The following is a 114,337-nucleotide window of genomic DNA, read 5'->3' on the forward strand; positions in this document are numbered from 1 at the left end:
GCACCGTCCTCGCCGTCGCCCTTGGAGCTAGGGTTTTCTTTTTTTGGTCATTTATTTTGGTTATTTATAACTTTTCCCCTTTTGTTTTTAATTTTTGAGCAGCATCTTGCCGCTCCGGGGAGGACTGAGATACACCCGGCCCCGGCACGCAGGCGGCGGCTGCTTTGCAGAAGAGCAAAAATGGGAATTGCAGGTCCCGGGGGACCCACCGGGGTGCACAGCACCCACCAGCACCCAGGTGCCAAGAGAAAAGGGACTCGGAAAGATGCATTTGAGATGGAGCTGGGCTCGCCGGAGGGGTTAAAGCTCTGCTCCAGGGAAGAACCGGCTCATTTCCAGCCTGAGTAAGCCCAATAATCCTGCCAAAACCCGGCGCCGAAGGCCGTTGCGGGGTTTTTTCGGCTGTAAACAGCGTTGCTCGACGGTGCGCAACGACCCACGGGGCCGGCACCGCTCAAACCAGAAGGCGTTTTGATAACGTTCGTTAATTAAGAGCTGGCAAGAGGTGCTAACCAGATGCCGGCACGGGAACCAGCATTTGGCTGGGGGGGGGGGGGGGGGGGCGGAATCAGCAGCCGCCCCATCCCCGCCGCTGTTTTGGGGTCATATTTGGCAAAACCCCTCGGAGGGATTTGCGGCTGCGGCGAGGACGAGAAGCACCGCGGCAGCGCTGGGCAGCGTGTCTGGCCAAACCACCCCGGCTATTTTCAAATGCCCGCGTGGACCACCCGCCCGGCCCCACATTTTGGGGGGAAGGAGCCGCTTGCATTGCACCAGAGCAAGGGGGGGGGGATACTGGTGTCACCTCCAGTCCCCAGCCAGCGCCACGGGGTGGGCATGGAGAGGCAAGACGGAGGTGGCCGGAGGGGTTAAATCTCCCCCCCTCCCTGCTCCCTGGAAGGGCCGGCTCCTTCCCAGCCTGAGTAACCCCATCACCCTGCCAAAATCCTGCTCGGCGCTGAAGGCCAACGCGGGGTTTTTTTCCGCCCGAAGAGCGATGCTCGATGCCCGACGCACCGGCTGCAGGGGCACGGAGCAGCACGGAGTGGGGAACACACCCCAGCATAACCTGGTCTTGAACCGGTGATACCAGCACCCCAAAATCCCACAGGATCCGGTCCCGGAGCCCCAGCCAGCACTCGGGGTGCCTGCGCTGGCTCCAGCCTCCCCGGCTCCGTCCAGCAGCTCCGGCACAAGCTGCACTGTTATTATTTACAAGAGGGGTGGGAGTTTTGCCTTTGCTTCCCTTTCTTTTTCAATTTCTTTTTCTTTATTTCGGTTTTCTGACTCATCTCGGCTCGTTGCCGGGAGGAAACGGGAATAAAAAGTGTCCCAAATATCATTTCTATCAACTAAATAAAATCCTCCCCCAAATACGCAGGGAGGAAAATAAAGCGGCGGCTCCCCGGGGCCGACCCAGAGCCGACTTCTCCTTCCCCCGGTCTCATTCCTACGGAGGAGGAAAACTCAAATTTTCCTTTTTTTTTCCAAACCACGGCTGGTTTCCGGCTCTACAAGCACAAAACCAGGCCCGGAGCTGCTCACGCGCTGGGGGGGGGGGGCAGAGAGGCGATGGGTGCCCCCCAGCCCCTGCATGTTCCGGCTGCCTTCGGGGTACCCGCGGGGGTACCCAGCCCCGATGCCCGTGGGATGCTCCATGGGGATGCAGCACCCATGGGGCTGCTGAAACAGGGTGTGGGGGGGAGGGGAGGGGATGCTCTGGAAGGGGTGGGTGCCCTAGAAGGGGTGGGTGCCCTGGAGGGGGTGGGTGCCCTGGAGGGGAAGGTGTCACATAATGAGAGTGCCCAGTTAATACTGGTGCCCGAGAGGTGAGGTTGCCCTATTAATGTGGGTGCCCAGCTAATAAGGGTGCCCCGGAGATGGGGGTGCCCTCGAGGTGAAGGTGTCCCGGAGATGATGGTGCCCTATTAATGTGGGTGCCCCATTAATAAGGGTGCCCCGGAGATGAGGGTGCCCTCGAGATGAGGGTGTCCCGGAGATGACGGTGGCCCATTAATGTGGGTGCCCCATTAATAAGGGTGCCGCGGAGATGGGGGTGCCCAAGAGGTCAGGGTGCCCTAGAGGCAAGGGTGCCCCGTTAATAAGGGTGTCTTGGAGATGAGGGTACCCCATTAATAAGGGTGCCCAGAGATGGCGGGTGCCCCATTAATGAGGGTGTCCCAGATATGCTGGTGCCCTATTAATGTGGGTGCCCCATTACTAAGGATGCCATGGAGGTGAGGGTGCCCCAGAGACAAGGGTGCCCCATTAACGAGGGTGCCCTGGAGACGAGGACACCCCAGAGGTGAGCGTCCCCCATTAATGTGGCTGCCCCATAAAGAAGGGTGCCCCAGAGATGCGGGTGCCCCATTAACGAGGGTGCCCCGGAGACGAGGGTGCCTGGTGCTTTTCCTCCCCGGAGAGGTTCTGCCGCCTCTCTCCTCGCGAGGGGGGGGGCAGGCGGTGGGAAGGTCCCTCGTCCCCTGGCAGGTCCCTTGTCCCCTGGCAGGTCCCTTGTCCCCCTGCCAGCCAAGCCTGACTCAGCAGCTGGAATGTGTGAAAATCGGGGGGAAACCAGCCCAAAAGCAGCATCCTGGGGATGTGGGGGCGGGGGGGGGGGGGGATGAGTTGTGACTCCGGCACGCGAAGCATCCACCCGGACACCCCCAAACCCAGCCCCTCCCCCCTCCCCCGCCTTAGCCCCTCCAGGGGACGTATCCTGCCCCGTGCAGCCCTGCTGCTTGCACAGCCCCCGGCACCCAGCCCACGGGAAGGTGGTGGAAGATGCGGTGCCACGGGGGAGGCTGAGTTCATCCTCTGCTTCGCCCCAGGAAATCCCCCCCTCCTCAGCCCTGCAGCAAACCCCGGCTCCGCTTTTCCCTTTCCAAGGGGAAAAAAAAAAACCCAGCTTGGCTGACGCTGGGCCAAATCCTGCCCGGCCGCCCTGGGCCAGGTGAACCCCGGGAGCTGAGCAAAACCAGCTGCCGATGTCGGTCCTGCTCTCAAGGAGGATAAATTTGCCTCCCTGGCTCATTAAAAGGGTTTTGGAGGGATGGAGGGAGGCCGTTGGGCTCTCATCCTAATCCCAATCCCAATCCTAATCCTAATCCCAATCCCAATCCCAATCTTAATCCCAATCCCAATCCCAATCCCAATCCCAATCCATCTTCTCTTTATTGCAACAGCGGCTCAGGTCCCGCTCGCTCCCAGTGCCGGGCGCTGTACGAAGAGGAGGCGGCAGCTTGTTTGCACCCTCGTAGGTTGGGATTAAGTTTTATTTCTTCTTAAATCCGCAGCCTGGAGGGGATCCTGCTGCCGACACCCCCTGCCCTGAAATGGGGGGGCGGGGGGGGGATCCTCTGGCTTTTGGGGGGGGGGGCAGAGGCGCTCGGGGCCGTGGTTGTCCTCACAGCGCCCGGGCTGGGGTCTGGAGGTGGGTTTGGGGACAGGGCTGAGGGCAGCGTGGTGGCACTGGGGGGGGATCCATCCCAAAAAAAAAAGGGATTTCAGCCCATGAGCGGCTCCGGTTTCGTTTTTCCATGCTGGGAGCAGCCGTGATCCAGCCACTTTCCTGGGATTTGGCTCTTTCCCACCCCCTCCCGAAGCCAAGGTGCTGCTTTTGGGGTCAGGTACCGCGCGGTGGCACCGAGCCTCGTCTGCGGGGGGAAGGACGGAAGCGAAGCCAAACCCCCCCGGCACCTCCCAGCCAAGAGACCTGGCGGAATCAGCAGCTCCGAGCGGTTTGGGCTTTTCCCAGGGAGCCGATCCCAGCCTGTGTCCTGCTTTTCCGCAGCGTTTCCAACAGCTCGGTGTAACCGAGCTCCGAATCCTGCCCAGGTCCCTGCTGTGACCAGGTGTAATTTTGGAGCTGGGCTCCATCCCAGGAGGAATTAATAATTTCTTTCTTTTTAATTGGCATTTCCCTTCCTGCACCCATCAACCACGCGGCTCCAGCATCGGCCCTGGGGTGGGATGGGGATTCGGCTCTGCCCTCCATGAGCCGAACCCTTGGGGACATCGCCGCGGGGGGGGTGGGAGAGGGAGGATGCGACCCATGCGGAAACCACGAACGGTTTCGATGCGTTTATTAACCCGGGCACAACTTCCCCCGGCCTCGTTTCCCAACGCCGGCTGCTGCATTGTGAAGCCGCTCAACCTGCACCGAGGATGTGCAATGGGTGGGGGGGAGGGATGCAGCACCCATAGGTGCACGGTGAAAACCCCGGCCAGTGCCTAGGGTGGCCCTGAGGGGTGGTTGTGCCGCTGGGACAAGGCAGAGGTGGGGTTGGGGAGGTGGATCGCAGGCTCCAGTATGGTCGGGAGCGATGTCCCCGTGTCCGTCCCCGTAGCCTGGGGATGCGGGAGCGGAGCAGCGTGTGGGGTGGGAGGCTTTGCCGTCACCCTGGGGTGATGCTCGCTGTCATGGAAAGGGTGAGTGGTGCTGGCCGTGGGTCACACTCTCTCTCCCCCAGGAAAAGTTCGGGCAAAGGTTATTCTTTAAAAAAAAAAAAAAAAAAAGCTAAGTTTCCTCTTTTCCTTCCTCGTCGGAGGCACGTGGTGGTGAGGTCATGGAGCGCCGGGGCTCGCGGCAGGACGTGCTTCCAGCTCGGCGTAATCGCATCCCCAGGGCCACGGCGAGACCGTTCTTGGCGGGGTCTGGGCGAGCGGGGAGGTTTCTCCTGCCCCTGCCCCCACCCAGCAGCGCTCCCCCCCTACCCCTGCCCCCACCCAGCAGCACTCCCCCCCCTACCCCTGCCCCCACCCAGCAGCGCTCCCCCCCTGCCCCTCCAGCTCCACTTTCCCCCCGGGTCGAGCGACCACATCCTGAGCCAGCCCTCGGGCTCTTTCCTTCGCTCCCAAACTGGGTTTCCCGGAGCGGCTTCTGCATCCCAGAGGCGAATGTGGCTTTACACGGAAAATCGGCCCCAGATGTGGCTGAGCCACTGTCGCTGCAGCACCACGAGCTGGGACGGGGCTCGGGGAGGGTTTGGGGACCTGGGGACAGCAGGAGGGACCTGCTGGGTGGCCGGGACCTGGGAACCAGGAGCTCCTGGAGGGGTTTATCCCACCCGTCAACGAGCATGGATGGGGGGGACTGTATCCTCTCTGCAGCTGGGTGCTCACCCAGGGAGGGGTGATGGGAGCACCCAAGGGGCTCCCCCACCCTTGGGGACAGTCACTGGGCTGTGGACTGGTGCCACCAGCATCGGGCTGAGCAAAGCCCTGGTATTTTAACTGGGCGGCACAGCCTCCAGCTTGGCCCTGCAGCCTTTGGCTTGGGAGGACGTGGGGCAGATCCCCTTTGATCAGCTGCCGATTCCCATCCCGGGGTTGTTTTCTGGGAAGCGGGATGGCTTGTTGGCAGGAGGCAGGTCCCCATCGCCGTGCCACCACCCTCCCCGGCAGAGCCGCCGAGAGCCGGGCTCTGTCCCCAGCCGATGGCACAGCCATACTGGGAGGTGTGGGGGGGTCATCATGAATTTTAACAGATCAGGGATGCTTGGGGACCCTTGGGGACATCATAACCAAGGTCCCTGGTTGAGCCTGGGGCTGTTGGCCCCGCTCGGGGCAAACTGGCGGAGGGTTCTGGGGCGGGAACCGCACGCTAATCAAAAGAGGATGGAAAACTCTTGCGGTGGCTTGGAAATGAAGCACGGCTACGAGCAGCCCACACCAGCCTCCAGATGCGACAGCAGCGGCCGCGGGATGAAATTCCGCTGGATTATACTTAATTAGGAGCACTGAGGGAGGGGGGTGGCAGCAGCAGACTGGCCCCGTGGCATCGCCGGGCAGGGGGAGCGGAGTGGAGCCCCTTCCCCACGGCTGGGAGCGGGTTTGGGGATGGATTGGCCCCGGCTCACGGCCAGGTCTCCTCGTTGAGCTGGGACTTGCCTGGTTCATCTCAGCCCCTAAATTTAAGCTTTTCCAAGATCTTTCGGGATCCTTGGTCCATCCCATTGCTTGGGGTGGGAGGAATCACGCCGGGGGCTGCCAACTCTCTCCATGACTTGGAGGCACTCAGCATCCTGGTCCCTATCCTGCATCCTCCCCATGCAAGGACATGGAAGATGACCCAAACCCAGGGTCCAGGCGAGGGGCCCCCTGAGCATCACCCGCTCTCCGAGGCCACAAGCACCCTTGCAGGTTCCCTATCGCGGTTTCGTGTTCTTCAGCCTCGCCGGGTACCGTTTCCGCCCACCCCGTTGCGACAGCGTGTTCCTCCACGGGGTTTCCAAAGGGCCGTGGGGCTGTTTTTGCCGACGGTCCAAGGGGCCGGAGGGCTGCCGGGCGGGAGGATGGGCGGAGGCGCAGCATCGCATGCCAAAATGCATCAGCCTGTGTTTTTCTGGTGGCGGCTGAAGGTTGTTTGTGCTGTCCCGGGGATGATACAATGCTCTTGGCGTAGGTGCGTGACCCGGCGGCAGGGCACGCACGGTGCTGTCGGCCGGGAGGAGGGCGATCCAGGCCACCCCGCAGCATCTCATCCTCGAAGCATGAGCCGTAGCCCCCCCCAAAACTGCTGTGGGACCCTATTTTTGACCAGCTTTACTGCATGCCTGCATGAACACCCCTATTTTCCAGCTCTGCTCAAACCCCTCCTTGCTTCCGTGGCATGGCCGGATGCTTCCCGCAGTGGGATGGGGTGTTTGCTCCCTGGCTGAGCAGGGAAACTGTTCACCTGCTGAAAGGACCATTACTTTTCTTGGGAAAAAAACCAGCAAATGCATCAAAATTGGAGTCTCCAACCACGTGCAAACAGCTGGAACCAGTTCGCCCCATCGCTGGGGGCTGCTCGGCTCCGCTCTCGGATGGGGATGGAGGTTGCCATGGGTGGGAGGAAGAGGATGGGGAAAAGGGTGAAGGTGTCAGGATGGGAAATGTCCCCTGGGAGGGAAGCCGAGGCCGCCGGGATGGAGGCAGGGGCACCTCGGCCAGCTGCGAGGGAGGTGGGAAAGGCCGGATTTAGCATCGGCGTTGGTCGGGGAGCGTGGGAGCGGCGGAGCGGGCTGCGCTCGCCGGCCGGTGGCTTTTCACCGAGAGATGCCGACACGATGCCGGTTACGCTCGGTCCTGCCACGTCCCCTCTTGTGATGCCGGACCCGGGCTGCCTGGAGGCGGGGGGGTTGGGGTCGGTGTTTGTAACGTATTTATTTGGTTTCCCAGAGCCTGAAAGATGCTTTTAATAAACCCGAGTGGATTCCAGACCCTTCCCAAGCAGAGCTTGGCTTGGAGAAGTGAGAGGCTGGAGAGCTTTTTGCAACACCCCAAAACTCCCTTTCACCCCCTTATCGCCGCCTTCACCCCCACCCGCCATCGCAGAGGGTCCAAATCTCCTGGTTTCAGCCCAAAATGAACCCTCCCCCCCCCCCGGCCAGGGGCACCAGCGCAGCTGGGTTCGCAAGCACGTGTGCGCCGCGGCATCGGCACACGCGGCACCGGCAGCTCCCCCAGCGCCGCCATCCCTCCGAACAGCCGCCTGAAACGCAACCCTTGCGATGGAAAAGAGCCGGATCCAGGCGTGGAGCCACGGGGAAATCTCACGGCCAAGACTCATTAGGACTAAACCGCCGCCGGCTTCCCCTTGACCTGCCGTCGGCATCCCGTGTCCCCCCCCCCCCCACCACCACCCCAGGTAGGGCTCGGGCTCTCGGGGGCCATCCCGGAGCCGCGGGCAGGAGGGAGGAGGCAGCTTTACGATGGTAAAACCTCCGCTGCTAATGAAAAACAGGCTCCGCGCGGCCAAAACAGCTGATCCGCGGCCGCCGGGCTGACTAATGCCTCGAATTCCTGGCAGGAGCTGCTTCCTTTTGGGAGGCGAGGGTTCTTTCCCCGGCGAACGGGGCCCTTCGTGTCCCCACCCCGGGCGAGGGGCTCTCCCGGGGGGCTGAGCATCGCTCGGGGACCCGTCAACCCTCCAGTCACCCCAATAAAACGATGGGGTTTTGCACGCTGCAGGGGGTCTGGCAGGCGATGGGTGGTCTGGCTGTCCAGCCCCCTGCCCAGCCATCCAGGCGGTCCCATAGGTGCTTGTCTCAGTCTTCCTCCACCCACAGCGAGGAAGATGATGGGGGTTGAGCCCTGCTGCACCCTGCAGCACCCGGGGATGGGTCCTTGTCCCAGTTTGGCTGGCAAGGATGTCCCTTGGGATTGGGGGGGGGTCCCCCTTGATTTGAAGGATGCAAGCAGGGGAAGGGGCTCTGCGGCTCCCGGGGACGGATCCTGCGCGGTGCAGAGCTGCTGCCGGCGGCGGGGCAGGATGGCCGCTGGGTGTGGAGCAGGATGAGGCCATGATTCAGCCTTCGCCAGGGCTCTCGCACACCCTGATCCATCCCTTCTCCCCCTCCTTCCCCGACAAAAGCCCCGGCGGCACCTGGGGGACTTGGGGGCGCAGCCGGGGACGGGGCCCCGCGCGTCTGTGTCCGTGGCGGAGATCGGGGCCAGTCGCTGATGTAAACAGGCTCCGGCTGCAGATAAACAACCAGCCCCGGCGGGGAGGACAAACAGCTCCTCTGTTTGCGGCCGGGGCAGCTCCGGACCCTCCTCACGATGCCCCAGCAGCATCTCCATCGCTCGGGGGGCAGCGGTTTGAAACACCCCCTCCAACCCCCCATTTGTGCCAGCCTGGGGCCGGACCGACGTGGGGTGTGGATGCCCAATTTTGGGGGGTAAAAGAGGGATTTAGCCACCCAGATACGCGGCGAGCTCAGGGATGATGCTGTCTCCATCCATCACGGCAGCTCGAGGGCCGTGGCATGGGGCGAGGGTCTGGCAGGAGCTCGTGCCTGGCCCCGACGGCAGCCAGGGACCCCCCCAGCCCTCCCAGGGTGGGTGCTGCTGGCCCCCCCCGCACCCCGCCGCGGCGCCAAGCCCGGCCTTCCCTCGAGCGCTCCCAAGCCCTTTGCCCATCCTGCCCCCGGTCCTGGCGCAGAGCCGCGCTCCCCCCGCCGCCGCTCGGCCGCCTGCTCCCACCCGTGCCCAGCTGCTCCCACCGCAGCCCCCGGACCCCCCCCGTGGGTCGGCACCCGCTTGGCTCCAGTCGGGCTGAGCCGGAGGGTGCTGGGGCTGCACCCACGCGGTGCTGTGCCGTGAGCACCGGGTGATGCCAAGCCGGTGGGTGCTCCCTGTGTGGGGATGGGGCACACTGGGGGCTGTGACTCCCCGCCCCCCAGCACCCTGTTTCAGGATATACTGGGGGTGCTGGGGAGCCCTGGGCACCCATGGGTGCAGCGTCCTGGAGCATGTGTGCATGGAGTTGCTGCGGGGTGGGCAGCCTCCTGCCGCCACCCCGAAACCGCTGCAGCCGGGGGGCTGCCGGTGGCACCTCCTGGCCCCCCTTGTCCCCCCCAGCCTCGGTGGGTGCCAGCGGGCAGCCACCCGGGAAGACTTTTGGCTCCGGCTCCGGCCACATTCCTCGGTGGAGGGAGGAGCGGAGCCGGAGCCTGGCGTGACTCAGTCCTGGCCGCGAGGGCTGGGGACGCGCCGGTGACCCATGTGGGGCCATAACCCATCCTCTGTCCCCCCTCGCCGCCTGGCACGCACCCCTGGCATGGGTGACCCCTCCCCGAGCCAAGGGGCTGAGCTTTATCCCTGCCCAGGGACCCCCCAGCGCGCGCCAGGGGGGTGGCAGGTCCCCCGGGAGCCTCCGCGGTCGAGGACGGCCGGACCCCGGGTTATGATAACTCTAAAAAGGGACTTTCTCGGCGGGCGCCGGACGCAGCCTGACCCTGCGGTTCCCTCGTTCCCAGCCTGGCCGGCCGACAGCCACCGATTCCCCTGCGCCCGAATCCGGCCAGCGCTCCCCTCCCATGGGTGCCCACCCCATGGGGAGGGGGCTGCTGGTGGGAGACCCCGAGCATGGGGGTGATCGGGGCTGGATGGGGGGGTCCGGAGCAGGACAGAGGGTCCCAGTTTGGAGCAGGTGGTATGGGAGGGATGGAGGGGAGGAAGCGGGGAGCTGGCTGTGGGATGAAGGCTCCAGCCTCATCGTGACATCCCGAGTCCCCACCGCTGGCAACGAGCTGGGGGGAGCGTCCGCCACCTGCATTCCTCTGCTCCTCAAGGAACCGGCTCGGGACATTCCCACGGGGATTTCCAGTCTGGGCACACATCGCTCCAGTCCGGATCATCCTGGCTCCGCTGCAGTGCCCGGGGAGACTCAGCCACCGGCTGCGGGGAGAGCGTCCCGGCCCCGCGGTGAATCACCGGGGAAGGAACTGATTAAGAGCTCGCAGCACTTTCTTGCTGGAAATAACTTTCTCTGCAGAGGCCGTTTGCAGCCCAAGGCTGGTCCCCCGACGCTTGGGGGGGGCTTCGGATGTGCTGCAGGTTTTACCCCTCCTTGGGTGCTCGCTGGCCTGAAAAAGCTTCCCAAAATGAGGCATTGGGCTGGGATGTGCTCCTGCTCCCATCGGGAAGAAGGGGAATCGCTGAAGGTGCCCGACCAACGTCCCTCCAGCTCCCGGAGGTCCAGGGATGCTCTAACCGCAGCCACGGAGGAGATGTGGTTGCCAAGTGGGATGGAGCCGGTGTCTGGTCCAGGCCTTTCGGAGCCGGGAGCATCCTGCATCCCCTCTGCCTGCATCCCCTCTGCCTGCATCCCTGCACCCCCTGCGCTGGGGGCCAGCAGACCCAGGGAGCCCCCCCGGGATGCCCACGAGTCCCCACGGCCTCATCCTGCCTTTGCCCCTGGGTGACAGCCTCAGAGGTGGCTGCAGGGGAGATGGGGACAGCAGCCCCCGGGCAGTACCGGGGAGGTGACAGTGCCACTGGTCCCAGTTTGCAACTGGGAGAGGGACAGCCAGGTTCCCCCCCATCCTAATTTTTTGCCTCCCCAAATTTTCCCTCCCCAAATTTTGCCGCCTGCGGTGCGGGCATGGGAGGGGGGGGGTGCTGCCACCGCTGTCACCCGCCACCGCTCTTGATGTCGCCTCTATTTCTGCCCCGTGACTCAGGGATTTCGGCAGGTTTGGGAGGGGAGGAGCGGCAAAAGCCACTTCCCTGCCAACAACAACAACAAAAAAAAAAGAGGCGGCTGCTGCTCTCGCCCTCTGTATCGCAGGGGGTGGATTATTAACCCGAGCGCGACGCCGTCCCGCCGTCCCTCTGTCCCTCTGTCCCTCTGTCCCTCTGTCCCCCTGCCCGCGCTGGCTTGTCCCATGACTCGGGGATGTGACACTTTTCCGGTCACTTCAAAGGAGGAGGGGGTGGATGAGTGTGCGGGAGATAAGAAGGAGCGTGGTCCTCAGCCGGTGTAAAAGGGCCTCACGCGCTGGCACGGGGTCCCCGTGAGTCACCCCTCGGGGCTGGCGTCACCCAGCTGTGTCCCTTGGGTGCCCACCCCGGCGTCCTCCCGCTGCCGGGTGCTGCTGAGGCTCCCAGGACAGCTCATCGTGGAAAATGAAGATAATCTCTCGGCATTTTGGGGGGAGAAAGGGGGTTATTTTGTGAGTACGGCTCGTTTTTAACCCCAGCGTCCTTCCTCCCCCCGTCCTCATCATCCTCAGCATCAACGTTTATCCGCGTGCATTGCTAAGGGCCACCCGCGGGTGATAAGGACACACGTGGCACCCATAAACCGGTGCAGATTTGATGCCGTTGCGGGGCTGTCACTGCTGTCCCCATCTCCGCGTGACTCCCAGCTTTTCCCCAACCCCAAATCCCCGTCGTCCCTCCGCCGGGTCCCCGATCCCGACCCTTGGGGTTCGTTTGGGGTTCTCTCAGCTCCAAGAAAAACCCCTCAGCAGCTTCGGAAACCCCGTCGGCATTTCCTGCCCCGGGGAGCCGACACCGCTGGCTTCCTCGAAACTCGGATGTGGTGGCTGTCACCAACACGCGGCCCCGTTGTCACTGTACCCTTGTCACAGCCGCAGCCCCGGGGCCGCCGCTTGCATCCAGTGGCGTTTGCGGAGGATTTTGCTTTCTGCTTCTGTTGGGGTGACGAACGCTTTGCGAGGCAACGCTTCGCCTCGTGGCAACTAATTGTTTCCAGTTGCCTGCAAACAAACAGGCAGCAAACAGGAAAATCCCCAAAGCGGAGAACGGGGCTTTCTGCGCACCCGGCGCCGGTGGGTTTTGGATCCCCGGATCCGTCCCCCATGTCTTGCACATGGATCCATTCGTGCACTCATGGATCCCTTCGTGCACACGCGTGCAAATGGATCTGCTTGTGCACGCGTGGATCCATCCATGCACGTGTGTGCACACAGATCTGTCCGTGCACACTCATGCAAACGGATCTGGTTGTGCACATGTGGAGCTGTCCGTGCACACGTGGATCTGTCCATGCGCATGTGGATCCATCCATGCACACGGATCTGTCCATGCATGTGTGGATCTACCCATGCACATGTGTGCACGCAGATTTGTCCGTGCACACCCATGCAAATGGATCTGCTTGTGCACGTGAACCCATCCACGCACATGTGGATCCATCCATGCACGTGTGTGCACACAGATCTGTTCATGCATGCCCATGCAAATGGATCTATCCATGCACACGTGAATCCATCCATGCACGTGTGCGCACACAGATCTGTCCATGCCCAACCATGCGAATGGATCTGGCTGCGCACATGGATCTGTCCATGCACATGTGGATCCACATGCGCATGGATCTGTCCACGCACACCCATGCAAATGGATCTGCTTGTGCACGTGAACCCATCCACGCACATGTGGATCCATCCATGCACGTGTGTGCACACAGATCTGTTCATGCATGCCCATGCAAATGGATCTGGCTGCGCACCTGGATCTCTCCATGCACATGTGGATCCGCATGCGCATGGATCTGTCCACGCACACCCATGCAAATGGATCCGTCCCTGCACGCCCACGCACAGGGATCTGTTCACACACCGCTGTGCCTGCCGCCTGCCCGGCATCAGCAGCAGGAAAAGCAGGCGTGGGAGCCTGGATCAGCCTCTGCAGGAGCACCCTGCGGCCTCTCACCCTCCTCTTGTCCCCGACGCCTCGACTCCTGCCCTGCTCACGACACCCCAAATTCCCCCCCGCCGCTGCTCCCAGCACCCAGTGCACCCACGAGCCCGGCACCCTGCACCCCGGCACGGCGAGGGCACCCCGGTCCCGAATCGCCTGCAACCCTCTGCATGGCAGAAAGGTCTCGAGGGCTGCGGTGGGCTGCAGACGGCGGGGTTTGGGGGAGGAAGGTTGTCAAACCCACTCAGGATTTTCTGCAGGAAAACTTCTGGCGTGGACCAGGAGCAAGGCACAAAGTTGCAGCGGGGCTGCGCGTCGGCATCGCCGATGCACTGGGGTGTGTGTCGGCATGTGCGAACGTGTCTGTGCGTGCTGCGTGTGGGATCGTGGGTGTACACCTGCGCGTGGAAGGGGTCTGCCTGTATTTGTGGTGTGTGCGCAAATCTAAACCTGTAACCCTGCGTGTGTGGGACGTACGTGTGTGGGTGTGCATGCACAGCTGCATGGTTGCACAAGTGTGCATGCAAGTGTGAGTGCGTGTGGGGGTTTATGCACGTGCGCACATTGGGTGTGTGTTTGTGTGCACACACGCAGCGTGTACGCGGGTGGTGTGTGTGCGCGCATGTGCATGGGTGCGCCTGCATGGGTGTGCCTGCATGGGTGCGCCTGCATGGGTGTGCCTGCACGTCTGTGCATGCAGGTGGGGGGGCTGTGCATGCATGGTGGCACATGTGTGTGTGCATGTGTGCATGTGCCCAGGGGTAAGTATGCACAATTGCATGTGTGCAAGCCCCAGGACGTGTGTGTGTGTGTGTGCATGCGTGTGCGCGGGGTGTGCGCGTGGGTACAAGTGCCCAGGGGTGACCATGCACATACATGTGTGCACGCCCCAGTGCTGCGCATGCACGTGTGCGTGCCTATGTACGTGTTCCAAGGGGTGTGCATGCACATATGGGGGAGGGTGTCCGTCCCTGGCATGTGCACATATGTGCATATATGTGTGTGTGCGTGTGCGCGTGCCCAGGGGTGTGCACGGACATGCAAGTGTGTGTGCCCAGCGGTGTGCATGCACGTGTGTGTGCAAGTGATGGTGCAGGGGGTCGCGCACACAGTGCTCAGCTTTGCCGGCCTCCCGAGCCGAACGAGCCGAGCCGAGCCGATCGTATCCGAGCAGGGCCGATCCGACCCAATCCGACTGAGGGGGCCGATCCGATCCCATCTGATCCGATCCGAGGGGCCCGAGCCGAGCCAAGCCGAGCCGAACCGAGGGGGCCGAGCCGAGCCGACCCGAGCCGAGCGTGGCCGATCCGACCCGATCCTAGGGGCCCGAGCCGAGCCGACCCGAGCCGAGCGTGGCCGATCCGACCCGATCCTAGGGGCCCGAGCCGAGCCGAGCCGAGCCGAGGGGGCGAGCCGAGCCGAGCCGAGCGTGGCCGATCCGACCCGATCCGATCCGAGGGGGCCGAGCCGAGCCTATCCGAGCCGAGGGGGCCGAGCTGACCCGATCCGATCCGAGGGAGTCGAGCCGAGCCGAGCGGGGCCGAGCCGACCCGATCCGATCCGAAGGGGCCGAGCCGACCCGATCCGATCCGAGGGGGCCGAGCCGAGCCGATCCGATCCGAGGGGGCCGAGCCGAGTCGAGCCGAGCCGAGGGGGCCGAGCCGAGCCGAGCCGAGCGGGGCCGAGCCGACCCGATCCGATCCGAGGGGGCCGAGCCGAGCCGAGCCGAGCCGATCCTATCCGATCCGAGGGGGCCGAGCCGAGCCGAGCCGAGCGGGGCCGATCCGCTCCGAGCGGGGCCGATCGGAGCCGCGGGCGCTGGCCGGCCGCCAGCCCTTTCTCATAAACCACATGCTGCCGCGCCGCTATAAAGGGGAGCGCGGCGGCGGCGGAGGCTCAGCCCGGCCCCGCTCGGCCCCGCCGCCGCCTCGCCCGCACTGCCCGGCCCCGCCGCAGCCCCGGCCCCACGGCAGCCCCCATGCCCCGCCTCGGAGCCAAGGTACGGCGGCCCCTCCCGCTACCCCCACCCGCGGGGACCCCCACGGCTCGGCGCCCGCTGCCACCTGCGCGGGGTCTCCGGGGGGAGCAGCCCCCGCCCCTCCGTCAGCCCCGGTTCTCCCCGCCTCGGTCACGCAGGGGGACGTGGCAAATCCCCTCTTTGGGGGTCCCGGCGGGGTGATGCTCCAGCCCCGGCTCGGTTCCCGGACCCGCGGGCTGAGGCTCCAGTCCCCTCCCGGTTCTCGGTTCCATCCCCGTCCCGGCTCCCGGACCCGCGGGGTGAAACCCCGTCCCGGGTCCCGGCTCCAGCCCCGTCCTGGTTCCCGGACCCGGCAGCGGGAGAGGCTCCCGGCTCCAGCCCGCTCCCGGCTCCCGGCTCCAGCCCGGTCCCGGCTCCAGCCCGCTCCCGGGTCCCGGCTCCAGCCCGGCCCCGGCGGGGTGAGGCTCCGGCCAGCCGTGGCCGTGTCTCGGCGGTGGCCCGGGCGGCATCTCGCAGTTTCACAAGAGGGGAGGATTTCTGGACAACCTCCAAGGGAAATTCCCCCCACCCAGCACCCAGACACCCTCTCGGTGCCGGTGCACCGTGGGGAGGGAGGGGGTGGGCACACGCACCCACCCCAGGGGTCTGCTCCATCCCCACCTCGGAGGTCTTGGCCTTGGGACAAGCCCCGTTGCCCACCGGGGTCCCGCCGCGGTTCGGGGTTCCCCCCCCCCCGCTTCTTTGCAGGGGGATTGGGAGGGGAATTTGGGGCGATGCCAGAGCCGCTGCATGGAAAGAGCCCGGCGGGTGCAGGCACTGGAGGTTGGGGGGGTCCGGAGGGTGGGAAGAGGATTTTTGGGGATGGGTGGGTCAGTGCGTCAGACGGTTCCCTGGAGCTGGGGCGGAGGAGATGATTTGCAGGAGAGACGGAGAAATGGTGCGGGAGAGGGGATAAGGGCTGGATGGGGAATGTGGAGGTGGCCGAGAGCCATATCCAGGCTTGTGCCAGCCGGGCCCTGGCCACGCAGCTCTCACGCCGGGCACTGGGAAATTCCCCTCTGATCTGGCGTTCCTAAAAATAGCAGAATGGGGATGGGCGTGGGGTTGGAGGAGCGTGGTGGGGTTATCCCGCTGGACCGTGGTCAAGCCCTGGTCGCTGCAAAGGTGGCCCCTCGGGGGGGATGGTGGGGAAGGGCAGGGGGCTTGGGGGGGGGGGGTTTGCCCTGCTCCAAGCCTTTGCTCTGCCATGCTCAGGTGTGCCTGCTCCGCTGCACCCTGCTGTCGTCCCTCCTCCTCCTCCTGGTCTGCAGCATCCATGAGACGGAGCAGAACAGCTACTGCCAGCAGATCATCACGGAGAAGCACCTGGCCGAACTGGAGGAGCTGGTGAGTGCCCTCCCCGGGCTGTGCCGCGGGACGGGGGCTCGTTGGGGGCCGGACAGGCACAAATCATCTCTTATTTAGGGCTGAAAATCAGCAAATCGGCTTATTTTCAGCTCCACCAGCAAAGTGGTGGTACCCAGGAGCTGAGCATCCATGGGCATGAGGGATAAGCGGGCACCGCGGGGGTGAGGCACCGTGGTGCCTTTAGCAAGGGTGGCCATGGAAAAGTGCCGGTGGGAGAAATGGAAGAAGAGGGGAAGCGGGAGCTGGCAGGAGCGTGGTGGGGAAGGGGGCACGAGTGGGGCTGGATGGGTGCAGGGGTGATGAGGAAGCGGCGGAGGGGACCGGTGCTGTCGGGCCGTGGAGTTTTCCGGGCGGCTGCGCAGGGGTTAAGCCGAGGAATCCGGCTGCATTCCTGAGTCCAGCTGCTTGCCTGGAAGCTGGGCTGGCAATGGGGCTGTGGGTGGGTGGCAGGCAGCGAGGGGGGCCGCCGGCCAGGCTAGCTGGGCGATGGAGCCAGCCAGGCTGGAGCGATGGGTGCCTTCATCCCGTGGGCAGCTCTGGGTGCTCGCACCCACCCCACAGGGAGGCAACTCCTGGCCTCATCCCGGCTGCTGGGGCTGTATCCCGCCCTGGCCCTTGGCTCACCTCCGAGCGGGGAATCACGCGGATGCTCGGGAGAGAAACGGGAATTGGGGGCACGCAGGGATTTGCACGGTTGTCACAGATTAAATTCCGCCGTTGCAGCGAGCGGGGTGCGCGGGCGAGATAGCGGCGCCTCCGAATCCTCACCGCCCGTTTGCTTTGCACCGAGCTCTCCGATTCGCAGCGCGTAACCGCTGTGTCCGGGCTCGCTTTACCTCTTCCTCTTTAAGCACCGAGCTGCGGTGCCAGGCGCTGGCAGATATCGCCTGTGCAAGCTCGGCTTCCTCTGCCCGAGCTGTCCCTGCAGCCCCAGCACCCCACATCCCTGGGGAACCTTTGCTTTGCAACCCCCAGGGATTAAAAATGGGTGCGTGGTTGGGGGCGGGGAGAAAGGGGCTGGAGCGGGTTTGAATGGAAGTTGTGGTTTCCCTGCTGGGGGATTGCAGCCCTCTCCTCTTCCCGCTGGCGGAGGAGCCGGCCCTCGCTCCAGCCCCTCTGGGATAATGGAGCAATTGTTTCCGGGCCGGCATCCCAGGCTGGGAGGGCGAGGGCTGCCAGAATTGCCGGCCGGGCCGGCAATTCTGGCAGCCCTCGCCCTCCCAGCCTGGGATGCCGGCCCGGAGGCAGGAGGTTTGTTTGGGGTGAATTTTTCACCCCCATCCAAAAGGATCGTGGTATGGAGGGGCCGGCAGCGCTGTGTGCGGGACCCTGGCGTCGTGTGACGCCGGGGGATACGTGACCTCGGTGTCACGGCCACCTCCTGCACCGCAGGATGCTCTTTTGCAGCCCGGCTTTAGCGGGGGAGATCCTGGGAGAATCAAGAAGGGCTGGGAGGAAGAGGAGGAGGAAGAGAAGCGGGGTGGGAGCAGGCAAGGCATCTCTGGTACAGGGAACGCGCCGTCCTGGTGGGAACGGGGATCCCGGGCTCACCCCTGCCAGAGGTTCGACCTTAGGGAAGCGTCTGTGCGAGGAGGAGGATGGTGTGGGATGAAGCAGGGGTGGAAGCAGAACCCCTGTGGATTCGGGGGGGGGGGCTCAGGCACCCCTTCAGGCCCTCGGGGTGCCCGTGTCGGCTCCGCTGCCCCTTCCCGCTGTGTTATCCCCCCCTCCCCGGGGCCGCGGGGTGACATCCTGCTCTCTCCTTCCAGGCTGACACCCAGATGCAGCACCCGGGCAGGGTCTCCTTCAAGTTCATCAATAAGATGCAGTTGGTGAGTGGCTCCTCGCTGGGCACCGGGGGACAGAAGGGGACAGGGACCAGGGCTGGCCGGTGCACAGGGGGGTCCCCTGGGTCCCCAATCTCCCCTCTGCTGTCCCCCTTTGTGGGAGGCAGCCCAGGAGGGACCCATCCTGCCTGGCCAGGCGGCTGTCGAGTCCCAGCTTGGGCAGCCTGCGGGACCGTAGAAAGGCATTTTGTGGCTCCGTGCCTCAGTTTCCCCCAGGCAGAGTGGGACGGGTGGTGCTGTCTCTACCCATCCAGTGACCAGTCTTGCTTTTTTGGGGGGCTCGCAGGATGACTCTGTCTGCTACGTGAAAGCTGCTTTTCCTCTGCTGGGCAAGATCCTGGAGCGAACGGAGTTCAAGGAGAACTCGTCCAACGCCAAGAAGATGCAGATGGTGCGCAGGATGTACAGCCACATCGACGAGAACGTCGACCCCTGCATCAGGGAGGAAGATGATGAGGAGAGAAAGGTACGGCGTCCCCTGCCTCGCGGGGTGCCAGATCTGCAGGGCTGAGTCCTCATCCTTGGGTGAAATGGGGTGTCCAGAGCATCCTGGGGTGGGTGCGTGGGCAGGACCTTGAAGTGGAGCAGAGATGGGGTGTGCATGGACATAAGGAGCCATGGGGGGGGGTCAAACCCTGCCCTGGGTGCAGCGTGGTACCCCATGGCGGTGACATCGGGTGCCCGGCACGGTCGTGGAGCCGATGCTGAGCCCGACTTTTCCTCCAGCTCTCGCAAATGTGTTTTGAGGAGTTCACCACCTCCCCCTACGAGATGCTGGTGCTGGTGAAACAATTCTTCCAGGACATCAACCAGCTGCTGCAGAACCAGGAGACCTTCGAGAAGGATTGCAGCCAGGTCTACCGCAGGACCTGCCTGGGACCCAGGAAGGCTGGATCCTCCCCAGGTGAGACGCCGAGGCTTTGGCTCTGCCCGGCAAACCTGTGCCGGGCTGGGGGAGAGGGGGGGAGGCTTGGGCTCACCTGCATGGAGCAGCTTGACAGCCGCGTGTCCCCGTCCGTGGGCACACGCAGGCGCCATGGGCACGGCACGTGTCTGCGTTGGTCTCCGTCTCTGTCGCTCGGCTGGTGGCCGTCCCCGTGGGGTGGCCTTGGCGATGTGTCGGCGAGCTCTGCGTCTGTGTCCGGGGAGAGCTGGGGTTGGGAGAAGGGGCTGGCCACCCTTCGGAGGTGGGATTTGGGTCGAATCCTGCTGGAAACAAGGCTGGAGAGCGATGCTGAGGGGCAATAAGGAGGCATCTCCATCGGGCCGGCTGGAGACATTGGGCTCGGCTCCATCTCAAAGCCCCAGCACCCGGCTTGGGCGTAACATGGAGAAATCGAGGCGCCGGGACCCCTCTGCCACCGACGTGCTGCATGACCTCAGCCGTGTCACTTCAACTGCCCCGTGCCTCAGTTTCCCCAGGGAGAGCATTGCCCGCTGGGGTGGAAGAACCCGTGTTGCCGTCCGTGCTTTTCGCGAGCGCCCGTGTTGCGTGTTTGCATGCCCGCGGAGGAGACGCCTCGCTGCCGTCTGTCTGTTGGAGCCGTGCTGTGTCCCTGGGCCGTGGGGGACGTTAAACGTCGTGGATAACCCGCTGCCATCGGCTCAGGGCACCCGGTGATTCGGGTTTTGCTTCATCCCGCCCGCTGCTTGTCATCTTCGTGCTGCCACGTCTGTCCCTGCCTGCTCCCTGCCTCACCTTCGCTCTCCCCTTTTTTTTTTTTTGGGGGGGGGCGGGGAGTGGAGCTGCTTGACCCTCTTGCCCGGGGCTGCGGGGAGGGACGGGGACGCTGCCCCCCCCCTCGGATCTGCTGGCTGTGCCCCTCTCGGAGGCTGGTGACCCCACGGCCGTCTCTTCTCTCTGCTTCTTTCAGGTGTGGGGACAGATCCTGACTGCAATTGCCTGTCCCCTGCCCTCCCTTCTGCCACCCAGCCCTCCCTCTCCGCTGCCACCCATGCCGGCAGGGAGGTGGCACCCGCTAGCACCCGGGTCCCTTACAGCCTCCTCCATGCCACCCTCGCTGACTTAGACGCCCCGTCTCAGCCCCCCAGTAGCACGGACGGCGGCTCGGGGACCGAGGAGGTCCTGGGTGCCGGGGTAGGTGACACGGCGTCGGTGCCGTCCCCCGCGATGCAGCAGACGGCTCCGACCGACAGCGCCGAAGCCCTCCTGGATCCGGCCGGGACCCTTAGCCTGGCAGCGATGGACGTCCCCATCCTACGTGGGGACGGGGAACTGGTGGAGGGGGGCACCGAAGCGGTGGCCGGCCACGCGCCGCAGGATCTAGCCCAGCAGCAGGGAGCCTCCATCCTCCTGGACCATCCCGGCGGGCTCAGGACCACCACGCCGGCAGCATCCCCCAGCGCTGGGATCCAGCCCACCGAGGCATCCGAGCCCGTCACGCAGCTCCGTTTCTCCAGGATGGCCCCGGAGCTGCGGGGCCGAGCGTCGGGTGGCCCCGGGGACGGGGCGAGGGGACGAGGCTGGGGGCTGAGCCGGCTGCGGGAGCCCCAGGACGGCGGGGCCGGCCCCAGCTTTGACTCTGGCTTTGTTCTGAGCGCAGAGCAGCGCAGGAAGGAGCCGGCCGTCGGGGAGGGCCGCCGGGAGCCCCTGATATACATCGCAGTGGCTAGCGTGGTGGCCGTCTTACTGGCCATGGGAGGGCTGCTCTTCTACAAGTATAAATCCAGGGTAAGCCCCCCCCCCCTCCCTCCCCGGGCACAAGCATCCTCTCCTGCCTCAGTTTCCCCACTTGCTTCTTGGTCCGTGTGGGTTGAGCCCCACTTTCCCCATCATTTCGAGATGGGGGGGGTAAGTGGTGGTGCTGAGCGGGGTGGGGGGATGGTATTTGGGAGATCCCCCCCCCCCCCCAGGTGAGACCCCCCCTGCCGCAGCCCCCTCCCCTTCCCCAGGGCTCATCTCCCCCTTCCCCCTCCCTCCGTGCAGGTGCTGGAGCGGCCGCTGGAAGAGGGAGGCTGCGACCCCGAGGAGCCGGAGAGGAGGTGGGTGCGATCCCATCCTGCTTGGGGGGGGGGGAGGCTTTGGGGACCCCCACCTGGGACCACCCTGCCCTAACCCTCCCCCCGACTTTCCCTCGCAGGGCGCTGCAGGGAGCGAGGGGATGTCCAGAGCTGGAGACTCAGGACCTCTAAGGTGAGCAGGGGCTGGATGGGACCTCGCGGGGCTCCGCTCCAAGCCCCCGCAGAGCGGGGACAACGACGAGTCCCCCGAGCGTCCCCACCGGCACCGACCTCAGCCACGGGCAGGGAAATTCGGCTGCTGGCAGGGGCTGGATGGGGTGGGAAGACACGGAGAGGAGCAGGTCTGCGCTCCAGCGCTGCCAGCATGCGGTTTTGCAGCCCATTAATCCATTACCAAACACTTTCTTAATATATATAGTATTTTTTCCTGTGGTTTTGATGTGTTTCTCCCTCCTCCCCCCAAATCCCTGGCAGAGCTTCGGCTCCTACTCATCTTCTTCCTCCTTTCCCCAGGGCCCGAGGCGGGATGTGAAGCTTGCTCGGGGGATGGATTCGGATGCTCCTCGCCGTGCGAAGGAGGGTTGGGGGGTGCCGGCCCCTCCGCGGTCCCGCCATGATGCTGCCGCTCCTTCTTCCCTCGCCCCGCGCCGGCGGCCAGAGACTGCAAAAAAAAAAAAAAAAACCACAAAACAAAAACAAAAAAACAAACCAAACCTCCCAGGAAGGAATGAAAGGATGGGGGGATGCGCCCCGAGTGGGACCCCCGGGAAGCGAGGGGCTGGATGGCGTCGGACCGTCACCGAGGGGCTTTGCCGGGACGGCGGCTGATGTGCCAGCGTGGTGCTGAGCAGGACGACGGAGAGGTTGGCGCTGGATGGGGGATGATGGATCCCAGCGGGACATGGCCAGCGCTGGCTGAAGATGGAGGGGACCAGCTCCCCGAATCCCCTGGCTCTTCTCCCACCCCAGCACAGCGGGGTTTGGAGCAGCACCCATCGCCCCCCACCTTCACCCTGCCATTCCCCAGGCGTCAGCCGGAGCATCCCGAGGCGTCAGCCGGAGCATCCCAGATGCCGCAGTGGGTGCGGAATCCGTCGCCGGGACTCCCACCACCCCCCCCACCCCGGGCTCCACGACCCCGACTTACAACTTCAACCCTCACACTGTGAATATTTAAAGCCCGTCGGTGCCCGCCTCCCCCCGCGGGGCCAGGTTTTGGGGGGGGTTGGGGGGTGACGCTTGGCACCCTCCCGGTCCCCATCCTCCTGCCGTCAGAGATCTGGCTCCGGTCCTGCGTGCCCGAGCTGGCCTCGGCTCGCCGTCGTGCCATTAGGGTTTTATTTTAATAGAGCGGATGAAAGTCTTTATCCCACCGAAGGATTTTTCGGGGGCGGGGGGGGGCCCCCCGTCCTGCCCCCTCGCAGGGTTATCGCTGCGAGCTGGCCTCGCCTGGATATTTGATTTTTTTTTTTTTTTTTTTTTTGTGACTGCGCTTTAGAGAAGGGAAACGGGGCCGGGGAAGGACCCGGATCGACGTGGGTGGAAGAGATGGAGATGCCCCGGCCGGGTACCCGGGGGCTTTTTGGTTCAGCCCCCTCCCCGGCTTTGGGAAGAGCCGGCTTTGGGCTGCACCACCCCTGCAGCCAGCCCAAACCCCGGGCTCGGGTCGCATCCTGCCCCACCGCAGCATCCCTCCGGCCCCGAATGTGAAGCGTGGCCCGCGCTGCTCTTGGGTTTTGAAGTATTATTTTTATACGACGGAAAAAAACGCGGACGGACGAAACTGTTTTTAAAGAAAGCATTACTATTAATTTTTTTTTTTTTTTTTTTTTTAAGATGCGTATTTATGACTGCCAAAAGGAGGGGGTTGCAGGGCAAGGGACTGGTGTAAATCAGGAGGAAAGCCCTGACTGCAGCAGGGAGACTGGGGCCAAACGCGCTGCTGGTGTAAGCACCAATTTGCACCGTGGAGGAGATGCCGACACCGCGCCGGCCCCGCTCCTGGGGGAGAAAACTTGCCTTTAAACTGTGTCGGATTTATTCTGCCTCTGTTTTTTTTTGGTTTTTTGGGTTTTTTTGATACAATGAAATGTTGAAATATTTTATACAAAGTCATTTAAAGAAGTCTATTTAAAGAAAATAATGGAAAACAGCTTGTATATTTAATATTATTAATAAACAGAGACGTGTAGCACTGTGTAAGCGTGGCGGGGGGGCACCCTCTGACCACCCTGTCCCAGCCCTGGGGTCCCTGGTGGGAGGGTGACAGAGGGGGGATGAGGGGATCCCTATACTGGGGGTGGGGGGGGTGGGCACCCTCTGACCACCCTGTCCCAGCCCTGGGGTCCCTGGTGGGAGGGTGACAGAGGGGGGATGAGGGGATCCGTATACTGGGGGTGGGCACCCTCTGACCACCCTGTCCCAGCCCTGGGGTCCCTGGTGGGAGGGTGGCAGAGGGGGGATGAGGGGATCCATATACTGGGGGTGGGGGGGTGGGCACTCTGTCCCAGCCCTGGGGTCCCTGGTGGAGGGGTGGCAGAAGGGGGACGAGGGGATCCGTATACTGGGGGGAGACACGGGGGTCCTGCCGGAGCGCCCTGGGACATGCGGGAAGGGGGTGGGGATGGGGTCCCCCCCCCCGCCATCCTGGCTCCAGGATGCTCCCGGGCTGGATCCAGGACCCGGGGCTGCTTTGGGGTCCTGGAATGAGGGGGGGGGGGAGGTCCCCGGGAGCTGCTGGGGGCAGAGGAAAGCTGCCGGAGCCCCTGCTGAGGGCCGCGGGGCGGGGGTCTGGATGCGGCCGGGGGGTCGGGGTCGGGGTCCCGGCCGGCCGTGCCACCCTGACCCCCTTTCCTGTTGATGGAGGCGGGAGTTCATGGTCACCGGCACAAGGGCAACGGGATGGATCCGGCCTTCCTGCCCCCCCAGCCCACCCGCATCCCTCCGGCATCCCCGGGGTGAGGGGCTCCGGGCGTGGGGTCCCCTTCCCGGTGGTGGGGCCCCCCCCGAAATCCCTGCGGAGGGTCGGGAAGCAGCTGTTTAACACAAACAGACTTGAGGTTGCTCTCGGAAAGCTTCCTGCGAGCACTTCACTGGGAGAGGCAGCGCTCGAAGAGGCATTTCCTTCCCCCCCCCCCCCCCGCTACCCCCCCCCGGGCTCCCCTCGCCTTCCAGGAACCCCGCATCCCGCTCCCCTTGCGTGGATCCAGCATCTCCGGGGGGGATACGAGGGGGCTTCGACACCATCCTGAGCCTCTACCACCGTGCTCATGGCGGGTTTGGTGTTGGGGGGTGCAGGGTTAAGCCCCCCGCCCCCCATTGCTCGTCCAAGGAGGACAGGAAGGGCAGGATGAGGCCCGGGAGCCTTTTGCGGGTGTCGGTGCTGAGCCCACCGCCGCGTTTGCTGACAAACAGGATTCCTCGAGGGGAGCTGACTCAGCCCAGCCCTTCCTCTCCCCAGCAGCAGCCGGGGGTTTCCCAGGTCCACATCCCCTTCCCGGGGAAGTGGGACCTATATATATCCCGCCGGATTCAGGCCACAATCATTATGGTTGGATTTGGAGGGGGGTATTTAAGGTCAGAGGCTGCTCTTATGGGTGGGCAGGGTGCCTGGGCTTGGGGGTGCTGGGGGCAGCGAGCCCCTGCTCTGCAGGCAGCTCCGGGTGGAAGCTGGCTGTACAGGAGAGGGCGTTAACTCTGGAGCTGAATGATGGCAGGGCTAGGATGGCAGCTTAATGCTTCGGTAGAGCTCGGAGGAGCAGAGGTGGGAGCATCCCTGGCTGCTGGGGAGGGTCTGAGGAGCACCAATACCTGTCCCTTCCAAATTTACACCCCACAAACTCTCCTCCCTGACCCCCCCTGGTTGCTTCAAGCAGCCCAAACCTGGAAGGCACATGGAAAATGTAGGAAAAAAGCAAAACCCCATCTCCCCGCCCCGGGGTTTGGGCCAGGAGGGTCCCTCTGCTTCTCCCGTCCCGTGGCCTCTTCCCCACCCAATTACCGATCCTCGGGGAGCAGAGAGGTGATTCCCTGCCCTGAGCAGCCCCCCCTCAGCCCCCCCCAATTTGTGGGGGGGAAAAACCTGTTCCCAGCCCCCCACGTCAGGCATCCCACACCGGGGGGGGACGCGGAGCCGTATCCCCGTCCCTCCGCGCTTGTAGGGGAGGGTGGAAAAAAAATCCACCCCAGGGTTGAGTGGGGCACGGAGGGTGGTGGCACCCCCGGGGTCCCTCCTGGGGTGCAAAATGGGTGGTTGTGCCTTAAAAAGCTTAAAAAGGGGTGAAAAAAAGGTAATTTGGAGGGGGGGGGAAGATGGCTGGCAGAGGGGAAGGCACCATTAAGTGGCCCCTGGGACCTGCTGGGGAGTGGCACTGTGCGGGCACGAGCTGGCACAGGGTGGCACAGAGCACGGGCACCCTGCCCCAGCACTCTCCCCGGGCACCCCAGCATGGAACCGGGGGGGGCCCTGCATCCCTGGTGCTTGCGGCATTGGGTGGGGGGGGCAGCTGGGACCTCCCAGGCTCGTCCTGCTGCCCCGAGCCCCCCCCCAAAGCATCCCAAGAACCCCCCCAAGCACCCCGAGACCCCCCCAAGCACCCCAAGACCCCACCAAGCACCCCAAGAACCCCAAGACCCCCCTCCCAAGCACCCCGAGCCCCCCCATAAGCACCCCGAGACCCCCCTAAGCACCCCAAGAAGGCTCTGCCCACCCTGGGAAAGCTCCCCCAGCGCCGCCGCGGGCACCGCAGAGCTGCTGACGGGGCAGAGGCGCCCGGAAAGGGCCCCGGGGCCGCGGTTCCCGGGGCACAACGGGTCCGGGACAGGGTTTTGGCCAAGAAGCTGCTGGAGGATTTTGGTGGCCAGAAGCCATTTTGTGGCCAGACGCAACGATTTTGGTTAAAAAATGTTATCTGCACCCCCGCCCCCCCGGGGTTTTAACCCAAATGCTGATGTTTTCCCAGCTTTTTAAGGGAATGCCCCTGGGAAAGCAAAGTCTGAGTGGGGCTCGGACCCCGCCGCCCCCACTCGTCCCGGTTGCCCGTGGGGGGGTTTGGGGATGGGGAGAGGGTCAGGGTGCCCCGCGGGCAGGGCTGCTGCCTGCTGCCTTCCTGCCTGTCCTGGGGCAGAGGCACAAACCCGTCCCCAGACCCTGTTTCGGGACCCTACAGATGTGGGGGTGATGCTGGGGCAGGGTGGATGAGCACCCATCGGTGGGGCCGGGAGTGGGGTGATGCCTGGCGGGACAGATGGACACCCATCGGCAGGGGCAGGACCCATGCCTGCACCCCCCACCCCCGGCCTTGCATGCTGCCAGAGGGGTGCGGGTGCTCTCGAGGGTCCTGGCGTGGGTGCCCAAGTGGGTGCTCAGCCCTCAGCCCCACCACGGTGCAGGATGCGGCCCCTCGGTATCCCTGGCCCCGAGGGGAGGGTGTGGGTGTCCCTGCCTGAAATGAAGGGGCCAGTGTGGACCCCACAGCGGGGGACCCCTGTGCCTGGGGGGAGGGTGAGGAGGAGGAGGAGGCAGGGGAGGAAGGCAGCCCTGCCCAGACTCAGCACCCCCAAACAGGCCTGAGCACCCTCTTGCCCGGGTGATTCCCGGGGACCTCGGGGCACCGCTCAGCTCGTTAATGGGTAACGAGGGCCTGGGAGGTCTCGGACCTGACCCTGCGCTGGTGCTGAGCTGGGGCCTGGCACCCACTCGGGGCGGTGCACCCACTGGGGGCCATGCACCCACATGGGACCATGCACCCACCCAGGGGCCTGTGCACCCACCCGGGGCTGAGCACCCACCCAGGGCTGGACACCCACCTGGGACCACGCACCCACCTGGGGCTGGGCACCCACTCGGGGCGGTGCACCCACTGGGGGCCGAGCACCCACATGGGACCATGCACCCACCCAGGGGGCTGTGCACCCACCCGGGGCTGAGCACCCACCCAGGGCTGGACACCCACCTGGGACCACGCACCCACCTGGGGCTGGGCACCCACTCGGGGCGGTGCACCCACTGGGGGGCCGTGCACCCACATGGGACCATGCACCCACCCAGGGGCCTGTGCACCCATCCGGGGCTGAGCACCCACCCAGGGCTGGACACCCACCCGGGCCCACGCACCCACCTGGGGCTGGGCACCCACTCGGGGCGGTGCACCCACTGGGGGGCCGTGCACCCACATGGGACCATGCACCCACCCAGGGGGCTGTGCACCCACCCGGGGCTGAGCACCCACCCAGGGCTGGACACCCACGCGGGACTACACACCCACCTGGGGCTGGGCACCCACTCGGGGCTGGACACCCACCCGGGCCCACGCACCCACCTGGGCCCACGCACCCACACCCCGATGTCCCTGGGAGCCCCTCTCCCTCTGCTGTCCCGGGCAGGGTCAGGCCCGGCACGGCCCCTCCGCGGCCGCTCCCCCCGTGCCCCCGCTCCCCCCGTGCCCCCGCCCGCCTCCAGCTCCCGCCGCCACGCCGCGTCGTTTGGCTTTTCCCCGTGATTTCTCCATTTTCTTCAGTTTTTAATTTTTTTTCCCTGATTTTTTTTTTTTTTTCCCTCGGGATTTATTTTAATTTTTTTCCCCTGATTTATTTTTAATTTTTTTCCCCAGATTTAATTTTTTCCCCTGAATAAACATAAATATTTTTTCCTGAAAAAAACCCTCGTTCTTTTGTTTTATCTTTTGCGATTTGATTTGGATTTCTTCCGTGATTAGTTTCCCCTGCCCCGCCCCCCGCCTCCAGACTCCGCCCCCCGCCTCCAGACTCCACCCCCCCCGCCCCCAGACCCCTACTCCCAGACTCCGCCCCCGCCCCAGACCCCGCCCCCTCGACTCCGCCCCCGCCCCGGCTCTGCTACCGCCCCAGGCTCCGCCCCCCACACCGACTCCGCCCTCCACGCCGTTCCCCGCCCGCCGCCGCCAGGGGGCGCCGCAGCGCCGCGCCCGTTCCTCCCGGCGCCGCCGTTGCGGCCTCACTTGCCCGGCGGGTGCGCGCTGACGTCAGTACGCGCTGACGTCACGGCAGGACCGCCCCTGGCGCCGAGCGCGGCGGCCGCAGTCCCCGCCGCAGCGCGCTGCGAGCCGGCGGCACCGGAGCCTCCGCCGCGGGACCGGCCGGGCCCCCCCCTCCCTGTACCGGGCTAAGCCGAGCCGAACCGGAGCGCTCCCGCCGTGCCCCGCCCTGCCCGGTACCGCGGGCGGCCGCGGCCCGCTCCTCAGGATGTCGGTGCCGGAGCCCGCCGGCGGCGAGGAGGTGAAGCAGGCCAAGGAGGTGGAGGACGCCGAGAAGTACTCCTTCATGGCTACCGTCACCAAGGCCCCCAAGAAGGTACCGGCACCGGCGGGGGCCGGCCCGGTTCGGGGGGAGCTGCCCCCGGTTCGGGGAGGGGGGGCTGGCCCGGCTCTGGGAAGCGGGTGGGGGATGCGGGGAAAGCGGGAACTGGTCCGGTGCGGGGCGTGACTGGGAAGGGGGGGGCTGTCCCCGTTCAGTGGAGGAGAGGGAAATCGGTACCGGGCTCGGAGGGGACTGGTACCGGCGAGAGGGAGCTGGCGCGGTCTGGGGGCGGCTGGTACCAAGCGTCGGGGGCGGAGGTGCCCGATGGGGGATGCTGGCCCAGTTTGGGGTGAAATGGGGAGGGACTGGGTACTGGGGAGAGAGGGGTCTGTACTGGGGTACAGCCCTGGCCCGGCTGGGGCGGAGGGGGGGCTGGTACCAGCAGGGCACAGACGTGGCCCGGTTCACGGGGGCTGGGGCCAGGCCTGGGCCAGCTCTGGGGGGGAGGAAGCTGGGGAGCAGAGTTGGGGGGCTTGGCTGTGGTATGGGGGTGCCCGGGGGACAGGGTGACCCCGGGCGAGGGGACAGGCAGGTAAGGTTGGGGGAGCGGGTCTGGGGACCCTGGGTGTTGGGACCGCGGGGGTGACGACGCTCTGCGGTGGGGACAGAGGAGGGGCACCCGTTAAATAGGACGAGCTGGCAGCAGTGACCTGGAGATCCTGCCGTAGGGCACTCTGAAGGGCGGCAGGAGGAAATTCGGAGCGTTGAACTCTTTTTGGGGCAGGGGGTCTGTTGGTGGGAGCACGTTTGGGCTTGGGGAAGAGGCTGCCAGAGCAGCCCCCGGCGCTGCGCTCTCCCGAGTCACCTCTTTACCCTTCCATCCTTGAAGGCCTTCTCGCAGGAGCTCCTGAGATCTCCCGGTGCCGCTCCCCACTGCCCGCGGTGCGGGCCCTGCTTGCGTAACCCCATAAGGGGTGTACGGGTGGCACCGCAGGTGGGCGAGTGCCGCCATAGCAGGGTGCAGGACCTCCACTAACTCTGGTAACCGGCTTTTAGATGAGCGAGCGTGCGGAGACCTGTGCTCCTGGCTCGGTGCGGACCTGCTGGGCTCGGTAACGTGCCGCTGAAGTCCTGGTCCCGCCAGCGAGGCGGATTTGTGCTCCGAGCACTGCATGGATCCACGCAGCTGCGGCCGGAGGTCCCCGCTGTGGTGAACGTTGTGTTCCCCCCGGGGCTGCAGCCGCCTGCCTCCACGCTGGAAGCAAAGGCAAAGCAGTCGCAGTGAATGCAAACGTCTTCCTTCTCTGGGGGAACGTCTCTCTTGCCCGCTCCGGCCAGCGGTGGGATTAGGGGAGCGTCCGACCCTCGTGGAGGGGCTGCTGTCAGGCGGTTGTGTTTGAGGCATCTTTCCTCGTCCAGGCTTACGGCTGCTGCTGGGGACCAGGGGTCTGGAGGCTCTCCCTGCGCCCTGGCCCTGTTTGTCCGGGCTGTGGACATAGCCTGGAGGAAGGAGCAGAGGAATGCGGAGCTGGGATCTGCCTCTTCCAGTGGTGGCTCAGCACAGCTCAAACTCAGGGATTGTTTTTACCTTTTCATTACCGTCGTCTTTCTCAAAGCTGGGGAGCTAACAGTGCGAGGCCGCAGCCGCCTGATCTCAGGGGGGAGAGCAAACTACTAACCCTGAAGTATCCTATGGGGCCAAAATAAGCATCGTAAAAAAAGAAATGGGGTGTATGCGTAGGGGGGAATTGATCCAGCATCCTCAGAGGCAAAGTTTGCTTGTGTCTCGGGGGGTATGGGATGTTGTATCACCTTGAATTTGCTGCTGTACGCACAGGTTTGTTGCACAGCACGAGGAGCCACAGTCAGACTCGGCGGCTGCTGCAGCCTTTCCTGGCTGGGCGATGATATTAAAGGCGCCCAGAGCGACACACGACATTTGAGGCTGATAACATCAGCAGCCAGCGAGATCTTGGGGAGCACGCGATTGCAGCTGAGGTCAAGGAACAAAATGCTTTGGGGCCACTGTTTTCCTTGCCTGGCTAGTTACTGCGAATAGCGCTCGGTAATAGCGGAGGCGTTGGCAGAAGGATAAAAGGACGAGGAAGGGAGAATTGCCCTCCTGAGATAAGATGTTGAGTGCCCCCAGCTCAGACGCCTCTGAAGCAGGATTGCAATTAAACCATTAAAACGCCTTTCTGTTTCAATGCAAGTTGAAGTGACTCTTGTGCCCCCGGAGCTCTCAGCGTGGCCAGAGGCCAGCAAAGAAGATGCTTGAGAGAGATGATTTACCAGCACTGAGGTAGGGAGAAATCGTGGTGTGCAGCTCCCTCCCTGGGTTTTTAGGCTCCTTGAACTTTACCGATACAGTTTGCATAAAGCGTTTGGAGACGGGGAGGGTGGGAATGTGGCCAAGCTTAGTGCAGGCTCGGTCTCCTCCGTGTGACCTGCCGCTGAATAGCTTTTCAGAGAGGAGCCTTAACTTGTGCTGGTGCTCGGGGGAAAAGCACCAGTGTGCAGCGGAAGAGGCGGCGTGAGCCCGCCGGCGTCCCGTGCCCAGCTCGGACCTGGGGGAGCATCTCGGACGTAGCTGGAGGCACGTCGGCCCCGTGGGCGCTGTGAAGAAGTCGGCGTCCTCCTTGGCGTTGGCAGGCCGTGTGGGGGGGCACCCGGAGCAAGCCCGAGCTGCGCAGCCAGCCTGGGGGATCGCTGACGTCTTTGTTTCCTCTCTTGTCAGTGGTTTGTTTAAGGTGAAAAAGTGAAACAGCAGGAGGTAAGAGATTAAGAGATTAAATACAATCAACTCTGGATTTAAGTAGGAGCCGATGCAGTCGAGGTGAACGGAGCTGTAGCCGTTCTGCAGAAATGGGGCGGTTTTCCCCCAAGAGCTGGCGTTGCCTGGCTCTGCCGAAGCTCCTTTTTCGCTGCAGTTTATGGGAAATTGGGCTGTCAGCAAAATAACACCAGCTTTGGTCAGAGTGAGGCGGTTCTTTGGCGTGGAGAGGTTTAAAGGCAGAGGTGAGCGATGCTGAGCTTTCTACTTTCTCCAGCGTGTGCCTTGATGTTGCTGGGGGCGGTTTGGAAACACTGAGGCTTGCGTCTTGCCCAGGTTAAGTGAAGACGAGTGCGGGGATGAAGGGAGAGCTCAAGGGCGCAGGTTGTGCTCTTCCAGATCCCTCTGTGCCATCACCACTGCGTCTGGGCATCTGCTCTTCTGCCTCCCTGGGGACCGTAGGTGCCCTTCACAGCAGTTGCTTTCTGAATCCACGTCAGCCGGTCGGCAGAGCCTTAAACTCCCGGCCGAGCCGAGCTGTGGGTGCCCTTGAGCCGGGCAGGACACATCGCCGTGCTTAGAGATGGGTGGCAATGCAGGGGGGCTTGGCAAGTGCTGTCACTTCACCCGATCCGCGTTGCATCCTTGTCGTGTGGCGATCGCCGTCCGGTGGGCTCCTTCCCGCCTGGGTGCCGGCAGACAGACAGACGGACGCTCTGCAGACAGATCTGCTTACTCATGCGGCACGCCTGGAGCGTGAAATGGGCTAAAGCTTCGAATTTGCTTTTGGGGAGGTGGGCTACGCAGCACCCCCGTGCCCCAAGAAGGCGGCGAGCCCGCGGCCGGTGTGTTTGGGTTGGTGCTGTGCCCCTGCGGATGCCGGCGCCGGAGGGATCCCGCTGAGGCTGTGCGGCGGGGAATGCTAATGCACAGCGCTGCAGCTTTGCAGTGGTAGCGAGTCGGAGCCGCGCGCGGGCTGGCACGGGGGTGGCCGGAGATGGGAGCAGGGGAAGGCTGGGGAGAGGGGGACGGAGCCCGTGGGGAGCTGCTGTCTCCTGGGGAGGACTGGACGCCTTCTCTGGAGCATCGTTTCTGCTGCTGCTTTTTGCTGTTGCCTGCAGAGCCGCTCTCCTGCTGCCTGAGCAGTGTCTGACCTTGCTGCAGTCTGCTGCTTCCCTGCCCCGCACACAGCCCCTTCCCAGAGCCGGGTTTTCTGCCCCATTTTTCTCAGTCCCGAGTCATCTCGGGTCCCTGCAGCTCTGCCAGGCCGGATGCTAATAAACCACCTTCCCCTTCAGTCTGTCAGGGGGATGAGACTGTCCTTGCTTGTACTGACAGAGCTCCAGGAGTCGCTCGTTTTTCCTCTTTCTTTAATTTCATCCCTTAGACTGGCTGCTCATAAATCCTCCTCCGCCTTTGTGTGCTTGTCCAGGGCAGTGGCCACCACCTCCTCTCCTGGTTGTTTAGCCAGGTGCCGTACGCTCGACTGTCTTTGCTTCCTTGCTCAAATCCTCTGTTCTTTTGCTTTCTCGTTCTCCTCTCCCTGCAATTTTTCCTTCTCATAACGAGGTGCCTGGGCTGGGATGAGTTGAAAGGCTCATCCTACTCTGTATGGACCGCCTGGGATGGGTCTGGCCTTCCTTGGGGTGCGGGGAAAACCCTAATAAGTGAACTCGTTGCTGTGGTTAGATGGTCACAGGCTGAGCTGGTCATACCCTGACCCATGGTGAGAGCAAACCACGAGGGTATTTTGAGCGGAGATGATTTACTGGGGGCTGGGAGCAGATAGAATCGTAATTATTTCTGTTATAAGTCGCTCTTGGGTCTTTCTCATCACTTTGGCTTTTTGGAGGGTCTCATTGCTGTCCAGAGGGGAGGCTCGTCCTTGTGACCCAGCGCTACTGCAAGGCCAGAAGATGCTTAATTAAGTTATTGAACTGGAGAGCAGGAAGAAGGGAGATTTTCGGGGTCTGACGGACGCAAGCCATCTTCAAAACGATGTGCTAGGGCGAGTGGCTTTTCCTTCTCCGTTCTCCTCCTCCTGCAATCCTGTGAGGTAGGCTGGGTTTCCACTCTGATGTCTGGCCTTTGGAGATGGGAGAAGAGTTGGATATTCATTCTCCCCAGTCTTCAGAAGCACCTCTTGTCATCTTTTACTGGTGTGGGCGTCGGGGGCCACCCATCCGAGCAGCGCTGGTTCTCCCGCGAGCCCCGCTGTGCTTGGTGGGAGCCTCCTTCCCACGTGAGCAGCCAGGTCTGGAGTACGGGAAGTCTGCTGGCGGCAGAAGCGCCGTGTTTTCTTTAGGCCTTTCCCAAAATGTGAGATTATCTTCTGCGAGGGACCAGCCTACCACAATACTTTCTTTGGGACCTGAACAGTTTTCACCCTGCTTTCCAGCCCATGCAAATGTTGGAGCCTGTTCCTGTGCTCCCTGCTAGAGGTTGAGGCTGGGATTTTTTTGCTCTGGAAACCAGCTCTTCAAGGCCAGGTTGGAGCTGATCCTTTCGGATAACCAACTGGTTTGATGCGGGGCTTTGCAGGTGAGGATCCTGTCCGTGTTGTTCCTCCGAGGAGCTGGCGAGTGCCTCGTCCCAGGGGTTTGAGCAGGGGAAGGTGTGGGACTCGCCTGCTCACAGCAGCACTCAGCTGAAGAGATTTGCTCGTGCCTGGCCGTGTCTTTTATCATCAGGAGTTTCCTGCGGGCGACGTTCGCGTTTGCAGAGGGCTTGTTGCGTTTCCTGCTGAGTCCTTTGATCAGGGCTGCTTATCTGGGGACGCTGACTCACCTTCACTCAGCAGATGGTGGTGACGTTTGAGGTGACTGTCCCAGGGCCCGCCGCTGGCCCCGTGGAGCCGCGGGTGCAAAGAACCTTGTGCTAACACTTCTGCAGAGCCTGACCCCGCTCTTTCTCAATGGGGCCGTGGGTTGGATCAACGGGGGCTGCTGTAGGAGGGTCAGGGAGTCCCACCAAGGAGGAACATCTTGTTGCCATCTCAGCAGGGTACGTTGGAACCCCTTATCAAAGCCCTGGGGATTTGGCCATCAGCAATGCCTGAACCTGGTCTGCACCATACCTCTCTAACCTCGGACTAAGCATCGTCTTGGCACGCTTCCCCGGTGTGGTTAACCCTCGGCAGGGCACGGCACGGGGAACCGGTGCTCTGGGGCATCTTGGTTGATGGTCCAAAGGGAAAGCTGCCACTTGGGGTGTTTTTTTGAGCAGCCGATCGTGGCCCGCGGGCTCCTTGCCTCCGAGAAAGCGGGATGCGGAAACTGGGGCTATTCATGCCTTTAGGAGGCTGCCCCGGTTGCCCTGTCGCATTGGGCTGCTTGAACTGTGAATTTTAATTACACTTTGGGATCAATACGGTGGCCTTGGTAACGAGCTTATTGCTGCTGCAGAATCTGTTTACTTCAGATTGGTGACAGCCAAAGAACTTAGGTGGCCGAGGACATGATGTTCCAGCTTGTCAAACAGGCTGCATTGTAATTCGGGTGAGTCTCCCGCGGTCCTCGGAGGTGGGTACAGCTTCCCCTTGGCTGCCTCCTGCGGACCTGGAGTTCGCTGGCAGGACCCGTTCGTGCCTGGCAGAGGAGCCGCCTTAATTCAGGAGCCGTGATTTGGGTGGGGGTTGTCTACAAGGTTTATCTACAAGGTGTGGGCGTAGGGAATAGCTCCTTCCAGCCTCTTGCGGGGAGAGAGAAGGCAGGCAGCCTGGAAAGGAGGTTCCTCGGGGCTTTGCCTTGCCGAAATTCATGTTTTGGTTTCCTCCTTCTAGATGGCCTGGGGTGAGGTTCAACCTGTGTCTGCTGTTTTCTGTCTCTCCTCCTTTTGCCTCCCCGCAGGGAGCCCTGAATATCGCACATTCTTGCACCGTGGGGAGAGGCTTGCATCCAACCTGGCCATGTTTTGGAGCGAGAACATCTGGCCGATCCCTGTTGACCTTGGAGCTGTCAGCCTCTTGCAGCCTGTGTCTCCCTACGTTAACCAACCCCTTCTCCAAATATTCTCCGAGCTCGCCATCCCCACAAGGACGTCACTTCTTATCCCTCCTGCCCCCTTTAAAAGAAAGGGGCTTAACTGAATCAACCCTGTCTGCAGGAAGGGGTCAGCTTTGCTCCGACACGAGCAGGAGGATGACGTTTGTCCATCCCGGTAATGATTCCTCTGAGACCTGAGCAGCAAAGACCCTAAGCTGAAGCTGGGGGTTTCTTTCCTTCCTTGCCTCTAAGCAGATGCATCAAAAGCAAAGTCTTTTCCAGGGCTGAAGATAGAGTATGCTGGTGGATGAGAAATGGGCAGCTCTGGGTGATGCACTTGTGAGGGGCCTGGGGGGGATCAGCCAGGGCTGGAAACGCGGGGAGGGTCTCTCTCCAATTTTCCGATTGCACAGCTGTATTCGCTGACTCTCTGGGATGTGTAGTAAACTGGCTGCTCCTGTTTTGATGCTGATCCTGCCGGGCATTTTCCCTCAGAGCCGTGGCATAGGGATGGAGGGTCTTTTAAGGGTAGCTGAGAGTCGCTGGAGCCTCGCCTGGGTGGTGTTTGGTCTCTTGAAAGACCAAAAGAGGTCTGAAGTGCTGTGATTCTGCAAGTGGGTTCTGGGGGGGAAAAGGAGGCAGGTGGGGCATGCACTGTGATGGGGGTGCTGGACTGATTCCTCCCCTAAACACAGGGGCTGCTTTAGTATTATTTGGGGTTTTCAATTTGGTTTTTTTTGTGGCTAACCCTCTCTTCAGGCCCATGCGGTGGAACTGAACGAGCCCTCTGACGGCACTTCGGAGTGTTCCCTTGGTCTTGTACAGCTGTGGTTGTAGAGGAGTTTTCAAATTAATTTAAAAATTGATGCTAATTAAAGATGATTCCCTATCAGCTGTGACACACAAACACATTTCCATGGGCTTCCAGCTCTGAAGCATTCAGCCGGCCCGTTGGAGGCCGTTAGTCCTCGGTTTGCCCCACAAGCTGCTGCAAATGATTTAACCCACAGTCCCGTCCGTGCAATGCTCCCAGCAAGGTAACTCCAATTAATACCAATTATCCTATTGCCCAAACACTTGGTGTGCCCAAACACGGGCGCGCGGCTGGGTGGGCACCGCAGATGAATCCATAGGTCTGAAATGTCTTTAAACCGATTGCTTTTTGTGCTGCGGGAAGCGACGTTTGCCTGTCCGCGTAGCTGTGCTGGGTTCGTAGGGTTAACCTGTGAAACGCGATGGGAGTTCACTGCCCTTAGGGATCCCGGGTGTTGGACTTTTGCTGTTCCTGCTGTGAAGGAGATCTCCCTCTGCCTTAAAGCTGGGAGCAAGCCTTTGCCTCAATTCCTGGAGTCCAAGGACTCCAGCCTTAGTCCAAGACAGCCTTATCTGCTGGTGGGGAGCCTTCCCTCCGCTCTTGCTGGAGGCAGTGCACCTTTGACCTCAAGGTGTTTGTAAGGCAGTAGTTATTCCCAGTTACTATTTAACAGCTGGGCACTCAAAATCACATTTATTTTATTTAATCTGTTTATTTTTCCTTTAACTAGCATTTACAGTGATTCCCATGATGACTGAAATCTTGGGGTGGTTTCCAGCCTGTTCACCTTTGGAATGGGCTCATTTCTTTCCTGGTATTTCTTCTTCTCTGCCGAGCTTTGGGATTTCTGTGGAAGTCCTTAATTCTCCTCTTGTACTCACGGAAGCTCATTGGTGTTTTGTTTTGTGTTTGGTTTTTTTTTTTTTTCCCCCTAGTGCTTTACCCAACCAGCCCTTCTCTGCCAGCAAAGGATGGAGGCTGGTATCAGGGCTTGGCCGGTTTACTTTGCCAGGACCTCAGTGCTCTTTATTTCCTTGTTGGGAACAGGGTAAAGGTTTCCAGGTAGAGATCTGGCTGCGGTTCCTGCTCGGGGAGTTGGTGGGGAGAGTATCAGGCAGGTCTCTGCCTCTCCGGGGAGAAAAACCTGCCCTGTGAACCCTCTGGGAGCTAGAGGTACAGATCCAAGCGACACTGAATTCAACACTGATCGTGCTTTGGTCCACAAAGCAGAGCAATGCCCTCGGGCAGCTCTTCCCAGCTGTGTTGTCCGAACGAAGCACTCTGAGGTTTCTTCTAAAGGTTTGGGTAGGGGGAACCATCAGGAGAAAGTCCTCCTGTTGCAAAGGCCACACCTGGAGCAGAAGCAGGTCCCGTTCCTCCATATAACTTCTCTAGCTGGGGCTGCGCCACTTCTAGCTCTCCCCAAGGCCCTTGGTGCTCTGCAGTGGGTGGGGAGGATCAGAAGATGCCTGCTGAGCCCCGCTGCCGACCCGCTCCTCCAGCATTCCCGCGGTACGGTGGGGCTGAAGCCGTGGGCATTGCTAATGCAACCCCCCCCCTGCCCACACCCGGCCTCGTGCTCTGGCTGGGGTATCTTTTGCTGCTGAGCTGGTTTGAGTTGGAAATGTGGTTGTCCCGTGAGCTTGGCCGCAGCCTCGTGTGAATTCCTGCGGCCGCTTGTCATCTTGGTGGGCGCTGGCTCGCTTGGCCAGAGCTTGGAGGTGGTAAAATGGGGTGGTTTATGAATCACGTAGCCAAATCCACCTCAAAAACCTCTCCTGGCCAGTGGTTTGGGGGTGAGGACGGTGAGTGGTCAGGGTGGGAGCCTTACTGATCCCAATGCCCCCCTCCCTCTGCTCCGAGCACCTGATTTTTCCTTTCCTTCAATCCTTATGGAATGCTGTGGTCCAGAAATACCCCTCCAGGGCTGGGTAACCTCACAGGAGAGGAACCTTCAAAACACCCATGTCTGCCTTGCTGATTTCCACCCCAAAAATTCACGTGTCCTGTTGGGTTGTGGAGCAGGAACTGTGTCCCCCGCCGCGTGCCGGAGGGCTGGGGGCTGCGGCGGGTTCCCTGTCCCTCGTCTAGACGCTGTCCTGCGGAAGGCTGTGGGAACAGGGGCTTGGCTGTCCCGGCCTGGAAGCAGGGCAGAGGGGATCTGAGGACAGCGGCAGCCAAATCCTCTAAACAAACCAAACGCCCTGGCATGGCCACGCTTGCCGGTTCCCCTGGTCACGGCGGGACTGTCGCCAGCCCCGGGGGCCAGCACGGGGACACTGGGAACCTGCGGCGAGCGGGCTTGGGGTGGCTTCAGCCCCTCATCCCGAGGCGGGGGGCAAATGTGGCAGGAGGCTGTGGGTGCCGTCTAGGAGCTCTCTTCTCCTGGTCAGGAAGCGTGGGGTCCCCTCTGGAACCCGAGTGGCTGCAGGAGCAGAGCCTGGAAGAATGCTGTCCCCTCTCTGGGGAGGTGGCACAAGCAAACCTGCTGCTCGGCTCTTCTTTTTGACCTAGAATAGAAGAAAAGCCTCACGCTGGTTATTTTATTTTACTTTTTTCTTCCGCTGATGCGTGGCTGAAGAGACCTCAGCCCCTGGGGTGCCTCTTCCCTCCCTCACTGCTGCGTTGACTGAACATGACGACTCACTTCTGCAAATAAGTGGATTAAAACAACTTGTGCTTTAGAAATGCCTGAACTCATCAGTGCGGCAGGACCCGGCTCCTGAGAAACCGGTCGTGGCTTCCCGGGAGGGAAGAGTGCTGGGGAAAGGGTCTTTCTTCAGCGTTTGAAGGTGCCCATCTTCAGGTCTGCAAAACTCAACCCTGGTACAAGCTGCTGATCACATCTCACGTGCAAGGGGGGCTGGTGTAGAGGGTGAATACTGATTTGAGCTGTAAAGCATTTCTAGTCTGACTGAATTTCCAGGAATGACAAAGAAATGATGAACTTATAAGACGGGTCACGTCAGGGCTGCCTTAGCGTGGGCAACCAGTGCCCTCCCAGCCTCTGCCGGCGAGTTTTTGTGGGGGAGAGGAGGTTAAATAAGGGGAATTGGTTGCCCTGAGTAGTCCTGATCTCTGCTGCTGGCTTTCTGCAGTCAAAGGAGAGGTCCCAGGACCCTGGATCCTTTCAGGCTTTCTCCTGGGAGGGCAGAAGTGGGTTACAGAGACTTTCTTGCTTTCCAGGCGGTTGCGTTGCTGCGAGAACGTGCTCTGCTCCGATTTCGCTGTTTCTCCCTGGGCGACTGCGCTGTGTCATCGCGTCCGCGGATGTGGTGGAGGAAACTTCGGAGGCTGGGGGGTTTTAGGGGGCTGACTGCTTCCTTCTCGTCTTGGGTGATGTGCAGAGCCTGCTCTTGTACCCCCCCGGTTACTCCAGGACAGAAGTGCCTGTAAGGGGACTTTTTTTACACCACTTTCACATCACTCACGTTGTCCCTAATGAAAAATAATAATAATAAAAAAAAAAAAAAGGTTGCTAAGGCAAACCTGGTGATGGTAAGATGGGAGCCTAGAGTTGCTCCCTGGCACGTGTCCTTTTCTCCGTGGAGCCTGCGCCTCGGTGAACGGGGTCAGCGTGCGGCCCCGGGGATGGCTGTGAGTTGGTGGATGCTTTCCAAATCCTCCTCCTCCCGCAACCTGCTCCGCCGCTGTCCCCCGAGGCTGCGCGGGATGCAATCGGAGGTGCGTAGCACAGCAAAGGAGCTCGAGCGTCCTCTCTGGAGCCGTTCTGGGGATGGAAAGAATTTTAAAATTAAAAGCGGGATCATCTTGTGTGAGAGGGACGTGTCCGAGGTGAATCCGGATGGATTTACAAAGTCCTCTGCAGCTCAGAGGCCGTGGGGGGGAAACTTCTTTTACTCAGTAAGCTCAAAAAGCCGCTCTCTAGCCTGACTGCTGGGGAAAAACGCAGAATAAACCATCGAGGATGGCACACCCAGCAGTCACGAGCTGCCGGTTCCTTTAGACGGTAGCAGATCTGGAATCTGCCCTTCCTATGTTGTAATAATTAAACAAACGAGGCTGTATGTGCTGGGGGCACGTGTGCTGCTGGGTTTGGGACTGCCCGGCCAATGTGCCCACACGTGGGCAGGTACCTTATAACGTAGGGAGAGGCTCGTTGAAGCTGATTTTTTAGCTTCACAGTGGTTTTGGGATGCAGCGGGCAATGCAGCCAAACAAGGTGGCCGGTGTTTGCCTTGGGAGGGCCCGGGGGTCCCTGGCACCTCTTTTGACCCTTTTTGGGATGCGGTGCTGTATCAGCAAGGACGATGCTCCCTCACCTCCTGCCTGGCCAGACCCAGCGCCTGGAGGGGTGGTTTGAGCCGAAGGCGAGTGGCCGTTGTTGGGAAGGGTCGGATCTGTGTGGGAATGGGCACGGTCGTGCCAGGTTTCGCAAGGGGAGAAAATGTACTTCTGGTTTGGCCGGTGTGACTGGGAGCAGGCAGCGCTCGGCGTCGCTTTGCGAAAACTTGGCAGGAAATGTCGGATCCTGGTGTTTTCCTACAGGGCATCACCCAAAAAACCCCTGCTGTACCAAGCAAGGAGCTGCTCATTTGGCACAGGGCTCCAGCAGGACCCCAGCCCTACCTCCCCCTGTAAGGGGGTAGCGATGCTAGAAAACACCCGGGCTCGGTTTCTGTGAAGAGAAATCGGTGCTGTGTTGTTTTGCCTCCTTGGTCATGAATTGCTGGGATGAAAAAATATTTTTCCTTGCTCTTAAACCCTTGTGCTCCACCCGATTGGAAAAGCAGGATGAAGTTTGGGATGTGATTCGCGATCGTGCTCCTCCGCAGCCGGACAATCCCGATCCCGGTCCCCCTGTCTCTGCAGCCAGCCCGGCTTCAGTCAGACCCAGCCGACTCATCCGCAGCCCCCGGCCGGGGATGCCGTTCATTCAAATTCCCATGACAAGCTGAGGGATTATGAGATTTTCTCCGTCGCCTTAATGCAGCTAGAGAGCCCGGCACGTAGAAGGTAATGCGGCCGATGCTCGTGCCCGTTGCCAGTCGGTTCGGTCGCTTTGCCTGACCGTGGCACCCGCCGTCCTCCCTCATCTTCCTCTCAGCTGGTTGCCGGACGCTGCGTTAATTTGCTGGGCGGGGGGGTTTGATGTGCGAACGATTCATTCGATTTGGAAGCTGCTTGCAATGTTGGATGATAATTTTAGACAGGGCAGATTTTGCTAAGCTGCGGAGTTCAGATGAGCTCTGGTAAAGCCATGGTGGGGATTACTGTGGTTAATTCAGCACTTGGTTTCTTTAGCGGTGATTTTTTTTTTTTTCCCCTCCCTTGAATTCAAACCCCCCATTTCTAGAACTGCTGTTTCTCCTAAAAAGTGGGACCGTGCCTTGGAGCTGGCTCAACACCCACGGCCGGTCCCCCCAAGGGGACGATGGTGTCTGGTAGATCTTGGTTGTCTTGGTGGTGTGGGGATGGCATGGAGCTGGGGAGCGCAGCAGCCCCCCATCCCCACCCTCTCCTTCCCATCGCATCCCAAAGGAGCTTTGCTCCACGAGACCATCCAGGCAGCACAGTTTCACTGCAGGGAAGTGCCCTGGCCCAGGGTTCCCATGTCCTGGGTGCTGGAAGCAAGGACAGACACCCACCTGCGCCCTGGGCAGCAGCAAAGCCTGGGTTATCTGTTTTTTTCCCCTCCTGGATTCACCTCTTCCCTGGAAACCTTTTCCTGAGATGGAGAAAATTCCTCCGCTAACACTTTAAGCTGTTTTAATGCCAGCAGCTGTTTTATGGGGCATGTTTACACCCTCTGGTTTGATGAGCCGCCAGAGGAAGAGGTGGGTGCGAAGGGGTGGAAATCTCGCTGTTCTAAAATCGCTGATCTTTCCTCCCCTCCACCACCCTGGAAATGCCCATGAGCAATAAGCCAGCATGGAGGTGGCACAAACCTTTCTCAGGCTGTCCGGGGAAGATTGATCCAAGCAAAAGACCTTGAACAAATTCCAGCAATATCATTCCTTGGTTGGGAAACAACTGTGCCTGCCAGCTCCGGCCCCGTGCCCCGAGGACACTGCTGTTACCTGCCTGGTGTTGCTCACTAGAAGTGCTTCTGCACCTCTTATCTCTTGGTACCAGCTCTCCCAGCAGCGCTGTAGGTTATGATGCCCTCCAGTTCCTCCCTCTGCACCAAATGACCTAAAACAGTTGCAAAACCGAACCTGAAAAATCCATTTAGCATTCCCCGTTCCTTCCACTAATGCAAATTCACGCAATTTGCATCAGAATTGCATGGCGTCTGCTGGGAAGTCTGGTCTGGGAAGCAGACACCAGGCTGTAATGTATCCAGTATGGAGGAGTTGGCTAAAAACCTTTTAGCAGCAGCAGCACCCACAAAAATGCCTGGGATGCTTGCCTGGGTGTGATCTTGGACTTGATCTGGTGCTAATCTGTTCCTGGAGGGGATGCTGGAGTCACCTCCATCACCCCGTATCACCCCACATGTCCTCCCTTGGACTGAGCAGTGGGTTTCATGTCCCTGTTTCCCCTCCTGAGATGCTTTTGGCTCGTGAGCTGGGTTTCTCCAGGAACCGTGGCTCCATTTTACAGCCCAAATAGCCGTGCTAGTGCTGCTGCCACCCCAGACCCAGACTATGCAGATTCCTCCTTTCTGGGATGGATCGTCTCAATTAAATAGTTTCATTCTTCTCCCCTTGAAGGCTGTTTCCCGCATCAAAGCTTTCGGGGAGCTTTTGGGATCGTTGTGGCATGGAAAACCCCTCCTTGAGGCCACTGTGGCCTGTCCCTTTCCATCGACTTGATTTCTTCAGGACTCTTCTCGAGGTCTCCTGGGTCTGTGGGGATGCTTTGTTAATCCCACTCCCTGCGATGACATCTCATCCCTCTTAAGTGGCAAAATTAAATCCTGCAGCGTCGTGATCAGAGGGAAGAGGCCGCGCTGGGGCTCTTTGTCAGGGTCTCCTGCGTGGCAGCGTGCCGGGGAGGGGGACATTAGGCTGGATTTGCTGGCGCTTTTCCTAATTCCCTTTCATCTCCGTTGTCTTTCTCTCGCGGAGAAGCAGCAATAAGGCTTTTTGCTGACTGGTCACAGGGGATGAGTGCAGCAGCTGAGCAGTTTGGGGCTATTTTTCCCCTCCTTTTGGCCCAACACACTTGAATTTGATGAGCCGGTGGTAGGTGCCGGAGCCTTGAGTTGCCTCTGGCCAAGAGAGGAAGGAGGGGTGGCTGCTTTCAGCTTTTCTTACAATGGAAATATCTGTAATGCAGAGGAGACTGAAAGGCAATGCAATGTCAACTACTTTTTGTTGAAATGTTCTCTCTTGCTGAGTTTTTTTTTCCCCCTGCTTTTAGTGTTGATTTTGGAAGGATGCGCCATATTTTTAACCTGCGGGATGCTCCGCTCCTGGGGAAGAGCCTGGAAGCACCAGGAATCTGAGTTTCTGCTGGGACCACCTCAGCTTTCCTGCTGCTGCACTTTTGGGCAGACATCAGTCGGGACCGGTTGGGGTTGGAGCAGGGGCTCTGCCTGGACAGGGCTTGTCTGGAGAGCTGCACGAGATTTGTGTTGTACAAGCAGTCCGACTTTCTTGGAGGAGCCTCAGGGAGCCAGGGATGGGCTAAAGGGGATGTTTCAAGCCTCGCTGGGTGCTGCTTTTTTTTTTTTTTTATCTTCAGGTGCTAGGCATAAAATCTGCTTTAGCCTTCTGGTGACAGAGATGATCAGGCAGAAGAGGGGGATTCGATTTTTGGCATCTGTAGCCACAGATCTGTTCCTTGATGCATCTGGCGATGCTCATTTCTGCGATTACAGCAGTCAAGGTGGACTGAAGGGAGCCACGGGGCCGTATAGCCTGGAAAGATGATGTGCCGTGAGGAGCACCTGCTGATTTAGCGCTTCTCTTCCTTTGCACTTCTCAGCAAATCCAGTTTGCAGATGACATGCAGGAGTTCACCAAGTTCCCAACCAAGACGGGCCGTCGGTCCTTGTCCCGCTCCATCTCGCAGTCTTCCACCGACAGCTACAGCTCCGGTAGGTGCTGGGCTCTTTGTCCATGCCTGGTCCTCTCCCAAATCCGGCGTTGGTGCCGCTGTGAACGCGCTGCTCACGCCGCATGTTAGGATGCTCCGTGCTGCTGTGTTGTACTCGGACGTGGAGGGGATAATTCTGGGAGTTCCTGAAGCTCAGGCATTGATTACCAGTTGATAACCCAGTTAGTTCTGGGTTGTTTTAGGGAGCAAGAGTGCAAAATTCTTTCTGGACGTTGGCTTTCCTTAGGAGATTTGTAGTTTGAACCATGAGTGCTTGTGTGAAAGCTGGGAAGCAAAACAGAGCAGAAACCTGAAGAGTAGGAGGTCCCCGGACTCCTTAGACCTGGGGTAACATGCATTCCTCTCCTGGCTTTAGCTGCCTCCTACACGGACAGCTCTGATGACGAGGTGTCCCCCCGAGAGAAACAACAAACCAACTCCAAAGGCAGCAGCAATTTCTGCGTGAAGAACATCAAGCAGGCAGAGTTTGGGCGCCGGGAGATTGAGATCGCTGAACAAGGTAAAAGTGGAGCGTGGAGTTCGTGGGGCTTGTGGCCGGGTGCCGTGCTCCCTGGAGACCAGGAGCTGAGCCATGGCAATTCTCACAACTCATGCTACAGCCTCGGATACCCTGTCTTTCTCCCTCCCCCCGAATAAACAGATTATGTAGGGAAGAGCTAGACGTGACGGCAAACGTTAACGAGGTGTGGCATCCATTTCTAATGACAGCAGGGTTTAATGTTCTGGTGGCTTTGGATGAGAAACCTCAATGGGCAAGGATCTTGCAACGCCTTCGGAGACATGAAAACTGACAGTCCCAACCCCTTCCCCTGGGGCTTGGGGGAAGCTGAGTTACCGTTTCCAGTGGGGTGATTGGGTAACTTTGCTTTCGGGCTCCTGTTACACACACGCTGCCAAAGCCTTAGAAGGGGAAGATAATCCAGGGATATTTAGAGCAGCTCTTCTGAGATGTGGCAGCACTGTTTTCATCTTCTTTAGGTGCTTCTCCTCGATGCTGTTCTGCTGCAGGGCTGGTGACTGTCCTTAGCAGGGGCACATCAGGTGCCTTCCTTGGGTAGTGCCTGCCCCAGACCTTTCTTGTTACGTGGTCAGGTGACAAATGACATTGGTGTTTTGGTCTCATTTTGGATGGACCTGCCTGGCCAGGGATGAGGAGTTTTCTCCCCGGCTGTGTAACGACTACGTGAGGCTGGATGTAGCCTGGGAGACCCCAGAAAGGAGAGCAGGTCTGGCAGAGGGGGGCCTCTCTGGACTAAGCCGTCACTAAAACCCCCCTGTTCCTTTTGCAGACATGTCTGCTCTGATTTCACTCAGGAAACGAGCTCAAGGGGAGAAGCCTTTGGCTGGAGCTAAAATTGTGGGCTGTACCCACATTACAGCCCAGACTGCGGTGAGTGGCTGCTTATTTGGGGCATCTGGGGTAAGAGAGACCATTTTTTTTTCCCTGGGGAAGAAAGCCTCTTAAGTTTCCCAGCCTTGGGCAATTGGAGGAGGCACCTTCACTTTTCTAGAAACACCTTGGAGGCGTTCTGCCGCCCGCATTTCCCCAGGGCAATCTTTGCCGGAGTCGATCTCTGATCGGTTCCTTGCTGCTCGTTGCACAAGGCTGTGCTTGGGGCTCTGTGCCGTGCTGGCCTCCTTGTGCCCATCACCGCTTCCCCGGGCCTGCCGCTCACCCCGCTGTCTTGCAGGTGCTGATCGAGACGCTGTGCGCGTTGGGAGCGCAGTGCCGCTGGTCTGCCTGTAACATCTATTCCACCCAGAACGAAGTGGCGGCTGCCTTGGCAGAAGCTGGTGAGTACAGCTGAGCCTAGGGACGCAGAGCCCTTCCAGCCCCTCCTGGCTCTGTAGTCTTGTCCCAGCCAGCCGGTTTAAGGAATGGTTTGGACCAGATATCTGTTAGGGAGGGATAAACAGGTCTCATCCTCTTGTGGGCTGCGGTTTGATCTCTGCCTGGCCCCTTGGCCCTCCTCTCTGTGGCTTTCCTGAGTTGGCCAAGCAGGAGAGAGCTCTGCCAAACTCAGCAGATGCCAAGGGTGCTCCTCTTCTTCTAGGTGTTGCCGTGTTTGCCTGGAAGGGGGAGTCGGAGGATGACTTCTGGTGGTGCATTGACCGCTGTGTTAACATAGATGGCTGGCAGGCCAACATGGTAATGAGCCTTCTTCCAGCCCTTCCTCTTCCTCCGTGGAGTGGTCACTGGGTGCTCCTCACCCTTCCCTCCCTGGGGCTGTTCCTGGGAGCCTGCTGGGGCTGCCTGGGCATCTGCTGGCGTTGCAAAGGCCTCTGAACCCCCGTTAAGGTGGGGGTCCTGGAGAACGGCAGCTGGCGCTGGGTTGGAGGCCACCGTGGGCGTTGTGGGAGCTGCAGAGAGAGACAGCGTCCTGAGCTGGTACAGCCCAACGGCACGGGAGCATCTCCTGCCGGAGCTGCCAGTGAGTCGAGAAGTCACGGGGCGTCTTTCCCCCCAGGGTCAGCTCTACGGGAGCTGTGCCAACCGCTCCTCTCTCGACACAGATCCCATCCACTCTCCCAAAGAGAAAGCGGTCTCTGCAAGGGATCTTTCCCTTGCTGAAAGCAGATGATGCCTCTCACTGCCATGGTGCATGGTCCGTGATCACTAATGATGCGATAGCATCAGTGGGCTGTGACAACTCCCTCAGCCTTTCCTCTCGACCGTTTGCTTTCAGAGCGTGAATGTTGTGGCATCCTTCTGATCTCAGCCTGTTTAGTTAGTGCTGCCTGTGGTCACATTTCCAGGCTGCAGAGCAAGAGCGGGGGCAGAAAACCCTGTTAGGATCCATCAGCTCCACACAAGGGGTAAGAAATCCTCCATGTTTTGGAGGAGACCCCGAGTTGCTGGCACCTAGGTGAACCCAGGAGTCCCGGCCCCCAGGCCTCTACCCAAAGAGCCCTCCAGCAGTGCCTGAAGATGCTCTCCATCTCTTTTTCCCCGTCCTGTCCCCAGCGAGTGCTTTTCCCAGTGGAAGGCCTGACTGCTCCATGTTCTTCCTTCCCTGTTCTCTAGATCCTGGATGACGGTGGGGACCTGACCCATTGGGTTTATAAGAAATACCCCAACGTATTCAAGAAGATCCGAGGGATTGTGGAGGAGAGCGTGACTGGTGTGCACAGGTAGGAGGTTTGGGAAGGCTGATCTGGAGATCTGCTGGGTTGCTGCTCTCTGCTCTGACCTGCCTCTGTCCTCTTCCAGGCTGTACCAGCTCTCCAAGGCCGGGAAGCTCTGTGTCCCAGCCATGAACGTGAACGACTCCGTCACCAAACAGAAATTTGATAACCTATATTGCTGTCGGGAATCTATCCTGGACGGGTAAGTCCAACCCTTCTCCCCATCCCCACTGTCGCTCTCACATCGGTGGATTTGGCTCCGGCTCCTCTTGAGCAGAGATCGGGCTCTTTGCTGCTTTGCCCTTGCTGTGTGCTTGCAGGACCTGGTTTTGGGGGCTGTCGCAGCGGAGCGCTGCCCCGTGCCGTCAGCGGTGTGCGCTTGACTAATCCCAACACAGGTCTCTCTCTGTCCCCCAGCCTGAAGAGGACCACGGATGTGATGTTTGGAGGGAAGCAAGTGGTGGTTTGTGGCTATGGGGAGGTGAGTTTCGTAAGCGGCAGTCGGCGGAGCTGTGAGTCAGCCTCCCCCGAGCCATCCTTCCCCTGAGCTCAGCATCCTGCTTCTTCCCTGTGCAAAGACCACGTGCCCTTGATATAGGAGTAGATCAAACCTGGTGAGCGATTACCAGGGAAATCTTGCTAGAACCTGCTGGGAGGCTGCAGAACAAGCATCAGATTTCCCAGTTTGCCTGCAGATTAGCTGGGCTGCAAATATGACAGTTGCTGGGAACGCTGGCCTGAATTATAACTACCCATGGGTGCTCCCATCTGCTGTCCCTGGACTGAGTTCAGCATCCAGCCCGGCTGTCACCGAGCCTGTGACAGAGGAGGCGGAGGGGCAGGATGCATCTCGCCGGTGGATAACGTTCTGGCAGAGGGGAATCGTATCACAAACTTGTAAATGATTCTGCCCTGGAAGAGCACGGAGCCGGGAGCTGACACCTTCCCTCCATCTGTGCGCTGTCTGCGTGGGTGTTTATCTTCCCGCGCTGCGAAGGGCCTGGCAGTAGCTGCAAATGCTCTTCCCGGCAGGAACACTCTTACTAATTTATTTAGACACCAGTGGAGCCCAGCTCTGCTCAACCAAGAGGCTGCGCTGGCTCTCGCCCAGGCGCTCCGGGGTGGCGTCTGATTCTCCAGCCATCAGTTGTGCTGGGAGTTGTAGTCTCCAGGGCCTGTCCTGAGTTTTACTGGACTTCTTCAAAACAAGGGAGTCCTTCCACCCTCACTGTTTTCCCCTTTGCATGTGGATTGGAGTCCCAGTTTGCCCTGCCTGGCTGTTTTCAGTAGACCTGAGGTTGGAGCTGGGTGATAAGTGAGGCTGTCTCTGGAGATGTTTCTTACCCGGCAGCATTTTGCTGGTCAGGAAACGGGGCTGAGCGTGGGTACGTGCGGATTAGCCGGGTGTTAGCGTGGGGAAGTGGCGTGGAGAGCTGGACTTCAGTTTAATTTTGTAGTGAGGAGAGGGATAGAGTCAGAGATGCTGTTATAGGAGCTCTGCTCTCCCCCACGCTGATGGGGGGAGCGTGGGATGGAGGATCTGTCCCCCGATCAGTGCAGGACAGCTCCGAATGCCAAAGAAACCCTTTGGCTTAAAGGCAAGTGGGGGAAGTGCGTGCTCATCCAGCCCGGCTTTAATCTCCTCTTGGAGGAGAGCTCAGAAGGGCTCCTGCGACGCTGGGGGCTGTGAAGGCTGTGGCTGTTGGTTTTGGAAAGCTCCTGCCAGCTGGTGGCCGTGCTGGAGGGCTGGTGGCCTTGGAAGGGGAGCTGGGCTCGCAGCAGAAGTGCCACTCGCCAGGTACATCGCTGAGCTGCTCCTGGCATCAGACAGATGGCCGGGATGAGCATCTCCCAGCCTGGGACGTGCTGGGGCTGTTTTAGGGAAGGGATTGTAGCACTCGGCGCGTCCCGTGTTCAGCTTCACGCTGATGCTTTGCCCCGGCAGGTGGGCAAGGGATGCTGCGCCGCTCTGAAAGCCCTGGGAGCCATCGTCTACGTCACGGAGATCGACCCCATCTGCGCTCTCCAAGCTTGGTAAGACGTTACACGCTGCTTGTGACCATCTCTTCCTCTGCTCTCTGGCCTCCTTTAAACCCTGACAGAGGCTGAAACAGAGCCAGGAGGATCTGTGGCTCTCATCTCAGAGAATATATATCGTGTTGGGTTGTGATGGGGAAGGGCTGGGGCAGCTTTCAGGGCTGGGGGGTACCAGGCGGTGGGCACCAGCTGGCTTGGGAAGGCTGCTCGAGGGTTCACGCAGGGCTGGCTGAATGCTCCACACGTCCCCCGGCTCCTCCAACATTTGTGAGAGCGGGTTTGATGCCGCATCCTTCGCACAGCCCTTCCTCTCGCCTCTGGCATCCCTGGGGGTGTGGAAGGATAGCCTGGCTGAGCAATTTGGAGCTGCTGCAGCAATACAGCGCTGAGATCTCTCCTGGCCTGGGGCAGAGAGGGAACAGGCTTCTCCTCCTCATCATGGTCCCTCTCCCCCTTTTTTGCCAGCATGGACGGATTTCGGGTGGTGAAGCTGAGTGAAGTAATCCGTCAGGTGGATGTCGTCATCACCTGCACAGGTAGGGATGGAGAAGGTCGTGGGTGAGCCTTTGAGCAGGCTGAGAAGGAGCAGTCGTTCCCAAGCGGGTGTCACAAGGGCTCTGGGGGAGCTGGGGATGGAGGACGCTTCGCTGCCATGTGCTGCTAATTTTACGAGAGCAATAGCTGTGCTCTGGCAAGAGCTTTTCCTCCTACCCCCCAGTCTGCTATTTGGCCACAGTCCTCCTCAGCCCCTGGGAGGAGGAGGGATGTCACAGCCATGTGTCCCCAGAGGTATTTTGGGGTCCCCTAGAGGCTGGTTAGTTCATAAGACCAAAGATCAGCCCTCATCCCATGTGTTTCTCTGTTGTCACAGCCAGGAGGGCTCTCGTCCTGGTGGAAGTTCATCTGATGTTGCCCCAAGCAGAGCTTCTCTGACTGAAATGCAGGGAAGGAGAAATCAGAAGGTTTGTATTTCCAGTGCCTTGGGTTCATCTGTGCCCTCTGTGCCCGCAGGAAACAAGAACGTCGTGACCAGAGAACACCTGGATCGGATGAAGAACAGCTGCATCGTGTGCAACATGGGCCACTCCAACACCGAGATCGATGTGGTGAGTCTGCCCGCGGCCTCGCCGGCTGCGTCCGCCCCACCGTCCTCCTGCGATGACTCCAGCCTCTTCCTCCTGCGATGACTCCAGCCTCTTCCTCCTGCTCTTGCAGACCAGCCTCCGGACCCCGGAGCTGACCTGGGAGCGGGTCCGCTCCCAAGTGGACCACGTCATCTGGCCGGATGGGAAGCGGGTGGTGCTGCTGGCCGAGGTGCGCTGAGAGCTGTGCCGCAACGTCGCTTTGAGCCTCTGTCAGGAAATCGCTGCGTGCCAGAGTTTGTAACGGAGATTTAACCAGGTGGAAAGGTGCTAGGGGGAGGTTCAGAGCTCAAGAAAGGGTCTCTTTTTTTTTTCCTCTTGAGGCAGGGGAGGTATCGTGTACCACACGCAGCCACAGAGGTGCCATCTGGCTCCGTTCTTTCGAGACGGGAGCCATCCCTATCAACCAAACGCCGTCTGCTTCTGGCTTTGGCAGGGTTTCCCATGCAGCAAACTGGCTGGGTGTCTCCTCTTCCCACTTGAGCTCTCCTGGCAGTAGGAGGGACTGGCTCTTTCTAGGGACCACAGAATTTCCCTGCCTTAAAGCGAAGGGTTAGGGTGGAAACTAAGGCAGAGTTTGAATGCTCTGGTCACATAGGTGGCCCTTGAATCACTGGGCTGTGGTTGCCCCCTGCCCCAGGGAGGGGGTAGAGGTGAATGTTATCTTGAGACTCGATTCGGTTTGGCTTTGAGGGCAAGTTCAGCTCTCTGCAAACTCCTCCTGCTGTCTCCTAGGGCCGTCTTCTCAACCTGAGCTGCTCCACGGTTCCCACCTTCGTTCTCTCCATCACAGCCACCACTCAGGTCCGTACGCGGCAGGGCCGGGGCGCGAGGGGTGGGGGATGCTCTGGGGCCTTGCGTGAGCCTCGGGGTGGGGACGGTTTGGAAGAAGCTGGGAACACGCAGTTGGATGGGTCCTTGGAATGACACCGGTGCCAGGGAATACCGTTGCCACCACCTCTTGGCCAGGATGCAGTTAATGATGGCGTGAACTTACTGCTTTGGTTACAGCTGGGAGAGAGCTTTTAAATGAGCCAGGCTTCACGGCAGAGCCCCTGCTGTGCTGTAAGCCACTGGAGAGCTCCCCTAGCACGGGTTTAAGCTTACCTCAAAGCAAGGCTTTGTTTTGTCTTTGGACTCTTTGATTCCTACAGCACAAACCCCCCCCCGGCGTGAGTTTTGGGGATCTGGAGGTCAATGGTTAAAATGCTCCCCAGCATCAGTGCCGGCTCAGCTGGGCGGACACGGCTTGTGTCTTGCACTGTTTGTCGTGTCCCTGCCTTTCCAAAGAAAACGATGATTAAATTTGGCTCTGCTCCGAGATCTGCAGTCGGTGCTGGCTGGCCCGGTGCGGGCCTTGGTGGGTGAGCGATGGAAGAAACCCACTGGGGCTGGAAAGCCGGAGGGGAGTGATGGCTGGGGACTGCGATGGTGGGGGAGGACAGCCACGCTAAGGGTGGGGAGTTTCCTTATCCTCACACTTGTCGGTCCAAACCGGGGGGGACCGGGGCTGTGTTTTGGACCTGGCTCTCAGCTGTGTGAACCGGCATTCAGGGGAGATGCAATTTTATTTCTGCTGAAGGAGTGGCTGTGGTTTTTAGAGCGATGCCGCCAGCTTAAAACAAGCAATCCCTTCATTTCCGCGTGACGCAGCAGCCGTACGCTTTAAGAGAATTAGAGCTGCTCCCCACTCCTCCATCCTCGTGTTCTGGTTTTCCCCAGGGCGTTAAGCCCAGATGCTGCAAACAAGCTGGGTGGCATCTAATCTCGGATCTCTCTGGTCCTCCCCCAGTGGCGGTGGGATTATGGAGACCCAGAGAGGGATGTACGCTTAGATTGAAGCCTTTCCTTCGAGGCATTTTGGAAATGGTTGCCCCCTCCCTCAGGCTCCCAGACCCTTATCTCTGCCGCCGAGAGCTTTGTGCCGTTGTGGGTGTTCAGCGCTGCCCAGCTTGGTGGCCGTCCCTGACTGTCCCCGGGCTGTCCCCTCTGATCTCTGCAGGCTCTGGCTCTGATTGAGCTCTACAACGCTCCCGAGGGCCGTTACAAACAGGACGTGTACCTGCTGCCGAAGAAGATGGGTGAGTGGAGGGAACCCAGGCTGACTTATCGGGTCCTGCACGTGGGTCACACCAACCCCAGCTGCAGGCTTGGGGAGGAGCGGCTGGAAAGCTGCCCGGAGGAAAAGGACCTGGGGTGCTGGTCGACAGCGGCTGAACGTGAGCCGGCCGTGTGCCCAGGTGGCCAAGGAGGCCAACGGCATCCTGGCCTGTATCAGAACTGGTGTGGCCAGCAGGAGCAGGGAGGTGATCGTGCCCCTGTACTGGGCACTGGTGAGGCCGCACCTCGAATCCTGTGTTCAGTTCTGGGCCCCTCACGACAAGAAGGACATGGAGGTGCTGGAGCGTGTCCAGAGGAGGGCAACGAAGCTGGTGAAGGGCCTGGAGCACAAGTCTGATGGGGAGCGGCTGAGGGAACTGGGGGTGTTCAGCCTGGAGAAGAGGAGGCTGAGGGGAGACCTCATCGCGCTCTACAACTACCTGAAAGGAGGTTGTAGTGAGGTGGGGGTTGGTCTCCTCTCCCAAGTAACAGCGATAGGACGAGAGGAAATGGCCCCAAGTTGCGCCAGGGGAGGTTTAGACTGGACATTAGGAGAAATTTCTGTACTGAAAGAGCGGTCAGGCCTTGGAACAGGCTGCCCAGGGAAGTGGTGGAGTCCCCATCCCTGGGGGTATTTAAAAGAGGTGTAGATGAGGCGCTTGGGGACATGGTGTAGTGGGCATGGGGGTGTTGGGTTGAGGGTTGGGCTCGATCATCTTAGAGGTCTTTTCCAACCTCAATGATTCTGTGATTCTATCCCCCGGGCTGCTGTGGGCCAGCAGTTTTGGATGTAAGGAGAAACAAACCTGGGCTGGACAAAACTTTGAGGGAGAGGACGAGTTCGGGGAAGCCGTCAGAGGCAGCAACCTTAAAACACTTGGAGGTTGTTAGATTTATTTTCCTTTATTTTCTGCAGGCTGGCAAGCGTTTCTTATCCTGCAGACTTCTTGTTCTGAGGCTTTTCATGCAACCCCTGTGCCTTTTGGTGCACATCCAGCCCTGCTCAGCACCAGGGCGTGGGCTCAGCTCGGCCATGGGCTTAAGTGATGGTGAATCCATGGTGCTTAGATGGCAAAGTCTGCCCGGCCAGACCCAGCGTGGTGCCCTGGCCCTTTTTGTGCCATACGATGAGTCCGTACATCATCTCCCTGGCAGTGTAGCGGGGGACGTGCACCCCATGATCCCCTCTTTCCTCTCCCTCTTCCCAGACGAGTACGTCGCCAGCTTGCATCTGCCTTCGTTTGACGCCCACCTGACAGAACTGACGGACGATCAGGCGAAATACCTGGGACTCAATAAAAACGGGCCTTTCAAACCCAATTACTACAGGTCAGTGCCGGCCGGGGCAGGGAGCCGCCGTCTCCCCACCCAGTGGGTGCTGTTGGGGGCATCTCCTTGTGCTGGGACAGCATCAGCTCCCGGGGAGGGGGGCTTCGGTGACCCCTCTACAGATGGGGGCTGTCCCCCCAAGCATCCACGGCCTCACTGTCCCCTCCCTTCTCTTCTAGATACTGACGGACCATACCCATGAAGGACCAGACCACACAAGGCAACATTAGAGAGATTATTTTTAAAGATCATTTTATTTTGGTTTACCTTTTTCTTTTTTTTTTTTTTTTTTTTTTTAAAAAAACCAACAGAGAAACCCGTTTTTACATTTATCAGTGTGATTTTAAGGTCACTCCCTCCCCCCCCCCTCATTTTTACCCTTTTACGTGATCACATCTCTGTCTGATCTTGGCAGACTACCTGGGATTTGCTTCCTGCTTTCATGTGGCTGAAGCCGCTGGTGGCTCCCAGCCCTGGCTCCCGGAGAGGGTTTCCCTTTCCTGATGTGCCAAGGGCAGTTCATTCCTGCAGCGATGTGTGGTTGTTTTTTGGTTTTTTTTTTTTCACCTTTCCAGCCCGCGTTAGTCTCGGCTGGGATCCCTGCAGATACGGAGATGCTGTTCTACCTTATCTTACTTTTTTTTTTTCTTTTTTCTTTGTGTGGATTATCTGCAACTTCTAAATTGCCTTAAAGAGCCCAGTTTTAGCTGCTAGATCAATGCTCCTAGCGCTGCTTGGGAGCAGAGTGGCGCCTGCTGGCCACCTCGCGAATAGGTGACTGTCCCCAAGCCCGGCCGAGGTCCCTACGCTGAGGTGGCCCAGGTTTGGTGGCCGCCGGTCCAGATTTGGTGGCCGGCTGGATATGGGGCAGTTCACTGTTTCAGGGTGCTAATCTGAATTCGGACAGGGGTCGCTTACCCAGCGTTATCCTCATCTCTCCTAGGTTTTTTAGCCAAACTGCACCTTAATTGAGTTTAAAACATTTTTTGTTTGTTTGTTTGTTTTTTCCTTTTTGATCCTTAAAGAGATGTTTTAAAGCGGGGGGTGGGGGGGAAGCATGGCTGCCTGCCAAGTCCGAGCAGCCCCGTCTCCCACCGAGAAGCGCGGGGTGGTTTTAAGGGTGTCTGGGTTTTTTTTTTTGGGGGGGGGGGGGGGGCGTTTCACTTTTTGTTTCGAGATGGACGCAGAGGCCCTCTGCACCACAGACCCCTGCGCGAAGCCCCTGGCTCCCCATCGCTGCCCCGGCCCTCGAGCTGGGCTTTCTCAGCTCTTCCCTGCCCTCTCGCAGTGCGTTTCAGCCGCTCTCATCGCCTCGTTCATCCCCTTCCCCATCCTCGGTGGTGACATGTTTCTCTTTTCCATCTCTTGCAGCTTGTCCTGGGACGGGGGAAGCTCCTTGCAACCCAGTGAGGTTTCTCTTGGCTTTTTTTTATCCTCCCCCCAATGCCTTTTTTCTTCCCCCAGCCAAGGTCAGAGCACGGAGGGAAGGAGGATCCCCGCTGCCTGCCCTGCCCGCATCTCCCGGTACACGGATAATGGAGATGCTGTGGTACCCACGACCGGGGCTGCTCCTTCACCTCCGGGCGCCCCGTCCCGCGGACCGGGAGCTGCCTTTTCAGTGCCGCCCGGCTGGGTCCCTCCCCGGGGCTTTGCAGGGTTGGGGGTTCCGCTGCTTCCCCGGGGGGTGCAAAGCTCCTTCACGAGGACGGGAAGAAGATGTCGTGAGGGATGCTCGTGGCTTTGATCACCCCGTTTTCCCCTCCACCTCCTTCTCCTTTGACTGTCCCTCTGTCCCCTCTCCTGGACTGTTGCTGGGTCGCTCGCTCTCCCCACAGATTTTGGGGATCGCCTGCCTCGCAGGGTCCCTTCCACCATCCCTCAAACTTCACGGGCGACGCACGCCTGGCTCAGTGAGCCGGGATGGGTGTCTGCGGGGCGGGAGCGTCCCCCCCTTCCCCGTGAGGGGACTCACGCCGGGACCCCTGCGCTTTGGGGGTCACGGTCCCCCCCTTTCCCATCCACGTTAGGGTCGAACCTCGGCGTAAGGGCTCCATCTCTATAAGCCATGTCGTGGGGGGGGAGCCCGGGGATGGCGGTGGCAGCGTCGGGCCGGGAGGGGAGAGGTTTATTTTGTATATGAATGATTTTTAATGAATGCAATATTAATCCTTGCAGATGAGCAATAAATCATTAAAGTCTAATTAAACTATTAGGAAAAACGAAGCGCTTTCCCGTGTGGGCAGTTTATTTGGAAGAGCGAGCGAATGCAATCCCCTGGGGACCCTGAGTTGTGTCCGAGCCCAGGGCCTGGGCTGGGATCTGCCTTTGGCCACCTCGAGGTGGGCTTTGGGCCCCACCAGGACCCCCTAAGCATCTCCAGGGCCCTGGATTTTGGGGTCTGACCCCCCTCTGGCCCCTTTCCCTTGGGATTTAAACCCCATCAGGTCCCTCTGTCGGGGTCTGGCTCCCCTCTGAGCCCTATCGGGCCCCCTCTCTTTGGGCTCTGAGACTCTCCAAGCCCCTTGATTTGGAGATTCGCTTCTTCTAAGCCCCTCACGTCGGGGTCGGGCCCCCTCCTGCCCCGAGCTTTGCCCCTTCCTGCCACTCCCAACATGGCGGCCTCAAACGGCCGGTCCCCGGGTCAAGGCAGGGCGGAAGTGCCGCTCCCAACGTGGCTGAGGCTACTGGCGTGCCACACCTAAGATGGCCGCGCGGGGGCGGAGCTCGCCGCCCGGCCGGGTGCCGCGCCGGCCGTGGCCGCCGGGGGCGGGCGGCGCCGGGCGGTGACGCGGCCGCCGCGGCGGGGCGGCGAGGCCGGCGGGCGGAGCCACATCGCAGCCGCCCGAGCGGCCGGACCCCCTCTCGCCTCCCCCGGTGCCACTCCCAACATGGCGGCGGCGCTGCCCCGGCTCTCCCTGCCGCTCCCGCGAGAGGGGGGGGTGAGTCCTCGCGAGAGCTCGGCGCGGTGGAGGGCGGCCGACATGGAGCCGGGCGGCGGCGGCGGCGTTGGGGGCGCGGGGCCGCTCCCGGGCAACAACAAGGCCCGCGGCGGGGCGGCGCCGCCCGGCAAGGCCCGTGACCTGGGCCGCCCGCCGCGCAAGGACTCGGAGGTCAGCGCCGCTGCCGCCGGGCCCGGCTCCGCGGGCGGGGGAGGGCGGCCTTCCCGGGCGGGGCGGGCCGGGCCGGGCCTAGGGCCTGCCCGTGCGGTGCCCGTGCCCGCCGTCCGCTTCAGTCCTGACCCGCGCGGTGCTTCCCTCCCCGCTCGGGCTCCGCCTTCCCCCGGGCCGGTCCTGGACCAGCCGCTCCCCCCGCCCCGGAGCCGGTGCTTCGGTACTGGTTCCCCTGAGGCCCAAAGCCTTGGCCGGGCGCGGCGGCTCTCTGGAGCCGAGAGGCCGCTGTCTGCCGGGCTGGTTTGATAGCGGGTCTGCCCGGAGCCCGCCTGGCTCAGTACCGGGCTCGGGTGGGTGCCGGTTTCCCGTTCATCCATCTCCTCCCGAAGGCTGGGTCGGTTTGACCCGTCTGGGGCGTGAGGGTGGCCCGGTCCCAGGCCCCCAAACCGACCCGGCACCGGCCACCCTCCTCCCAGGGCTGCACGGGGCTCTCACCGCCCTGGCCGGGGCTGTGCCGGTCGGTACCGGCCCTGGGTGATGGTGGCCGGGGTGCGGCGGGTTGTCGGGTCCCCGTGCATCGGGTCGGTCCCGCCGCGGCGCTCGGTCCGGGGATGGCTCTGGCAAGCGGTGACCGACCCCTCCGAGGAGACACCGGGGTCCCGGTGGGTTCCCCTGAGCCGTGGGGGATCAGGAGGCTTGCGTGGGAGCTGATTTATCCCACGGCTTTTCCGTCGTGTTCCCCCAAATCGAGTTTCATTCCTGGGATGGCTCCAGAGCCATCCACTTCCACGGGTGTCCTCGCGGGGGTGGGGGACGCTCCCCGAAATGACGGGAGAGGGCTGTAAGGAGGTCTGCGTGAGCCTTGGGTGCCGGGGAGCAGCTCCCAGCCCCGCAGAGCAGCGCAGACCCACCACCCCTCACTGGATGGGCCCCGCGCTCGGGAGTGGGCGCCCTGAGATTCAGGAGGGTTTTGCTGTGGGTCCACGTTGATGACTTAAAGGGAACAGACGTTTTGTGCTCTAAGGCTTCTCCTGGATGTTTTTCCAGCCTCACCAAAGCTGCTTGGAGTTGTTTTGTTCTCCCTATTCACATCCGCTGGCATCCCTCCGGTCGGCACTGCGGGGATAGCCCAAATTTTCACACATTTTGCGCAAAATGGGTGAGCTCTGAGAGCTCTCTGGTCCCACATAACCCACTTCCCGCCCTGAGATTAAACACGCCCCGTCTCCTGCTTTATTTTTCGACTTTTTGGGGCTCCCGGAGTGTTTTAAAGGCGGTGCAGTGGCAGGGGCTGCCCACCAGCGAAGCGCAGCGTGGCTCGATGCGGCGGAGCTGGGGAGAGCTGGGATGGAGATGCAGGAGGATGGGTAGGAGTTGCCTTGGTAACATTTATGCTGCTGCGGGTACATTTTTGGTCTCTTAAACAGAAGATAACAGTCCTGGATTTACGGGAGGATGAGGTGAATTGTGAATGTCTTGGGGATTTTGGTTTTCCTGAAAAAAGCTGTAATGTAACTGAATTCTTTCTCTGCTTTCAGGGCTATTCAGAGTCCCCAGACCTGGAATTTGAATACGCAGATACCGACAAATGGGCAGCAGAGCTCTCTGGTAAGGAATTTGTCTTGATGGATCAATTAATGAGCCGTGATTTTCTTTCCTGGTAGTGATTAAAGGAGCTCTGTCAACTCCAGTATCGCTCTATTATTGTCTTTAAATACCTTATTCATGTTAAAAGGGAAACGATATCATGTAATTGGTTTTTTTTAGCCTTATGCTGGGTGTGTTTTTTGCATTTCCCTCATCTTGAATAAAACTGCAATTAACGTGGCCAAGTTGCAGCTTTCTCCGACGGCTCGGTGCAGGTTGTTGGAGATTTTCCTCTGTGCTCTTTCGGCAGAGCTGTACAGCTACACGGAAGGGCCGGAGTTCCTGCTCAACCGCAAGTGCTTCGAGGAGGACTTCAGGATCCACGGTAAGACCCTTCTCTTGGACCTCTGGCACCTCTGGGGAGGGACAGGGATCTCCCGAAGGAGACGCGGGGATTGATGCATTAATGCTCCGTCAGAAAGCTCGAGATAATCTTCACGCGGTTTGGACCGTAGACCTCGTTAGTGTGCGTGGGCTGGCCCCGGAGCGCAGCTCGCTGCCTCCAGCGCGTTATGTTGATGTCTGAGGTGGTTCATGGGCGCCAGGACGGCTGTGCTGGAACATACTGGCCGCAGCAAGAGCGTCCAGCTCATTTCCCATCAGCTGCCAGCGCCGGTTCAGATGGATGTGATTCATCCAGTCGTCTGATGGAAGGCAGGAGACGGTCCGTCCGGGCCGATCACGCACGCCTGGGTGTTACGCCCAGGAGCACGGCGTTCCCTGGGGCAGCTCTGTTTTCCATCATGCTGAATCCTTTTGAGCTGTTCCTGCGACGTTTGCATCCAGAGCAGGCAGAGGTGCCCCGTGCCCTCAGCCTGCCCGCTTTGGCTTTTCAGTGCGGGACAAGAAATGGACGGAACTGGACAAGAACCAGCACCGCACTCACGCCATGCGGCTTCTCGACGGGCTGGAGGTCACCGCGCGGGAGAAGAGGCTGAAGGTTGCCCGAGCCATCCTTTACGTTGCCCAAGGTGACACCAGGACTCTGCCCCCTTAGTTTCCCCATTGCTAAATCCGGGTAATGGATTGGAGGCTATCAATTTAAAATATTTAAAATCATTTTCTCTCCTTGCATTTTTTGATTTCACCCGGGATGTCTGGAATGAAGCTAATTCTCATGGGAGTCAGACAGTTTATAGGAGTTTGGTCCAAAATTTGGCCGACTTCCCCATGCTATCCCAGCTCTGCCAGACCTGGGCTGCGTTACCCACAGGAGGGCAGTTCCGTCCTCTGCGTCTGACTTTTTGCCTTAAAATTAAGGCTGTGTTTTTCGTTCCCCCTGCAAAGTGCTCTGGCGGTGTGGGAGGGCCTCAGGATCCCTGCGGAGATGGGATCCAGCGAGGGTGTCGTTGCAGGCACCTTTGGGGAGTGCGGCTCCGAGGCCGAGGTGCAGGCTTGGATGAGATATAACATCTTCCTCTTGCTGGAAGTGGGGACCTTCAACGCTTTGGTGGAGCTGCTGAACATGGAGATTGAGTGAGTACTGGGGGAAAACACTTCAGGAATGGCTCTGGAGCTTCTTGGCAGAGGTTTTTCCGATTTGTGGCAGTCCCATTCCTGGTCTGTCTAGCCCTAATCTGATTCCTGCAGCCACCGGAATGACTCCCGTTGTTCTGGGTGGATATGTAATGTAGGATTGTACCTGGTTTATACAGAAATTCACTGTGAGCCGTGCTGCCTGCGCAGCAAATAGAGCTGGGTCCGTTCCTCCTCCCTCCATTGCACTGTGAACAGGGGACTCGTTGCAGCAATACCTATTCCAGGGCTTGGCTCTGGTGCGTGATTTCCTTGCGGCAGAGTTAAAATGTCTCCAAAGACCCCTCTGAGGCTGTTTTCCCTCCGCAGCAACAGCGCGGCTTGCAGCAGTGCCGTGAGAAAGCCGGCCATCTCCCTGGCTGACAGCACGGACCTGAGGTACGGAGCAGGGCCTGGGAGCGGGGGGATGCTCTGGGGGTGAGAGGGGGACCCCGTGTTTGCTGGTTTCTTTGGTGGGCTGAGACAGGCCAGCAGACACCGGAGGGTGTCCCAGGGCTGTCCCAGCTTCTGCCCCGGCTCCGTGAGCACCATCAGGTGCACTCAGGTCTGCTCAGCCAGTAAATGTCCCTTGTGCTCAGCCTGCACCGCAGGCCTGTGGCTGGTCGGGGACGTGAAAGCAGTAAAGTATGGGAAAGCAATTTTTTTTTTTTCCTGCTTTGACTTGCGGAGACTTTTTTCCTCCCCCAACGCCTGAGCTCTGATCCCCTGGTGCGGAGCGGCTGCTGAACCAGCCTCCCCCCCGGAGCCCTGGGTGCCGGTGGTGCCTCCGTAACTCATCCCAACCTCTGGTGATTCGCCTGACCTTCTGCTTTTTGCAGGGTGCTGCTGAATATCATGTACCTGATTGTGGAGACCGTTCGGCAGGAGGCCGAGGGGGACAAACCCGAGTGGAAAAGCATGAGACAGACCTTCCGAGCAGAGCTGGGTGAGGACCAGGCGCTTGGGGGTTGACAGGACAGAGGTTTCCAGGGTTGAAGAGTGAGAGAGTGGGATGGGATTTGACTCTAGGCCTCGGTTAATAGGGACTGGCAGCACTGGGTTGGTTTCTGCTAGGCTGAACCTTGTTGGTGGGACAAAGGGGGATGAGCAGAGGAAGCCACCCAGCCTTTTCTGCTGTCTGGGTGCTGTCTCTCAGGGGAAAAAAATTGAATATTGGGTCTGTCGTTTCCTCTTGACACAGAGGTAAGAAATTATGGTGGGTACAAGGCCTTGGAAAGGAAGAGAGGAGCTGTCTGGGGTGAGACGAGGATCTCGGAGATGGGGGGTGCCAGACTGCAGAGGCTGTGGGAGGGCGAAGGGGCTGGCGAGGCTGGCGGTTGGGGTGAGGGCAGGGGTGAGGAATGCCTGGCTATCGCTGCCGTGTGGTTCCAGGAGCCCCCCTGTACAACAACGAGCCCTTCTCCGTCATGCTCTTTGGGATGGTGACTAAATTCTGCAGCGGCCACGCTCCGCACTTCCCCATGAAGAAGGTGCTGCTCTTGCTCTGGAAAACTGTACTGGTAAGGAGAGGCCGTGGGATGTGCCAACGCGCGTCTTGCGGTTTGACATTTGGCAGAGGAAGGGAATTCTGCCCTCTGAGCTGGCTGTAATTCTCCATCCTCTTTTTCTGGCGTTCAGCCGAATAGTTTGCACCCTAATAAACCCACCTCCAGGTTTCACCCCTAGGGGAGCATTGGATATTGGTGTCTGGAGCTGGATACCGAGGACGGACCCAAAGCAAGGTCCCCGGCTGGGGTCTGCGTGAAAGAAAAGGTCCAGACACTTCAGTTGTGGATGCCTGAACACCCTCCTGTCCCTTCTGCCTTTCACAATGACAAGAGCAGCGTGGGGACAGGCAGCTCTTGTTTTACACCCTGAGGAAGGATTTGGGACACCTGGAGAGTGGATTTGGGGGAGGGCAGGTGGAGAAGCCCCCGGTGCCGTGTGTGGAGGGGTCCCCTGTGCTCAAGGGTGCCGTGGTCTCCCTTGCAGTGCACCCTGGGGGGCTTTGAGGAGCTCCAGAGCATGAAGGCAGAGAAGCGGGAGATCCTGGGCCTCCCGCCGCTCCCGGAGGACAGCATTAAAGTGATCCGCAACATGCGAGCTGCCTCCCCGCCCGCGTCCGCCTCCGATCTGATCGAGCAGCAGCAGAAGCGAGGCCGGCGGGAGCACAAGGTGAGGCCGGCACAGGGAGCTGGGGACGGTGACGTTAACGAGGGGACGGCTGGAGTCTGGGCACTGACCTTGGAGCACCTCGTCCCCAGGGACACCTGCCTGCTCTTCTCTCTCCAGGCCCTGATTAAGCAGGATAACCTTGATGCCTTTAACGAGCGGGACCCTTACAAAGCTGATGACTCCCGTGAGGAAGAAGAGGAAAATGATGATGACAACAGCCTGGAGGGAGAGACTTTCCCCCTCGAACGGGATGAAGTGATGCCTCCCCCCACCCAGCATCCCCCCAGCGACCGCATCACCTGCCCCAAGGGGCTGCCCTGGGCCCCCAAGGTCCGGTGAGTCCGTGGGGGGCTGACCTTGGGCCAGGCTGCGGGGAGAGCTGGAGCGGGTTGAGGAAAACGGAGGCTGTTAAATATTGAGAACTTCAGCAGGGGTGTGGGGAAGATGGGGTGGTCGATCTGGTGGTCGCTTTGGTGGCTGTTCTGTCGGTGGAGCGGGCTCAGCACCATCTCCTTTATCTGACCGCGAGGCTTTTCCTGACACCCTGTGCCCGGGGCCGTGGTGTCCCGACCCAGGTGGACGGGAAGATGTGACTCTTCCCCTTGTCCCTTTGCTGCAGAGAGAAGGACATTGAGATGTTCCTGGAGTCCAGCCGCAGCAAGTTCATCGGTTACACTCTGGGCAGGTGGGTTCCTGCAGAGCCAGCCCGGGGGGCTGCCGATTTGGGGGGGGGTTGTAGTAGAGGCTGCTAGTGCGGGGGTTGCCGTTGCCCTCCGCTTGGCAGCAGAGAAGTCCTGAGCTCGCTGGCTTCTTCTCGGGGTGGTGGTCTCTGACCTGCCCGGGGGGGTGGCTCAGGTTTGCTCCTGCCTCCACCCAGCCCGGCTCTTTCCCTTCTCTCTAGTGACACCAACACCGTGGTGGGCTTGCCCAGGCCCATCCACGAGAGCATCCGAACCCTGAAGCTGGTGAGTGCGTTGATGAATTCCTCCAATTCCTCCAGTGTGGGTGCCCCTTCCCCATCCCCCTGCACCGGGTCAGGGCCAGCGGTGTTTCGCTGACCCCTCTCCCACTTGCTCAGCCCGGTGATGGGACCGGTCTTAAGTTTTCATCCCATCCCATCCCTCCCAGGCTGGCCGAACCCCTTTCCTCACTGGCTTCATCCCTTTCTTACTGGGGTTGTCCCAGAGGTGAGGCCAGCAGCCACCACCCTGCCCATCAACGTCGGTCACCGCTGGGACAGGAATAACAGCGAGGGACTTAAAAAGATGATGGGACCAGGCTGGGGCTGGTGGCATCGACGGGGGGGGCTGCGGTGTGAACCCCTGCTCTCTCCCCGTGCAGCACAAGTACACGTCCATCGCGGAGGTGCAAGTGCACATGGAGGACGAGTACCTGCGCTCCCCGCTCTCCGGGGTGAGTGTGGGGTTGAGGATGGGACGAAGCTTCCGAGCTGGGGGCACTCAGTCCCGCCAGGCCTTTTTGGCTGTCGACGGGGCTGGGGGTTTGCTCCGCTGGGGAGGGAGGAACGATTTCTCTGGGGCAGAGGGTGGGATGTGCGGGGAGGCTTCGGGGAGGAGCTGGGGGTATCCTGCCCTTGGGATCAGAGAGCCTGGGGCTGAGCCAGGCCCACGGGGCTGGTGGCAGCTCCTGGTATGAGGTTTTCTGGTCTCTCCTGACACCAGGGGGAAGAAGAAGTGGAGCAAGTCCCTGCGGAGATCCTGTACCAGGGCCTCCTGCCAAGCCTGCCGCAGTACATGGTGAGCTGGGGAGCACTGGGGGTCCCCTGGGCTCAGTGGAGGGGGTCTCCCTCCACTGCCCCATCCCTTTCCAGTGATGCCCCCTCCCCACATATACATCCCTGTCGCTCCCTCCTGCGGTGGGGAGGGGGGCCTGTGGCCGGTCCCCCTGTTCCCATCCCTTTTTCCACCTCTCCCTTCTCCCCAGATCGCTCTGCTGAAGATCCTCCTTGCCGCAGCGCCCACCTCCAAAGCCAAGACGGACTCCATCAACATCCTGGCAGACGTCTTGCCGGAGGAGATGCCGTGAGTGACCGTGGAGGGCGAGCAGAGGCGCTGGGTGATGATGGGAGCCAGGCAGAGTGGTGCGGTTTGGGCTGGGGCTGTGCTCAGGCCTCCTGGGTGATCTTAACCGTCTTCTGCTCGGTGGTGTGCCAGGAATTGTGCGTTGCTGCAGGTGGCTGCTGAGAGCCCAGGGGACGGCAGGACTATCCGCCGACACCTCCGGGGCTGGCTGGGTGCGGGCGGTGCCCCAGCCCAAGGATCCCTTCTGTGTCCCTCAGGACCACAGTGCTGCAGAGCATGAAGCTGGGGGTGGATGTCAATCGGCACAAGGAGATCATCGTCAAAGCCATTTCTGCCGTGCTGCTCCTCCTGCTCAAACACTTCAAGCTGAATCACATCTACCAGGTGAGGGGGGCCAGGGTCCCGCCGCCCTGCACGGGGCTGTGGGGATGGGCAGGACCCAGGATGGGTCCTCCGTTCACCCGCCTTTCTCCCCAGTTTGAGTACATGGCCCAGCATCTGGTCTTTGCCAACTGCATCCCGCTCATCTTGAAGTTCTTCAACCAGAACATCATGTCCTACATCACTGCCAAGAACAGGTAGTGGAGGGAGGTGTCCACCCGCATCCCTGCTGGGTGTGGGGAGGGGGTCCCTGCTTGCTTTGCCCCTCCGTGATCCCTCCCCGGCCATGGCTCCGGTGCGGGCAGACCCAGGGAAGTGCCCGCTGCAGCTGATCGGTGGGTGGGAGGTGTGGGGCTGCGTTGCCCCCAGGCCAGGTAGGATCTGGGGGAGCAGCACGACACCCCCTCTCCTTCCTGCAGCATTTCCGTCCTGGACTACCCGTACTGCGTGGTGCACGAGCTGCCGGAGCTGACAGCGGAGAGCCTGGTGAGTCGCTCCCTTCTCCGCCAGGTCCCGGTGCCCTGGGGTGCTCCCCGAAGGGTTTCGTGGGTGCAGGGAGGCAGCAGGGCTCCAGCACCCAGCCCTGGCACCCTCGGCACTCCTGCGCTTGGCCCCAGCACTGCTGGGGCTTCGATGGGTGGCTGTCAGACGTCCCCTGCCTGCGTGCTGTCCTGTACCCCTTTGGGCAAGGGTCCTCGGACCAGAACAGCCTTTCCTCATCCCCGCTCCGATCTCTTGCCTGACCCCTGCCTCTGCTTTCCCGCAGGAAGCGGGAGACAACAACCAGTTTTGCTGGAGGAACCTCTTCTCCTGCATAAACCTCCTGCGCATCCTGAACAAACTGACCAAGTGGAAGCACTCCCGCACCATGGTGAGGGCCGGGGAACCCGCTGGGGCTCAGCCCAGCCCGGCTGGGCTGTCGCAGGGCGCCTGACCTGGGCGAGGGGGCTGTGGATACCTTGGGGTTCCCTTTGCGCTGCACCCCAGACCTCGCTGGGGAGCGGCAGGCGAGGGAGGGTGGGTGGAAGGGGCGAGGGAGAGCGCACGCTGCAGGGAAGGGTTTGTGCGTGCTGGAGGGGGTTGGCGTGTGTGCGACGGGCGGTACCCACGTACCCATCCCAGCCATGTCACCCCTCTGTCCCCGGCTGCCGGGGGGGGCTGTTCCCCGCAGATGCTGGTGGTGTTCAAGTCAGCACCCATCCTGAAGCGGGCGCTGAAGGTGAAGCAGGCCATGATGCAGCTCTACGTGCTGAAGCTGCTCAAGGTCCAGACCAAGTACCTGGGCCGGCAGTGGAGGAAGAGCAACATGAAGACCATGTCGGCCATCTACCAGAAAGTGCGGCACCGTCTCAACGACGACTGGGCCTACGGCAACGGTACGTCCTTCGCAGCGGCTGCGGAGCGTCCCGTTACCCGCTGTCCTTCCCGCTTTGCAGTGATGTGTCTGTGCCCAGAGCTGTCCCTTCGCTGCTTCGGGCTTGTGCAGCCCTTAGGTCTGGGGTGCAGGGAGGGATTTGGGGTGGTGCCATCGTGGGGAAGAGGGGAAGGGCTGGCAACGGCCAGTGTTGGAGCCTGCTCCGCGCCCTGCGTGTTGTTCTTCGTAAGGACCTGCAAAGACCTTTCCTGAGGGATTTGTGCTGGCTGAAGGGCCCCCAGCTCCCCTCTGACACCCCCCTTCCCTCTGCCCAGACCTGGATGCCCGGCCCTGGGACTTCCAGGCGGAGGAGTGCGCCCTGCGCGCCAGCATTGAGCGCTTCAACTCCCGTCGCTACGACCGGGCGCACAGCAACCCCGATTTTCTACCCGTGGACAACTGCCTGCAGAGCGTCCTGGGCCAGCGCGTGGACCTGCCCGAGGATTTCCAGGTCAACTACGACCTGTGGCTGGAGCGGGAGGTCTTCTCCCGACCCATCTCCTGGGAGGAGCTGCTGCAGTGACGGACGACGGGGAGGCAGGAGGGGGGGGGGTGTTTTGGGGAGATCTCAAAGCCGACCCGCTGCTGAGGGGCAGGGGGAGCGAGGTTTTGGGGGGGTCTGTGGGTGCCTGGACCCCCTGTGGCGGGGCTTGGGAAGAAGGCTGGAGCTGTGGGGTCCTCGCCGAGACTCTGTCCTGCCCCTCCGCCTCCTTCCAGGCTCAACCCCGAGGGTGAAGGCTTGGCGGAGGCCACAGTGCCCTGGGAGTTTCCCCTTGGGTGGGGGGGGGGACTTGTGCGCGCCCCTGGTCGATGCTTTCGGAGGCGGCGCCCCCATCACCCACCAGCCGCAGCCAAGAGTGGGGAGCAGGCGGCGGTGCGGGGCGAGGGGCCCCCCTTGGGCGCTGCTGGGGGGACGCGGGGAGCAGAGGCCGCCGCGGCAGGAAAACAGCCGCTCCCCCTGCCCAGCTCCCCGCCGGGGGTGGGGGGCACCGGGAGGGCGATGGCGGGGTGGGGGGGTCGAGGGACTGACCCCTTGCCGATGGGCTGGGGAGGGCTGGAGCCTGCAGTCTCCCCTCGCCCCGCTGGGTGGGGTGGATGAGCTGTATATAGAAATATATATATTTGGTGATACCTCTGAGCCGGGCGTCTCTGGGCTCGCTCTGTGTCCCCGTCCCTGGGAAGGAGCTGGATGAACCCAGCGATGGGGCTGAGCTGGTCCACGGGGTTCCTTGTCTCGTGTCCTTGACCCCAAGTCCCACTGGGGGTGCGTTACCTGTCGCTGAAAGATTTAATATTTATCTTGCAACCGGATCTGTTGGCTTGGGGGGAGCTGGTGACCTCGGGGGGGTGCGGGCAGGTTCAGGGAGGCATTTGCCCGTCCCCTTCCCTGAACCCTCCTGAGTTCCGCCTGGGATTTCTGACGCCGGCCTGGTGCTGTCGCTGGGATTTTCCTTGGCTCCTGCTCCCAGCAGAGGAGCCGAGCATCGAACCCTCCGTCCCCAAAGCCTGGCCTTGACGGAGCTCACCCTTACACCTTGCTGTGCCTCAGTTTCCCTGGCAGAGGGAGGCTGCGGCAGCCCCCCATTTACTCCCCGTCGCCTGCCGGGATGCCCGTGGTGCTCCAGGAGTGATCCCGCCTGGCCCCGGGGCTCGAGGCCCCTTTCGGGAGGGACAGGTGGTGTGTAACGTTGGGGTGCATCGGGGTGGCACAAATTGTGGGGGCTGTGCTCTGTTCCTGCCCCCCGCACCCCACCCGGCCTTGGGGATGCTCAGCCCCTGCCCTGGGGCCCACCCCGAAGGCAGGAGGCAGCAAACTCAGCCCTTAGCAGACATCAGAGAAGCCACTTGTCCTTAACAAGTCCCCAGACGGTGCGGCCGTGGCTGTGGGACCCACCCTGCCCTCCTCCCTCACAGCCACGGGCGAGGGACGGGTGGTGACACGGAGCCCAGCGATCCCTCCAAGGTCCCCAGTGCTGCACCCCGACCTCGGCCCCCCCGGGAGCCGCACAGATCGGGGGGGATGTGTCCTGAGCAGGAGCCGGAGCGGGGGGTGCAGCCACTGTCGCATTGCAACGGCTGATGCACCCCAGGGTGCTTTCCTTCCCTCTGGGTGCCCCCAGCACCCACCCCTGGCCCCCAAAACCCTCTCCTGGGGCAGGAGCCGGCCCGGGGAGCCCGGCGGGATGCTCGCAGATGAGGTGTGAGCCGAGCCGAGCTCTCCATCACACCTCGCTCCCCTCCGCCTGCTCCAAAATGTTCCCCAGCTGTGCCGGGTGATCACAGACCGCGGCTTTTATAGCGCTGCCGGAGCCATAAATAACTTATTAAAAATGTGTTTTATTGTTTATAAATGGATAACAAAATCCCCACCGGTGGGAGGGGGGGGGCTGCGAGAGCCAGGGTGCGAGATGTCCCAGGTGAGGGTGGGCACCCATTGGGTGCATGGCCGGGCTGGGGGGGTAGGGGGGCACCCACCGTGGCCAGGCTGTGCCAGGGGTGCCAAGCCCGGTGGGTGAGGAACATCCGTGCGGGTCTTGGAGCATTTGGGCTCCCTTTGGCTGAAAACCTTGGGGTTTTGGCCCAAATCGGGCTGGATCGGCAGGTTGGGTGCCTCCCCGAGGGGGTCCATGGTGCCCGACCGAGGTTCCCCCCCTCCCCAGCATCAGGATGCAGAAGACCAGGAGCTGGGGGCAGGGCGGCATCGCAGTTTCTGGGTTTTTTGGGCACGAGGGGGCCCTTGGGGGTGCGACAGCATCTGCGGGCGATGGGGTGAGCGGGAGCGAGGGGAGACCCCGTTCGTGACTTGATTTGGGTGGGGGGGGTCACGCTGGCTGGAGGATGCGATGGGACACACACCTGGTGCTTGGAGGGACCCGCGGTGCACCCCGGGACCCCCGGAGCAGATGAAGCCCGTCGGATACGATGAGGTGATCCCCCCCCCCGGACACCCAGGACCGGCCATCCAGGTACCACCACCAACGGCCTTCCCGCAGGCCCCCAAAATGGGGAAAACCCTCCAAACTGACCACTTTTTCCCCAAACACCCCAGCTGGGGCCCCTGGGATGGTACCAGGCATGGGGGTCCCACCCGCTGGCATTAAAGCACCCCCCCCACCTTATCAATCTGAGGGGTAACGGGCATGGGGTGCCTACGGGTGACCCTACAGGGGCTTCAATTTAGGTGTCGTTATCCCTGCAGCTCCCCCACCCCATTTATTGCCCGTCCCGGGGGGGGCTCCACGTTTGTCCTGAATCTTGTTTTCCCTATGAGGGGGAGCAGAAAGGGCTGCCCGTGGTTTGGGGGGGGCTTCGAGGGCTCCTTGAACATGGCTGGGGGTTTTGCTCTGCCCCGTAACCCCCCCCCCGCCCCGAGCACCAGCAGCTGTCCCAGCTTGCGTGCGTCTTCCCAGTATGGTTGGACTGGGACATGAAGAACCCAATTTCTGCCATCGCTGGTTGCACTGGGGGGGGGGGGTCAGTGGCCAAATTTCAGCTGGGGAGAGGAGCGCTACCCCCAAAACAACCCCGTACCCCCTGCCATGGTGCTCCCCTGGCACCCCCCCACCGGCACAGCCCCCTCCCCGGACATACCCAAGGCCGGTGCCCCCCGGGTCGGGCAGGGGGGCTTGCAGGCAGGGGGGGATGCAGGGAGGGGGGGATGCAGGCAGGGGGGGGATGCAGACAGGGGGGACCAAGAGCCTGCGACCCCGCCGCAAACCGCCGGGTATCTCCATTAAATCCCATTCTCTGAAGGTGCTTGGGGGGGTTCGGGTTTTTTGGGAGCTGCTTTTGGGGTCCCAAGCTGCCAGGGCCAGCCCCGCTGGGGCGGGCTGGGTTTGGGGGTGAGCCTTTTCCCTCCACCAGCAGCCCCGCTTTGACCCCCCCCCCTTACCCCGGGGGGGGCCGACAGCAGCGTGATGGAGCGGGGTGGGATGCAGGAAGCTCACAGAGATCGGGGTGCACAGGGAGGGGGGTAAGGGTGACCCCACCAACCCGCTCCCAAACCCTGGTGCTGGGGGGAAAGGATGCGTTCCAGGCCGAGGGGGGGGGGGCAAACGGTCCGTGTCCCTCCCCGGGGGGGGGGAGGATCACGTAGCCCAGTTCAGCAGGCTGCTGGTCGCCTCTTTGCTCTTCATCCTCAGCGGCACCAGGGTGGGCGACTTGTAGTCGTGTTCGGGTGCCGGCTCGAAGGGGTGGGTGCCCAGGGCCGGGGGGGGGAGGCTGTGCAGGGAGTAGAGGCTGTTGATGCCGGGGTGGGGGCTGGGAGAAGCAGGGATACCCATGAAGCCGGTGATGTTGCTGTGAGCGTGGGGGTACGGAGACATGCAGGGGGACGGGATGCTCTCGGGGGGCAGGAGCCCCGCAGGGCTCCCGGGGCCGGAGCTCGGCCACAGGTTGTTCTGCAACTGGAAGAAAAAACCAGAAAAAAAAATAAAAAGAAGCCAAAAATGAAGCGGGGGGGGGGAGGTCAGATGTGGGTGGGGACCACATCACCACCCCCCCCCCCCCTTGGATCCCACCCACAAGGTGCAAAGCGATGGATGCCTTTGCTTTATTTTAATTGCCTGGGGCGGGGGGGGTGTTGAATCCTGATTGAACTCCCCCTCCCCGCCCTGCGCAGGGCGGCCGTGGGAGAGTTCGGCATCGGGGACGAGCGTGAAGCTGAGTTTTAAATTATTTTTATGCTTTTCAATGTGGGAAAAAAAAAAAAGCAATTTTGCAGCAAAGGGGGGGGGGCGGGGCAGGAAGCCCTGATGGATGTGGGGAAGCTAAAGGGGTTTCTTTGTGGGGGAGGACCCCAAAACCCTGCCCCGAAGGGCATGTTCCCACGGGAGATGGAGGGGGACATAAAGCAGCATCTTCCTGCATGTGGCATCTTTCCCCCTTTTCCATCCGGGGCCACGGGCTTTTCCCGAGGGTGGATGGAACCGGGGGGGAAAAGGGACAAAAATGGGTGATGTGGGTCACCCCGCGAGGACTCCCGGGTGCAATGGGACAGGGACCCTTGTCCTGGGGTGGGGGGGGGGGGACGGGACAGGGCTGGGGCAGGCAGCCGCCGCGGCGTCTCTCACCTCCTGGATTTTCCCGTAACGTTCCCGTTTCCGCCACTTGGCCCGTCGGTTTTGGAACCAGACCTGGGGGATGGAGGAAGGGGCTGAGGCGCAGGACCACGGGTCCACGCTCAGCTTCCCAGCAGGAAAAGAGCCCTAACGCCATCCCCAGCATCCCGTAGACTGGAGATGAACAGAGAAAGCTGCCCTTGAGCCCTTGTTGGAGCTCACCAGGCTTTTTCTCTACCAAGAGCAGAAATCTCTCTTATCCCTCTTGGAAAATAAGCAGTCCTGCTCCGTGCATGGTTCTTTTCTCTCCCTTGTGCTTCTGGGCTTCGTTTATCCCAGGTTTTGATGCAGAATGAGGTTTTTTGGGTCCTGCGTGGTCACGATGACCCACCTGCACGTCCCCTCCGTGCTGCTGGATGGGGCTGGGGACCGGAGCTTGCTGGGGCGGTGACGGCTCCAGGAGCATCTCCCGGAGAGGAGGAGGTGGTACCGGGATGCTCGCCACGGGGCTCTCACGGTTACAGGTAATTTCATCCAAATCCACCCCAAATCAGAGCTCGGAGATGGCTCAGAGGCCACGGGGGTGGGTGTGGGGTGGTTGCAGGCTCGGGGTGCAGGTCCCCTGCCTGTGCCTTGTCCCTAGCTCCTGCCCCACGGAGAGGGCAGCACCCAGGACCCGGTGACTTGAGGCACCCAGCACCCGATGGGTGCTCCCTGCTCTCTTCATTACCCCCCCGCCTTTGCTTTCCTCCCCATCAGGTGCCCCCTCCAGCCGCCTCTTCCCGCCGGGAGCCTCAAACCACACGGAGACGCCCCTGGAAGGAGCTCGCTGGCCTGACGCAGGCGTGATGCCAGCGGAGCCGGGGCGGCGAGGGAGGGCCTCATCCTGCCCCACGTCCTGGGATGCATCACCCTCAGCCCCATCCGCGCTGAGCCCCCGGGGACCCCTCTCCTGGGATGGCAGCTCCATCCCTGGGCTGGAGGGAGCTGAGTTGGGGGAGGCTGGGGATGATGGATGCGTGGGGGGGATCACGTTAGGGGATGCTGGGGGGGGGAGGTTGGCAATGACCTCCCAAATTTTGGCTCTTCCCACCCCTTGGGTGCTGCAGAGAGGGGACAAGGGGAGAACTGGAGAGAGCTCGGCGAGGCAACCGGCACCCACACCCCGTGGCGGTGGGTGAAGCGAGCGCTTGGGCTGGGATTTTCCCTCTGGAGCTTAGCAAAATCCTCCTGGGAAAAACAGCTTCTAACTCAGCAACACCCTGCAGAGGAGGAGAAAGCATCCTCCGGCTCTGCCCAGCACCACCCGGGGTGGCCGTGCCCATCCCTACGGGAGCCAGGGACCCGTGCCCGTACCTGCACCCTGGCTTCGGTCAGGTCCGTCCGCAGTGCCAGCTGCTCACGGGCGTAGACGTCGGGATAATGCGTCTTCTGGAAGACCTTTTCCAGCTCTTCCAGCTGGAACGTGCTGAAGGTCGTCCTGTTCCTCCTCTTCTTGCTTTTGCTCTTGCCCAGGGGCTCAGGGAGCTCGGGGACCCCGTGCTCCCGTAGGCTGCCCAGGGGTGCTGCCAGCGGGCACCCCAATTCCCCTGGGGCTTTCACGGGGGCCCGGCAGGCTGCGGGCATCGCCTGGTACCCGCCTTTGCATCCCTTCTCGCCGCCTGGCAGGGGGAGAGGCACAAGATGGGGTGGTATTAACGGTGTTAACGAAGCGAAGAGCCCCCCATGCCCGCAGCCCCAAACCTCCCCTCCCATCCCTGCAGCACCCGAGGCCCCGGGCATGGTCACCCCGGGGGGGATGTGGGGGTACAGTCCCAGGAGAAAGGGGCTGGGTGCAGGCACGCAGCGGTCCGGGGAGGGCAAAATCCCTGTTTCCCGGGGGAGCTGCGGGCTGGTGCTGCTCCCCGAGGGTGTGGGAGGGAAGCCTGGCCGGAGGGGTGGGTGCTTGGGGACCCGCGGCTGGGGGTCCTGCTCGGGGACCCTCTTAGACGCTGCTAAGGGGATGTGGGGTGGGCGAGGGGGGCCAGAGAAGGCGAGCACGGGGTCGTCCTGCAGACAGGGCTTTGCTCAGCTCCCCTCGTCCCTCTCCTCGTCCCTCTCCTCCAGCACAGGCTGTCGCCTCCACCCAGCTCAGCTGCGCCCAGAGCAGAGACATCGGATCCACCAGTAACCCCAGCCCGCCCCGGCACTGGGCCGTATCCAGACCCCTGCGCTTGAGCTCGGTTCAAGGGGAGCCTCTGCCTGCCCCCGGGGCAGCGTTTCCCTGTAGCTGCAACTCTCAGGAAACCATTTGGAAAGGAGTGAAAAATAACATCCCCACCCCCCCCGCCTTTTTGCTCAAGAAGAGCTCCCCTTCCCCAGCCCCCCACGGCGCCGGGGGGCCAGAGCAAAAAATTTGGGGGTTCCCCCCTTTCCCCTCGCTGCTGCGGCGTCTCATGAAATGGCTTCAAGGAGATAAGTCACTGCCACGCGTTTCGGAGGTCACCTTTGTCCCCCGGGAGGGCTGTTTGTCCCCACGCGGGGACACGTGGAGCTCAGCGGCTCCGGCCGATGCCGGGTGCTGCTGGGACCCCGCGGAGCTGAACTGGCAAAGGGGGGACTTAGCAGATGGGGGGGGACAGCCTGGGGACCCCAGCAGCCGAGGGGACACGGGGGCTTCACCCAGGAAGGAGATGATCTGAAAACGCCGGGTTTTGCCCCAGTTTTACTCCCACCCCGACCACCATCTCCAGATACTTGGGCTTGCTGCAGGTGGAGACCACCGGCCCCCTCGGAGGGGTAGGATCAGGCCCACGGCCGGGCCTTGGGCACAGCGCAGCGCTCGGGGCCGGCGAGGGGGGAAATCGCCTCCTTCGGGATGGATCCTCCTTCCCAGCCCGTTAACTATCACATCCCGGTGGAGCGGGGTGCGGGGTCCCCATCCCTGCGGACCCACCCGGGGCTCCGTATCCCCCGAACCAGGCGCCGCCGTGGCCTTTTCCGGACTTTCGGTTTTGATTTTTGGTTGTTTCCTAATTAAGGCAATTTGGGGGTTACGGCGCGCAGCCGAGAGCCGAGGTCCAGCTGCTTTGAATTAATCGGAAAATGTTATCTGGGGGGGGGCGGGGGGGATTTGGGGGGGCGATTGCTCCCTGTCCTTCTCGGTACCGACCTGTCTACATGCCCGGCGGTGGGTAACGGCGAAGGGCTGAGGCCAAATTGCCGTTTCCTCCCCGCTTTGTCCTCCGAAGGGCTCGGCCTCCGGGCCGGGGGGTTTTAATAATAAAAAATAAGCCCGGCCCAGGAGCGAAGCGAAGGTAAAAAACCCAAATATGACCGAAAATAAGGAAAAAATGACCAAAAGAAAAAAAATCCCGCTGCACAAAGCGGTCCGATAAATGCGTCGGGTTTGGGGTTTTTTCCCCCTTTTCAAAGGCAACGCGCCGCATTTCCGAGCGACCCCGCGGGTTTCGGCGTTGGAGACAAATAAATAAATGGCCAGAAAGAAGGAAAAGGCAGGAAGGGAGCAGGATACGGGCGCGTAGCTAAATAAACACGGCGTCGCAGGGGGACAAAGAGGATGGGAAAAAAGGAAGATATAGATATTTTCCGCGCCCCCCCCCCCCTCCCCTAAACTGACACCCCCCAAAAGATTTGGCGGCGCTGGGGAAGGCGGCAGCTGGGAAACAGCTGTACAATTCTTGGGATAACCGGGAGGGGAAAGGAGAACTCAAAGGGATCATTAGGGAAGGGATGGGGGCACGGAAAGGGCTCCCGGGAACCGGGGGGACACACTGCAGCCGCCAGCGAAAGCCAACCCCGGGGACGGCAGCATCCCTCCCGCCGCACCGGGAGCAGGTAAGTGCGGTGGAGGGGACCGGCCCGGTGTCCCCGGGGCTTTTTCTACCTGTTCCCCCCGGGCGGGAGCGGGGCGGCTTTGCCAGGCCCCAGCTGGTTCCCATTACACCCGCGGCGCTGCCTTTTTCTTCTTATATTAAAGGGAAGGGGGGAGAAAATAAAAGGCCCGTGGGACCGCGGAGCACCGGAGGGACGGGATGAGCCCGGTCAGCCCCGGTCGGAGCCCCCGACGGTCCCGGCCGGGAGGGAAAGTGCGAGGGAGCGGCGGGTGTTGCTCGGCCGGTGGAAACGCCGGGGAGAGCCCCGGGGAAGCGCCTCGTCCTGCCCGAGCCCGGAGATGGGTGCGGAGCCCCGGGCACCGGTGTGCACCGGGGGCCCCGGAGCTCTGCACCCCGGAGCTAGGGAACCGGGAGCTCTGCGAGTCCCGGAGCCGGGCACCGGGGAGCCCCGTACTCTGCAAGCCCCGGAGCCGGGCACCGTGGCCCGGCCTCCCGGGAGCTGACGGCGCTGCCCGGGCCCGGAGCCCCGGGCCCGTCCGTGCGGCCGGTGCGGCCGTTGGTCCTGCCCGGTGAGGCCCGGGCACGGGAGGCGGCGGCCGGCCGCGCCTTTCCAGCCTCCTCCGAGGGACGGGGCCGGGCTCCGTCCCCGGTAACGGGCTCCGTCCCCGTCGGGACCCGCCGCTCCTCCGCCCGGGGCGAAGCGGGCCCGGGCCGGTCCCCGCCGTCGCGGCAGCGGGACCGGGTCTCTCCTACCGGCTCTTCTCCCTCTTTTCCCCCCGCTCCGTTTCTGGAGCGGAGACCTCTGTCGCGACATAGTCCCGGCTGCCCGACACACGGGAGCACCGGCCCTTGCCCGCTCCCCGGCTCCCGTTTGGAAATGCCCTGGCGGCCCTCCGCTCCGACGGGGCCATATCGCGACAGTAGTCGCCTCGGTGAAGCCGGGGGGGAGCGTGTCGGCGATAGGACGCTCTCGGGGGTGGGTGGAGGGGATCAGGGCTGGGGGTCCCGGCAGACACCGAGGGCAGCGGCAGGATCGGGCCCCCGGGCGGGGGTAGAGAGAAGGAAAGAGAAGCAGAAGGGGCCGGGGAGAGGGGGGGGGATGGCGGCCCCGGCTCCCCCCATCCACCCGCCGCTCGCCCCGGTACCTGCAGCCCCGGCCGGGTAGAAGGGCTTCCCATTGACGGCCACGGCGAGGGGGCCCGGGCTGGCGACCCCCAGGTACCGGGGCTCTGCCTTGTCCGGCGGGCAGCGGGCAGGGCGGGGGCTGAGCGGCGGCGGATGGCGGGGGGGTCCCGGTGGACCGAGCGTGAAGGCGGTGGGAGACCGGGGAAGCCCCGGGGGGGGTCCAGCCCGACGAGGTGGGGGGAAGGCCGGGCAGCCCGGTGCCTCCATGCCGCAGGTTGGAGGGAACGGGGGAGGCCGGCGGGGAGCGGATTTTGTGCGGGGGGCCGGGGAGGAGGGGGATGGTGGGGATGTGAAGGGAGGGATCGCCAAGCACCCCCCCCCCATACACACCCACACCCACTCGCACACCCCAGCCCACTTCCCCCACTCCACAGCCAGTCACGTGCGTCCTCCCATCCACTTCGTTAACCCTCTAATCCCAATTCCACCCGCCCCACCCCAGCCCCAAGGTCCCTTTCCCGAGTGGGTCGGACCACAGCAAGGGTCCCCCTCCATCCTCAAAGCAGGGGCCGTGGGGGGAGCCCCGCTCCCCCCCTCCCAGCGCTCCCAGTGTCTCCCAGCTACAGGAAATGCCCAGGGCCCTTCCTTGATTTCAAGCTTCATCCCCAACTGCTACGAGCAGCCCAAAATCCCAGGCAGGGGGAGAAAATTCCATTTTTCAGACACCCTCGGGGTTTTTTTTCCCCTTCCCAAGCTGAACCGAACCCATTTGCAGCCTTTCCCTCCCCAAGGCCGGGGCTGAGGCCTGGGCACGTCGGTTCAGGGATGATCGTGACCCTGGGACACGGGATCCAGGATCCCACGGTGCCGTGTCCGTCCTTGGAGCAGGCGCTGGGCTCTGCTGGCGTGGGTGGCGTTTGCTCCCAGCACCGAGAAGGTCCTGTCCTGCTCCCCCCCCATGTCCTGCTGCTGGTCCCACACCCCAGGATTTGGGTCCCCCCATCCCAGCAGGCTGGTTTTGGGTTTTGCAGCAGACGCCGATGTTGGGGCAGAGCGGATCAGAGCTTGCCTGGACTTTTTTTTTTTTTTCACCTTCTTTCCTCCCTTTTTGCTCCTCCGCATCCGTCCGCTTCGGAGCCGCTTCGGCTGCTTCCCCGGGGCCGGGCATTTGGCTTGGTGGAGGGAGGGGGGCTGTTACACAGCTTTGGGGGTGTTTGTGTGTGAAATGATGGGGCGGATTTGGCGACTCAAAGGCTCGGTATCAAAGAGAGAGGGCACGGAGAAATGAGCAGATACCTGGGCTGAAGGGTGATGTTTTATGCCTCCATTTGCTGTTTTCCCCTACGCGTAACACGGACGGCGGCTTTTAACTCATCCTGGGGCATCGCTCCTTGCTCTAGGTCTAGGAAAAAATAACCCGCAGGTATCGGGGCTGCAGGGCAGGGGATGAACTGCATGGGAGCAGCGAAAAGAGGCGGAGAAGGACCAGGCGGATCACAGACGTGTGATGTTAAATAGCGGAACAACAGGATAACACTGACCATTAAATAACATTATGCAGCGTGCTATTGCTTTTATTGGCGGTGCTGGGGCAGGACTTTGTTATCCCAGGCACGGTGCAAATCTGGAATCACAAAGCAATCTCGTTTCAAAGAGCTTGTGATAAAAATATAACGTAACCCCTATGTCTTGGCAGCAGTCGCAGGGTTGATACGATGTTGTCGGGTCATTGCAAAAACCGGTGTTATCGCAGGAGCGCCGGGTTTGTGGCGCGTGGTATAAATCACGGCTGGATTTTCCAGTCCCTGGTTAGGGAAACTGTATTTGCAGGAAAAATAGCGGCTGGGTTGCGATCCTGGGCTCAAACTTATTCTGGCAGCGAATGCTGCACGGGGCTGGCTCTGCAAATGGGGGTCTGAGCGTGCGGTGCCCCCTCCTCGCCCACCCTTTAAATGCCCACGACGCCTCTCTCTGCATCCCGCATCCTGCGGCGTTCCCCGACGCTTTCCCTTCGCAGCAGCTGGAGCTGCCGAGATTTTCCCTCTTTGACTGTCCACAGTTCGCTGCGTGTTGTAAATTATTGCTAAATAGGGACTATAAGTCCTCGGGCGCGCAACAAGTCATTAAATATTATTAAACATAGCATAACTCCTGTAAAGGCTTATTGGTTTCAACGTACCTCTCCCAGTTTTACTGCTGGCATTTAAAGGATTTTAATAGCAGAGGGATGAGTCTATCCATGTGTGCCGGTGGTGCGGAGGGGGACGGGCAGGCTGGTTTGGGATCTGCTGGTTTTCCGGGCTGGAGCCGTCGCTGGGACCCTCCTGGGCAGGTGGAAGAAGTCTCGGGAAGGTGTTTGGTCTCTGGGATTTGGGGTATTGGGGAGCTGAAGGCAGCGTGAGGAGAGGTTTGTGAGCTCTTTTGGGTGTTTGTGGGGTTGGCGTCGGCTCGTGGAGCTGCTGGTCCCTCCCGTGAGCAGGGCTGAGGACCAGGACTCCTGGCGTCTCCTTCCAAACCTGCCACCAACCCCCTGCCCTGGGTTTTCTCGTGTGTCGAGCCAGACCAGGGTGCCTCATCCTCCTGGCTTGGCGGGTGGATGTGTGGGGTGCTCTGAGATCGGGGGCAAAGGCTGCTGGGGGAGACCGAGGTGGGTGCCTCTTCTTAGGGCACCACGGATGGGTGCCAGTGCGGGACTGACCGGGGCAGGGAGGTCCCCGCGGTGCTCCCGGGGCTCGCTGGGATTCATTTGCCACAAACCAGTTTATTTGTGGGCAAAAGATGATCCCAACAAACTCCTCGGCTGAAAAGCTTCCAGGAGAAACTTTTCACGATGTCACGGCATCCGACTCCGCCATCTCCGCAAGGGGAAGCGCCGCTGGGTCGGCTCTTGGCTTGAAATGCCCTTTTGTGGCTCTGGTTTAATTGCATCTGCCACCAAATGAGCCACGGCAAGAGAAGCCACCAAGGGCAGCGGGAGGACTCCAGCGGGATGCTCTGGGGGGAAACTTTTTCTGTTTTTGGTTTCTCTCTTGCTTGCTGGGAGGAGGAAATTTTTTTTCCTTTCTTTGCATCCCATTGGCTTTCCCGACCGTCTCAAACCATCCCAGAGAGCTGCCTCGCCTCCCCTGGGATCAGGAGATGTCACTGAAGAGCTCGGCAGGAGGCCGGGAGGGTTTGCATAGCTCTGTGGTTTGTACGAACATCCCTGCACAGCCCAGACTTTGCAACGTTACCCGGAGCCTTGGAAATGCCGGCGAGGCACGGAGCAACGCCTAACGCGCAGGACCGGGAACGGGCTTCTCCTTCTCCAAGGACATGCCTTCCCTCCCAGCCTGAAGGTCGAGCAGCGGGCAGCGCAGATGAGGACCAGCGGTCGCGGTCCAGCCCCTGGGTTTTTTCTCAAGGGGCTTGATTTTTATTATTTTATTTTTTTTTCTCTGCGTTCTCCAGTTTGGGAAGAAAGCCCATTCCTGGGAGCCTGCTGAGAAAAAGCCGTGGCTTCCTCTGGAAAGCGGGGAGGCCGCTCAGCTCACCGTGGCTCTGGTACATGAGCTTCAGGGTCAAGGCAGAAGGGACAGAGTCTGGGGACAACTGTCCTCCTGGTGACACTAGTAGACACCAAAGCCCCTTTCCAGCCTCCCCAGTTGGGTGACTGCTGACCAAGCTTGGAGCAGGACTTGGAGGCTGTTCTCCAGCTCTACTGCTTCTCTCCATGCCCAGGCCAGGTCCTCAGCTTGGAGAAACACCACGCGTGGACAAAAGGAGCTGGGCCGATACAACGAAGGCCATTCCCTCTGTCCTTTGCAAGGACACGCATTTTGGGGAAGCCCCTGAGGTTCTTCCCTTGCCCGAGGAGGATGTGGGACTCAGTTGGCCACGCTGGCGGCTCTTCTGCTTGTGTCCCCAGCCCTGGGCTCCTCCGGGCTCCACGGCGAGGACCTTCTCCTAATCCCCGGGGAGATTCACCCCTGGGTGGTTTACACCCCTTGTTGGGTGCCAACGTGCTCTTCTGGTTTGTCTTGGGCACGTCCCTGTCACGCAGGGACAATAATCCCGGCCCCGAGCTGCAAAGGGAATCGGTGCCCTTGCTTACGGTTTTTTTTTTTTTGCTAAAGCCGCAGAGCCATCACGGGTTCAATCCTCAGCCCTCGTCCCTCTGCACATCCCTCTCTGCCTCCTAAATATCCCAGAAAATCCTCCAATTCCTAACGGCCGACTCATCGTAGAGCTTCATCCCAAACTACCGTCCGCTCTCGCTCAGGAACGTGCAGGTCGATGGCAGGAAAAATGACTTTATTAATTCACCTGGGGAAATCTCCCTGGCTAATCGCAACCCTGTTTTGCGTTAGCGAGTGGGAGACGGAGCCCCTCGGTCTGACCCTGCCGGAAACCCACCGGGTCCCCCGCGCCGGGGCCGCGTTCGTTATTTAATGAGGCTGACGAGGGAGAAAACGATCTCGTTTCCAGGTCTCACAAAAGCAAAGCACAAACACAAATATCCACCCACGCACAAAGGCAGGCGACGGCCTCCGCGTCCCGCACGTGCTTTACATGCATGCATATATGTTTAGAGAATGCATGCGCATTTATACACACATGCATATTTACATATACATGCATATTTATACACACATGCATATTTATATACACATGCACACTTATATACGCATGCACCTTTATATATGCATGCACGTTTATTTATATACGCATGGACATTTATATACGCATGCACATTTATATACGCATGGTCGTTTATTTATATACGCATGCACATTTATATATGCATGGACATTTATACACACATGCACATTTATATACGCATGCATATTTATATACTCATGCACATTTATTTATTATGCATGCACATTTATATATGCATGCACATTTATCTACTCAGGCACATATATATATACACGCATGCACATTTATTTATAGACACATGCACATTTATATACGCATGCACATTTATCTATGCATGCACGTTTATTTATATACGCATGCACATTTATATACGCATGCGCGTTTATTTATATACACATGCACATTTATATACGCATGCACATTTATATACACATGCACGTTTATTTATATACACATGCACGTTTATATACACATGCACATTTATATATGCATGCACGTTTATTTATATACACATGCACATTTATATATGCATGCACGTTTATTTATATACACATGCACATTTATAGACACATGCACATTTATATACGCATGCACATTTATTTATATACGCATGCACATTTATACACACACGCATATTTACATTTCTATTACACACACATACATATTTATAGCCATCCAGATATACGCACCGATAATTTAATCCCGTGCAAACGTGTGTTAGACCTTTGCGCACAAACACCGTGGGTTTCTGCATCAGTTCACGTTACCAGCACAGGGGCACTAAAATCAGGGAAGTTCGCGTCGAGATTGCAGAGAGGTCCAGATGGGCGTGCGGAAATCGCACCCACAGAATTGCATAAATACCTAAATTTGTACAACTATACGATGATCGTGTCGCCTATAGGTACAGCCCTGCGGAGCTGGGTCGGCGCCCTGGGGACGGAGGGAGGAGGGATGCACGGCTGCTGCGACAGCACACGGACACCCCCGCGCTGGCAACGGGGGGGGGGGGGGTCTGGAAAATAGTGAATTTGTTGAAATTGCAATTTTTTTGGCAATTTTTGGGGGTTTATTTTTTTTGGGAGGGGGATTGAAATCTCGAAGTTACCGTTTTCGTCCTGGCGCTGCTTTCCAGCGCTCCCTTCGGAGCAGCGTTCGGTGTGGAAGCGTGCCGTAAATTAACGATAGCAATAACAATCGAGGAAACAAAACCCGTGAAAACAAACTGCGGGGCTGCGGACGGGATTTAAACCCGGCGGGAAAGCCGAGCCCCATCGCTTTTGTTTTCCTTTGCATTTCATGGAGATAGATTAGGGGGAAAGAAAAAAAAAAAAAAAAAATTCAACATTATTTTGGCTTGATTCAAACCAAGGTAAAAACTAGAAGTTTTTTTTGCGGCTGCTGAATAAAAAACCCCGCGTGTTTATAAAGTGCTTGGGAGATGTAGTGGCCTTTAGAGGAGCTGCAGGAATAAATCAGTTTAATTCCCTCGGGCTGCTTTAAAGGAGGATCTGGCCCCGTCCTTGCAGTCAGGGCCATGGGGCGGGGGGGGGGGAGCATTTTCAACTCCGTTAATTCGGTCTCTATCAACTCAATTTTACGCCGGGAGGCAGAGGGGACTCGTCAGCCGCAGGGATGGATCCCTTCTCCCATCCCGATGCCGTTACGCCGAGCGGTTTTCTGCTTTAATAAGGAAAGATTTGGACTTCATCCGTGCGGGGGGGGGGGGGGATTTTCAGGCTGCTTTGGAAAGTGCTTCAGGATGCCAAGTTCAGGCTTGTTTTTCCTTCCAGCTGCTCCAAATATATATATATTATTAAAAAAAAAACCCCAAAAAGCCCAAAAAACCAAGGGCTGAAATGAAGCCTGGAAGCGGCAGCTGGGATTCGGGGGAGATGCTGGGCTGGGTGTGCGCTTATGGCTTTAATCCCAGTAAAAGACTGGGTAACTGGGAGCCGAACGGGTCTTTTGACTCCTAAAAATCGGACAGAGATTGCAAAATCAGGAATACATCTAGGGATTAATGGGAATTTATTCCAGATTCGCTCCGCCGGGAAGCGGTAGGATTCGAGTCGATTTGAGTTTCTCATTTGAGAGCGACGCCGTTACGTGGCGTAAATCTGAAATAACGGCACTAAATAAGTGGGGACGCTTCGGCTTTCAACATGGGAGCAGGATCCGGCCCCTGAATTAACACAGCAGCTGGTTAAATGGGTGTAAATCAGAGTAAATCGGCGCGATTGCAGATTTCCGTACCACAGCCTGGCCGGCTCCGCGCTGGGGGAATTAATTTTCCCGGGGGGTTTATTGCCGGGGGGTGCGGGGCTGGGCTGAGCCTTCGGTTGGTTGGGGTTGGCGTGGGGCAGAGGTTGGTTTTGATTTGGAAAATGGCTAAAAAATGGTAGAAATGGGGGAAAAGACCCAGCAAAAGGGAGGTGATGTGGGTTTAGGGTGCTGGGGGGGGGTTAAGCCCAGCTCCTGTCTGTGCAGTGAGACAGGGCTGAACCGACGCTCTCATCCCGGGAGGGCTCGGGAATAAATCCAAGCTCTCCCAAAAATCGGCTTTGTAAGAACAAACGCATTTGGCTTCAGCTTCTCCCGCTTGTTCGGCATCCGTGGAGCGGGTCCCAGCACCGCGCCGGGGGGCTCAGCACCCCCCCGCTTCCCCCCCCCGCCTGTCCCGGGGGAGCAGGACCTGCACCGTGCCCCGGGGGTGCCCCAGGCTGCTCCCCCCCACCTTGGGGGCTCCTTTGACCCCCCCAGCCGGGGCTGAGCCATCCCGGCAGCCGGCTGCGGGTCCTGTGCCGTGCCGGCGGTGCCGAATTACCCCGGCGAGGGCCCTGCTCCCCATCCGGCTGCCACCCGAGGAAAACCCCCAAACCCCGCCTTGGGATTTTCGAGCTGGACAAAGCTCTTCCCCTCCCCGGGGATTGATGGATTTATTCGTCTCATCCCCTAATGAGCCACTTCCAGATCCCAGTAAATTATACGCACCGGGACGGACGAAATCTTGCTCCATAAATCAGATCTGAGGCTGACAAGTGCTGCCTGCATCATTATCCCGGCGAGTTTCGGAGATCCCAGGTATCGCCGCCTCCTTTGCAAATCCCAATAAATCTGGGAGTAATCATTCCCGACAGAGAGCCAGAAAAAGCACCGGAAAACATTTTCTTCCCTTAAAATGTAAGTGGAAAATTTATTGCAGGGAAAGGAAAAGTTTTCTCCGGAGAGTCCGTAACAAACAACGATGTAGTAACTCCTCGGGGCCGAGCCGGTGGGATGGCATCGCCTTGTGATTACCGGGGTAAATTTGTAGCAGTCCCTAAAAATAAGGAAAGATTTTTTTTTTTTTTTGGGGGGGGGGGGTGTGAAACAAGAGGAAAAAAAATAAAGCCAAGTGTCTCCAACTGTGTCCCGAAAGGATAGCGGAGCCAATGTGCCCGAGTCCGTTGCCTTCTGGTTTGCGTTTAGCCTTTGGAAAAAAAAAAAACCAAACCCTAAAATCCCCCCCTTGCAAACCTCCTCTTTCCTTAAGGGGAAGATTTATTTTATTAACTGGCCGACACCTGAAAGTAATCGGCTTTTTTTTGGTTTTTTTTGGTGGCTGGTGGCAGGGGGGGAAAGCCCCGTCCCCGGGGGCTCTGCGGGGAGGAGAGCTGTATTTTCTCACTGTTGGTGCTCCCGTACCGCGTCCGTCCGTCCGTCCGAGCGGGTCTCACCCGACGGCGGACCCCCGCCGTCGGGTGAGACCCGCTCGGACGGACGGACGGACGCGGTACGGGAGCGTACGTGGCGCTGTGTGTACGTGGGATGCTCTGGCTCATCGACGTTTAAGGTGATGGGTGCTGGATGTGTCCTTACCCTCATGGTCCCATCAAGGAGACAACTCCAGGGGACAAAGTGGTCCTCTTTCAGATGGGGAAACTGAGGCACGGGGCACCGACATAGATGTTAAGGGTTGCAAACGTCCCACCAGCTCTTCCTCGGGTGATTTTGCTGATGGGTTGGTGATGCTTGGCTGTCTTTACAACTGGAGGAAGCCAGGGGAGGTGAGGTTGACCCCAAGGAGCCACCTTTGTGCATCTCGGGGGGTGTTTTTCCCCTCCTCGCCATGTGTTTTCCACTTCTCCCAACCAAGGGCTTTGCAGAGACTTTCGCTTTCCCCAAAGGCACATCAGCAGGAGCTCTTGTATTTCCGTAACGGGATTGGGCATGTCAAGACTTCAAGAGATCGGGCTGGTGGCGATCTCTGTACCTGTCAGGATGAATGAAAGGTGACAACGCCGAGAGCGTCGGGGGGGTCGTGCGAAAACCAGATGGGCTGTCAAGGCTTCTTGCTTCCCACCGATTTGTTTCGCCTGCCCCGGCTCCCAGCCTGGCTGGGTCGGCTGATTTAAGGTGTGTGAGGACCAGCTCGTGCTGGGAACGGGAAGGAACGGGCAGGCAGGAGCAAGCAAGGGGGAGATCAAAGTGGCCAACAACTTGGAGGACTGGTTGGATGGGCAACGTGGTGCTATGGTCCGGGATGGATGGATGGATGGATGGGAAGAGGGGGATGAAGGCTGAGAACAAGGCAGGGTGGGGTAAGAGCGGAGCCCAGAAGCATTTAAGTTTTGCTATCGCTGGAGGATGCTTCTGGCACCCGGATGTTTGGGTCAGGAAGGCAAAGGTGGTCGGGTGGGACACACATCATGTCGCTTGGCTGTGGAGAAACTCATCCCTCGGGGCCAGGACTGTGTTTAGGCTCCGGAGACCTTGGTCTTGTAAAGCAAACGCTGCTTCTGGCTTTCTTTGGGGGTTTTGTGCCCGGCCATCGCCGTGTTTCTGCAGAGCCCTAGAGGGGTCCCAGCACCCGAACCCAACATGGGTCCTCACCCGTGTCAATGGTGAAAGCCAAACCAAACCCAGCAGTGCTGGGAGGGACGTGGAGCAGGTCCAAGGAGCTGAGTGGTCACCAGTGGGGCCAGCCCCACGGTTGCAGTGGCCAAATCCACTTTGGGCAATGGTATCCCTCAAACCATGGCATCCCACTGCCTTTAGTTCTCCAGCAGATGGGACTGTGGGGCCTGCCAGGGTGGTGGGAAGGGTCGCCTTCCCCTCTGTGGCCTTGCTGTAGGTCTGGAGATAGTTCCTGTCTCCTGGGTTTCTTCCCACCTTCTGCCATCGGCGCCTCATCTCCGGATCCCCGGTGCCCCGGTGCTCTGTCCCCGGCGTGACCTCCCCTACCCGACCCAGACGGCGAAAGGTTTCCTTCTTGCTCGGCCAACGCTGATAAGGAGAACCAGAAACAGCTTTGACCTTTCAACTGCAAATCTCCCTGCGAGGAGCCGCAAGCTGTTCCATATCTCAAAGGTCCCTTGATAGGAAACAAAAACCGTGCCATTGAACTTTTAAGCAATTGCACCCCCCAAAAAACGCTTAGGCACCCAAAAAAACCTCAGCTGAAGAGCACCGGCTGGTTTTAACCCTGCTGAGGAACCGGGCCAGCACGTGTAAGAGGTGTCTTGGGTTGATCGGTTGTCTGGAGCGTTGATCATCCGCTCTCTCCTTCCCTTTTGGCTGCTGCACTCACCTGTGGAGACCCACCAAGGGGGTGCAAAGCCTTGGGGGCAACCTGGCACCTCCATCCCTCTTCTCTGAGAGTGAGAGACCCTGATTGCGCTGAGACCTTTACCTCTGCCGGTCCCAGGAGGACTGGGGACAGCCGGACGGGCCATCATGGACGAGAAGTGATGGTGCAAGTTTGCGTGAGAGAGGCTCATTGGGAAAGGACGATTTAACCCCTGGGATTTCAGCGGATGCGCCTATAGAAGCAAATCTCCATCCTTGCTTTCTTCCCCATCCCACAGCAGCGCGGTCCAGCTCGGTGACGTGCCCTGCTCTTTGCTTACACCCTCTGGGCCGCTGCCGTTATAGGAAGGTGATGGCTGGAGGTGTTGGAGCTCATTAATTGCTTTGAGCGAGTTAATTGGTATAAACACAACAGCGGGAGACGCGGCTCTGCAAAGGGGAGCGTGCTCAGCTCCGAGGGGGGATCGGGCGGAGGTCCTGCGTCTTGGTGGATGCTCGGACCCCGGTAACTGGGTTTAGGCTCTCGGGACCACGTTCCCCTCGCTGCAGTGGACGTGGGCTGCGTCTCGCTGCGTGTGAGCCCACGGGGTGGAGGAGAGCAGCGCGCCGGGATACTTTCCCCAAACACATCCCCACTTGGTTTCCACGATTTGAGCTTTTCCACGCCGGGGTTTTTCCCTGCATTGGGTTGTTTATCAAGACCAGCTCCACGGCATGAAACACGGGGCTGGCCCAGGTGACGGAGGGCCTGAGCATCCCACCGAATCAGTCCCTAAACACCAGCAGGCTCCCTATATTTCCTCTGATACCAACCCTACGTTTTCCCTGCTGTTGCTTAACCCCATTAATGGGATCTGAGCCGGTTCAAAGCCTTCGGAGCAGCAGGGGGGGAAGCTCAGAGCAATAAGTGGAGGCGACCTCTGCCAAATTGGAGTAAAAGATGTCTTCCTCCCGCTCCCCAAACAGCCTACAGCATTTTCACATTAAACCTCTGTGCCCAGAGTAGTTGGGAAGGAAGAAACAGCCAGGATCAGCCCTTTCCGCATGGAGCCAAGGGGAAAAGGGGCTGTTGCAGGGGGTAGGGGCTCAGCAGCCGCCCCCGTGGTCCAGCGCCCGCGATAGAATGCTCCCAGAGGGATCACCCAGAGAACTGAGATCCCAGGATGCGAAGCTTATGGGAAAGTCATCAAATCCAGGTAATATGGGGGAAAGTGAGTGTTTTAGGGGGTTGGGTCAGGGGAAAAATTATGATGGGGTCTGGACACCACATCCTTCGTTTGAAATTGGTAGAATGGGCCATTCTGGGGGGGGAAAGTGTTGATTTGTGATTATCTTTTTTGATGCTGCTTCTTCTGAGCATCTTTGAGGGGGGGTTCCCCACCCCGACTCGGCTCTGCAGAGCCCCGAAAGCTGGAGCGAAGCACGAGGGAGAAGGGGGGCGACTGCTCCGCTCCTGGGAGAACCTTTTTGCTGCTGCCAGGAGGTTTTGGGTGAGTCCCCGTCTCATGATGTCCCCAGACACTCTGCAAAGGGAAGGGGCTGAGAGGGGACCCACGTGGCGGAGGGAGCCGGGGATGGAGCCCTTTGCGCTGGGCGCTTGGGGGCAGAGGTTCTCCGAGCACAGAGGTGCTCACACAAGCTAAATTTTAGCAACTCGGGTGACCATCATATTTGGGTCTAAAGCCGCTAATTTGGGTAATACACCTCCCCGCGTGTCCACTCTCAGGCTGATGGAGTTACCCCATGAGCAGGACCTGACCTGCACCAGCAGCTCCCCTTTGCTCCCCTCCTTCCTTCCCGACAGCGTCTCTGTCTCTCCCTCCACCCTTCCCCGCTCTCGGGGTTTTCTCCCGGCCCCATTTTCGGGAGGACATTGCTGGGGTGAAAGGAAACAGGGCCCCCCCCGCCTTCTCCCGGGGACACGTGTGACCGGTGGGACGGCGCTGCCTGGTCCCCAGGACGGGGTTTAATGGGTCCCACCTGGCTCCCAGGCGCAGCGTGCCCTGCGGCAGCCCCCGCCGCTCTTCCCTTCAGCTCGTCGGGGGGAAGTAAATTCAATAACTTCGTTGAGGGCATGAGCTCAGCGCAGCCGGCCGAGGCTTTCCTCGGCATTAACCCCGCTTCCTCTGCCGCACGGAGGAGTCACGGTTGTTAGCCGAGGCCGGCGGCAGCGGAGGGGAGGCAGAATCCCCCTCTCTGTGCCTCTGCTCCCCGAGGAGCCGAGGAGGGGTCGCCCCATCCTCGTAACCCAACCCAAACCGCGCCTGGGGACCTGCTGATCCGGGCTAGCGGATAAAATTGCACGGGAAGGTTAATTGGCAGCAGGGAGCAATAAGGTTGCTGCAGCATCTTTCTTCGCTGTCTGTTTTGCTCTAGCGCTCTTTGATTTGTTCTCCGTCCCCCCGGCGCAGCAGCATCCTCTCTGCCTCTCGGACCAGCAGCACCCACCAGCCCGGGCAAGAGCAGGGCACCGAGAGCGGATGCTCAGGGAGGGATTTTGCAGCATCCCCTCGCTCCTGCCCTGCGTAGCATCCCCCACAGATGCCGCGGTCCCCGGCACGGAGGCGATATTGGTGAGCTGAATGTGGGAACGTTTTTCCACGGAGGAAGGGACAGAGCCTCCTCTGTGTCCCTCCGATTTGCAGTAATTTCATTAACTTGTTTCATTCAAAGGAAGCCAGAGCCCGGCAGCGTGGGACACGCTGACCCTATCGAGGCTGCGATGTCTTGCAGGCTGAAATCCATCCTTTCATTGATTCCAGCATCTCCCAGCCCAGCCGATTCCCCTCGTGCACGGAGGATTAATTCCCCCCCCCTACTTTTGCCCACTAACGCAACCGTTTCTGCGTGAGAGCACGGCAGCCTTTTACCAGCCGCTCAAGGAAGGAGTGGAGGAGTTGTATCCAGCCCCCAAAAATGAGCAAAGGGCAGCAGAAATACCCTCCCCGGGTGGGAACGGGGCAGAAAGAGCATTTGCTCTAGGAAGAAAAATGCATCTGCTCTGCAGGAGTCAGGTGCAGGAGCCCTGCACCACCACGAGATCCATCATCCCACCATCCCTTTGCTTCTTGCTGGGAACACCTCCGCCTCGATGGGACCCCACGTGCTGCGACAACCCCCCTTCCCACGGGGAGCCCCCGTCCCACGGGGCGGCTCGGTAGGACACGGAGCAGCTGGGTTTGGGATGATGCTTTTTTCCAAGGCACCCGCCGCCGGCTCCGGCTTCTGCCGGCCCCGCAGGAATGCGCGAGGGCGACTGGAGACAGAGCCCCTGTTTGTTGTTTTAATAAATCCGGAGCAGACGGATCCGGCGTGGGGTAGCTCTCCTCCAAGGAGCTGGATGGGCTGGGAGGAGGGAGAGCCGGGAAGACCCCAGCGGAGGGGCTCAGCCCCATCCTGAGCCGCTGTCAATCACTGTCATCAGCTGTCCCGACTCAGGGTGATTGACAGCAGGTGGAGGGGCTCCTCTTCAATAGCTGCTGTCTCCTGTTTTCTTCTTGGTTTAGGGTAGAGACTGAGGGGTAACAGGACATGGGGTCGAGCCCTTGGCATTTCTTTTCTCAGAGGCTCCCTGCAAACATCTTTCCTTCCTTCTGCAGCCTGTAGAAGAGGAGGAGGAGGAGGAAGGCTCCCTACCACACTGGCTGCAGAGCCCAGCCCAGGCTCATGTTCTCCCCACTGTGTTCATCCCAGGACCTGCGTGGCGACGCAAGAAGGCAGGAGGTGAGTGCTGTGCCCTCCCCAAACCAGCAATCCCCAGGGTAAATCCCAAATGCACCCCTGGGGTGCACCCCAATGTCTGTTACCCAGCCCATAGGGTTGGTGCCCCCAAAGGGACCTGGGCTCTCTTCCTGTCCCAGCAGCAGCCGATCTGAAGGCATCAGCCTCCAAACCCCGTCCTGGCTCCCAGGGCCTCCCATCAGTCCCAATTTCCTGCAGACCCCGGTGATAAGAGGCTGATCCTCAGCCGTGGAAATCCGATGCCCTGGTGTCAGGGAACGCAGGTCCTGGGGGACTGTGGAAACGCAGCTGAGAATGAGCAGATCTTGCTGCTTTCCCTCCTTCTCGCTGCCAAAGAAATAAATCCCTTTGGAGGATGGAGGTGGTCTTAGTGCCGCTCTCTGGACGGCATCACCCTGGTTTCTGCCAGCAGTGTTGGTTTCTGCCTGGTTAAAAGCTGCCAGGGACACCTGCGCCCACTGACGCCCCCAATAAATAACTGGGTGTTTTGGCGTGATTTAATGTCATCCCTTTTTTTAGGTTTTGCTGTGGTTGCTGAAGTCCCAGGGACTCGCGGATCCCACCTGCTCCCTGGTAAGATTTGAGTCGGGGATTGCAAAGCAAGGCTCTGTCTGGTTTTCCCATCTCTCTTCACCTCCCCTCATTTGGGAGAAACCCTAAAAATCTCCCTCCCAGGCTGGTCTGGGAGCCCATATTGGGCAGGTGATGGGTGCTGGGGATTTTGCCAGATGAAGGTGCTGGGGGGATACTGGTTTTGCTGGGCTTGGAGGGGGTGTCTCGTATCACACCAGCCCTGCATCTCCATGTTCTCCGCACAGCGCGGACCAGAGGAGCTGAGCAATTCTGGCTTATTTATTCCCATCCTTTATCAACCCGGCTCAGGATGCGTCCATTCCCTGGGCTCACCCCCATCCCTGCACCCCGGTGCTCCGGTGTCCCCTGCCTGCGCTGTGACGTCCCTCTGCTCTGCTGGGTCTGCGGGCTTTGTCCTCCCAGCTAGTCTTGAATTTGGGGTGAATTTCTCCCTTTTCGGGTGTTCTTCTGCATTTTAACCAAGTGTTTCAGCCTGGAGCTGCACGTCCCAGACCTGACCACGTTGGAGAGAGACCATCTCCGGGTTTCGTTTTGTTTTTCCCAAGCAGGAATCGATTCAGCTCCAGGAATCCCGGCTGCCGGTCCTGGAGGGCAGAGGGAAGGTGCGATGCTGAGGCAGGAAAACCAGACATCTCCGAAAGTCCATTCCGCTGTAGATGGAGCGCTCTGCTTGAAGGACTGTAAAACCAGAGCCAATGCATGCCCAGAAATTCCACTGATTTAATGGAGCTGGTTTCTAGATTGGTTTGTAGCCAACCGCTGCGGCAATTGAACTAAACTGATTTTCTTGAGGGATTCCTCGTTTGGGAGTGCCGGTCCAGCCAGGCAGTTTAATTCCTCATTCCCACAGGGAATTCCCACAACTCAGGATTGTGCCTGAGTTAAAGAGTCTGTTTTTACCCCAGAGAGATGGTAGCCCAGGACGGGGATAGCAGCTCCAGGGTTTCTCTTGCCTCCCCTGTTTATAGCTTGTGTAACACGGGGGCCCTGCACGTGGCCCTGTCCCCATGGCGAGGGGACAGCCGGGGTCTGTGCAAGGGCTGGGGGTTGTATTGAAGCACCGGGACCGAGCGGGGAATTTGGGATCTGCAGCACGCTCACGCCTGGGCTCTGTCGGGCAGAAACGTGGGCAGCGCACGTGAGTCCAGAACTGAGACCGTTGCAGAAGAAATCCCTGCTAAGCGGCCAAGATCTTCATTTTTTCCACCCAAATAAAACCTCAGCCAGAAAACGGGCTGTATCCAGGGCAACGCCGCTGCCTCGCAGCTTGGGTTTGCCGAGATCCAATCTGGGATCCCTTTGGATCAGCACTGGGGTTAGGATGGCTCCGGGCATCACTGCGGGCTCTGCCTGGAGAGGATGGGAGAGGCTCGGTGGGTGGGTGGGGGGGTGTCCCGAGGCTCCGGGCTCCCCCAGAGCCTCACGGAGATGCTCCACTGCCATCTAGTGACAACGGGACCCCGGAGAGGGAAGGTCGGTGGCACCGGCCCCTGATGAGCCCGGCCGGAGGCAGCGGGTCCTGCCCGCCCCCCCCGGGGAGCGCAGCCTCCGGGGGTCCGGCTGTGGGGCTGAACCGTCTTCCCGGTGGAAAGGAGGTTTCTCCATCGCGACTGATTTCTTCCCTGCAAGGCCAGAGTGTTTTCCCGCTGTCCTCCCCTGCGCGACCCGCTGCGGGTACCCGCCTGGCTCAGCCCGGCATCGCTGGAGGGGAAATGGCTTCTCCAGCCGTTTCTGTCCAAACACAACATGCTCAGGCTCTAAACATCTCTAGATCAGGCTATTACATTTTTAAAACTTGCTTTTTCCAAAGGAACCGATGGGAACAAGGTGCCTGTGCATCTTTGGCTATAGGTACCCAATTCCCTCCGGTGCCTTGGATGTCCCACAGCATCCTGGAGCATCTCTCTGCCACCTCCTCCCTCCCTTCCCTCATCAACGCAGTGAAATTATTTAGTGCCTTTAACATAATTAACACGTTGCAATCCTAAACTGCTAGCAGCTGCCCGGCCTTGCAATTTATCCTTCCAGCCGGCCATTAATGCCTCCCTCCGGGCGATTATAAAGCAGAAAAATGCTTCAGACCTGAGACCTGCGCTGGAGGAAAAGGAAGAAACGGGGCAGAGGACCCGTGTGTGTTAATATAATTAACCCACCGCAATCCCAAATTGCTTGGCGGCTGCCTGGCTCCGTCATTCGTCCTTCCACCGAGCTCTTTAATGTGACCGTAGGGGCTGTTAACGCATACGCGTGTGCAAACGGGCGTGCGAGGCTGCCGCGTTGTCCCCGTCGCCGGCTTTTTGGAGGCGATTTCGTCGTCTCGCCAACCGCGTCTCGCTCCTCGGGTTGCCACCCGAAATCACGGCAGTCGCTGCATGATTCTACGCCTCCGTTCTGTAATTACCTTTGCTTACGCTAATTGTGTAATTGGGAGAGGCAATTACCTGGTGAAATGAGCTGGGAAGAGGGGCTGGCTCGCTCTCCCGGTACGGCTGCTCGTGGCATCCCTTCCCGGCTGGTCCTGGGGTAAATCAGGAGTAGGGTCCCTGCCCCTCCTGGGGAGGGGACAGTCGGGTGCCTTGGCCGCATCCTGCTCAGGCGGCAGCTGAAGCCACCCCTTTCCCATCACCCTTTTTTTCCCCTTTTAATGCTCAAACTCCTGACCCTTGGGGTTTATCCCAGCGGCAGTGGCTCCCCCCGAATATCAGCCTCTCTCCCCAACCCCACGCGTGCCAGCTGCCACTTTCCCTGCAAGATTCCCCATGGCAGGGTCAGAAACATCTCCCACGGGTCCTCTTTCGCCTCCCTCCTCCCATGTCTTTGCAGACGGATGTCCCCAGCGCTTGGCCCGTCCCCAACCTGACCCTGCTCCCCATGATCCACATGGATAAACCCTCCTGGGATGCTGGAAAAAGGAGGGTGAAGTCCCAAGGGGAGGGATGGGGCAGGGAGGGGAGAGCCAGGAGCAGGATTTGCTCCAAGATTAAGGATCCGACTTCTTTCAGCCGTGGCTTTTTCTCGTTGGTGCTCTAAGCTGATTGCGTTAAGCCGCTTGGTGAGCGATCGCTTTGGATGTATCTTCCCAATTTTGCCTGGGCTGTCCCTTCGGGGCAAGTTTTTGGAAAGGAGCTGCCTGGGTTCAGGGTCCGACTGGGACCTCCCCCCCCAAACACAGGACACCCACTCGGCTCCCAAATCCCCTCCACTGCCCTCTCACCTCCACCGATGCCCCCAGGTCCATCCCCAGCTTTCGGCTTTACCAGGATGATTTCACCCACTGGGGTGGGCGAGCGGCTCAGAGACCGAGCACCAGCAGAGGCCTGACAAACTCATCACAGCTGGCATTGGACGCTGCAGCTCGCTGTAGCCTTGGATTTCAATATCAAACTTTCCGAAGGAAGGGAATTAAACCCCAGGCATGGCATGTTTAACCTGCTGGCAGCACTAATCCTGTTTGTAAACATTCGGGCGAGGGATACACGGCTCCGGTGCTTGGCTGAGCCCCTCGGCTTTCCCAACCGGAGCACCCCGATCCCTCCTGCCCCGCACACACCTCCGACGTGGGGAGACAGGCTGCCTTCCCCCCTCTGAATCCTCACACCCAGCAGTTTTGCAGGATACAGGTGATCCCTATAGCGAGACAACACGGAGAGCTCAGCATTCCCAGCGCTCCCAGTGTGGAGACACTGGGATCCCCCATGGAATCCCCCTGCAAAACCCCACGGTGCCAGGAGCCGGGATCTGCAGCTCCTGCCGGTTTTTCCCGGCGTGCACGGAGACGTGCGGGTCACGGTGCCGCACCGTCCCCCTGATTACCAGGCCCCGGTTAACGGGACCCACGGTGGTGGGGGGCAGGTCCGGACCAGCCCAGTGAGGGATCTGGGGCCTTTCGGGAGCCTGGGGACCCCCCAAAGGGCAGGTGATGCCCAGCCTGTAAATCACTGCCGGCCACTAAGCCAATAGGAAAGCGGCTGCTGCATCGTGTGAGTAGATTCATGTGGTTCAGCCAATGGGCAGCTGGCTTTTTGCATATGTGATGAAGGGATAATTAACAGCTGGGTTTTCCCTCCAACGCTGACCCCTCAAATGGGGGATAAAAAGGCTGTGGGGCGCACAATGGCTTGTTGTTATTCTTCGTGTTATGGTAGGGCTCAGGCAAAGACCTCCTGGGCTACAGCCCTTCGATGGTGGGGACCCCCAAAGCCACCCAGAGTGGGCTGCAGCATGGCAGGGGCCGGTGGCCTTGGCCACCAGCACGGTGCTGGTCCCCTGATGGGGGTTCCTGGTCCGGCGAGGGAGATCCCACACCGAGGAAGGCCGGGGATGCCCAAATTTATGGCCGGTGATTTTTGTGCCCGCTCCTGCCAGTTGGCATCAGGTTGGCATAGGTGATTTGGGGGTGCAGGGACGGGGACCCGGGTGAGGGGTTTTGGGGGGGGGGGGGATAGGCAGGAGGGGAGCGATGGGAAGAGCGAGGGAGGTGTCGGGAGGTGCAGATGGTACAGAAGGAGCTGCTGGGGGAGAGGGGGGATAATTATAGTCTGGAGCAGAGCTCAGCAGCCCCAGGTGCACGTCCCCTTCTCAAGCTCGAGTGCTTGAATTGAGGCATCTTTAAAAAGCTGCGAGGGATTGGGGGTATCTGCCCGGTTGTGTAAAGCATCCGCGGCTGCTCCGAGCAGCTTTTCCTTCCCCTGCTCCAGCGCGGCTCTGCCGGAGCCGGTTGCCGGAGGTCCCTGGCCCTGGCTGGTCCCATCCTTGGCACAGATGCTGCTTTCCCCAGCTCAGCCCTGCAAAACCTGGCTCCTTTCTTTCCCCCCATCGCACCTGAGCTGTTCTGGGGCTGGGTTTCATCCTGCCCCATCTCTGAGTGTCCCCTGCGGTCCAGGCTGGTGCTGGGTACCAGCTCCCATCACTGGCAGCTCTTGCAGTAAAGCCGAGGCAGCGGAGCTGAAATGAGCCCAAGCAATTAAAAGCACCCGCAGCAGATGGTCGGTGCAGTCTGTCTCCCCGCCACCGCCGCCTCCTCGCTCTTCCCTTTCCTCATCCTCTCTCCTGACTCCTCTTATCCTTGTTTTTGCTGACTTACCCCCTCAAGAACCTCCCAACCCTTCCCCAAAGCAGAACCCCCACCTCCCCCTGCACCCCCGGCCCCTACTTCCACCCTGAATGGAGGCTCGGAGTGCAAACCCAAAGCCTAATCCGCTGAGCCCAGGTGTTTAGGTGAGGAGTGCATTGGGTATTTAAGAAGGGGAAAAAGTTGCTGCACAACAATGCGGCCGAAGAGAGGAGTGAGAATATGTGAGAGCAACAACCCTGCGGACACCAAGGTCGGTGGAGGAGGAGGAGGAGGAGAAGGTGCTCCAGGCGCCGCAGCAGAGATTCCCCTGAAGCTGGTGGGGAAGACCACGGTGAGGCAGGCTGTCCCCCTGCAGCCCGTGGAGGTCCACACCGGAGCAGATAGATAGCCCCCTGCAGCCCGTGGAGGTCCACGCCGGAGCGGATAGCCCCCTGCAGCCCGTGGAGGTCCACGCCGGAGCGGATAGCCCCCTGCAGCCCGTGGAGGTCCACGCCGGAGCGGATAGCCCCCTGCAGCCCGTGGAGGTCCATGCTGGAGCAGATAGATAGCCCCCTGCAGCCCGTGGAGGTCCATGCTGGAGCAGATAGCCCCCTGCAGCCCGTGGAGGTCCACGCCGGAGCGGATAGCCCCCTGCAGCCCGTGGAGGTCCACGCTGGAGCAGATAGATAGCCCCCTGCAGCCCATGGAGGTCCACGCCGGAGCAGGTGGAGGCCCGAAGGAGGCTGTGACCCCGTGGGAAGCCCACGCTGGAGCAGGCTCCTGGCAGGACCTGTGGACCTGTGGAGAGAGGAGCCCACGCTGGAGCAGGTTTGCTGGCAGGACTTGTGACCCCGCGGGGGACCCATGCTGGAGCAGTTCATGAAGAACTGCAGCCCATGGGAAGGACCCACGTTGGAGAAGTTCGTGGAGGACTGTCTCCCGTGGGAGGGACCCCACGCTGGAGCAGGGGAAGAGGGTGAGGAGTCTTCCCCCTGAGGAGGAAGGAGCGGCAGAGACAACGTGTGATGACCTGACCGCAACCCCCATTCCCCTGCGCCGCTGGCAGGGAGGGGGAGAGAAAACCGGGAGTAAAATTAAGCCCGGGAAGAAGGGAGGAGTGGGGGGAAGGTGTTCTTAAGATTTGGGTTTTATTTCTCATTATCCTATTCTGATGTGATTGGTAATAAATTAATTTTTTTCCCCAAGTCGAGTCTGTTTTGCCCCTGACGGTGATTGCTGAGTGACCTCCCCGTCCTTATCTCGACCCACGAGCCTTCCGTTATATTTTTCTCCCCTGTCCAGCTGAGGAGGGCAGTGATGGAGCGGCTTTGGTGGGCGTCCAGCCAGGGCCAACCCACCACAAGGAAATATCTTGGTACGTGGAGAAATTAAGGCCACGATGGGGGCTGGGACCTGCTGGTTCCATCCCATCTTCCCCAGCCACAGAGAGATGGTGCTGCGCGTTTTGTGCCCTTGGCTCCAGCTTTGAGCATCTTCTTGAAGGGGCTGTAAATTCCAGGTAACGAAGAGAAGGCAAGGTTAAAATGTCTGTAAAATCAGCCTGGTGGAATGGTTCCTATTTTATCCAGGCTCCTTCTGCATCCCCCTGGATTCGCAGCCCCCTCCCCAGCTCCTGGGGGGGATGCTCAGCCCCCCCAGCTCTGCCCAGGGGTTAAATTTCCAGATGGTGCAGCCAAAATGGAGCCACAAGCACTCGTCTCTGATGGGGACGTGGCTTGAAAGGCCACGGGCTTTGCAATCCCCTCTCCCAAACACGAACATCCCCCCGTGTCCGTGTCCCCCCCCCCCCCCCCCACCGGGGACCCCCGCGCGGCCGCATTCCTCCGCGGTCCCTTTCTCAGCAGCGGTGGCCGTGTCATTCAGCCGGGGTCGAGCCCTGCAGCGGGAACGATGGGCTTTATCCCGGCATCAAAAAGACGCATTGTTTTTTTCGGGGGTTGATTTCTCCGGTTGTTTGTCTCTTCACCTCCTCCGGGGTCTCTTTGGCGGTGCCAGTTTTGTTGGGTGTCCAAACCTCCTCTCGGGTGGCAGCGGTTAAAGCCTGACCCGGACAATGGAGCGCGCTGCTGTCTTGGCAGCAGCTCCGCGTGCCGACAGCCGTGGGGATGCTGGGGTGGGGGTTGGGGGGGGGGGGATGGGATGGGGACCGACAGGCGGTCGGTGCCTGGCTGGTTTCCCACGTGAAGGCTGAGCTGGGGGGGTGTTGCCATTGGAAGATGCCCCGGGAGGTCCCTAAATGGTTGGGTTTGAGGTGCTCTCGTGGGGGGATGCCCTGGGGGCGGGGGGGCCCAGCTGGGATCCCGCTGTGCTTTCGCTGAGCGCTGTTAACGGGGAGGAAAGTCCTGTTTGCTAAGGCCTGAGTAAATCCTTCCCTGATCCCACCAAGTGTTGCTTGATCTTGGCACCGTCTCCGGCTTCGCTTGGCTCCAGGCGGTGCCGGAGCCTCAGGGGGAGTCATGGGGGGTGGCAGGGGAACCCCCACCCCGCAGCCGGCACAGAAAGCTCTGGGCACTGGGGAAAAGGAGGAGAAGCCAGAAACACGGGAGGATTGAACAGGTACGAAGCCAGATCCCAAACCACGGCCAGCCCTGCTCCGGCTGGGGGTACTTCCCACCCCGCTCCGTGGCCGGCAGAGCCATCTCCTCCTGTCCAGGTAAGGAGACCTGAGGAGGAAAATCCCCCTCTCCCAGCAAAGCCGTAGCAAACCCTCCCTTGGCTGAAAAATCCCTCTCTCCCAACATCTTGCAAAGCTGCAGCAAATCCTGCCTCAGTGCAGGATGCTCAAGGCAAGAGCCCGCATCCCTGGTGTGAACGGGACGGGGCGGTGCGGCCACGTTGCACCCGCACAGCTCAGCCCAGGAGATGCTGCCCGGGCAAAAACGCTCCTCAAAGCTCTCCCGAGCCTGATTCCTCCTCCTGGCCCCGTTGCAGCTGGGCTGGGTCTGTGCTGTTGGATGGGAGAGAAGAAGAATCAGCCCCAGGAGGCTGGGGGGGAGATGCCTTCATTCGTGCCAGCTATAGTGGGGCAGCCCGGCTCTTCCCAATGGGAGAGGGCTCCGGAGGGGCCGAGCATCAGCGGCTTCTCCGCACCGAGGCAGGGGAGAGGCAGCCCCGCGGGCGGCTGTCTCGCTGGGTGGACGGGAGCTCAGCGGGGAGGGCGAGGGATGGCATCCAGGCTCTTCTCTCCAGCAGCGTTTCACATACCTTGGGGCTTGCTCTGTCCTTAAAACGCAGTGGAAACCCCCTCGTGCGGGGAGCTTGGAGGGTTGGGGGGCATGAGGGAGGGGAGGGCGGCTCATCCCAACCCGCTTGTCTTCACGTGGATGATCGTTTCCAGCTGAACCGCTGGGATGGGATTTTTTTTTTTTTATATCTGCTGCTTTAGTCCTCCGAGTGACCTCTCCCAACCCCGAGACCTCCTGCGTTTTCCCCCTCCACCAGTACGGCTCTGGTGGGGGCTGAACCGCAGCCGGAGACATCCCACCGGCAGGTGAGACGCAGGAGAGCCCATGGAAATGCCAGGCTGGGTGATGGCCAGGGGATTCAAAGAGAAAAACCCGGCTGTGCCCAGGGTCCGGGGTAAGGAAACACGCTCCCTCGACCAGACCTTTTGGGTTTCTTTTGGGCCGGGGGTGCCCGAAGGACACTGGAGGGTGGGTTTGTGCCGTGCACGGGGCAGTGGGTACCCCCACAGCACCTCCACGGGCAGCCTGACTTCGGGGAGCTCCGAGGAAGGACAACGGAGGCACACGTCTGCCCGGTGTGGGCACCGAGATCCAGTGGGATGTGCTGAGACGGAGCTGCAGGTAAAAATTCCCAGGAGGAGGGGGGGAAAAAACCCCAGGTTGGATCTTTGCCCTCTGCTGCTCTGCACCGGCCATGGCTCAGCCCAAGCAGCCGGACGGGAGGCGAGGCGCAGGTGAAGGTCTGCGGGGACGGCCGGCGGCTGTTTCTGGGACGAGACATGCAAGCCAAGAGCTCGGCGTGTGTTTGTGCTGCAGTGCTGCAAAACCCCTCCCCAGCCGCTGGAACAAGCTCAGCGGCCGTGCTGCTCCGTCCCTGCCCGCCGCCTCCTCCCCAGATGGCCGTATCCTGCTCCTGGAGGTGCTCAGGCCTGGGAGGTGAGGGATTCGGAGCCTTGCTCCTGGTCTGGGGCAGGATGCAGCAATGCATTTGGGGCTGGGACTAATCCAGGAGAGAAGCTGGGATGGAGGCGATGGGACAGGGTCTGGCTCCCAGTTTGAGGCAGACCCTGTCAGGCCCCATGGGGCTTGTCAGGGGGGTTGGTTGGGGCACGGGAAGGATTTTTCACTTGCACCCAGCTCCGAAAGAAAGGAGGGAGCAGGGTGACCCCACCACCCTGGGTGGCTCCATCTCCTGATGCCCTGCTTCCCGCATCCGCCCTCTGGGGCCGATGGACCAAGTCCGATGGCCGGGTGAGCCGGGCATCTCCCAGCCTGTGGTTTTTTTCCACCTTTTCCTTGTTCTGCCGAAGGGGATTATTAAATATCACCTCCCTCATCCTCAGCTCTGTTCAGCTGCTAAGGGGGTGACCTGGCCGTGGGGAGGCGATTCCGCAGGGGATGGGGGAAATTTGGGTCGGGGGAGCTCAGCGCCTGACGGGGGGAAGCTGAAGGGGAGATTTGGGGATGGTTTTGTCTGGAAACGTATAGAAAGCCGCATCCTGGGGAAGAAGGTGTGACGTCAAAGGCAGCGCTTAAAATATACCCAGGGCAAAATCACACGGCAGCTGGTGAAACAGGAGCCGCCGGGCTCCACGCACCGAGTCCCGCGGGAGCCTTGGGGATCCGATGGGAAGCATCCCCCCCAGCTGAAGCCGACAGCTTTGCTTTCTCCGCTCCCTTATTCCAGCGGCTCCCCGGCCCTTGCCGTGATCCGGGAGCTGCATTGCCAGGCTGGGGACAGTGGGGAGGGCTGGCCGGTGGCAGGCGGCCGTTGGGGACCGCAGGTGGCCGGCTGGCTCCCATCTGCTGCGGCTGCATGGCCCCGGGGCGGTTCCTGGGTGACTTCTGTTGAAAGCAGCTACTGGTGGGGACTGGCTGGATGGCATTTGGCTGCTTCTCGTTAGCTGGGTAGAGAACGATGCCGGGTGCCAAGCTGCTGGGGGTTATCTTCCCGGGGAGGGCAGGGGGTGATGAGCAGCTCGGTGGGGTTGGCTCAAGAGCCCAGGACGTGGTTTTTCTCCTCAGGGGATGCGGATTGGGGTGAAAATCCTCTGGTTTTGGCACTTTGAGCCCTGTTGAGTCTGCCAGGCAGGTTGCACGGTCAGGATGAGCGTCGGAGGAACAAGCCATGTGTTGGTTTGGGCAGCATCAGACAAGGCCATAGCAAACTCCCTCCCCGCCGGGCTGTGTCCTCCCTGTGGGTCTCAGAAAGGGGACACACGTCCCCTCTCAAAGAAGCTGGCCCAAAGGCAGGCTGAGATCTCTCTGTATTCCTCCAGGAATAAATGGTGCAGCCGGCAGCGGCTGTGCAAGGAGATCTGAGGCTGAGCAACCCTTTGAAGGGTTTTTGTTTTCATTTCCAAGGACAAAATGTCCAAGGACCCTGCGGCTCCCCGGAGCGGGTCCAGGCGCTGAGACCATCCCGGATCCCCGTCTCGGGCCCCTGTGCTGGGCAGGGAGGGCTGGATCCGGCCGTGAGGGGGGGTTTTGGGGTCTATCCCACTGCAAACCCTCCGGGGAGATGGAGGTGGCTCAGCCGGGGAGCGCCGGCAGCGAGAGGCAGGACTGGGGATCTGGGAGGGAAAGCAGTACCAGCCAAGCCACGGGTGAAGCCTTCAAAAAACCCTCTCTGAGATCACTCAAAGCCCCTCCAAAAAGACCCATCCAGGTCACCAAAACCACCTGGAAAGGGAGCCTGCTCCACCACGGCAGCCCGAGCCAGCGTGGTGCCACCCAGCCCCGGCGCTCATGAATTGGCCCCGTTGCACAACGCAGACTCAGCCGCGTCTGATCCGATGGCAGCTCGGCATGTGAAGAAAATTAAGACCATAACTCAGGAGCAGCAGCTCTTTAAAGCGTGTTGTCCCGCTGGTAGGAGCCCTTGCCCAGGGGCGATGGGACATGGTTCTCATTCCTACGCCTGTGCTGGGGTTTATTATTTTTCCTTCTATTGTGCAGAGTCCCCTTTATTCCCTGCATGCTTGTCCCCCGGGGCTGAATGAAGCAGTGTGGTTTTCTTCTTGCGCTCAGACACGGCTTATTGCCTCCTCCCAACCACCCTTTTGTTTTTTAGACGTGATCTCCAGGCCAAAAATAGATGGTCCCTGCTCCTTGCAGCCCCAGAGAAAAACAGCCAACAGGTGAGCGCACGGAGGGGCACCGGGGCTGGTTTCATTAAGGTCACTAATAAATGCTAGATTTTTCTTTTAAAGGTCATTTTCTCCCTGTTTCTGGATGTTTCCAGCTGGGGCTGTCTGGCATTTGTCCCTCTCCTGGGGACACGGTACCCTGCGGGGTTGTCACTCTGGGTGACCCGGGGAGGTTTGGGAGCCCTTGGAAGTGCCACCACGTCTGCGCGGGTTCGATGGTCACCGGCCCGAGGTGTCCCTCTTCCCCTTCGTGATGATGAGGATGGGGCATCTCTGCGACGGGCAGAGCAAATCCAAGGGGAATGTCCAGGTCGGGATCCCGGCTGTGCCACCGCCTCACCTGTAGCCTTGGGCACATCCCTTCGCCCCGCGGGATGGGGGAAGCAGCCTGGCGCAGCGAGTTGGGATCCTTGGGTGGAAAATGCTCCGTAAGAGCCAGAAATTCCTCTGCCCTGAGTCAGGCCGGGCTCTCCTTTCCCAGGCTCTGCTCCTTTCCCTCCGCGTTAGCAGCGCCCGGCCTCGAATGAGCCGCGACAGGCCCTGGCTTTGCAGGCAAATACATATTTAGAAACCGGAGGGCATTATCCCCTTCGATTATTATCACTTGAATGTAGATCGGTTTGACAGCTTAGGTGGAAAAATCATCTTCTGAGCGTACCGACAGCTCCACGCTCACCGTCCTGTTGATCCCTCCCTGTTTGCACCCTGCTTTGGGGGGGAAAAGCCGGGCTTAGGAGCCATTTCACCAGTGGAGGAGGCAATAAGGTAAATTAAGCCATCTCCTCGTAAAGGCACAGGGGACAGGGGTGGTCCCTGTGGCCAGGAGGGGTTTGGGGGGGCAGACGGGGTGCTAAAAACATCTCCCCATGCTGGCAGCACCCTCGTGATGCTCCAAACTGCCGGGGGCTGATGATTCATTCATCCCTGCGCTCCCTGCAGATATCCATCCATCCCTGCCCTCTGTCCATCCGGGCTTGGCTGTCTGTCCCTCCCTTCCCAGAGCTCTGCCCGGGTGCCCCCGCCCAGCTGCAACGCGTTTGGAAACGCAGGCTCTGCTGCATCCCTCCTGGGAAGGACCGCTCCATCCTCACCCGCTCCATCCTCACCCGCTCCATCCTCACCCGCTCCATCCTCACCCGCTCCCTCTAAACCTCCCCCGCTGTATTTTTCCTCCCCAAATTGCAACTTTCATCCTTTAAAAAGCCTCGGCGATGCCTCCCCCGCTCCCGGCCCCCTCCCCGGGACCAGTTCTATGAATGAATGGTTGGTGGCCCTGTGATGCCATTTCCATGGTGACAGATGGCAGCCGAAAATGCGGGGATCAGGGTCACATGAGAGCAGCGGTAAATTCAGCCGGTTATTTATAGGCTGCTGCTCCAGCGTTTATGGAAATGCGTCTATCTTCGACCACGGTATCAGCCCTTCGCTGGCTCTCTGGGGCACTGCTCGTCCAGGAGAGACATTACTCATGCTCTGCTTTAATCCAGACTGTTCCCGCTGCTCAGGCTGGTGTCGGAAAAGTACCGGGTTTGGGGTATTTTTGTTTTTTTTTTTTTTTTTTGAGTCTCTAGATCAGCCTCAGCCAAAGGCAGCCGTAGCCAGAGCTTCTTGCATCTGCCCGTGGCATCTTCTGGACCACAACCTGAAATTTCGGTCCTGAGCGTGCATGTTCATGGCAGAGCCCAGACCCAGCCTTGTCTGGTCTTATTTTTTTTTTTTTTAGCTCTGATACAGCTGGGGAATCTTTCTGTGCCTCAGTTTACCAACCAGCAACAGACTTCGGTGGTGTGTGGCCAGCCAAAGGGAGATCTTTAAATCCTCAGGGGAGGATTTATGACACCTCAAGGTGTCACCGAGTCACCCGTGACCCAGGAACTGCCTCTTCCCCGGCTCGAGTAGGCTGATCCCTGCTATGTGCAGGAGCAGGGGAGCTAAATGGCTGGTTCAGCCCCTCTTAATAAGGTTGCTTGATTTCCATTTGCTTCAGACCCCCTTAATAAGGTCACCCGATCTTCTTTTGTTTAACCTCTGGGCACGCAGAGAGCTTTATGTTGCCGGCATTTGCAGCCCGCGGGCTCTGCAGCTCCCCTTCCCCAGCCCTCCCAAGCTCATACCCATCTCCCCATGGAGACAGCGCCGGGATGCAATACAAAAGCTCCATCTTTGGAAATTAGGAAATTTTTCTCGTGCCTGCAGACAGCAAGGCCTTTCTCCCATCGCTGGGCTCTTCCCAGCGCGTGTGATGAGCCTGATGCTGCTCTGCACGGAGGTGGCCGTCACCTCGCAGCCGGCGGAGAGTCCGTCTCACACCAACCCCGCGTGGGCTTGAATTTCACGGTGGGCGAAGCTCCCGTGATGTCTCCTGGCCTCTCTCCCCCCTGGCTTTGCCCCAGACCCCTGACTGTATCCGGGCCCCTGGGCAGTCGCGCGGGAGCGGAGCAGGGAGCGTCCCCGCAGAGGGCTCTCGGTCCCCACGGAGGTGACGTGCCGTGGGGCACATTTCTCTCTCCCTGCTCGTTAATACCTGCCGTTGCCTGTCCCCTGCATGTCCCCGTAGGAGGGAGCAGGGGACCCCACCGACATCCCGGCTGTGATGGCTCCAAGTCTCCCCTTCCCAGCCTGGGCATCGCATCCTTGGCTTCTCCTATCAACCAGAAAGCGTGATCCACAGGATAGGACTGCGACAAGATGCCCCATTTAAAACACAGAAAGCCGTCAAGTCTTCAGAGAGGTCACGAAGGCTGATCGCAAACCAGAGGAGCCCCTGGCAGCCTTCGACCCGCACCCCGTCTCTTCCAGGCTGGTTTGCATCAGCCTCAAACTCCCCTCGCCCCTGCCAAGGTCCATCAGCCCCCGTCAGATGCGTGGAAACATCGCAATAAGCCGAGCAGACGCTGGGGATTTTGCGCGGCAGTAAATCACGAGCGCAACGCGCCTCTTCCCCTTCAAGCGTCGTGTCGAGCTGCCTCACCCCTGCCTGCGATGGGGGAAGGCAAAGATTTAATGGAGCGTGGCCTCATTTCTCCCGGGGGAGCAGGAGGGAGAGTTACGACCGTCGCTCTCGCACTCGGGCGCTGGATCTCGGTGCAGGCGCTGGCGGAGCTCCCAAGTACCTGGGAGAATTGATCATTTTGTGCCTAATAGGCTGGAAAGGGAAACGGGGCCAAAGGCCAGAAATGTGCATAAACGTTGAGATCCAGGAGCTGGAAGGAGCGTGGTTTAGGGCTGGAGGTCTGAATCCTCCGGGGTTTGTCTCTTCCATATGCTTTTTTCCTCCTGTCAGGGTTTCTCACAAGCTCCAGGTAACCCAGGAGCTGGATACTGGTACCAGTAGCCCCAGCACCATTAACACACTGGTTGGAGAAATGTGTCCACGCTACGCTGCTGGGGTTTGGATGGGCTGAATTTGGATTTTCAGGACCCAGAGGTGTTAATCATTTCCATCAGGTGCTGAACCAGCAATGAACTCCTTTGAAAACTCCTTTTCCCCACCCGTAAACCAACCCAACAGCCCTCTGGCTTTCCTGATTAACCCAATTAGATGTTTTCGGAGGGCAGCACTGAATCAAAAGGGAGGGCTGATCTCTACAGGTGCGTCTGGGCTCTCTGCTAGCCACACCACAGTCACTGCATCAAAGCAGCCTAAGTGGCTATGATAAATTAAGCCTGGCTAAGAAGCTGGATTTGGGGTTTGCTTGCCCTGAAGAGCTGTGTGTGCTCTTTCTGCCTTCCTCCTGATAAAATACCTGGTGCCGCTTTATCCCACTGTGTCCTGTTGGGATGGGGAGTGGGACCCTTTTGCCTGCAGAATTTCACCATCGGCATTAAAGGTGGGTTAATAAATGCAAATACCTCATCCTCCAAAGCTGGCTTACGCCCTTAGCTCAGCCTCGCTCCAGCCCGCGCTGCTCCTGGGCTCAGCTTTAGCACGAGAGGGAACTGGTGTGGCTGGAGCCGTGGTGTCCTCTGAGCCCAGCGTTGGGTCTGGGGTCCCTGAGTGTCACCGGGCTTTGGGCCAGCCCTGAGCATCGCTGCCTTCAAAGGGCAGGCTCCGGGTTTGTGCCTGAGTTACGGGGAGCAGAATTTGGGTCCCGCCTGCTCCGCCTGCCCTGTGTGGTCTGAGACAAGGCGACTCCTCTAATATATCAAGTTATCCTGGAGGAAAGGGGTGACCAAATCTTGTCTCCCCAGGGCAGAGCCAGGAGGGCACCTCCGGGGCTGCTCCTTTTGGGCAGGGGGGGCATTATAAAGGGAGTTTTGCCTTTCTCTGCAGCACCAGGGTGGGCAAAGCTGAACCCCCCCCTTCTGCCAGGACTCACTGCTCTTTTTCTTTTTTTTTTCTTTCTTTTTTTTTTTTTTTTAACGCAAGAGCCCTCTTTGGAGAGGTGTGTGGGGGGGTGGCTCAGCACCCCAGCTTTGACGTGCAACCCTGGTGACTCAAGCCTGCGTCAGGGGCTGCGTGTCCCTTATTATTTATTTATTTTATTTATTTATTTTAATTGCTTTTCCTTTTTTTTTTTTTTTTTTTTTGTGTGTGTGTGTGGAGCCGAGCGGAGTTACCTCCCCTCCGGCGAAGGGGAGCGGGGCCGGGCCGAGCCCAGCGCGCATCCGCCGAGCGGTGGCGGTGCGGGGCGGCGGGAGGGAGCGGGGGGAAGGAGAAGCGGCCGCCCGGCTCGCAGCCACCGGTACCCGCTCAGCTTCTCCGCCGCGGGGTGCGGAGGCAGCAGCGGCTGCTGCTCTCCCGGCGGCTGCCCGGTTCCCTGCAGCACCGGTAGCCGCGTACCGGCCCCCCCGGTCTCGCTCCCACCCCCCCCCCCCCGCCCGGCACCAGGGCGGGGGGAAACCGGGTCAATTTTTCCCGGGAACAGGTCAATTTCACCCGGGACCTGGTCAATTTTTCCCGGGAACGGGTCAATTTCGCCCTCCCCGGGAGCCGCCGGGCAGCCGCCGCAGCGCCGAGGTAAGGCTGCTCCCTTCGCTCCCTCCCCCCCGCCCCGGGGGTCCCGCTCCCGGGGGTCTCCCCTCCTCACCGGGGGCTGCCTGCTTTGTTTGCCCCCTCCCCACCGCTGCTGTCGGTGCTGGTTTTGGGGAGAAGGTGCTCAGGGCTAAACTGGGGCGGAGGGGGGGGAGACACCTAAGCCTGGAGGCATCAGGCGTGGCCCTAAGGGTGGTGGCATCGAGGGCTGGGGGGGACCTTTAGAGACAGCAAATGGCTTAAGCCACCCCGGAGAGGCTGGGGGTAGGCACCGGGAGGGTGGCACTGGCCACCCGGCTCATATTGGTGGGGGGCTCATCCCCTCCGAGCCGCTGCCTGAGGGTGGGTAGAAATGCAGCTTCCAGATTGACCTTGACAATAACATTGGGAGAGGAGAAAGCATTCGGCTGCATTGAATATTTCCTTCCTGGCCCCCGAAGTGTTGGGGGTTTATTTTCCCTTCTTTTTTTTTTTTTTTTTTTTTACGTTGCTCCCTGAACGTGGATGGCTGGTTTTGAGGCACAAAAATGGGGCTTGGGGTCTTGGTTTAGTGCAATTCTCAGTACTGGGTGTGGGGAGTCCTTATTCTGTGCATTTATTTATTGCATGGCTGGATGTGCCCAAAGGTGCATGTTTCAGGCTGGCATCTCGGCCAGGGCAGATTTGTATCACACTGAGGACGTGGGGCTTAGACCAGCTGAAAAATCTGGTCCCAGCTCTTTGTAAAGGACCCAGAAGGTGAAATCCTTCTGCTTCTCGGATCATGCTTTGTGTCTGAGGCACCTGAGGTTTGAATCCATCAGGAGCTGATGCAACTATTTCTGGTCTTGGTAGGAAAAAACCCGAAATGCCACAGTAGCTGAGCTATTCTCGGCAGGGCGTAGAGTTTCTTGCGAATATCTCTCTAGAGGTGTCGGGACTAGGGCAAGGAACCTGGATGGTGGTTTGACTGCAGCTCAGCTGCTTGGGAGGGAGATAAAATGTGGGTCTGAGCTGTCCTCTGGGATAAATTGGAGACGGCTTTGCTGAAATCAATAGGAAAGAAAAGGGTTTGGTTTAAATCTGGAGTGACTCCACTGCTACTTCAGGCTTGCACAGAGCAGGGAATCTGGAGTTATACCAGAGCTGAGGTGGAGTCACGAGGATCACATTTACCCCAGATCAGATGCTGACCTACGCACATCCAGACTAAACCATTGCCTTGGGAGGAGAGGCGCCGATTTTACCCCATCCTGGGTTGCATTTGGACTTGTTTGTTTACAACCGTAGCAGCAGCTTCATGAATTATAATAGGGGGGACGCAGAGCTCGCAGAGGGATTTGGATGCTGCCCATTTGCTGCCTTTTAGGATAAACCTGGTCTGGTTTTGGGTTCAGTCACTAACCTTCAGGCGGAGCGGGCGAGTTAAGAGGGATCACTGAGATCTGACCGGAAAAAAGATCTTCTGGTGAATCAAACAGAGCCCTGAAGGAATCATATGACGGTTGGCTTTGATACGGTGACGCGCCGTTGCAGCTGATGTATGTTTTCATGATACTAAATGAGAGATGAAAGGAGACCAAATTCGATGAATCAATGGGCTCATACACTTCGTGACAAACCCAAGTGCCAAGGCTTCCCCTCCTCCGGTGCTGTTGTGTCTGTCTCATGACCCATCTGCAAACCTGCCCTTTCTGAAGGTTTCTTGGCACCTCCTGAAGAAAAGACTCGCTGTAATGTCACAACCTACCACGGGGCGTAAAAAAACCCGAGCTGGGGGCGGTTGGAAAGGCACCCACCTCTGGGGTGGCGAGGGTGGCGGTGGCTGGGGTAGCCCCACCTCTGCTTGCCTTTATAGGAGCTGGGGGTTATTTATAACATCTGGGCGCTTTTGCTGGCGAAAGCCGCTTGGGTGGGTGTAAGACAGAAGCGGAGGCAGCTCTGATTCACCGGCGAATGTGAACCGCTCCTGTGTCATGATGCTAAAGCGGGCCTGGGTGTTTGCACGGGAAGGACGCGGTGCGGAGCATCTCCGGCGGGGAAATGCCGGGTGCGTGCCCCGCGTCGGGGCTGGGAGCTTGGTTTTCCAGTAAAGCTTCTTGCGGGTGCCCTTGTCCTCAGGCACCCCTGCGCTCTCCCATCTGCTCGCGCCGACCCTGTCCGAAGTTTGTGCCTCTCCACACGTGGGCGTAAGGGAGGGAGCACACCGGGGTGCAGCTCGGCTGGTGGGACTGAGTCACCGCGTGTCATCTCCGCAGGGCGGTGAGAGCCTGCCGCTAATTAACAGGGATCGTTTAAAGAAAGGGAGAGAGAGGGAGCAGCCCTAATGAGCCCAGATGGCAAAAACCTTCTCCGTGGAACCAGAGAGGACGAGCAGGGAGGAGCAAGCCCCAGCACTGAATAGATTTAAGATGGAGGCATCTTGGACCGGCCTTGGCTCGGGGAAGGGAGGTTTGCATCAAGGAGGCTGCAGGAAGGTCCTCGGAGCAGGGCTGGGGGGATCAGAGCTGCAGCGCTTCCGTGGGGGGCAAAAGTCTCTTCTCGGGGCTTTGAAGCGGAGTTTGGATGCTGCTGGGAGGGTCCTGCCCTTGATTTCTTGCGGCTTGTAAGAGCAGGACACCTCCTGACGGTGGGATACCTCCCACAGGACCCGCTCTGCGGGGGCGATCCCTCTCCCGTCGCAGAGGCACCCCTGACCGCGGGGAGCAGCAGGTAGGGGCCTGGAGCTGGTTTTCTCGTGATGGGGTCTCAAAGCCGGGATGTGCATCCCGGGCTCCTTCCCTTTGCTGCTTGGCTTTGCAGCGTACGGAGGGGCGACGGGAGGGATGCTTGTTCCTTCCCTCCGCCTCTCCTTCCCAGGCTCTCTGGCTTCCTGGGTGACCTTGGATCCGTCCCTTCCCCTCCCTGCTTCGGTCTCCCCATCTGCACCAAAAAGCCTGGCCCTGGGTGCAAGGTTTCCCTGGCCCCGTGTGTGTCGGGGAGGATGGGGAGCTGCAAATTGATGCTGAGATCTCCCAGCCTGAACCCGAGAGTTGGCCTTCCACCTCCTGAAATCCCTCTGTGCCTCTGGCCCCTTTGCTCTTCCCCTCCCTTCCCTGCTCTGTGACCTTGATGGAATGAGCCGGAGCTTCCCGGCCGGGTGAGCTGAATGCTTCGCCAGCAGCAGCTTTCCCCTCTCCTTTAGGAGCTGCTGGGGATTTGCCTGGAAGCTGGGTGGCAGCTGACGGAGGGGAGGTGGTGGGGTAGGGAGGGACCAGCAGAGAGTCCCCATGGTTTAGAAGTTAATTTTGAATTCACCCAACCTCAGCCTATGTTTTTTCCTGCCTCAGTTTCCCCTTTATGGACCCAAACAGGGTATAAATGTAGAATTTGGACACAGGAAAGGAGAAATCTCCCCCTGTCCTTCAGACCCAGAGCACGTTTGCTGCTGGTGACTGCCCTCCTCGGAGGCTGCTGTAAATCCCCATCTCCTCCCCGCCTGCCTCTGTGCTCCCAGGCCTAGCTGAAAGCTTTGCTGACACGTTTCCAGCCTGCTTTATTGCTCCCCAGCCGCCTTCCCGAGAAAGCAAGGACGGGCCGAGGCAGGACACGAGGCTCGGAGCATCCCTCCTCCGCTGAACCGTCTGTGATGCTGCTGGCAGGGCTGGGCTGGGGGATGCGGTGCCCTCGGCTCCCGGAGGTCTTCACTCATCCCAAATAGCAGCTTTTCCCCGGTGGGTGTTTCTGTCTCCGGCTGTGATCGATGGGAGCCTCCAGGCAGGGATTAAACCCCTTGGGTGTAGCAAAGCAGGAGCTTCTCCATCTCTGCCCCTTCCCTGGGTGGGGTGAATCCAGCTTGTACCACGGCAAACCATTGCCATCTGCCTTCGACCCGCTGCAGCGGTGGCTCCTGAGCTGTCAGTGCAAAGGGATACAGTGGTCGAGGCCACCCCTGTGTCACCCGGACAGGGGGGACTTGTCACTTGGTGCAAGCAGGAGCCCCGGGCTCAGCCAGCGAGTCTGGTGCGGCAGCGGGGCTCAGGGGATGGTGGTTGCTTTGCGTGGGGGCTGAGGTCCTGCAAGGGGTTAGACATGAAGGCACCCATTGGGGACCATGAAAGTGGGAATCCCATTCCAGGAGATACCTAGGGCCACCAAGCGGTGGGAGATGCAGGAGGTAAGTTACCCCCAGGGACAACCCAGTGATGCTTTTCCCCAACGTCTCCCCTCGTAATGCCCTGCGGGATGTTGTTGGCTGCGCTCAAGTGATCTCTAGAGACAGTAGCACCGACCCCAGCACAAACTGGTCCTTTCCCTGGTCTTGCCGTGGGAAAAGCCGTGGTCCCTCTCCAGGCACCTGCATGGGTGGCATCAACACTGGTTTTACCTGGGCAAGGTGGTTGGTGCAAAGGCACCCCTGGTCCGGCAGCGCAAGTCAGGTTATTACAAGCTGTGGGCTCTGAAAGACCCTAATCTGTCTTCTAAAGAGAAAGAAAAAATGCACATTTAAGAAAATTAAGGTCATGAGGGCTAAGTAAACAAGCTGAATCTCCATCTGTCAGTGACAAGGGTTTTCTGTTTCTCTCCAGCCCGGAAAGCTCCTGGTTGTCAGCTGATCTGCCTCATCTTTCTTGCAGGGTGATATTATTTTTGGCAGATGAATTTTTGATTAAATTCCCTTTTCAATCAAAGAAATGAGTGGAAATACCTTTCTCAGATGGATTTGGACTATGCTTTCCAATTTGAGGTGTGCGGACCTTGGGGCTGATGCAGCTGATGCTGGGGGAAATTAATAGGAAGAGCCCAGTTGACCTCACTGTTCCCTGGATTGGGTCCCGGTGCCGTCTGGGTCGGTGGCTTTGTGCTGGTTCTGCCTGGGCTCATCTCACGGTACCAGCAGGGACGTGAATGGCAAAGGTTGGGTATGCTCATGGCATCGCTGTGGGGATCGGTCCTTTCCTTCAGGCCTGGATCTCCTCTGGGCAACAGCACCATCACCAGGCTGGGGCTGAGCCATTTGGGAGAAAGCAGGACCTCCCCAAGCAAGCCATGGGGCCACAGTGACGGAGCCATGCCGGGATCAAGATTTGGACCTCTACCACGGTTTTCCCCTGCTCTAGTTCAATTTGGGTGCATCTCACGTGGGGAGGAAGACTTGTCCCTTTGTTCCTTCACCCTCCTCTCATCCTCTGGTGTCATCTCATCCCAATGCCTAGAGAGCCCTTGCCCCAGCCCCAGAAGAGCAGCCAAGCACCCATTTTGATCCCTAAATCCTTTGGGAACGTTGCTGTCTTGAGTGTCCTCCAAGGCGCTGAGAGCTTGAAGAAACCTGCTCCTCAAGGACCGCTGTGTCCCGCTGCCTCTCGGCTCCTGCGGATAACACTGGGGGGGACCTAAACTGAGGAGAGGGAGAGGTAGAGATCCAGAGAGAGATGCTGTGAGGTCTGTCCTGACCCCATCGTGCTGGCCTGGCTCAACACCACCTTCTCTGGAGCTCTGGGCACCTCCCAGGCTTTGCTCCAAGGGGTTGAGCTGTTTGGGTGCCCTCGCCATGGGGCACTGAGCTCTGGGGGCTCAGCCAGTGGATCCGAGGTCTTCTGGGCTCTATCCCTAATATAAAGAGAGACTTTAGCCCCCGGGGCCGAGTCCTTCTGAAGGTCTGAGTCACCCTGGCTCGGAAGGAGCTCCCTGAGCAGACAGCAAACAACTCGTGAGGGATTCAACCGGGTCTGCACTAATCTATACAGAGCCTGATGCAAAATCGATGGAAATCCCAGCGATTTCCTGGTGGCTGGATGAAGCCCTTCCCTACCCTCTGTGCCTGTCCCCATCCTGGCTGAGGATGCTCCAGCCCCGGGCAGCCACGTGCCAGTAATTGCCACGATCAAGCCATGAGCGGTTTATGTGAATGAACCCTCGTTAGGAAATTAAACATTGCTGGGCCAGGCTTGAAAGAATAATTCAAACGGCTTCTCCGGAGGAGCTGGATTCAGGAAAGATGTGGAGCCGACACGGTTGCCTGGCAACGGATGCAGCCGACAGCCGAAAATAGCTTTTCTAATCGGAACGGGGCCTAGCAAACAGGGAATTTTCTTCAGGGGTGGAAAAAAAACCAAGGTGAGGGAGAGCGAGGTTTCCTGCTGCCGATGCTTCCCTCCCCGGTCGGGACCTCGGTGCGATGGTTGAGGATGGGCTTTGGTGCCTGGGCTGAACCCGCCGCTCTGGAAAGGTTTGGGATTGTGGGCTTTGCTTGGGGCTGAATTGGGTCAAAAAGATAGATGTTTGTCCAACGGGGATGGCTCTGGAATAACAAGAGAGAGTTTTCCTTCTGCTCGCCTAGGGGGGACAGCGGGAGGTCCATCCTGTATCATCTACCCTGGTAGGGACCGGCCACCCGCACCGAGGGTTGGCTGCCCCAAGGACTGCGCTGATGGGTTATTTGTGCAATGTCACCTGTGATGTTTGTCACCTGGGTCTTCTGTGAGCTTTGAACGGGAGGAGAAAGGCTCCAGGGTGAGGGTGAAACGATGCTGCGGCCAGGCCGGGGTGGGACAGGTCCTTGGGCATGGCACCATCGCTCTTCCAGGGCTTGGTGACCAGCCTGGTGTCCCCTGGGAAGCAGAGATGGAGGGGAGAGAAAAGAAGCAAGCGTGGCCCTTTGGAAGAGTCATTTTTCCAAGATGTGGGGTTTCTTGTGGGTTTTCTGTGTCTTCTCCCCAGCTGGTGGAACTCCACGATCCCAGCTGGTGTGGGAGCTGCCAGTCCGACCCCAGTTCTCCCAGTATGGTGGGGAAGGACATGGTGTTTTCCTGGGGAGCCCCAGCCCAGCAGAATGGATTTCCCTGATGCCCCCAAGGTTTTTGAGGTGGGGGTGAGCACTGCAGGGCTGAGCTGGGTTGTGGGCACCCCCTGGAAGGCCTCCGTGCAGGATCATTCCCGCAGCCGGAGTCATCCCTGTTTGCAAACGCGACCCGCCACGCGTATCCACCCATCACCACGCCGGCGGTGAACCCCCGCTCGCACCCACTCTCCCTTCCGTGGGTCCAAAAATTACCCTGCCTGCGTCCATCCCGGCCCCGCACCCATGGGATCGGGTGCCATCGGTTTTGGGAATGAGGCGGCAGGGGCAAACTGGTGTAACTGGTGTAACCGTGTGGATGCTGTGGGACTGGTACGGCTCTCCCCGGGCATGGCTGGCCCACGATGAAGGTTGGGAAGGTGGAGGGGCCGGGACGATTGATGGCTTTGCCTCGGCTGCCGCTGTTTTGCAGCCGTTATCTGTTGTAAAGCTTCTGGGAAGATTTAGCAGGAGGCTCCCAGGCTTTTAAGTCGCTCCTGATAACATCCAGGGGTGGAGAGATGGCCCGGGGGTGTTTGTCACTGT

At 60.1% G+C, this 114,337-nt stretch overlaps 4 protein-coding genes across 12 annotated transcripts; 3 read left to right on the forward strand and 1 right to left on the reverse strand.

Moving 5' to 3' along the window:
• The first annotated feature begins 14,843 nt into the window (after positions 1 to 14,843).
• On the forward strand, positions 14,844 to 24,286 carry CSF1 (colony stimulating factor 1). 2 transcript variants are annotated; one of them, XM_075174031.1, is made up of 9 exons: positions 14,844 to 14,938; positions 16,172 to 16,303; positions 18,094 to 18,156; positions 18,458 to 18,637; positions 18,898 to 19,075; positions 20,736 to 20,863; positions 21,119 to 21,174; positions 21,273 to 21,325; positions 21,667 to 24,286. In XM_075174031.1, the coding sequence occupies exons 1-8, from the start codon at positions 14,918 to 14,920 to the stop codon at positions 21,322 to 21,324; spliced, it is 810 nt and encodes a 269-aa protein (XP_075030132.1). In that variant the 5' UTR covers positions 14,844 to 14,917; the 3' UTR covers position 21,325; positions 21,667 to 24,286. The 2 variants fall into 2 exon arrangements, with proteins under 2 accessions (XP_075030132.1, XP_075030131.1); XM_075174030.1 differs by having other exon boundaries at positions 14,862 to 14,938; positions 20,046 to 20,863.
• Positions 24,287 to 28,200: 3,914 nt separating this feature from the next.
• Positions 28,201 to 54,026, forward strand: AHCYL1 (adenosylhomocysteinase like 1). Of its 6 annotated transcripts, none has more exons than XM_075174026.1 (18): positions 28,402 to 28,482; positions 40,753 to 40,975; positions 43,895 to 44,006; positions 44,382 to 44,525; positions 45,316 to 45,416; positions 45,718 to 45,820; positions 46,081 to 46,175; positions 47,052 to 47,158; positions 47,238 to 47,354; positions 47,570 to 47,633; positions 49,098 to 49,186; positions 49,655 to 49,725; positions 50,201 to 50,295; positions 50,405 to 50,503; positions 51,067 to 51,135; positions 52,334 to 52,412; positions 53,640 to 53,760; positions 53,940 to 54,026. In XM_075174026.1, the coding sequence occupies exons 3-18, from the start codon at positions 43,916 to 43,918 to the stop codon at positions 53,944 to 53,946; spliced, it is 1,452 nt and encodes a 483-aa protein (XP_075030127.1). In that variant the 5' UTR covers positions 28,402 to 28,482; positions 40,753 to 40,975; positions 43,895 to 43,915; the 3' UTR covers positions 53,947 to 54,026. The 6 variants fall into 6 exon arrangements, 4 of the variants coding, with proteins under 4 accessions (XP_075030125.1, XP_075030128.1, XP_075030127.1 ...); XM_075174025.1 differs by having other exon boundaries at positions 28,428 to 28,482; positions 40,750 to 40,975; XM_075174024.1 differs by lacking the exon at positions 40,753 to 40,975 and having other exon boundaries at positions 28,201 to 28,482.
• A 2,540-nt stretch (positions 54,027 to 56,566) lies between these two features.
• STRIP1 (striatin interacting protein 1) lies at positions 56,567 to 67,182 on the forward strand. 3 transcript variants are annotated; one of them, XM_075174010.1, is made up of 21 exons: positions 56,567 to 56,699; positions 58,409 to 58,478; positions 58,768 to 58,842; positions 59,354 to 59,488; positions 59,873 to 59,993; positions 60,363 to 60,431; positions 60,872 to 60,978; positions 61,425 to 61,552; positions 62,025 to 62,207; positions 62,325 to 62,542; positions 62,827 to 62,892; positions 63,109 to 63,172; positions 63,549 to 63,620; positions 63,890 to 63,964; positions 64,152 to 64,249; positions 64,507 to 64,633; positions 64,727 to 64,827; positions 65,050 to 65,116; positions 65,397 to 65,501; positions 65,802 to 66,006; positions 66,320 to 67,182. In XM_075174010.1, exons 1-21 carry the CDS (start codon positions 56,649 to 56,651, stop codon positions 66,565 to 66,567), a joined length of 2,385 nt encoding a protein of 794 aa, XP_075030111.1. In that variant the 5' UTR covers positions 56,567 to 56,648; the 3' UTR covers positions 66,568 to 67,182. The 3 variants fall into 3 exon arrangements, with proteins under 3 accessions (XP_075030111.1, XP_075030109.1, XP_075030110.1); XM_075174008.1 differs by lacking the exon at positions 56,567 to 56,699 and adding an exon at positions 56,707 to 56,870; XM_075174009.1 differs by lacking the exon at positions 56,567 to 56,699 and adding an exon at positions 57,024 to 58,330.
• A 2,950-nt stretch (positions 67,183 to 70,132) lies between these two features.
• Positions 70,133 to 76,439, reverse strand: ALX3 (ALX homeobox 3). The gene is made up of 4 exons (XM_075174055.1): positions 76,086 to 76,439; positions 72,461 to 72,765; positions 71,117 to 71,179; positions 70,133 to 70,450 (listed from the first exon to the last, which is right to left on the reverse strand). Exons 1-4 carry the CDS (start codon positions 76,330 to 76,332, stop codon positions 70,133 to 70,135), a joined length of 933 nt encoding a protein of 310 aa, XP_075030156.1. The 5' UTR covers positions 76,333 to 76,439.
• Between the last annotated feature and the right edge of the window lie 37,898 nt (positions 76,440 to 114,337).

Source organism: Calonectris borealis, chromosome 26 (assembly GCF_964195595.1).
Source record: "Calonectris borealis chromosome 26, bCalBor7.hap1.2, whole genome shotgun sequence".
In the NCBI taxonomy this organism is placed as follows: Eukaryota; Metazoa; Chordata; class Aves; order Procellariiformes; family Procellariidae; genus Calonectris; species Calonectris borealis.

Excerpts from the sequence above, each read along its gene's own strand:
- CSF1 (XM_075174030.1), top strand. The coding sequence starts at position 14,918 with ATGCCCCGCCTCGGAGCCAAG. Across the intron at positions 18,157-18,457 it reads TCATCAATAAGATGCAGTTG|GATGACTCTGTCTGCTACGT; the intron begins GTGAGTGGCTCC and ends GGGGGCTCGCAG. Across the intron at positions 19,076-20,045 it reads GAAGGCTGGATCCTCCCCAG|GTGTGGGGACAGATCCTGAC; the intron begins GTGAGACGCCGA and ends TGCTTCTTTCAG.
- AHCYL1 (XM_075174024.1), top strand. The coding sequence starts at position 28,375 with ATGTCGGTGCCGGAGCCCGCCGGCGGCGAGGAGGTGAAGCAGGCCAAG. Across the intron at positions 47,355-47,569 it reads CGGGAATCTATCCTGGACGG|CCTGAAGAGGACCACGGATG; the intron begins GTAAGTCCAACC and ends TCTGTCCCCCAG. Across the intron at positions 50,504-51,066 it reads GGGTGGTGCTGCTGGCCGAG|GGCCGTCTTCTCAACCTGAG; the intron begins GTGCGCTGAGAG and ends GCTGTCTCCTAG.
- STRIP1 (XM_075174008.1), top strand. The coding sequence starts at position 56,742 with ATGGAGCCGGGCGGCGGCGGCGGCGTTGGGGGCGCGGGGCCGCTCCCG. Across the intron at positions 58,843-59,353 it reads GGAGGACTTCAGGATCCACG|TGCGGGACAAGAAATGGACG; the intron begins GTAAGACCCTTC and ends TTGGCTTTTCAG. Across the intron at positions 63,173-63,548 it reads GCATCCGAACCCTGAAGCTG|CACAAGTACACGTCCATCGC; the intron begins GTGAGTGCGTTG and ends CTCCCCGTGCAG.
- ALX3 (XM_075174055.1), bottom strand. The coding sequence starts at position 76,332 with ATGGAGGCACCGGGCTGCCCGGCCTTCCCCCCACCTCGTCGGGCTGGA. Across the intron at positions 71,180-72,460 it reads TGACCGAAGCCAGGGTGCAG|GTCTGGTTCCAAAACCGACG; the intron begins GTACGGGCACGG and ends TCCATCCCCCAG. Across the intron at positions 70,451-71,116 it reads GTTACGGGAAAATCCAGGAG|TTGCAGAACAACCTGTGGCC; the intron begins GTGAGAGACGCC and ends TTTTTCTTCCAG.